We start from the raw sequence: 130,932 nt of genomic DNA on the forward strand, positions 1-130,932 counted from the left end.
AGTACCTTGTGCTGAGGCACAGCCACTCTGGGCCATGAGGAGAGTGGCTGCAAATGGCACATGGATAGGAGAGCACACGACATTTGGGTGGGGGAATTGAACACATACTACTGGGCAAGGACCAGCATAGGGAAGGGTAGTACCTAATGATGAGGAAGAGCCACTGCAGACCATAGGAAGGGAGAGTCGCAGCCTCTCCCACATGGAGAGCCCAAGGCATGGATGGGGGGGGGGGGGGGGGGAGATAAACATGTATTACTGGGCAGGGAGCAGCATAGGGAAGGGTAGTACCAGGTGCTGAGGAAAAGCCACTGCGGCCCTTGGGAAGGGGAACACATACTACTATGTAAGCATCAGCACAAGGCATGGGGTGATGAACATGTAGTGTATATAGTGGAGAGGAAACACCATGACAGTGCATGGGGAAGGGTGATACATGATATTGAGGAAGAGGTGGAATATTAGTTTTGTTCCACCCAGCTCCCTTCCCCTCCTTCTCTGCTACTTAGATCAACTTGCTTTATCTCTCACTCGGTTCTGATGAAGGGTCTTTGACCTGAAACATTAACTTGTTTCTCTTTCCACAGATGCTGCTTGACTGGCTTAGTTTTATTTTTCCAGAATTGTAGTTTTGTTCTGGATTCCAGCATCTGCAGTTTTATTTGTTTTCCAATACTGGGGAAGGGGCAGCGCAAGCTGTAGGGAGGAGATCGTGTACTGGGCAAGGACTAACACTGGGCATAGGGAAGTACACGACACCAGGATAGGGCCAGCACAGGGCATGAGGGAGAGGTAGCACATAATATTGGGAATGGGAGAGTATGCAATACAGAACAAGACAGGGTTCAGTGGGCAGAATGGTGCTGGACAATAACCCAGGCAAAGAGGTAGCATATTGTACCTGGGAGCAGTACAGGCACTGGGAGAGAGAGTGCGCATGGTACTGGGTAATACAAAGTACTGGACAGTGGGGGAGAGACAGAACAAGAAAATGGCAAGTGACAAAATTCACTGAGGCAACACAAAATATTGAGAAGTATTGCATACTGGGAGAGATGCAATTCATGGTAATTGGACAGGGGAGGAACAGGGAGAGAGGCAGCATAGGGTATTGGGGAACAGCAAAATGCACCAGGGAGGGACCTGGGGACGCAGAGCAGCAACACATGAAGCAGCTCATTGGCACTGGGGTATTGCATGTAGTAAGAAGCAAGGTATAGAGAGCAGCACATAACACTGGGAGATAGGCAGTGCCATGTACTGGGCAGTATCTCAGGAGATAATGAAATGGGAGAGGCAGCACAGGGTGCTGGGGAGCATCAGAAGATCAATGGGGCAGCACAGGGTACTGGGGAGCAGCAGAGGATCAATGGGGCAGCACATGGTACTGGGAAGCAGCAGAGGGTTAATGGTGCAGCACAGAGTACTGGGGAGCAGCAACTGGGGTAGCAGGATATTAGGGAGCAGCAGTAGGTCAGTGGGGCAGCACAGAGTACGGGGGGCAGCAGTAGGTCAGTGCGGCAGCAGCAGAAGGTCAGTGAGGCAGCACATGGTATGGCGGGGCAGCAGTAGGTCAGTGGGGAGCAGCAGGAGGTCAGTGGGCAGCACAGGGTACGGGGGCAGCAATAGATCAGTGGGGAGCAGCAGAAGGTCAGTGGGGCAGCACAGGGTACAGGTAGCAGCAGTAGGTCAGTGGGCAGCAGCAGTAGGTCAGTGGGCAACAGCAGAAGGTCAGTGGGGCAGCACAGGGTACGGGGAGCAGCAGTAGGTCAGTGGGGCAACACAGGGTCAGTGGGGCAGCACAGGGTCAGTGGGGCAGCACAGGGTACGGGGAGCAGCAGTAGGTCAGTGGGGCAGCAGAAGGTCAGTGGGGCAGCACAGGGTACGGGGAGCAGCAGTAGGTCAGTGGGGCAGCACAGGGTCAGTGGGGCAGCACAGGGTACGGGGAGCAGCAGTAGGTCAGTGGGGCAGCACAGGGTCAGTGGGGCAGCACAGGGTACGGGGAGCAGCAGTAGGTCAGTGGGGCAGCACAGGGTCAGTGGGGCAGCACAGGGTACGGGGAGCAGCAGTAGGTCAGTGGGGCAGCACAGGGTACGGGGAGCAGCAGAAGGTCAGTGGGGCAGCACAGGGTACGGGGAGCAGCTGTAGATCAGTGGGGCAGCACAGGGTACGGGGAGCAGCAGTAGGTCAGTGGGGAGCAGCGGAGGTGTTTTGGTGCGTGTGCTCCCGGCATTCTCCGGGCGAGGAACATGGCGCGGAGCTGTGGGCGGTGCTGAGACCCGGGGATTCCTTGTCAGCGCCGGGCTGGAGCCCGTGGGATAATAATGCGAGTGTGAAATGTGTCCTGCTCCCTCTATGTGTGCGAGGAGTGAGGAGCTCCGCGGTCGAAGCTTCCACATACACAAACATTTCTTTGGGACTCCCAGTTCCTGAGTGTCTGTGGCTCAGCCGCCCGGCCCGGCCTGAGGGAGATGGCGGACTCGCTGCCCCGCTCGCAGCCACTTTCACGACTCCGAGAAGAGCACAGCAAGGTAAAGGCCTTCGGTAGAGGCTAAGGCAGCAGGTTTGGAGAGCGAGGAGACGGAGCGGCGGCCTCGGTCGGAAGGGGGGGCGGGGGCCCCGGAGCCGGGCTGGTGTTTAAAGGGGCAACACACAGAGCGCTGCAGGAACTCAGCAGGTCAGGCAGCGTGTGTGGGGGGAAGTGGACAGTCGACGTTTCGGGTCCAGACCCTTCATCTGGATTGTCTACTTCCCTCCATAGATGCTGCCTGACCTGCTGAGTCCCGCCAGCGCTTTGTGTGTTGCTCCAGTCCCACTACAAACAGTTTATTGGCGGCGAGCACGGAGCAGCTCCGCCATCCTGTTGCCCATCTCCGTCTGCGTTCGGCGATAAATTTATGTTCGAGTGCATTATTTGCAGTAGCCTTGTCGCATTTCCTGCCCGTGAGGTAGAAATCTTCGAGCAATGTCTTGGGTACCTCTTGCAAGAGGAGAAACTACAGGACATTGAAAAAGATAGCATGCATCCACTCCCATAAAAAAGACATAAAGGCTCAAAACGTGTCATTGAAAATCAGTTGATATTTTTCTTTAAATTGTTGCTCCCAGTCAAGAGAGGCAATTTGAAGCTCCTGTTCAAAGGGCTCTCATGGAAGTTGCAAAGACTATTTTTGTCTTACACAAAATTATGTACATCCATTTGTTTATCTGCATGATTCTACCGATGGTTCTGGAGAAGGGAAACATGATTGTAGAATCAAAATAGGGAGCAGGTGAGGTTGCTGGTGATATAGATGCCAAGGAGCTTGAAGATGTTGATCACCTCAACAGCAGTTCCATTGACAAGAACAGGGATGCGTTCTTCCCCGCGCCCCACCACCGCTTCCTTAGGTCAACAACCAACCCTTTCATCTTACTGACATTGAGGGCTAGGTTGTGGTTGTGACATCACGTCACAAGGTTTGCAATCTCTTTCCCGTGCTCTATCTCATCATTGTTGTTGATCTGACCTGTAACGGTGTTGTCATCGGTGAACTTAGTTGGCACTGTATCTGGCCACACAGTCATGGCTATACAGGGAATAAAGCAGGGGGCTGAGCACGCAACCCTGGGGAGCACCAGTGTTAAGGGTCAGGGTGGATGAAATGTTATGACCAATTCTAACCGACTGAAGTCTGCCAGTCAAAAAGTCTGGAAGCCAGTTGTAGATGGAGGCCCCCAAGGCCGAGGTCCAAGAGTTTAGAGATTAGTTTATATTGTATTATGGTGTTGAAGGCTCATCTGTAAGCAATGAATAGCACTTAAATTCCACTTAACTACCACATTTAGTCACTTGGTGACTATCCTATCAGTGGTATTCCTTTTATTCAATCATCCCTCCTTCTCTGCTGTTGAAAACAAATTTGTTTTCTCTCTTTCCCAATTCTGATGAAGGTTCGTGAACCTGAAACATTAACTGTTTCTCTTTCCACAGATTGCTACCTGACCTGAGTGTTTCCAGTATTTTCTGTTTTAATTTGAGATTTACGTCCTCTAGTTTTTTTTATTTTCAATTTTGTAGAATAGCTTCTGATTGCATTGAAGCAGCAATTTGATGTTATTTAATTGCAACTTTGATTTCCAGTACTTTGTCCCTTCTGTTTAGTTTGCACGAAACAAATGTGCCTTGCATTATTGTGCTGCTGTTTTGAATCAGAATGTCATTCCTTAAAGAGAGTTGCCACATTTGCATGCTTGTAAATGTTTTGCAGGAACAGGAAGGAGAAAGCATACTGGGGAACAACACAGGGCACTGGGAGCACGTTCTGATATGATGCGTAAAATTATTAGTACTACTTCATTTTTACTTAACTGTGTTTCAGGTTTGTAGGAGCAGGAGCGGGCAATTTAGTTCATGAGAATTCTGTCTTCCTGCCTTTGACCCATAGCCCTAAGACCTTTGGTTAACAAAAATCTACTAACGTCAGTTCAAAGATGCGAAAATATGATCCAAACGTCCTTTACAAGTAAAAATTAGTTTGATTGCAGAAATACCTGGCTTTCAATTTTAAACTCACTGGTGTTAGAAATAATATGAAAACTTTGATCACCTCACAACTTTCCAAATTCCATGGACTACAGCCCTAGTTAATGTAAATAAACTCCCCGCAAAGTTTAGAGTCCATGTTTAATTCCAGTAAATTTATGCTGCACTCCCTCTAAATCCAATATGTACTTTCTTAAATCTGATCCCACAATTCAACAGTGTACTTCAGGTATGTTCTAACTTGTTTTTGTATAGCTATAGCACAACTAAAGCCTCATCATGCACTAAGTACAAGGCTAGCATTCTTTTAGCTTTTTGAATATTTTCTGTATCTGGCATTGACATGTTAATTAAAATTCTTTGAAAATCCACAATTTCTAGCTTTCATCAGTCAGAAGATATTCCATTCTGTCCTTTTTGTGTCCAAGGTAGACTATTTCACATTTGTCCAAATTCAAATACATTTATCATAGATTTTTCCCATTTCTTTAATTTATTAATGAGACTCTAAATTAACGCTTTCATTTACACTGCCCAATGCAAAACAACTATCTTTGTCTTATTTGAAGTTTGAAGATGAAGTTTTCTATTCTAATATCTGTTTAGAAATATGGTTGAATAGTTGCTGCCCTAATATTTATCCCTAATGCAGAACAGGAGTAGTCATGCCCCGCTGATTTGATGAGCTACCCATTATTCCTTTTTTTCTCCTGCCTCAAAGCCGGTTTCCTAACCAGAATAATAAATTGCTTTAAATTCCACAAGCTACAGTTACACAGAACTTTAATAAATCATCTATGGAAGTCCGTATAAATAACACCCATTGCGTTGATATTCCTCTGTCTATTGTTTACCTCCTCATTAGTATTCAGTCAAGTTCCTCAGGCAAGGCCAGCTCTTCACTAATCCATGCTGACTTTTTCTGGGTGAAATTGTCTGTGGCAATATTTCTTTATTTGTTCCTGGATATGATGAAAAAAAAGTCCTGCAAACATTGTTATGATCGAATTACAACACATACCGGGATTTTAATATTAAACTACTTGTGCACAGAAATCTATACATTATCAATTTCAAATGGTAAAAGTGACAATTATTTGGCTATCATGCCCACCACAAATTCACAAAATGTGTCCCAGTGTGATTGCTACATATAATTTCAAAGTGACTGCTCTAGTTGAAAGAAGATGGATGCAAATGATTTTCTCCACATTTCGCATAACAAAAACCTAGATATATTTAATAACCTATTCCTCTAAATTTGAAATTACTTAATTTAAATTGATAATTTTTAAATTTTGTTATATTCATTTTTAAATTCAAATTAATAATTTAAAAATGAATTAATAATAAGCATCATTATTTTGTACTTGGTCATCCAAAAAAATATTTGTTAACTGCCTATTAAGTTAGTGTGTTTGTTCAGTGCCTTTATATATGAATAAAAATCATCAGGTGGCTAGCTGAGACCAGATAATATCAAACATTCAGACTAATCTTGAAATTGCTTCTGCAGTTTCTCTTATTTTTTTTCCATGAAAATGGCCCTTTCATTCAGGGGGCAGAGACAATAAAAGGAAGAAAGACTTGCATGACCCAAAATGCTGTACAAACAATTAAGTACTTTCAACTGCAGCATAGATGCTGGAACTTAGAAATACAAACAAGATTGGAATATACTGTCCAGGTTAGACAGAATCTTTGAAGGGAATTTTTGATCTGTATCATTAACTGTGTTTCTCTCTCTCCACAGCTGTGAAATTATTGTAATAACATAGAACATTTGCATAGAATAAAGTCCTAAAAATAGCAATGAAATAAATAACAAGTCATCTGTCTTAAGTAAAAACAGAAAATGCTGGAAACACCCAGCAGAAAGCTTCTGTGGAAAGAGTTAAGGTTTCAAGCCAAAGACCTCTACTTAGTTACATTTGGATATTTCAGCCTGCACTCTAGCACCAATACCAGTTAAAAGCTTTCATTTTGACCAGAACATTGCCTGATACCTGTAAGCATCTAGCTATCTGCTTGAAGTGTTGGTTGTGAGATAATCGATATCCAGTACATTATTTAACTATACTGGCATAGTGCCATGGGATTTTAAAAGCTTAAAAAGCATTATTACATGTTCAGTCTTTCTTTCATTCTCTTTTTCTCACTGCGCACAAAATGGGGATCGATCTGTTTATCAACTTCACCCCATTTTAAACAGTGGATAAAATTCATAGCAACAGTAGACAAGCGAAGCAATATTGATACTTGGACAAATGATCAAAAGTGAATATTTGTCAATTTACATTTACTTTATTTGCAGAAGTTTAATACAGCAGGAATCAATGTGAAATTGCTAGTATTGATTGGAAGGGCTTGGACATCAAAAGCACAGCTCTGACTATTATCAGGCATTTTATGTTTGCTTCAGCCACTAGTTTATTTACAGAGATGGGAAGTAAATGTATGTGTGCTTTGTGTCTCCAGAGCCACAACACTTTCTCATGTATCATGGAACTGGTTCAAGCATAAAGTATTTAGAATGAAGAAAATATAAATTTGTTTTGATATCCCTGAATTTTGATCTAAACCCTACCTTTACGCTCACTTCTTCCCCAACCTTCTAGATCTCTTGATTGCTGCAAGTAGACTGCTTACAGGTAAGGTTCAACATGGACAAGTTAACACAACTAGCACCTGTTACTGTATATGTTAACAGAATAAAAATTCACAATTCTAAACTAAACTCAAGCCTACTTCAGGATTTCTGGGGGGATGGGGTAGGAGGGAAGCCAGCTTTCAGAATTGGAATGATTTCTGTTATTACGATACAAATAGAGAAGTTGGCATTGCTGTTACATTTGCCAAGGAAATGTTCCCTTCTAGGATTTGAAGCACAAGGTATATGGATAATTTCAGTTATTCAAAATAAGTGCAATACATTCTGTGCCCATAACCTGTCTAGACACATATGTAACAGTAGTGCCAGTAAGCTATCGTCTTAATATCTCAACAAGGAGGAGTTTACACTTTGCATTTTCTAAAGTGCCATTTTTGGAGATAAGTCACTTGCTGCAGAAACCTAGCCTCTGATTTGCTGTTGTAGGGATAGAATTTTTTTGGCTGGGCTAGTTGAGTTTCTGATCAATGGTGAACCCCAGAATGTTAACGGCTGGGTGAATGGGCGATGGTAATGTCAAGAATAGTAGATGTTTAGACTTTCTCTTGTTGAAGATGATCAAATTTGGCACTTTGATGGCAGAAGTGTTACTTGCTATTTATCAGCCTATGCCTGAATGTCATTTAGGTTTATCTTCATGCAGCCGTGATTGGCTTCATTTGTTGAGATTGTGAACGAAATTGAATATGCTGCAATCATCAGTGACCATCACCATTTCTCTTCTCATGAGCAACTCCTGTAGTGCTGTCCTAAGGCTGGAATGATTGAACCTCCAACAAACACAATCATTTTCCTTTATGTGAGATATTATTCCAACGATTGGTATGCTTTCCCCATGGTGCCCATTGATTTCAATTCATTTATGTTACACTTAAAGTACTGCCTGATGTCAAGGGTACTTACTCTCACCTTATCTCTTTGGTCCACGTTGGGAAGTAGGTGAACAGTGTTTGGTGGACAGCCTCACTCTTGATGTGCAGTTGGAGACTGAGAGGAAGCTGAAGTATGGGAGGATCCATGAGTTTATTTAGTCAGAATGTATCAGTGTGTGCAATTTGTGTATATGCATCTACATTTAACAGTGTGCAGAGCCTGGTCTCCAGTTGTCTTGGAACTTTTTGCCATTGGACCAAGACTTTGTTATGCCAAGTCCATGTGGTAGGAACTTTGCAAAAGCCAAACTCTATTTAAAACTGATATTTTCTGCTCCAGTTCTAATTTTCTATGTTGATGTTTGGACCAAGGTGCCAGAGCCTAGTGATCCTGATGAAATCCAAACTGGGTGTGGATAAGCAGGTTATTGGAGAGGAAGTGCTGCATGATAACACCTCCACTGATCCCTTCCATTGCTTTGATTGTGGGGCAAGACTTGGATCACAAAGGAATTTGAAATTAAGGATAAAAATTCTAAAATTAACTAGGTGCCATTGTGGGTTAGTCCAAGGCGAATTGGATCCTGCAACATAGTATATAGGGAGTAGAGTTTTCGATTAACTCTAATTTTTGGACCGTAGGAGGCCCAACAAAGAGTCCAAAGAAGAAAATAAAATATTTAAAACTTTAAGGCGTGTGTGAGATTTTAGCAGATGAGCTGACAGAACAGAGATTAGCAATATTACTATGGAAAAGATAGTGATAGTGCAGATATGGTCAGAGGCTTATTGTTATATCCAAGTAGTCCCATCAAAGCATTGTTGCTGGGGATAAAGAGGTGGTTAATGATCAAGGAATAAAGTTTGTGGTGGGGATCACATGATGGCTTTGGCCTTCCAAACATTTATTTGCAAGTTTGTCTTCCATTACTGTCTGACAGAATTGACAGTTGGAGGTTGAGAGAGCATGCAGCTAAGTAACATGGAATCAGACAGGTTTTAGAATTAGGCCCAGTATTTAAATCTTGTGCAGGAAGAGAGGGTGGGAAGAAACAAAAGTCAAGATATACTACTTCAGGTGTGGAAAGAAGAGCTATTGCAGAGGAACATTTGAGTTTGACTGGATAAATAGGAATATGTAGTTCCACTGTGGTGGATGAGGGGAGTTATTGGAGAATGCCGTGGTCAATGTTAAAAGCTGAAGACAATTCAAGGAGGGGTAGTGACAATGAAAATCTGATAATCTACCAAATGCATAGTAATTTTGACCAGGGCCATTCGAAAACCTAGACCGGTAATAGCTGTGGTTGTTTTACAAGGATGGAAATAGTGAAATTAAGATCTTGGTGAAGATAAACCATTGATTGAAATCACTGAGGAAGATTACTTGGTCTTTGAGAAAGCAGAATGCCAAGGCATAGAAAACAATTGTGATTTGAAATTGGAAAGATGGTTGAGTATTAAGGATCAATACATTCAAGGAATTGAGAGGAAAGGGAGATATGAGCAATCAGGCAAAGACAAAGTTAAAAGTTTTTTTGATTGTTAGTGGTGATTTAGAAAGGGTTTGGTAGGTGAAAGAATTGCAGAAAAGGAAACCATTTAAAATGTCACCCAACATAGATATTCAAGCAGATAAATTAGGAACAGGAGGGGGACACTCAGTTCTATGCCTACTCTGCCATTTAGCAAAATCTTGCCATCTTAGTTCTGCACTAACATTCAGCCCCTGGCTTTCAAGTATCGATATATCTCTGCCTTAAAAATATCCAATGGCTCTATCTCCAATACCCTTTGGAGCTTACTTCTTTAAAAACTCCACCAAAAAATTGCCTCATCTTTTTTCAAAATATAGGAGAGCATTGATTCTAGATTCTCTCCAATATCCAGTACGTAGTACACTTGTAGTTTCCTTTTTTACCTCAACTCCTTTATGCAAAAATAGGAAGCATATGCTGTTTTCCAATATAATAGAACTTTTCTCAAATTTAGAATTTTAAAAACTAATGCATCAAATATCTCACTAGTCACTTAAGACCCTAGAGTTGAAGTCCATCAACACTGAAGGACTCATCAGCCCTTAGTTTCAACGCTTTGCCATGCTGATTGTAATTTGAGAGTCCTTTTTGCCTTACATTCTTTTCATCTTCTAGTGAAGACCAATGCAAAATGCTCAATTTATTCTGCCATATTTTTTGTTCTTAATTCTCCTGACTCCGAAACAAAAATCTATAGAAACACTTAAAACCAGAGTACAAGATAAACCCAGTCAAATAAACTTAGTTACTCTTTGCTGGTCATGTTCTGTTTGTTCTTCTGACTTGATTTCTTCTCCCTCTCTCTCCTCCTCCCAGCATTGCTGGTAGGTGGTCCTCTTGAAATATTTGTTTTAAGGAAATTCCTCTTGCATTTCTGGAGCTGCATCTTGTTTGGCCAATCCCTTAACCTATTTTGCCAGTTCACTTTTAGCCCTACTTTCATACTCTCACAATTGCCCTCAAGTTTAAAATACTAATCTTAGACCCATTCTTCTCTTCCTCAAACAATCTTCATCAAATAATCGGTTACCTCTGTAATGGTACTCCTAGGTAATTAATCTTGTTACAGAACAGGACTTCTAGAATCTGCTTTGATTGCCTCTTGCATATACTGTTCTAATAAACTATCCAAAAAATCCCCAAACTCCTCATCCAGCTATCTGCTCATTTCTAGTCTTCATCAATTGAAAATACCCACAGATTAACACTAAGCTTTTCCAACAAGCTTTCATAATTTCTTTTATATTGTCCCAGCACAGTTACTCTTAGAAGCCTGTACATGACCACTTTCTATTTGGGTGGAAGAAATAGAAATTTCAGCATCCTGGTTTCCAGAACTTGACATCCTTGTGTTGCAAAGATCATTAAGAACCACTGCTCCCCTTGTTCTAATTTTTGTCTGTTCTAATTTTTGTCTGTTCTTTTGTATCATTACAGATGGGACAGGGCAAAGAATGTATATGTACCTTTATTTAAAATAAACATAGCAGCTTAAAGTTCATAAACAATTTTATAAATCAATACTATGACCTTGTTGTTCATTTTTCAGAGAGCCACCCTCCTTAGCAGCATTCAGGATTACTCAATGTACTCCTTATTTGGTTGGAGTTTTTGGCTGTATTAACAGGTATAAAAAGGTCAATATTAAAAACAAGTCATACAAGTAGTAGCTTTAACATTCAGAATTAAGTGACACTGCCACAAGTAAAATTCCTGGCTGTCTTCAGCATTGAATATTACACAAATCAAGTCCCAACTTTTCTGTTCATTGCATCAAGGCATATTCTCATTTGGATTTCAAAGTGAAAAATTCACCCACTAAGCCATGGTTGCCAGTGTATTTCACAAGGACCCACACCAGGAGTTCTGTTTCTTGCTGCTTTGTGGTGGAGTTAAAATTCCAGAAGGTATAGGTGAACTTTGTTCCAACAGCAGTGCCTGCTTAGAGTGAGCTTTATCCTTAAATAAAAACAAAAAGCACAAAAAAAAATCAATTCAAGGCAGGTAATGAAACTAAAAAACAAAATATTGCCCAATTACATTGACTGGAGGAAAACTTCCTTTAAGATCTAAATTTGTTGTATTTCAGTTTAAAAAAAATGATTTTCCTCATTCTGTGGCCTGCAGAAAAGCTACATCTCAGGCATTACCTTAAGTTCATGCTTTTTATAACTTCATAATATTTCACTCGAAAAAAGTGTGGTCACTGTGGTAATGCAAGGGAAAACAACCAATTAGCAAATAGCAAAATCCAAAAGTTTTCCAGTGATGTCCACGTCCAGCACACAACCTGGAGTGTAGGTTTAACATCTCAGCCAAACTCAGTGTGACACTCTCTCCAGGCTGCCATTTCTGACTGGCACTTATTCTTAGCTCAGTTCAGAACAAATCCAAGACAGGAATTACCCATTTAACCCAACCACTTATGAACCAACCTGTAAATATTCAAGAAGTGAATTAAAGATCTAACTGTGTCTAGTTGAAAATTAGGGACAAACATATGAATGTACTATTTCTCTTCCCACCCTTCCCCCTCCCCAATGCTGTACCAATTGTATAGGTTAATAGTCACAAAATGCCTGGTCCTGTGTGCATACAAAATAAAACTTACCAATAGTGACAAACTGTTGGAGTGTGTCTGTATATTGTGCATATCCTCTGAACAGACACCTTTCAAACTCTTCAGTTTTATGCTTCCTACTTCCCTCAGGGCCATAGCAAATGGAATCATCCATCTTACACATCCTTCTATTTCACTCCATTCAAAACCTAAGCATTAAGTAAATTGTTAATTAAATTTACATTTGGTCCATAGTGTACATAAACAAAAACATCACCCTACCTGATACTTTGTGAACTAGGTCACAAGAAGAAAAGTAATACAAAGCTGAAGCTGCCACAACTCCATACGTGAATTCCAAACACTTGAGATCCAAAATACAGAGATCCAGTAGCTATTGAGAACAAAAAATTTGGCTGTTATTACAAAAACAACTCAAAGCAGGAGAGACAGGATATTCCTTTCTTCTACCTCTAACCCCACCCACCTAGTCCATTGGAGTTTAATCTAATTGTGTGCTGTGCTAAACGTTGTGGTGCATGTGTGCATGCATTCGCTTCTATGGACATGGAATCTAGTATTTCCTGCAGTCAGAAACAGCTTTGAATGATGCTCATTTTCCCAGCTTCTTCAAAATTGCAGCAAGTCATATCTGAATGCATTTTAGAAGAAATGCACATTGAGAATTCACTGACCACTGAGGATGAAACTGTCATGTTTCCAGCAGTAGTGCAATATCTGCATTCCTTGACCAACATGCAGCTTTGACATTGTTTTAAACTATATTTAAGAACAAAGCTGCTCTGTGCTCAAAGTATTTTTGACTGTCAAACAGTAACTTCCTTCAACATGCCACATCACAAACCCATAAAGTGTTAAATTTGTACTACAATGTGTTGTTAAGCAGCAGAAACCAAACTGAGGAACATTTAAAAGCATTATTACTAGCCTATGATTTGTCAATAGCAGCTAAAATAAATGATTGAAAATAAGTTTACCTCCATTACTTGAATAAATATTTCTTGGGGGTATTGTGGTACTAGTACTTCATACATTTCTTTCAAAAAAGCAACTTGCATGTAGATGTTAAGCCAAGACACAATGGTTACAGGACACAAACTCCACTTCAGAGCCTAGAATAATTTGAAAACATTGAATAATCTGTTACATAGAACTCAGCTCAATTAATAGCATTTGCAAATATTTTGGAACAATGGAGATAGTTTCAAATGTTATTCCGTTTGAAGGTAGAATAAAAACCAGTTTATTCTAATTTCTTCAGCCATCCTGCATGTTAGATATTGGAAACACTTAAAATTAAAGTACCTTCAAAATAACAAGTTCCATGCTGAGAATTTCTTCTTCTGTGCAAGCCCCATCAGTAACAAAGGCAAATTGGTACAACTTTGGTGGGTATATTTCCTGCAAAATGTTAGAATTAAATGTTTCTGTTGCTACATGGAAAATATACTCAATTCTTAGATTGCTTGTAAATGTTGCCATACCTCCAGCTTTGCAGCAATAAATAAAGCCGAAATTCCAATAAGCTGCAATCGTGTCTTTACAACATTGTTCTGTGTTGCCATAAACCTATCAAAGTAGTCCTGGGCTAAATAAAATGTTTCCCTGTGTAGCTTGTAGACTTCGCAAACCTTTACAGTAGTTAAAAAAAAAGTTAACAGGTAGCAACATTTCCAATGACAATTTCCAATTATTAATTTTTAAATATTTGTCAAAGCATTCCTGCAAAGAACAAAGGCAGTGTACAATTCCTGCCTCAGTATGAACAATTATCACTTTTTCCAGTTCTGTCAGTAGGTTATCAACCCAAAACATTAACTTTCCACAGATACTGCCCATGTTTCTCAGCATTCAGCCTTTTCCAAATGTCTTGCCTCTGGCAGTATCTTGCAAGGTAGATTTAAGAAATATCTACTTTCTCTAAATTAACATTGCAACTGCCATTCTTGAATTCTTCATACAATCATTGACTTCTTACATATGGATCAAAATCCTAATGCTCCAAGGAGTGGAGCAACTCATTAATGACTTTGGCAATATCCACAAATAATAAAACAATGGGTTTAGAATTTGAATTAAATCAATGCTCCAAATGGTGCCCTTACCTCCATTAGCCAGTCCAAAAGAATAGTCCTCATCTTCGGTTGCAAGAGAGGATGTTTTTGTAAAACATCTTTGTCTCTCAAATACATCTGTTCTTTTTTCAGAAGAATATTCCATACCTCATCTCTATTTGCCCAGCTGTTGATATTTTGAAAATAAGGTTGTATAAATTTCTATTATCTGGTAACTTGGATAATGAACAGTCTCATTGGAATGTGCATTCAAGGTACATAACTGTATAGTGTAAGTGAATAACTTACCAGAAGACTGGTAATGGTGAAGCTCTAGTTGGGGTTACCAAGACATTTTTGAACTTGTATTGAATATTACTTGTGGAATATGATGTAATCATGCCATCTGAATTTTTATGTGACGATGAAATGAATCTGCAAGGACTCACACAGTTGGTTTTAATATTCCAGCAATCCTGCAATTAAAGTTGATTTTACAAATGCATAAAGTGCTCTTTGAGATTAGGCATTTATTCAGTTTATGATGGCAAAGTCAAGAGCTAGCGTAGCCATGTTAGTTGGGCTGTCTTCCCCAATTTTAATATCACCCTTCCCATACATCCTGCTGGGATACTGGACCTGCTCCTGTCATCAGACTGAAATTTATTTTACTGGCTTATAATCTCTTTGGGAAAGTCTCATACTAGCAGTTTGAGTCTTGACAGTGGCTTCAAACTGCACAGACAAAATGCTCCTGATTACTTGAAAGATAGTGATTAGTTACTCAGAAGCCTGAGCACATCACATGATAAGAGTTCAAATTCCACCATGACAGCTGGGGAATTTATTCCAGATCTCATTAAAGTTCTGATACCAATAGGTGACTATGAAACTTATTAATTGCCATTAAGACAACTGCTTTGTAACGTTATTTTGAGGAGCTTTGCTGCTAATACACAAACTGTGCTCTTCCATGACTCGAATTGTGCAGTGTGATGGAACTTTTGAACTAGTGCAAAAAAACATTACAAGGTCAAATCTGAAAGATGTCAAATGGATATGGAGCGAAGGCTGATGTGGAATCAAGATCAGTCACAATTTTGCAAAGTGGCAGAACATATTCAAATTTATTATTCCCATGCCTGAAGTCAAATTGCCATACAAGCCAGCAAGGCTGAACACCCAACAAGAATCCAGGCACTAAACTTCAATAGCTTAGTCAACTGTCCAAAATCATTCACAAACACTTGAGGCATATCCAAAGTCACCTTTGACATTCACTCACTCCACCACCAGCATATTGTAGGTGTATGAATTACTCAAGTAATAGATGACTTATACGAGTAACCATTGTCAAGCACCCAGCCCCCCCACCTGGGAAACACCAATAACTAGAAACAATTAAACCCATCACTAAATTTTGTGGTTATAAGAGCAGGCCAGCAAACATTTTCAGTGATTTGCCCAACTAAAGACTTTCTAGCATCTACATGGCAATGGCTGCTTGCAGTACCACCACAACCTCAAAAGCAGCCTGCTGGATTGCACTCCATCCACAACAGAAACATTCATGCAGTCCTTCAATCTTCAAAATGTAATCATTCACCAGAAGTTTTTTTGACAGCACCTTCCATCTCTTATCACAAGAAGGGACTAAGGAAGCAAATGCCTGGCAATCCCCAGCACTTGCAAATTGCTCTCCAAATCCTGCACCACCTTGACCTGGAAACAACCTTTTCAAATATTGGAAATGTCTGTCTATGGACAGCAGCAATTTAAGTTCACCATCTTAGAGCAATTGGGGATGGGCATTATTTGTTGGTCTTACTAATGAAGCCCAAGTCACAACTGTTTTCATCATCCAAAAATGTGATCAGACCAGGTAATGTTCCTGCAATCAAGTGGCCCAGCACTCAGTATCTGGAGCAGGATAAAGATTAGCATTAAACTAATCTTCTCAGATTACAATAATCAAATGTGGAGAAGATAAACATCCAAGTGTTCCATTGAGAAGCTAATAGTTTTCTACATATTCATACAAATGATGACCACTTGAGTCATGAACTGATGGCTGGCTGACATTCTTTATGCTGTGGCCTTGGATAAGTCAGTACCTGAGAAAATTAGGGGAAAAGCAAGCAAGTTATTCAGTGAGTTCTCCAAAATTACACCTTTTAACTAGGCAAGCTACTACATGACATCGAGATTTAGATTTGCATTTGATCCAAGATTTCCAAATGGAAAAGGTATTCTGGTCACTCAGTCATTTAAAAATGCTGGTTCAATGGAAAAGTTTGTGTTACAGATAAGAACATAACTGGTCTGAACTATAAAGTTTTGTTTAATCCAAAATGCACAAACTTAATACCCAAATATTCATCGACATCATACATCTGGAAGAAAATAAAGTAGATCTTATGAATTACATAAGAGCATCTAAAGTTGCACACACCTGAACCACAATTCTAGTGAATATTCCTCTAAGAGTTGTGGAAAAATCAAAACAAGTGGTCAAAAGACTTGAGTACAACCCAGGAGGTTGGGCTGAAAGACTGCAGAGAAACAGAATAGTGCAGAGCAGAAAGGGTGAAATAGAGATGAATGTCAGCTGCATACATATGAAACCTGATGCATTTTCAAATGTTCTAAATCAACTATCATGTAGTTGATAACAAAGGGCCAAGATTAGATCTCCAGAGGAAATGAAACCACTGCAGGTGATTCTGGTCACAATTCATTAAACATGAATGGAACCAAAAGCAGTACCTCCTAACTTCACATGCTGAAATGGTCAATTGTGTTGAAGACTGCAGACAAATTGGAAAAAAGTTTTATCACAGACAAAAAAGGGAGAAAGGAATGTCATTTGTGATTTGAGAAAGGCCATTTTAATGCTATGATGGAGTTAGATTGAAGGGAGTGAACCATACATGAAACATGGGCACACATTTGGCAAGTCCCATATTTAATTTTAGGTAGAAAAGAGACTCAAAGTGGGACAGGAATTTACTGGATTAGTGTCCCAGGATGATAATGGTAAATTCAAAAGTCAGAAATAAAACCAAAGATCCAGTTAACAATATCAGTTGACTCTGGCTACTGAAGAGATGAACTGAACCAGAGGTGGGTCTCAGAAGTGGGCCACAGCCAAAACAGAAATTGCTCAAAAATAGGCTGATTATTGATCAAATATCAAGTAATAAAAAATCCAGGGAGTTGTGAAGAACGTGGGTAAGATTAAGGCTTGCAATTCATGTCCAGTTGAAGGTATTCAGTGCAACAAAAGGAGGAAAATACGATTTAGAAATTCAGCACAGTATTCAGGCAGACCAATTGAAAAAAAGCAAGGTGCAGAAGGGTCGGTATTTGACCAATTAATGCAACCTAGAGGTCCGGTAGGATGAACTCCTGGCAGAGAATAAAGGATAGCGCAATTATGCTTATACTCACTAGATGGCAGCAACGGTGAACAATGATTGTCTTCAAGGGCCTTGAAGACTGTCAAATTGCAGAATAAGTCAAAAGGAAGCTGAATTTGGGATGGTCAGAGGAATATGAAAGTACAATGAAGGATTGGGGGAGTATGTGCAACATTAAAGGATGGAAAAGGAATGAATTGCATATGGTATTTAACTTTTTGAGGGATGCACAAAACAAAAATTTTACATTAATTAGGAATAATAGTTGATCATTTGTCACATTGGGCCCACAAGCAACCATAAAATGCAACTAAATTAACCCTAAAACGACCCATAGGATCTGGACTTCGAGGTACACAGGAAAAAAAATGAAGCTAAATACGACAAAATCCAGTTAATGCAACATTGTGAAACGATAAGACTTTCTACCTTTATTGAAGTAGTTTATAAAAACTTAAGTATTTGCACCGAGAAATTAGTAATTCAAAAAAATGGAGAAACATGAACCCAATATGCCATTACCTTATCTTCAAACGGGTTCGTTGCCTGTTCTTCAGTAACTTCGTCAAAATCTTGCAGACACTACGATCAAAAAAGACATTACCAAATTTAGTTTTAAGAAACATGCTAATACATAGTGACACATTTGTGTGCGGTTAGACTCACAATAGCAACATCTGCTTTTCGCTTTCTGGATCGCAGTACCTCGTTTGTTTTTTCGGTCTTTGTTGAATGTTCTTCTATTCTCTCACTAAAAGAGTTGGGGAAAGAGGGATTTTAAACGTGGCGACTAACATTACACGTTAGGCCTGATGATAGGCATGGTAGTCATTCGCGACACGCACGCAGGTCAAGAGGTACCTTTTCCTGGGCATCTTCGGAGCGGGACGTGCGGGCGAAAGCTGTCCTGTAATTGAGAAGGGACAGGGCCAGAGTGAGTTAATGTCGCTCGTTAACTTGGCTGCACCTTCGGTTCGCAGCTCAGGGGCTCCGGGCGGAGGTCGGAGAGCGCGGGATGGGGTGGGGTGGGGTGGGGTGGGGTGGGGAAGGGAGCGGTGGGGAGCCTGCTCCACCCGGCCCAGCCACACTGCTGCTGCCGGCGGCAGGAGGGGCCGCTGTGGCCGCACACCCGAGGATGGCCGCAGCCCGATGCCCGGGACTGGGGGGGGGGGGGGGGGTGGCTGCCGCCTTCACCAGCGTACCGGGTGCACACGGGGTCAGCCGCGACCGACAGGCAGCTCGGTGAGTGACTCGGATGGCCGCTGTCCGTGCTGTGTGCCGGTGAGCCCACTGCCCCGCCAGGCCTTCCCTCCCGCCCTCACCCGGTGCACCGCCACCGCGGAAAAAAAGCCGGGTAGATGCGCCTCAGCGCGCATGCGCGATTCCTTTTAAATCGCTGGCGGGAGAGGAGCGCGCGCTGTCCACCGGAGGAAATGGTCATCAAGCCCCGCCCCTCCCCGCCCTATAGGCCCCTCCTCTCCCCGCGCTATAGGCCCCGCCCCTCCCGCTCCGGACCCCGCCTCTCTCCGCGTTCCGGACCCCGCCCCTCCTGCTCCGGGCCCCGCCTCCGAGGAGGAGCTCGGCTGATCCCTTGGGTCGGTGTATCGGGGGTGCCGTCTGGTCGGCTGGAGTCCGGGCCACCATGCGGTTACGGCAGCTGTGGGGCTCGGTGCGCTGTGTGGTGCTGGGAATGGTGCATCTACAGGCGCTGCCAGGTGAGCCCGAGCCCGAGGCGCCGGCGGCCGCCGCTCCGCTGACGGTCACCGTCTCATTCTCTGCCTTCTGCCACCAGGAGCTCCGCTGCACCGGTTCTCCTTGGCTCAGGTAATGCGGAAGGCGTGCGAGGAAGCGGCGATCTACGTCGATGCCGGGATCGTGAGTATCTGACCGATCACCCAGCTCCTGGACACACCTATCATATCCGCACAGCTGGGAGCAAACGGGCAAAGTTGGTTAAATAGTGAATTATTTACCTTCCACCTGTGTTAGCTTCCATTTTATTTGCCAATTTCCACGGTTAGAATTTAGAGAGAGAGAGAAAGTTGTTGACAAATCTCTTCATAGTGTCCTGGCAGAATGCATTAACTCAGAGATGAGTGATGTGTAGCAAAGGTCCAGCTGTAATGTGACACTTGTCAAAAATACTTAGAATACCATGGATTCCCAGAAAGGTAGTGAGTTTCTTGATTGCATATTTTCTAGAGTAATATGTTATAGAATTTCTGATGGAGGGTCTCCAACCTGAAATGTTAACTCTTATTTCTCTTTCCTCAAATGCTGGCTGACCAGAGTATTATCAGCATTTTCTGTTGCCATTATTGCGGGAGGGCAAGCAAACAGATTTAATAATGAATAATCAGATTTAGTTAATGATCAAACATTAAGGGGATGTTTATCTAGCCCATAGGCGTGGTTGGGCTAGTGGTTAAATTAGTGAACTGGGAGTGACCCAAATTCAAATCCCACAATGACATGTTTGGAATTTAAATTCAGTTAATGATCTGGATTAAAATCAAAAACAATGAGACCACAAAACCAGATTGGTATTAAAAACCCATCTGATTCACTAATATACTTAAAGGGGGAAAAAATCACTCATCCTACCCTGTCTGGCCTGTATATGATTCTAGACTCATAGCAAGAAATAGCCTGACAAGCCAACCTGCTAAGGGCCAGTGAGGGATGGGTAATAAATGTGGGTGTTACCAGCTAGCTATGGCCACATCCTGAAAAATGAACTTAAAAAACTGATGGTAAGATCAACTTCACTGAACCCTCAAAATGGCAGATTTTGTTCATCCATGAACATGAATTCCTTTGAATAATGGAAGTTGATTGTGATCTGCAAGCACACATCACAGGAAACTGGATTACGGGTTGATAATACAGTTTTTACATTGACTCTTTGATGACTCCCACTTGGCTAAAATCATGAGCCGTTTACTGTCATATAAATCCAGTATTCGGCTTGAAAAGTGGAAATATCACAGTTAAAAAAATTCCCCATTTTGGTATGGGTTTCTAATAGGGTCTGAAAGAGACTGATGTCAGCAAATTGAATGGTGGAGTTCAAGTTCCATGAAAACATGCTGCCACCCATCTTTATCTAATGCCATCAACATGTCCTGCTACTCTTTTAGGTATTCCTCTACCTTGAGTGAATCTATGTTAGTCAATTCAACTTGCAACCTGTTAGCAAATTTTACACTCTAACCATCTTATGGATAAGGATGCTTTTTTTTCTGAATTCCCTGTTGGACATTTTGTTTAACGATAGATTTGTATTTGGTCCCTGGCCTGGTCTTCTCCAAGTGAAAATATCTTCTTTACATCGAAACTAATAAACACTTTTGTAATCTTAGAGCGACCTCTGTTACCTCAGTCTTCTGGCTTCCAGATTGGTTTCAGATTGGATATAGACTATGGAAATCCATTATTTAAGCATTGTAGAAATAGCAGTTAGGAAATTATAAACTGATTAGTCTGACATCTGGTTATTGATGACAAAATGCAGGTGCATTGAAATTTGAGCTGATTAGATAGAACCGGTTGGATTTTTTAGGAGTAGCTTATGTCTAACAAAAGTTTTATTTTGCCAAGCAAGTAGCTATAGTAGTAGAGCTGGTGATGTCGATGTGTGTTGTTTACATGGACTTTCAGAATACATCTGATAAGGTTCCACAAAGCCAACTGTCTGCTAAAATTAAAACTTAGTGAATTAAGGGGAAATTATTGACATGATTTGGAGCATAAGAAATAGGAGTAGACTGTTTGGACCTTTGAGTCTGCTCCACAATTCATCATGATCATGGTTCATCTTCTACCTCAGTGCTATTTTCCTGTGCTATCTCCATATCCCTCAATTTCCTTAATATTCAGAAATCTATTCATCTATGTTTTGAATGAACTCAACAAGTGATCATCCATACCCCCCAAGGTTGCAAATTCCAAAGAGTCATCACCTTTTGCGTGAAGAATTTCTCTTCGTCTCAGTCCTAAACAGCCTACCCTTTATTCTGAGATTGTGGCATCTAGTTGTAGGCTCCTCAGCCAGAGGAAATAATCTCACTGCATCCAGCTCATCAAGCACTTGAAAAAGTTCCAATGAAATTTCCTCTCATTATGAGGTCTGTTTGCTTATCCACCCTGAAATCTAATAGACAATCCCATAAAAGCAAAGATTTAGATTAAAAATGTTCATGCATTATTACTTGTGGATCAGTTTTCCAGATCAGACAGTGAGGCATAACTTTTTGTCCAATGAGTAACTAAAATGGTGAAAGGAATTAATGGATGAAATTTTAAAAACTATTTGTTCATAATTTCAGTGATATTTTTCAAGTCAATAGCATTGAGCAAAATATAATCTGTCAAAAAGATAGTTAATTTAAATATACTTTTAATCATCATAACATTAATAATTTTTTTAATGCTTTTGACATTGAAAGTACTTTCATTAAGTTACAGAGGTTGGAATTGGCTGATATGAAATGAATCTCATTACATTAAGTTGAATTGTATTTTTTATATATCCATCCAACTAATTTTTTCTGGATTTATCTGATTCTCCAAAGGATGGACTAATTGTGGAAAATATGCACGATATTCCTTACAGTACAAATGTTGGTCCAGAAGTGACTGCTGTCATGGCGACTATTTGTGCTGCTGTGAGACAGTCCCATCCCACACTTCCTCTGGGTGTTCAGATTCTTTCTGCAGCCAATCAACAAGCATTGGCAGTTGCATTTGCAGCAGGTCTGTATAATCAATAAAAATTTCCCTTGCAGTCCCAGATCGCACATAAAAATAGAGTTCTTGCATTTAGAAGTTGATGCATAATTTTAATATGCAATTGTAATAATCTTCCATTTTACTTATCCCACCTTTGTAAGGATGAAATACATTACTTTGGTATTAACTTGTGATTCTTGAAATTCTAATTGTGACACTCAACATTTCAAGATATTAGAAACTAGCTTTTTGGATAGTCTTCACTGAAAGCTAAGACCTATGCAATGTGTAAAGTTCAAACCTATTCTGCACATTGATATCTCTCTTGTTAAAGCTTATCCCTTGATTAAGTGTGTTCTGATTATTACATTTCAGAAGTCTGCTGAATCAGTTGAGATTGGAAACTTTTGAACATGTCGCAAGATGTTGCTCTTGATAAACAACTCCAAAATGGCAAAAGCAGAATTTCTCATTGAGTGAGAAAGTTTGCTAATATGAAAAATCATAACCTGGATATTTTTTAATAGCAAAAGGAGCAGTCTGTTCACCTTCTGGTATCTCATTTCAGCTATATAAGTTAGAGCTAATTGGACCAGGTAAAAGAGAGAATAGCAAAAAAAAATGTTTTTGGTGTGTTGAAGGAAACTTTCGGTTGTTCTACATATAAATAAAAATGTTCAAACGTGTAACCTGAAGTTATTACTAGACTTGAGTATCCCAGTATCTTGTAAGCCCAGTTCTTTTCTGAAATCCAAACATGAAGTCACTTCTCTGTTCTTTAACAGCCACAGATTTCCCTTGTGTATCAGCAATCCAGCATTAAAAGTGCATGTGGCAATGAGCCTATCTAACTCCATGTGTCTTCCAAAGGACAGCTTGAATTTAGTAGAGAAGGGAAGTAATATGTGCCTCCAGCTACTTTTTTTCCTACTATTTAATTTCTGGTCTAGAGTTTGTCCACTCTCAGAATAAACATAATCAAAGTCCTATATATTGCTTTCCTAGGTGCTGATTTTATTCGAGCCGAAGGATTTGTATTCTCACAAGTCTCAGATGAAGGGTTTCTGGATGCATGTGCTGGTGATCTTCTCAGATATCGCAGGCAAATAGGAGCTGAAAACATTCAAATCTTTACTGATATTAAGAAAAAACACAGGTATTGCTAAAATTGCTGATTATTTCTGCCAGCATCCATCAAGCTACAGAAGTATTTTTCAGATGCTTTTGATGAGGGATGGATTAATGCTCCCAATAATAGGATTTTTTAATTTGATATTTGAGGCACTACTTTCTTAAGTTCAAATTATTTTGTATTTGTTTCATTAGTATTTGAACCAATAGCAGTTTTAGATATCTACTTTCAAGTGTTGTGTTGAAGGCTTCAAACTTGTGCAGTGAAATCAATTATTCTCTTCCCTGTCTGGTCCACTTGACTGGCTATGGTCAACCACCATAGGTGGCATTTGGGTTGCACGTCCTGACTCCTCTGTTACAGCTGTTGCACCTATACCCAACTGGGGACCCAGTGGTGTGCTAATTGCAGAATGCCGCCCTATAACTGGGACAACAGCCGATGCAAATAATCAGCACATACCTGTTCCCTATCATCTTCCTGAGAAATATTACTCACTCTGTCTATAATTCTGTTTATTGTTTCCTCACGTAGGCTGAGGATTTCAACTTCCTTAAGGAATGCTTGTGCTTCTTCTACCCGTCTTACTGAATCTTTCTGCATCCTTACATCCCATTGCTGGCACTCTACTGTCTGCTCACTAAGTCCAGCTACATCTTTCATGTTAATTGTGGATATCTGTACTGCATATCCCGCTCTCACTATCTCTACTGGCCCTCTTCTGGTCCTACGAGTCTTTACCTCTTTTCCCGTTAACTGTGCTGTTAACAGGTGTTGGAATAATTCCTTTGTGGGTGTAAAGCACCCATTCCAGGATATCCAGCCCAGTGACACTAAATATCACCTGGATGTGACAGAAGTGGGGAACCAGGGTTATTTTTTCCTTGCTTGGGGTCATCACCAATCCATGACCATCCACTACCTTTACATCCTCATTACATAGGGTAGGGGCCTCAGTAGTCATTTGGGTCTAGTTACCAAAACAGTGGGGGATTAAGCCATGGTTATTGTTGGGAATTAATCCATGCGGAAGGTACATTCTATATGTATGGTACAGGCCGTACAGTTATAGCAACTCTGTCTAGGCAGCTTCTCGGCCAGTCTTAAATGGAGGGAAGCTGAGTCAGGATCTGTGCCCCAATGTACATAATAATGCATGCAATTGTGGATCTCTGTTACACTTGTACTGCTGGAGCATTGTACAGATTCTCCTGATGTATTATAACCTGGCTCTTGTTCCAGTATCTATGAGACTTAGTCATTTCTGTCTTGTATGAGTAGATGTACTTCTCTTGATGCCCATGGCTGTGTTGTGCCCATGGTTTTGTTCCCTATTCCAGTTTGTTTTGTTTGATGGATGTGTGTGGCCCTGTGGGAGCATACATGATTCTGACTTGATGTATCCACATCAAAAATATGTAGAGAAAACATATCTGGCAAGCCACCATTACTGTTAGTGTCCTCCTTAAAGTATGGCTTATACAGCTTAACTGCATCCACTGCTTCCACTGTGCAATTCTGTTCATATCCACTAGGGTGCATGTTTCTCCCACTATTATAATATTGTGCGATCCTACCCACAGGAACTGGAGTCCAGCCCTTCTGGGAGAATGTTAACCATTACCTGATCTCCAACCTTTGGTATTTTGGTTTAGATACTTACTTTCTCTTTTTAACAGTCCTTAATCCTTTGCTAATCGATTACTTCATTCTTAAATTCATGCAATTGCTTTGCCAGCTCCCAGATGTGCCCGAAAACCCTTTCCCTTTCGTTACAAACCTCTGCTCCTCCAGTTAGCACCTCTTCTGGTAGCTCATCCTGTCATTAGTTCAAAGGGTTTAAATCCTGTACCTCTAGCTGGGCTTGCTCTTAGCTTCATCAGAATGGCTGGGACTATCTTAACCCATTCCTGTCCAGTCTCAGTCAAGGCTTTAGTCTGTTCTTAAGGGTTTAGTTCATTTGTCCCACTAATCCAAAACTTTGTGGGTGCTAGGGGATGTGGAATCGCTGTTTTATTCCTAACAAGGCACAAGCCTCCTTCATTGCCTTACCTGTGAAATGTGTTCTGCAATTCCACTACTCTCTCCTATGTCTCTTTCATCTATACACTCATGCTTTTTTCCTTCTTTCACCATCATCATGGTTGGATTCATTCCACTACCTGTACGTGCTTGTCAGTGGACAATGACACACTCTCCTATTTTGCTTGACAGCTATCTGATACTGTTCTTAACTTCCCTGCTTCTAGGAGTTAAAGTATACTGCGGGGAGAATGCAAATTTATGTTCCTTATTAGCATGATGGATCCTGAGACTTCCATTGCCCATATGGCACAGTCAAGTGCTTGGGAACATCAGTACAACCAGGCTATCACTGGGCTCTGCTTGGTTGAATAGTATGCAACTGGCTTCATTTCTGTCTCCATGCTTTTGTGTTACTACCATGATGTAACTTCTTTTGTTATCACAATATAAATGGAAAGGTTTAATCAAGTCTGAGAATCCCAGAGCTGGGGAGGACATTAGCAACCACAAACCTCCCCCCCACCCCCAACACACACACACACACAAAGTAAATTCCTCCAGAGGTACAGTCAATTCTCAATAATTTTCCACAAAATTCCTACAATACTTAAATAATCCAAGTACCTGTCTTACACCCTTCACTGTTATAGGTTGGGGAAGATTCCGAATAGCCAGTTTCCTTTCTCCAGGAATACGTTTCTCTCCTTGTGATATCTGGTATGCAAGATACACAACGTGGGGCTGTCCTAATTGTACGTTATGGGGAATTACTTTTAGTCCTGCATTTTGTATAGTTCCCAGGGTTTGGGATAATGCTATAATATGATCCTTTTCTCCTTCTGAGGCTATGAGTATGCCATCAACATACTGCAAAACAGTATTCCTTGTCCCACCTTGGTGACACTAACCACTTGTGCCGTATGTTTACAGGCTTCTTCAGAAGGTCAGAGGGCATGGGATCCAGGGAAGCTTGGCCGTGTGGATTCAGAATTGGCTTGCCTGTTGAAAGCAGAGGGTTGTGGTGGAGGGAGTGCATTCAGATTGGAGGGCTGTGACTAGTGGTGTCCCACAAGGATCGGTTCTGGGACCTCTGCTTTTCGTGATTTTTATTAATGACCTGGATGAGAGGGTAGAGGGTGGGTTGGCAAGTTTGCAGACAACGCAAAGGTTGGAGGTGTGGATAGTGTGGAGGATTGTCGAAGATTGCAGAGGGACATTGATAGGATGCAGAGCTGGGCTGAGAAGTGGCAGATGGAGTTCAATCCAGAGAAGTGTGAGGTGGTACACTTTGGAAGGACAAACTCCAAGGCCGAATACAAAGTTAATGGAGGATTCTGGGTAGTGTGGAGGAGCAGAGGGATCTGGGGGTTTCTATCCATAGATCCCTGAAAGTTGCCTCACAGGTAGATAGGGTAGTTAAGAAAGCTTATGGGATGTTAGCTTTCATAAGTTGTGAGATGAAGTTTAAGAGCCACGAGGTAATGATGCAGCTCTACAAAACTCTGGTTAGACCACACTTAAAGTACTGTGTCCAGGTCTGGTTGCCTCATTATAGGAAGGATGTGGAAGCGTTGGAAGGGGTTGTCAGATCCGGTTATTTTTGAATCCACAGGTTCTTTCAGGAGTCCAGGAATGAGTTGAAAACAACTTGATGCTTCACAAAGTTTTATTGGAAAAGTTTAAAACAAAGAAACAGTCACAGAGCACATGGCACTAGCTTAACTACTGGGAGATGAGCCGAGACAAAAGGAACAAAAGATGACCTCGGGCTGGGGGGAGGATAGCAAGAGAGTAATTAACAAAAAGTGACACCTTTTATACCTGAGATGAGGTACTCCTTAGCTAGCAATAGTCCAATCAGGAAACCTATTAGATACTTGTGGCCAAACCAACCAATGAAAAAAAACACATATTCACCTGATGGACGAACCAATAAGCTAGTAAGCAGCCATTCCTTGTGCAGCCACTTGAGGTGTATTAAACACTATACATGTTAAAAACTAATTAAAAGTCGAATCCAACAGGGTGCAGAGGAGATTTACCAGGATGCTGCCTGGTTTAGAGAGTATGCATTATGAGGAGAGACTAAGGGAGCTAGGGCTTTACTCTTTGGAGAGAAGGAGGATGAGAGGAGACATGATAGAGGTGTACAAAATATTAAGAGGAATAGATAGAGTAGAGAGCCAGTGCCTCTTTCCCAGGGCACCAATGCTCAATACAAGAAGGCATGGCTTTAAAGTAATGGGTGGGAAGTTCAAGGGAGATATCAGAGGAAGGTTTTTTTACCCAGAGAGTGGTTGGGGCATGGAATGCGCTGCCTGGGGTGGTGGAGGAGGCAGGTACATTGGTCAAATTCAAGAGGTTGCTAGATAAGCATATGGAGGAATTTAAAATAGAGGGATATGTGAGAGGAAGGGGTTAGATAGTCTTAGGCAAGGTTTAAAGGTGGGCACAACATTGTGGGTCGAAGGGCCTGTATTGTGCTGTACTTTTCTATGAATGTGGTCAGGCTGTTATGAAACCCTTGGGGCAGCATATTCCATGTATACTGTTGGTCCCCTACTGTGAAAACAAATTTATATTGGTAGTCAGGGTGTGCTGGTATTGACCAGAAACCATTTGCTATGTCTAATACCAAAAATATATCCTGTTCCGGTCTTCATTTGTTGGATCATTGCGGGATTGGCGACCATGGGGTACACTTTCACAGCCTCACGGTTCAGAATGGTGTAATCTATCGTTGGAGGGTACAATCTGTCCATTCTTTTACACTAGCCAAATGGGTGAATTAGTGCTTGACATGGTTGGCCATACTATGCCTTGCTCTTGAACAGACTTCACTACCTGCCTAACAACTTATACATCTTATGATTTAGTAGGCTACTGCCGTGAGCTGGGTGTACTTTCCCTGATACAGTTGCCGATTCCACCTTCACATGACTGCAATCCTACTTGTGTGTTGTCCGCACCTCGGGGAAGGTTTTTGCTACCATTTCCCATATTCCCCTGGATCCCCAGCCTATTTCCATGCTCGCTATCCGTTGCACATGATGTTTTATTTTCCTTCCCCATCTATCCACGTGATGGGGTTTACTCCATTTAATACTGTGATGTTTTGTAGCAATTACTGCTCCCAGATGTTCAGGAGATCAATCCCTAAAATTGTCCCTACTGAAGTCTTGCAAAACCAACTCTGAATTTTTACACTGAACTCTTGTGTTTCCAGTTGAATGGATTTGCTAAGTTTTGCTACTTTTTCTTCTTCCCCTACTGCGCATATCTTTACAATCTTATCCGTGAGAGGCAATTCACTATCAGTTATGGATATGGATGCACCAGTATATATTAACATGTTGCAACGTTGGCCCCATAACACCACATTAATAAATACTTGTGGATGCTGCCCCTCTTTCTTGAGGGCCAATACCTGTCACGCTTGCATCTCTCTTAGCAGATGACTTGAGCAAGTTGCTGAGTCTGAATGGTTGCCAGCTGGGGCACCCCTGACTTTGATTGCCTACTCCGTTCTGCTTGGGTCCCTGTCCTTCTTGGCCTCCACTCTCCACCCAGCAATCCTTTTTAAAATATCCCAACTGCTGCACCGTGGCAGTTCAAGGATTCTATCCTTTTCCAACACTCCTTGGCAAAATGCCCTCTCTTTCCACACTTACAGCATTCTCGGTTGCCCTCACCTTCTATCAGGCTGATTTTAGCCTTTGTACCATAATTAGCCTCAACTTTCATGGCCCAAGTCAGTATCTCATTGAAATTGATCCCTACTGGGAGCCCCAAGTCCAATATTCTCTGAAAGCAAGGACCCATTAACTCTTGAAGTAAATTCAGGAACATTTGATCATTTATGGGGGTTCATCTTTCCTGAATGTTCACCATAAGCCATGGACTTCATTCCAGGTAGTATTCTACTTTCTCCCTTGGTTCTTGCTCTACCACGGTTATCCTGGTCCAATTTGATGTGCCCCTCCTAAGTTCATGTTTTACAATTTTCTTAAAGTTATTAAACTTGTGGTCATTAGAAGGTCCCAATTGCATGACCCATGTTCTATCTTGGTAATTAAGCAGCAGAGACGTCCATACTGCAGGTGACACTTTAACTTCACTATCAAGTGGATATCATTGTTGGTACCATCTGTGAGCCTCCTTTAACTCTGCTGACATCCCAAAACATCTAATTGCTATCATTCCTTTTTAAGGCAGGCAGTTCATTTGTTTCTCCGAAGTTGTCAAAGGTTCCTGATACCTGTCCCCTATCACTTTTGTTAGTGTTCTAATCAAAGCTGCTGGGACTGTGGCTAGTTTCTTTATGTCTTTGTCATAGGGTGGGGGTAGTCCAGGGTCCTCATTATCTCCATACACACTTCTTCATCTCAACTTCCCCAGTCAATGTTGTTTCTGTCCACCAGTGGGGAGGTAGGCTTCACAGTTGCCACCATTCTCCCACACAGTTTCTCATGTTCCTCGTCCTCTGCTTACTTTACTGCTGCTATTTCTATCTCTTCATGTTGGTTCTTTGCCATAGCCGTGAGTATATTTGCTCCTTTTTCAAACTTAACATTTTCTTGTCCTTACCGCCAAGCCTTTTACTCAGCAAAGGGTGCCTCTGGATTGTATCCTTTCTCTATCATCTTTTAAATTTTTTATTATGATCCACTATTGTTTGCTGTATGGATCCCTTGGGTGCCCACATGATGTCTGCGCTTTTCTTATCAGTAAACATCATCAGCACGTTGCGTGCCGTACCAATGCCTTTATTATTCTTTATACCACCTTAAGATTTCTCCTTGATGCAAGCTACCCTTGCATCCTACTTCTCTGTGCCAGTTATCCTGATATCTAACCTCTCACGTTGATGTAATCGAGCAAAGTCACCATGCGTTCTTTTTCCTCTGAATTGTCCATTTTAGCTAGTGCAGCTCACAGCCACCTGACAACAGTATGGGAACTACTCTTCTAATTATGAGTGGTAAAATTAAACATACTCGCCCAATTAGGACACACATTGTGGATGGTCAACCTGTGTAATATTTTGCTTGCAGTGCCAATTGTTGGAGGGATTTTGTGTGTTTACCTGCGTTCAATGTCTGGCTTTCATGCGGGGCCCCGTTACCCTCTTAATTACAGCTCAGACCAAGACGGCACACCACAGAAAACTCATAGCTGTGGTGAGGTTCTTGAACAAGTCAGTTTATTCTGGCGTAGCTTACAGTGTACACCAGAGAGCATTTTAGAGTGAGGGTTCAAAGATACTCTGCTGACCAGGAAACTTCCAGTACTTTATAGTATTCGCGTTACAATAGTTATATACAGATTTTACAGTTTCAAAATAAATTATCAAGAGCCTGTTTTACTTTGTGGATTGTGCTCATTAACTATTGATTTATGCTCGACTTGCCTGACAGTGGTTACCCCATTCTTCTTGTAGATAACGATTTGGTCCCTGACCATCTGTATGTACAGAATTATTTGTCGACTTGTTTGTCTGTCCTTATCACATTCTGTGACCTTGCTTTTCTGTTTATAATCCGACATTCTAATTCCCGTACATCGCGGTTTTGCTCTAATTAATTCTGCCTTGTAGTCTAAGCACTTCTCTTGTCTAATTACTGTACTAAATGACCTTCAACCTACCTACACTAGCTTGGCTTAATTTCCCACAATCCTTTTCCAGTAAGTAAGGCACTTAAGTTGACATTATTACAAACTTTCCCCATTTCCTGGAGATTCCTTCTTCAGGCAGGTTCCATTGTGCCCTTCAAAGGGAATTAGATAAATATATGGTGGAGAAAAATTTGTAAGACTACATTGAAAGGACACATGGGTGGAATTTGAGAAGCCATTGGTTGCCCTGGCAAGATTCCAGTATGGACTTTATGGGCTGAATGGTCTCCTGCGCTGTAACCATTTTAGAATTCTGTAATAATCCTGAGGAAATGGTACTGCATTGATTAAATTATTGGGGTAGAATCCAGAATTCTAAACCAATAATTTGGAGACACGAGTCCAAATCCCTGGCAGCTGAGGAAATTTAAATTCAGCTAATTAAATAATATGGAGATATAAAAAAAATCTGGTCTCAGTAATAGTGAATATGAAGTTAATGGATTATCGTTAAAACCTATCTAGTTCACTAATGTTATTCAAGGAAGGAAATCTGCTGCTTTTACCTGGTCTAGTCTATCCCTAGCTCTTAAACCCACAGCAGTCCAGTTAACTATCCTCTGAAATGGCCTGGCAAGCAATTCGATTGTATCAAAAGTCAGTATTTTAAATCACAGTAAAATGTATCACACTGGTTCAAGAAGGTGGTTCATCGTCACCTTTTCAAGGGCAATTGGGAATGGTCGATAACTCTTAGACCTGCCAGCAACACTCATGTCAAATAAATAAAAAAGTAGGTCAACAAGGACAAGGTAATGGGTATCAAGGATAGTGATTTTTCTCAGGCGTAGTATGCAGGCATATTTTTAGATTTGCTGAAGCTTATAAAAGATAAGCTGAGGAAAGGGACATTGATTAGCTATAATGTAAGGAGTCTTTTGTCGTAGAAGAGATAGGAACTTGGAAGCTCACAGTTCAGGATGTATAGGAATGGTAGCGTAGCGGTTAACACGACGCTATAACAGTGCCAGCGATCGGGGTTCGATTCCCGTCGCTGTCTGTAAGGAGTTTGTACATTCTCCCGTGTCTGCGTGTGTTTCCTCTGGGAGCTTCGGTTTCCTCCCACATTCTAAAGACGTATGGGTAGGTTAATTTGGGGTTTAAAATGGGCAGCGCGGACTTGTTGGGCCGAAAGGCCCTATTACCACGCTGTAAATAAAATTTAAAAAAAATAAAAAAGGATCTGTGAAATGAGGTGATGGTATGTGCAATAGCATTTAAAACAAGCAAAATGAAGAACTTGTTTTCATTTTGCATCTTTCCCATTTTCAACCAAGGAAACCTCAATGTTATGTACTCAAATGCAGTAGCTAATCTTAAAGCTGTAAATAATGAGGAAGACCTCTTAACCCTTTGGTGGTATTGGTTAAGCAGTGAAAGTGGGATGGATGTTTTGGGGAGGGGAGGATCAACACCAGGATAGCTCCTGTTTTTCTGTAAACAGTTACCACGTAACCTTATTCTCTTGTACAATAAAAGCTGTCAGATGGTGTGGCATCTGAGAGTTGAAATCACTGACAAAGCAGCATTTGCTCAGTGTAGAAGTGCCAACTTCAGTTATGTGCTCAGTTTTGGAGAGTGGCTTAATGTTGTTACTGCCTAACTTAAGTGTGAGAGCTGTCACCCACCCACTGTTATATCAACACTAGACAATGATACCGTGGGAAGGAAATGAATAACAAGAGTATAAATTCAATCCTGTAGGATGTCAACCATGGTAGTATTAGCATCCTTGCCTTGAATCAAATGACCATGGATTCAATCTTTACTCCAGGGAGATGAACAAATAATCTAGGATAACAGTTCTGTGTTGTCAGAAGTGTCATCTTTCACATGTAATTTTAAAACTGGATCCCACTTGCCTGCTCAACTGTCAGAAGAAAAATAAGTTTCCTTCAGTGTTCTGAACCCTCAGTCAGCAACAGTAAAACTGATTATCTGATCATCAGTCCCATTATTATTTGTAAGACCTCGGTGAGTGCAAATTTGTTGCCATATTATAATTGAGATTACATTTCAAAAGTGACTTTGTTGACTATGTTGCACTTAAAGACAGCCTGATAGTTGAAGGGCACACTATAAATACAAATCTCTCTTTAGGGTATGTGAAATAACATGGATATTTTCTTCAAGAGATGTATTGGGGGTTAGCTCACTGAAACCATCACCAGTTTGAAAGAAAATTAACCAGATCTTGGCATTTAACTCCAAAAGATAGAATATAATTTCCGAGAGGAAATGGTGTGTCTACAAATGGTATCAGTACCCATTCTAATATACAAGTTGCAATTCTGATTGTTTGATTACAAAAGCATATCAAGGCATTGGATATAGAAAAAAGAAGCCAAACTCCTATTTAACAAGAATTGATCCATGAGAAGTGGCTGCAATCCAGGATTTCATAGGTTTATGCAGATATTATTAAATATTCACAATTATAAATATTATAAAGTATAGAAGCTGGAGTGGGCTATATGGCCCCTGAAGCCAGCTCAATATCATGGTTCATCAGATCTTGGCTTCAACTCAATATTTCTACCTCTTCCCCATAACTTTTGACTCCCCTATAGTGCAAAAATCTGTCTCAGCCTTGAGTATATTCAATGACTTGGTTTCTATAGCTCTCTGGGGTAGAGAATGCCAAAGATTCAACGAACATCTTCCTAATCACCATCTTAAACAGGCAACCCGTTATCCTATAACCATATTCTAGGTTCCCCTGTGAAGGGAAACATCCTCTCAGAATCTACTCTGTCAAACTTCCTCTCTTTTAACTTCCATTGAGAATAGGCCCAATGTGCTGAATCTCTCCTCAAAGGATGATCCCTTCATCACAGCTATCAGCCTTGTGAACACTTTGTGAACTTTGTTCAATGTAAATATATCTTGCCTTGAATAAGGAGACTAAAACAGTACCCAGTATATCAGGTATGGTGTCAGCAATGGCCTGTAGAATCAAGACAAGACTTTACTATTGAATCTCCTTGTAATAAAGATGAAGGAAAAAATAAAGTTAAGCCAATTAAAATACAAATTCCACACAGAGACATGGAAAACCTTAGAAAGAGGAATTTATATGGAGAATTAATATTTTACTACATAGGGGACAGTGACTGTCTTGGAGTGGGTTGGTGAAGGAGACCACGGAGGTGTGTGTTTGAAAAAGATTAAGCAATAATTAGGGAACTCCTGGGTGACTGAGATATATCATTCTTTGATGCTACCCAAATATATTGTGTAGTTTAACATAGTACTTTGTCAACTTTGTAGGCTTCATTCTTCATTACTTTTCCCTCCCACTGATTCCCTTGCATGTCAGTTTTAAAACTACTCTGCTGTTTGAAATAATGCATTGCAATAGTTTACCTGTTGTTCACTGGTTTCTTTACAGCTCACATGCTGTGACGTCAGATATCAGTGTATCAGATACCGGTAGGGCTGCTGAATTCTTCCTGTCTGATGGTGTCATACTGACTGGAATAGCCACTGGGATGGAGGCAAATCCTGCAGAACTGAAAGGTATGTGGAATCTTCTTTGGGTTGCTATGGTCTCTTAGCTTCCAATAGTTTTGTTGTAAATGAAGTAAATTATTAACACCGTTACCTGGTCAAACATACAAACAATGATGGGCAGATAATGACTCTCTGGCCGAATTAAACTTTTCACATCATTATGATACATTCACCATGTACGCAGTGTCACAGGACCAGGAGCAGGAGAAGGCCACCAGGCATCTCGAGCTTGCCCCGCCATTTAGTATGATCATGTCTGATCTATGCCAGTCTCAACTCCTCTTCTGCGCTAGTTCCCCGTAACCCTCAGTTCCTTAATCTTTCAAATATTTATTTATCTCCACCTTAAGTATACCTAATATTCAGGCCTCTACTGCCCTCAGGGGCAGACAATTTCAGAGATTCACTAACCTCAACTTTAAATGACTGGCCCCTTATTTTGCAACTCTGCCCCCTTGTTTGTGACTCTCTCCTAATGCAAACATATCAGCATCTACTCCGACAACTGCCTGATGTTTGAATAAGATCAACCCTTACTCTTCTAAACTCTAAGGAATACAGACCCAAACTATCTGGCCTTTCTTGATAGGACAACCCTCTCATCCCAAGAATTAACCTGGTGAATTTCCTTTGGACTGCTTCCAATCTTACTTTATCCCTTTTTAGGTAAGGGAACCAAAACTGTCCACAACATTCCAAGTGTGGCCTCACCAATACCCTGTACAACTGTAACAAAACCTCCCTATTCTTAAACTCCAACCTCTTAAGACCAACATGCTGTTTGCCTTCTTAACAACTTGTTTGACTTGCCTTCTAGCTTTCTGTGATTAATGCACTGGAACACCCAGATCCATTTGAACGTCACTCACTTACAGTCTTTCTCCATTTAGACAATAATCCACCTCTTCATTCCTCTTACTGAAGTGAGCAACCTCACACTTCCCAACATTAAACTGCATTTGTCAGGTTCTGCCCAGTCATTCTATCTACATCCCATTGCAGAATCACAATGTCCTCAATACGGCATGCCATTTCCACCTATTTTCATGTCATAGGCAAACTTGGAAACCTTACATTTTGTTGCCTCGTCCAAATAATTTATGTAAGTAGTAGAGGATTGGTATTGGTTTATTATTGTCACTTGTTCCGAGGTACAGTGAAAAACTTGTCTTGCATACCGTTCGTACAGATCAATTCATTACACAGTGCATTGAGGTAGTACAGAGAGTATTGAGGTAGTACAGGGTAAGAACAATAACAGAATACAGATTAAAGTGTCACAGCTACAGGGAAGTGCATTGCAGGTAGATAATAAGGTGCAAGGTCAAACAAGTCCATCTCATCGTAAAAGGGTCATCACCATGGGATAGAAGCTGTCCTTGAGCCTGGTGGTATGTGCCCTCAGACTCCTGTATCTTCTGCCTGATGGGAGAGGGGAGAAGAGAGAATGATCCGGGTGGGTGGGGTCTTTGATTATGCTGGCTGCTTCACCAAGGCAGCGAGAGGTATAGGCAAAGTCCATAGAGGGGAGGCTAGTTTCCGTGATGTGCTGGGCTGTGTCCACAACTCTCTGCAGTTTCTTGTGGTCCTGGGCAAAGCAGTTGCCATACCAAGCTGTGATGCATCCAGATAGGATGCTTTCTAAGGTGCATTGATAATAATTGTTGAGTGTCAAAGGGGACATGCCAAATTTCTTTAGCCTCCTGAAGAAGTAGAGGTGCCAGTGAGCTTTCTTGGCCATGGCGTCTACGTGGTAGGACCAGGACAGGCTGTTGGTGATGTTCACTCCTAGGAACTTGAGGCACTCAACCCTCCCGACCTCAGCACCATTGATGTAGACAGGTGCATGTACACTGCCCCCTTTCCTGCAGTCAATAACCAGCTCTTTTATTTTGCTGACATTGAGGGAAAGGTTGTTTTCATGACACCATGTCACTAAGTTCTCTATCCCCTTCCTGTACTCCGACTCATCATTATTTGAGATACAGCCCACGACGGTGGTATCATCTGCAAACTTGTAGATGGAGTTAGAACAGAATCTGACCATGCAGTCATGAGTGTATGAGGAGTAGAGTAGGGGGTTGAGGACGCAGCCTTGTGGGGCACCAGTGTTGAGAATAATCGTGCTGGAAGTGTTGCTGCCTATCCTCACCGATTGCGGTCTGTTGGTCAGAAAGTCAAGGATCCAATGACAGAGGGATGTATTGAGCCCCGGGTCTCAGAGTTTGGTGATAAGTTTGCTTGGAATTATAGAATTGAAGGTGGAGCTGTAGTCAATAAACAATAGTCTGATGATTGACAATTGAGGATCAAGAACCTTTCCCTGCAGTACTCCTCAGGTACTCCAGCTTGAAAAGGACCCAAGTATTCGAACTCTTTGCTTTCTATCTGACATCGTGTTTTCAGTCCATGAAAACACACTTCCTCACAATCCTTAGGCTCTTAATTTATGCACCAACCTGCTCTGTGTCACCTTATCAAATACCTTCTATCAATTTTCCATATCACATTGTCAAAGAATTTGAGCAAATTTGTCAAACATGATTTACCTTTCATAGAATTAAGTTTGATTATATTCAGCTTTTCTAAGTGATTAGTTACTTCCTTTTTTGATTATTGACTCTAGCATCTGGTCAACTTTAGACGTTAACTAACTAGCCTATAGTTCCCTGCCTTACTTCTTCCTCCCTTTTTGAACAAGGGGGTCACACTGGCTGTTTTCCAGTCTTCTGGTACCTTCCTAGTGGGTTTTGAAAAGTTTCAGCCAACAGGTCCACAGAGTCATAGAGTCATACAGCATGGAAACAGGCCCTTCGGTCCAACACGTGCATGCCAACCAGGATGTCTGTTCAAGCTAGTCCCATTTGCCTCTGTTTGTCCCATATCCTTCTAAACCATTTCTATCCATGTAGCTGTCCAAATGTCTTTTAAACAATGTAATTGTACCTGCCTCTACATCTTCCTCTGGCAGGTCGTTTTGTGGAAGCGAAGGGTTAAGAATTGCAACCATACCTATAACTGGTAAACAAAATATATATATATATATATATATATATATATATATATATATATGCATTTGTATTTCTTTAGCAAGGACTAGCAAGCTGCTGACCCACTAGTTAGGTTGGAATGTTAAGTATGTTAACTGCCTTTGTTTCGGGTAACGGACCATTCCGATTTGTCAGACGGTGGCGATACTGGGTGTAATTAACATCAAGGTGGAGGCTTGGTCTGAACAATGAAGGGTGATACCTGCCTTTGAAAGCCTTGATTATAACTCAATTATACTAAGACAAGAGGTGTGATAGCTGTCTCGGGATCTCTATAGCTTGACCGAAACTCGCGGCGCCATTTGCATGGGATGTGCGTGACAATTCCTGTATAAATGTCTGTCTACCCTTTGTACAGAGAGAACTCGGGAAGCGACTCTTAGTGAGTGCTGAAGAGAATTCTCCTAGCGGTGCACTGCTAATAAAGGTATTTGTTCAAATCGACCTCGTGGCACTGTGTTACTTACACCGGACAGAAGGGGAAAATTGATTTCGGGACGACAATTTGGCGAGCCAGCCAGGAGTCCAAGACGAGGTTTCGGAAGCGGCGTGAGCGACCGATGGGGATAACGGCCACCTGAGACGGAAGGGCCCACAAGGTACGATTCACCTTGATCCCTCTCAGGGAGTCGGACACCTGATTGATCCCTTCGCTTACCGACAATCCTCTGATGGACTCTTCGCGAACCCGTCCGAGTGCCACAGGTAAGGAGGGGTTCAAGTCCCCAGTTAAGTTAAGCTAAGTTAAGTTCTGTTTGGGGTTCGAGTCCCCAGTTTCGGGTTTGGGATTTTAAGTTGTGAATTTCAAGGTTTTGAGCTCTAGGTTCTGAGATTGGTTCTCCGGTACTACCACCCTGCCTTAGACCGGTTCTTAAGAGGGGAAATCCCCCACGGGAAGGTCAGGAACCTGAAGTGGGTGAAGGAAAGAGACCGATCTTATAGGTAATCGCAGCAATTCATACCGTCCGATCGGGTAGAATACAAAATGGGACAAACTCTCGATAAGTCTGGGTCCAATACCCCACTATCCAAGTTATGTAGAGGCGATCCGAAGAACGAGAGTAACTTCTGTAAATTATCAGCATGCCTCAATAAGAAATTGGGAAACGAAATATGGCCATTGGGGGGAACTTGGGACGTAGATAAATGCCTAAAGGCAGAAAAGGCAACTTGGGAGCGGAATACTGGGGAAAAATGGAAATTATTAATGTCCACTTGGAGAAAAACGGCCAAAGACCTAACAAATAAATCTAAGCAGGCTAGCTGGGAACATAATGCGTGCAGAAGGGGAATTAGTGTGTGTGATGAACAGGGAAATCCTAAGAGTTGGGAAGTCCTGAAGTCTCAGTGCGGAGACCACGATGCTGAGAAGAGCAGAAGGGAGAGAGAAGAGGTAAATGAGGTGTATAAGGAGAAGAGCAGAAATAAAAATAAAAGTAGTAAGGATAAAGTGGAGGTACCTCCCGACATGTCTGGCGTGCCCCTGTTGTTCTAAAGTAATGATACAGACGAAGAGGAGGAGGATTGGATGGTCTGACCCACAGCCCCTACCTACCCCCCCCCCCCCCCCCCCCGTTTCATTGCCGCCCCCATATAATGCGGCTAGCCTGCCAGCAGTCCCGCCCTCAGGACACGTCCATGACCCTATTGCGTCCCGAACCGGGATGCGGCTTAGTTGAAGGGAAAGCCCACAGACGGGTGGCTCTAAGGCCACAGACAAACGACGAAGCTTTTTGGTAAGGGACAGTCCTTCAATAGATTCTCAGATGGACATCGACTCTGATTCTACCACTGATTATGGCGACCCTACAGATCCCAGCCTATCAACCATGTTGAACGGGGTTAAGGGAGCCAAGGTTAAGAAACAATTCCCCAACAGGAGTGTTCCCAATCCTGATCCAGACCAAGCCAGCGCTAATCCTACAATCCAAATGTACACCCCTTGGAAGCCTCAGGAGATGTGCTTAATCATGAGTCAGGTGCCCAACCGTAAAACCAACCCGGAGGATTTCATAGATTATGTGATCGGAACAATTCAGATGTATCAGGCCGCCCCCCCAAGACCTTTTCAGTCTTTGTTGCATGGCCCTTACGACTAATGAAGTGGCGCAGTGGAAAGAACACCTGGGGAACTATGCTGACTGGACAGCCTTTCAGGCGGCCGTCTGGCCTCAGGACCAGGTGGCCACTATTAGAACTGCCCTTCGTAAAACCCTCCAACAACCTATTGACATAACTAAAGTTTTAGAATGCCAACTGAAACGAGGTGAGGATGGCCCAGACTTTTAGGACCGTTTCTATTCACTTTACGGTACCTAAGCAGGGGACGATGCCTACAACAGAGGCAATGCCTCCCCCCAGTTTAACACCCTCCTATTACCATGTATAGTTTACCAGTTATAGGTATGGTTGCAATTCTTAATCCTTCGCTTCCTCAGTTTCATACACCCATCATCCTTTGTGTGAAAAAGCTTCCCCTCAGATCCCTTTAAAACTTTTCCCCTCTGACCTTAAATCTATGCCCTCTAGTTTTAGACTCACCTACACTGGGAAAGAGACTGTGACCATCCACCTTATCTATGCTGCTTATGATTTTATATACCTCTATAAGGTCACCACTCAGCCTCCTACACTCCAGGGAAAAAAAAATCCTTGCCTATTGATCCTCTCCTCATAACTCAAGCCCTCCAGTCCTGGTACCATCTTTTCTGCACCCTTTCCAGCTTAATGACGTCCTTCCTATAGCTGGGTGTGCACAGTACTCTAGGTGTGGTCTCACCAATGACTTGTACAATTGCGACATGATGTCCCAACTCCTGTACTCAATGCCCTGACTGATGAAGGCAAACATATCAAACACCTTCTTCACCAACCTGTCTTGTGTTACCACTGTTTGTGCGGTCACTTCCTTTAAAACCCTTCGGTGCAGGCCATCAGGTCCTGGCAATTTGTCCGTCTTGTGGTTCTGCTTTTCAATTTTGTGCCTAGTTCCTCATAATTGCTCAGCACAACCTCCTTCCTAGTCCTGCCTCTATCACTAGTACCTCCATGAAACATGGCAACTGGATCCTCTCCCAAGTTCTTAAGCCCAGAAGAGATGTCCTTAACACTAGCACCAGGCAAGCTATACAGCCTTCAAGAATCTCTAGTTTTGCAGCAAAGAGCAGTATCTGTTCCCCTAACTATGCTATGCCCTATGACTACCACGTTTCTCTTTTCTCCCCCCACTTGAATGGCTCCTTGCACCTCCCCACCCATATCCACACAGGGAGCAAGAACCTCAAACCTGTTGGACAAGGGGAAGGGCTGAGGCTCTTCTGCAGTCACATCAACCTGCCCCTGACCATTTGTCAGTTGAGAGATAGTTAACCTAAGGGGTGTGATTGCCTCCTGGAATACTGTATCCAGGTAATTTGTATAGCTTAAAATTGTGAGCCCATAGTTCTCTGTCTGATTGGAACATACTGTTAATCCACACACAGTTAGTCCTTTTGATATCTTTTGAACCTCGGTCAGGTATCCTGTGCTTTTCTGATGAAGGCTCTTCAACTTGAAACATTAATAGTTGTTTCTTTCCGCAGCTGCTGACCCACTGAGTGTTTCCAGCGTTTTCTGTTTTTATCCTTTTTCCTACTATTGGTGTCAACTAAAAAATTTATGGTTGCCTGAATCTATCTTGGTTCTTCTTCAAGGATAGGGACAACGCTACACTCCTCCTAGTTTATGGAAATTGTCCCAGAGTGTAGTAAGCCGACAAAAAGTATGGTCAAAGAGCTTGCATAATAAGTATTCCTTCCCACCAAAATACTTTGTATGGATATTATTTAGCTGCATTGTGTATTAAGTTCTTAATCCTGTCTAAAGCAATATGTTTAGTAGTGTAAGAATTATTAGGTTTATTAATATCATGACCATCCTCTGTGAATCAAGCAGCACTAAGGACCCCCACCATCTGGGACATGCCCCCGTCTCGTTACTACCATCGGGGAGGAGGTACAGGAGCCTGAAGACCCACACTCGACAATTTATGAACAGCATCTTCCCCTCTACCGCCAGATTTCTGAACAGTCCATGAACCCATGAACTCTACCTCATTCTTCCTTTTGCACTATTTATTTATCTTGTAATTTATAATAATTTTTATATCTTTGCACTGTGCTGCTGCTGCAAAACAACAACTTTCAAGTCGTATAAGTTAATGATAATAACCTGATTCTGATTCTGAGTAAAGACCAAAGCATTTTTACACATCTGATTCATATTTGAGTCTTTCCTAACTTTGTGTCCTTGGTAACATAGTAGTTTTTGACAATTTGAATCAAGATTTTAATTGAAAAGATCCATTACTTAATTCACTTACTGCTGAGAATTCCTTTTTACCATTATCCTTTGAGTTGGCCTTTTATTAAGTTGTTACTTGAAGGTTTTGATTTTCTCCCCTCTACCAATCCACAGGTAAACTAGTTTTGTTTCGTTAAATAAAAGTTCAGAATTCATATGCTCTGCCTTTTTTGACATAGATTCCATTCTGTGTTTTGCAGCATATAGCAATTCAACACTGCAGTATAATATCTGGATTATTATTCCCCAAGGAATACAAGGTATTTGTTTTAATTACATCTCTGTCATTCTTTGCAGAGGTTAAACAGGCTTTAAAAATTCCTGTCCTCATCGGCTCTGGTGTGACCTATGAAAACATGGAGCAGTACATGGATGCAGATGCCTTCATTGTTGGTTCACATTTTAAAAAAGCAGGATACTGGGCCAATGAACTTGAACCTGAACGGATTAAGAAATTTATGACAAAAATGCATCAGCTGAGGAAATGAAACACAAAACCGTGAGGTAAATCTACAACTGTTTATTGAAGCAAATTTGAGTTTTTCCTGTATCTCAAGCAACCTCAACTCATTTTGATGCTGCCACATTCACTATTCATTGATGAATTTTTTCATCCTTTTCTGTTCTTATGCACTGTATTCTCGTGGTCTGTATTAATCTTAATGAATTTGACTCCAGTCTTTTTATTTGCGCATGATGAAGTTTCAGTCACCATTATACTTCTTTTGATTGTAAAATGTTATTTACTTGAACTCTGAAATAAAAATAATTGAAATACAATATGTCACTGAAACTTCAGGAAAAAAGCAGATATTATGGTATGATTTATGAGATCCATGCCTTAATAACACACCCATGCATTCTATAACATCCATGCACATCGGTCAAAGACTGTTTTAGCATATGATGGGCATTTGCAACCTATGCGACTTAATTAATTGCACAGGTCAGTCCCTTAATTATACATGCAACTTTGATTTGTTTATGGACAATTTTAATATATACAATATTCCTTATGATAGGAGATGTATAACAAGGACTACCAGATTGATTTCTGTGATGAGGTGTTGTCTTAAAAGAATAGATTTAGTAGATTGGGCCTAGTTTCTTCAAAGGTTAGAAGAATTAGAAGTGATTCATTGAAACATAAAATTCTTAAGAGGGCTTAACAGAGTGTGCAGCGATGATGTCTCCCCTGTCTGGAGCACCTGGAACCAGGGTCACAGCCTCAAAATAAGGGGCTGGCCATTCAAAATAGCAGTGAGAAAATTTTTCACGCAGCTAGTCATGAATGTTTGCATATTAAGGGAACTGAAGGAGATGAGGTTAGTAACTCAGCAATGAGGTGAAGGATCAGCCATGATCTTATTGAATAGCAAAGCAGGAGCAAAGGGTGGAATGCTTCATGTTCTTAAAGGATAAAGGACTCTTGTTTTTATTTCAAGACAAATAATTTGCAGTAAAATCTTGATTTTCAGGAAATGTATATCATTTGTTTATAGTAGTTGTTTCATTTCATCAGTTTAGTTTTTACAAACTAGACCGTAAGACATAGGAGCAGAATTAGGCCATTTGGCCCATCGAGTCTGCTCCACCATTCCATCATGGCTGATTTACTTTTCCCTCTCAACCCCATTCTCTTGCCTTCTTCCAGTAACCTTTGACGCCCTTACTAATCAAGAACCTATCATCCTCTGCTTTAATAAATGGATAAAATGTCAGCACAATATCGTGGGCCGAAGGGCCTGTACTGTGCTCTATGTTCTGTGTTCTAAATATACCCGATGACTAGGCCTCCACAGCCATCTATGGCAATGAATTCCACAGATTCACCACCCCCTGGCTAAAGAAATTCCTCTTCATCTCTTTTCTAAAGGAACGCCCTTCTATTCTTAGGCTGTGCCCTTTGGTCCTAGACTCTCCCAGTAATGGAGACATCTTCTCCATGTCATCTCTATCCAGGCTTTTCAATATTCGGTAGGTTTCAATGAGATCCAGCCCCACCCCCATCCTTCCAAACTCCAATGTGTACAGGTCCAGAGCCATCAAACGCTCCTCATATGTTAACCCTTTCATTCCCGGGATCATTCTTGTAAAACTCCTCTGGACCCTCTCCAATGCCAGCACATCCTTCCTTAGGTATGGGGCCCAAAACTGCTCACAATACTCCAAATGTGGTCTGACCACCGCCTCAGCATTACATCTTTGCTTTTATATTCTAGTCCTCTCGAAATGAATGCTAACATTGCATTTGCCTCCCCAACTACCTACTCAACCTGCAAGTTAACCTTTAGCGAATCCTGCACTAGGACTCCCAAGTCCCTTTGCACCTCTGATTTCTGAATTCGCTCTCCATTTAGAAAATAGCCTATGCCTTTATTCCTTCTACCAAAGTGCATGACCATACACTTCCCACCCTTTGCCTTCTGCAAGTCAGCCAATCTTCTATCCATGCTAGTACCTTTCCATGGCCTTCTATCTTGGGCTCTGTAGTAATCTTTATAGAAATTCTTTGGTTTTCTCCTTTCCTAAAGAAGAGAAAAATGCTGATGTGGGATTGCGTAATTTGCATTAAAATAGAAGCCCAGACAGTAAGGTGAGGTACTTGGCTGTTCCATCTATTATTTGGAAAATGTTGTATACATGCACTTTGAGCAGGAATGGCAACTTGGAGTCAGATTGCCATCCCCACTGGAATTGGAACTCATGAATATGTTTCACTTTATCAAGCACAGAAGCCAGAGAAACCAGCTGTTCCCTCTCCAACAGTCAACAGCTGACTTAAAATTTGAAGATCTGAACTTGGGAACTTGCTGCTCTCAGTACAGCAGTTGTGGAATACCTGAAACAATATCTGCTTAACCACATTCCTCTAACGTTCTGTAAATAAGCTGACCTCACTTTAAATGCAATGCAATCACAACAATGTCATTTATTGCAGTTGCAATATGTAGCTTATGATGCTGAGAGTGCTTAGACCAAGAGACAAGTCCTAGTGTTGCATACATGGCGAGGGCTGCCCACTCAATCATCTTGAGGAAGTTCTGAGCAAATATCTAAAATCAGCTTTTTAAGATTTAACAGTCAACTATTGGTAAGTCACTTTAAGTAGAGATGCTCATATAAATAATCAAAATATTTGTTATACTCATCCACTGCAGGTCAGTGTGGCGATTCTGCAGTTAGAGCTGTTGCCTCAACTCCAGGAGCCTGGGTTTGAACCTGACCTCAGATGCTGTGTGTGTGAGTTTGTATGTTCTTGTCTATATAATATCTTGCAGTTTCCTCCTATATCCTAAAAAATGTTGGTAGGTGTGTAGAATTGAAGGGGAGTTGGACATATGAGAGAGAAGAAAAAAAATAAGGTAGGAGATCGATCTAAGGTGGATGGGATTGTGCTATTGTGAGCCAGGACAACATGATGGGCTGTTTTGCCTTCATTGTACTTTAAGAATAAGTAACTAAGATGTTATTTGATATGGTTCTGAATGCCCAAAGTGAAATTAAGCTTCCTCGGGCAAATTGTGAGGCTTGAGAACCATGTATAACTAAAGCTAATCAATGTTGAGTCTTTAATAAGCTTCAGCACAAATTATGTACAGATTCTAATAGTGAGAGGTACTTTGGGGAGGAGTATAGTGGAGGGGAAAATGGTGGAGTCTGCTGGTATTGGACATTAATGGATGGGCACATAACACAATGGGCAGCACCCATATGTGTCCATACCTGTCGATCTGTGGAGCAGTGCCATAATCCAAATTTAGTTGAAAATATGCACTGACAAATTTCAAAACATTTTGTAATGCACACAATATATCAGATTGAAAACCTAATGTTGAGCAATTGGAAGTTATCTCATATTTCACAATCAATCTGATTAGCTTAAATGAAATTAGTTTGAAAGAACTGAAAGCTAAGTAATCTTGCATGATTAAGTACTTGCCGTTGCACAATGGGCAGACTCATCCCTTGAGCATTCCAATATTTCACAATATCCCAGTTGCACTTGAATACTATTAACAGCCTTCTCTGCTGCTTCACCTGGTCACTTATTCCACATACTTAATTCTTCCACATGAAGTGGTTTCTAACGGATAAAGTTGGTTTTCAATAAGTGTATATCCTGAATTCTATTTAAAACACTTGCATGATTCTGATTGTCTTCAGGAAGCCAAATTTGGACAACTGATGAAAATCAATTCTAAATGGTTATGAGCAGCTAAGAATGGTGAGGAGTTCATTGCCGAAATTGCTACACCAGCATTTTCACAATTATTCACAGTCCTAGATTCAAGTTCAGGCTGGCGTGGAGACCAAAGTTGCATACAAATCAAATTTTTACAGATGGGGTTGAATAAAAGGGAAGGTCAGGCTGCATCATGGATTTGGATGACAAAAACTGTGATGGTCTTAGAACGAGATTTGTTATGAATTCTTAATCAGCCACAGCTGGCCCCATGGGGAGGTACCTTCGAAGATGCAATTGGCTTCTCTGTCACTATGTGCTTGCTTGTTGTACCCTGGAGAATGGTACTGCCCAACTGACTTAAGACTCTGAAGATCCCCAGTCACTGCAGCAATACTGAAAATACAACACGGCATCTTGGTGTGCATGTGACCAGTCACCTCTACTCATGATTGCTCACTTTGTCATGCTTTTGTACAACACCAGGTAAAGCAAAAATAATCCTGAATAATCAGCCAGGCTAAAAATGTTGACAGAGGCCCAAACTGAATATAATCTGTGCAAGCATGTGCAAAGATGGAATTTCTTCTTTTTGGGGGTGGGGGTGCGGGGGGAGGAAGAAAAATTCCTAAGATGTATGTGTTTTTGGCAACCCCAGCACTTAATGCCAATTCCTAATTGCTCTCATTGATCTTTTTGAACCACTGCAAAGGTGAAATGAAGGTACTTCCACAGTACTGTTGGATGTTTAATCCAAAATTTTGGCCAAGTGACATTCCAGGAATGACAATGCATTTCCAAGTCAGGATGATGTGGGACTTAAAGAGGAAATTGCGGGTAGTGACGTTCCCATGTGTGTGCTGCCATTGTCTAGGATGCAGGATTTAGTGGTCCTGTAAAAGAGCCTTTATTGGTTGCAATCCAGCTCAGTCCAATCTCTTGCAAGTGAGGTCTGGTTGTAGTTTTGCAAGTGCCAGCAAGAAGACGTTCAGTCTGAACTGCTGATGCAATGATTATATTCCCCCCTTTCAAGCACTTAATCCAGGGGTTTCCTCTGGGTGCTCCAGTTTCCTCCCAAATCCCAAAAGCATGTAGGTTAGTAGGTTAATTGGCCATTATAAATTGTCCCGTAATGTGTAGGTGAGTAGTAGAATCTGGGGGGAGTTGATGAGAATGTGGGGGGAAATAAAATATAGGTTTACAATTAGTGTAAAATGGGTGGTTGACAGTTAGCATGGATTTGGTGGGCCGAAGGGCCTGTTTCTGTGCATTATCTTTTTATGACTCGAATGACAGTTTGCTCCTGTGAGTAGTGATCTGTTGAGTAACTAATAAAGTTCTTCTGCGTACTGTGAGGTACAAGTAGTATGCACAGAAATTTGTGGAAACTTCTCAAACTTTATCATACCAATTATTCCTGAACCAAACAGGGGATTCATGCAATTGTAGAAAGCTTTAGCTTGTACTACAGAGTTGTTTGTTTTGAAAATAAATAATCAATGGATATAATGATTCTTTATTTAGTCACCTCATATTTCTTGCATATGAACTATAATTTACTGCATTTTTACAGTTTGCAATAGTGATACAGTACAAATTAACAGGTTTGTCAATAATCAGTTGCTGTAGTTATCTCACGTCGGACACTTATCTGTAAGCAATTGAGACAAATCACATTAAATGTACTACAAACCTGTATGTTTAATGTCAGACTTTCAAGTAATTTTGAAACACTTTGAAAACAGTCAAACTTTAACATTTTGCGTGAAATTCAAAAATATTTATCAACAATACTTGTCCATTTATAGATGCAGCAAAATAGCAGTTAATTATTAAAACAATTGCTCTTTCAACACTTTCAAAAGGAGTCAAGTGAAGTTTAAGGCTAAATATTAGTATAAACAATTACTCATTAATAAAAGAGAATAAAGAACAATAATTTTTTTACAAGGAGGAGGCAGCAGCCTTTGGTTATTTGCTGTAAAGAATATTATAATCATCAAATTGATTTTGGTCATTTTAATGACTGAAATCTCAAGGTTATTCCAGAATAAATACTTTTAGAATTCAGCAAGAAATTGCAAGCATAGAACCATTGTCATAACAGGAAAATTTATAAAACAGAAGAAATCTTACCCAGCATTTGTAAGAAAACACTGGCTTTTAATCAATAAAAATAGAAATTGCTGAAAACACACAGTAAGAAATATAGTTATCAAGTTAAGGAACTCATCAGCACCCAATCACTGTTCCAATTCATCAATATTTTTATATTAGACTTATCACCAAAAACAACCAAAAGAATTGAATGAATTTGGAAACTGACACAAAAAAAGTTCCATTATTCCCTTGTACAAGAGCTGGTTTGCAAGATAGACCAAGAGCCCTCTGTGTACATGTGAACAATGCAAATACAGTAAGGCTGTTAATCTGGCACGGTCGGAACTTTGGACTGGCAGATTTTCCAAGATATTGGATGTTATTCCAATTGGTGCTCCAATACATTTTAATTCACTTTTTTTTTAAAGATGTTACACAGCAATGTCAATTTTCTAGTGAACATGGTTAGATTAAAGATAATGTGGGAAACAGGGATCCAGTGTGTTTCATCACATTGCTGGAAACAGAATGAGGTGAGTTTCAAGGGAGTAGGGGACACAGGGCTCCAGTTCATTTAAAGGAACTGTGGGAACCAGGATCCCGGTGAGCTAAAGCAAGCATGTGAACTGGGGCCCAGGTCTGTGAAAAGCAGTGTGGGAGTCAGCACTTCAGGAGCCAGATGCCAAACCATTGGGATTTCTGAATGATCGATTAGCAGGTTATCAGAGTTTTATTGTAGTTTCCATTAAAAATTAACAGTTTAGGCTTTCAATAGTTTTAAGCATTTGACAAGTGACACTACAATACTAAGAATACATTACACATTTTAAATGTTATGCTCTAAACAGGAAGTTGAAATAAGATCATAGGGAAACTGTCACCACTTATTGTTTAAAGCCGAAATGTTTAGCCAGGAAATTTTCTGATGTGATATTCATGCAGAATATTTAGCTGGATGGCAAAAAATGTCCTCAACCAAGTTGGGAACAGTTATACACAACTGGTGTCCTTAAAGAAAATATAACTTCATGCATAATAAATTATTCTTTCTCAGTGGGGTTGATACCAGAAATTAAGCTCTCACTTTGTTTTGGAACACTTTTGGTATTAGTCTGTGCTATTTGCAATTTTCTGTGGGGAATTCCTGATTTTGAAATTTACTACAAAAGGAAAATATTTGAGGTGATTTTCCAGTACAAGTAGCTGATGAGGAAGCCCACCCACTAACAGAACATCTGGAAAGCATGCGGTCACAATTAGTGAGGTTCCCCACCATCTGCAAATACTCAGCAAACTATCCAAAACATTGGCTTAAAGTTTCAGTTCAACAGTTCTTTGCCAGAGGTATTTTCATCATGTCAATGGCTCCAAGAAATTAAACCAGTAACAAAGTAATGCAGGTGAATATTTTGTTAAATGGGTGCCTGACATTTACAGAAACTTGTTGCTAAAGTTAAGTGATCATAAATCCAGCTATTTTTTTTTTACCTGCAGAATTTCTGAATGCTCAATATAAAACTGTCACCAGTCCATATTCTGAGGCTTTAAGCACAGCTGAGGAATTTAAATCTGATTAATCAAATCATCTAGAATTAAAAAGCTGGAATAAGTAACACCTGATTTATTTAAAAAAAACTGATGTGGGACTTGGCAGCATCTGAATGTCTACAGAGTACAGTTAGAGGCCCACTAGATTAACTACTGTATGCAACCCACTAGTTCTGAATGCTGGTGAACTTCTCCCTGCTTTTTCACAGACAGAAGCCATTTGGGCCTCTATCACACCAGCTCCCAGGGGAGTAATCCCATTAGTCCCTTATCCCTTCTTATTTTCCGTGTACCCTTGCAACTTATTTTCTCTCACACATGGCCATCAACTCCTCTTTGATTCTTTTTTTCTATTAACCCACTCTAAGGGATAACTTACAGCAGCAAATTAATTTAACAGGACACCTTTGGGAAGGGAAACTGAAACACCCAGGAGAACCCCACAGGGTCACAGGGAGAGCATGCATTCTCCACATGATGAGTTCAGAATCTCCGGCACGTTTTTGGGATGTGGGAGGAAATCAAGCAGAAACCAACAGAGTCATGGAGGAAATGTGAAAACTCTGCACAAACAGCACCCACAATCAGGACTGAACTCAGATCCCTGGAGTTCATTTTACAATTGATTCAAATTTATCTGAAAACAAATTTTAAAAAATCCCAACCACCTGTGACAGATTCCATTAATGAACCTGGTTATCTGGCTAATTTTTATCAGTACACAGGAGTACAGGGAACTTACCTAGTCCTTGTATTGAATTATTAATTAATCATTAAACAACTGACAAGCACAGATTAAAATGTTTTCCATTAGTAAGTTAATGCACCAGAGACTCCCACAGATGGATATGGGGAGCAGAATAACCTACAATTAAATGTGACTACATTGCTGTTATCTTCCTAACCACAGCATGGAAAAATACTACATACCAATAAACAGTTTCACCAGTGAAATATGTGGAATTTCAAAAGTTATCCCTCTCTCAACCTCCACTGGATAATATGGTCATTTGTTCGTGTGTGTAAGCTCCAAGTAACGCCTTCCCAGATTAGTTATCTCAGCCTATCCATATAAGAGGAGTAGGCCACCAGACTCCTTAATCCAGCCTCAGCGTTCACTATCATCATGGCTGATTTGCCCCAGGTCTCAACTTCTTTTCTATGCCAGTTCCCCGTTGCCCACAATTCCTTAATTAAAAAAAATCATCCACTTCCTCTTTAAATACCCCAATGTTCCAGCTTCCACAACTCTCCAGGGTTAAGAATTCCAGAGATTCACTGTCCTCTGCAAGAAAAACAGCTCGGTGTCCTTGGCCTTCAGACAATACCATGAAGGGTAAGTTGCACAACCCCAGCAACTTGAAGCTCTAGAAGCTCACTTGAAGGGTTTACACAAGGTGACATGTTCACCGCAAGATTAACCCTATTCTAAAAAGGTAAGTGACAGAATAATAGGGTTTGGCATTGTATTACTAGACTAGTAACCAAGAGGCCTGAATTATTGATGTAAATTCAGGGCAACTAGAGCATTTGAAATTGGTTACTTAAATTATCTGGAATTAAAAAGCTAGTACAGGCCATCCCCAGGTAATGAATGGGTTGTTTTTACAGATGTCCTTAAGTTAATTTTGTCCACAAGCCAGAAAATGCACAAAATTCACTTGGTATGTTAACCATACCTCTACAGTACGTAATGAATGACATCAAAGACACACAAAACTAATAAGAAAGAACAATTACAAGAGGTAGAGAGGAAACTGGTTCTGCTGTTTGTAGGAACTAATGTATGTATGTACATTAGACTTTTGAATTTAATAATATTATGGGAGCTTGTTCCTATGTACAGGTGGCCATTATTCAGGCATTTGTAACCCAGGGACGGCCTGTATCAGTAACCATGGCCAGGCAATTGCTGGATTGTTGTAAAAATCAATTTGCTTTATTACTGCCCTTTTATAAATCTGGTCTAAATGTGAACTCTGACCTACAGGTAGACTACAAACTTCCCACTGGCGTACTCCAGAAAATAACTCAATCAAGGAAAACATCCCATTGATGGACCAAATAAACAGATGCACATTCCTGTTTTTCCCATAAATCCACTTCACAGCTTGGTTCTAGATCTTGCACTTGGCCCAGAGGAAAGTGGAGGAACTTCCATTGACCCAAATGTTTTGCAGCATGAAGTGAATTTGTTCTGCAATCTTTGACCACTGCTTTGAATCGCCTAGATCCATAAAATGAAAGAGGGGAGCACGGTCAGAAACATAACCTGCATTGGAAATATTGCTGCCACTGAAGATAGATTACAATAGCTTTTGGTCCTGATTGAGTGTAGGTTGAAGTCAGCATCAAAGCATGAGAATGTGTTGGCTACACAGTTAAATTTCTAGAAAAAAAGATATAATATTCTAATGACCATGTGGAGAGGGATTGTTTTGCAAATGAACATAGGTCTTGGCCTCAAAGTATTTAATGGGAATGTGGAACAGGACCTTTCACATTGCATCACACTTTGGTTTCGCGACAGAAGGATGGTAAACTGAGGTTCAGGTGAGATGGTAAACTGAGGTTCAGCTGCCCTCCTGAGTGACCATAAGATCCTATGATATTATTTGAACAAATGCAAGTGAGTTCCTTGAGTGGTGCATTCATCATTGTTTGTGGGACTTTGATGTGTGCGAAGTAGCTTCCAATTTTTTTACACTATTATGGTGACCGTAACTACACAACCTTGGCAGACTTGTTATTTTTTTGATTAATAACAACAGGAAAAAAAAGTCATTTATTTTTAGGCAACAACTTCCATTTTTACCAAATTCACTATTGAGGATTGCACAAAATTAAGGGCTGAGGGGATCAAGTCAATGCAGGTAAACCATTAAAACCTGTGAAAGTTCAAAATGCTGGTCAATAAACCTGCTTCATCGCTGCTATTTTAAACTTGTTTTCTGCCGAAAATGGCTGCTCAGCAACTGTTGCTGTTTACTTGCAGCCATGGTGCCTCATGATGTTGGGGTGTCTGTGTGTACTGCACAGCAGTGTGACAAGCCAATGTGTGAGGAAAGTGTAGGATGCGTTGGCGGCATTCAAGCTGCTGCTGGTTTGTCAGGACACAGGTCCTACGCAGCTCCAGGAGGAGAAGGCAAGGAGGATAAAGATGAAGAAGTGGAGGAGGAGATGGCCTTCGTCCTGGTTATCCCAGCTGCAGCCCATTTCACAATTTGGAACAACCAGAGGCAGCCGGTTCACAACCTGCCATTCATTTTTGAGAATGACCTAGGGCTTGGCCAGAAACAAATCGAGCTTCTCCTCCTTCCTCACGCATTGCCGTGTTGACCTAAGATCCAACGGAGTGCCTGCTCCTCAGGCTGTCTGCCCCATTTTGAAGGTTTCTGCCATTTACTTCTCCCATTTATTTCCATGCCAATTATTGTCGATTAAAATAATTTTCAGACTGCCTTAAAGATTTGGGTGAAAGCTACATTTGTGTATGTTTACTCATGAGAATTATAACCCATTAAGAATAAAGGTACACCTTTGGCTGTGAAATATTTTGTTATGTCCCAAGGTCACGAAAGATGCATTAACAATCAAGTTCTGTTTCCTTTCTACAAATCAGTTGAATCCCTTGAACTGACCGATGTCCCCAGTCATGTTTTCCTTTGGAAAGTGTCAACTTCCAAAGCTTTCTAATAATGCCAAGTCGTATCAGTAATAATGCCAGTCACAAGTATACATGTGGACTACAGGAAATATCATGCAGTGCACCCTAAATATGATGTTCTGATCACAGGTCTGCCATCCATTAAGGTCTGGCAACAGGAAAAGACCCAGGAACATTGGCTACAGCTGTAGATCTACAGCCACGAGTTGGTCTTTGCCTTCTGGGAGCTTCTTGGTGATCAGGAGCCAGAGGCCACACAAAAAAAAACAGGATCCCAAGGATTAGAACAATGCAAATTCCAGAAGCCCTGGAGATCTATGGAACAACCTAAAGCACCAGTCTTCTGAGGCACTCGCTACCACTGAAAACAGAACATTGAAAGCCCTCTCCCAACTCAGAGTCCTGCTCTGTGTCCCAAGGAAAACTCCAGGATCCTCTGCAGTTTTAAAAGGATAAAACAAGCAATTGTGGTCACCCTTTCATGATATTTCTGCTTGTGAGCTAAGTATTCCCAAGAGAGGGGTAAGGCACAGAATTTGGACATGCAAGAATTAAACAGAATAAAATTTCTGTAGGGATTCTCCACAGTTATGGCATTAAATCCCTACAAAAATTACAGCTTGTGAAATTTACCAAACAACCAAGCATACAGAGTGTTTCTTTATTGCCTTGAATATCTGGAAATGCGTGGACGTGGTTGTTTAAACCATCGGGAGGTTTTTTCTTTACCAGAATGCCGTTTCCATGCTCGATTTTGTCTCAGAAGATGATTACGACTTAGTGTCTTGCTCTCTGCATGTAATCTGACACGCTGCATGAAGTGCACATGATTTCTATGGAGCACACTATCATTTCCAATCAAAGATAATATGCTTCTGGGGGCATGACAAACAACTGGAACAATCCTAAAAAGGAAAAGAGACCTGAATTTAATAGGTTGCCTTGTATAAATGCTGACTACATTGGAATATTTGCTGGAACACTGTGGTAACTCCTTTCTAGAAAAGTAACATGTACTGTCTATATGTTACAATATACCCATAACTCACTGTGAAAGTTTAACTCTTGAAGCTGTAGTAAACTTAACTACAAGTTTCTGAATGACAGAACTATAATAATGGAATGGAATAACAATGTGATAGAAAATTCAGCATTTCCTTTTTAAAAAGAAAACTTTTGATAAATAATTCACCAGATTATTTCAGCTAACAGACACTTCACATATTACAGAACACTCAACTAAATAAGAGATGCATTCAAAATCTTTTCTAGGGAATCCTCCTCTTCTACTCACACGTAGTTAGTGTAAGTTATATGTGCTCAGTGGGTCCCAAACTTCTAACAAAGTCCACTGCAGAGCATACACACTGATAGACAAGAGATATGAGAAGCTCAAAGTGTTATAGTTTATTCATGAGCTTTTCCTTCTGGAACATTCTACAATTCTGTGTTGAGGCCCAGAGAACAGATAGTCACATGCCAATTTTTAAAGGGCAACAGGTAACAGATGACAGACCAAGCCTACCTTGAAGAAGTTCTCCTTTTCTACAATGGAGAAACCAAACGCATATTGGATGATAGATTTGCAGAGCACCTGCACTCAGTCCACGGGGGTGGTCCTGAGCCTCCTGTTGTATGCTACTTTAATTCTCAATCCCACTCCTATTACAATCTGTCTGTCTGGGGCCTCTTCCACTACCACAATGAGGCCCAATGTAAACAAGAGGAATCTTCTATGTGAGCACTTTGCAACCTTCGAATAAACATTGATTTTTCCAGCTTCAGATAAACTGCTCTCTCACCACTTTCCATTATCATGCTGATGTCCCTTTCTAACCCCATTTCTATAAAATGCCTTGCTAGCAGTCAGTACTCGCGCTCCTCGTCAACTGATCTGTCTTAACCCTATTTCCATATAGTCTTTTGTCTTGCATCTCATTCCTACCCACACCTCTGCTTCAAAAACTGACACCCGTCTATCCTTCCCCCAGTACTGACCTGAGACATTGACTGGTTTCTCTTTCCACAGGGGCTGTTTGACTGGCTGAGCTCTTCCGGCATTTCTGTTTTTGTTTCATATTCCAGCATCTACAGTTTCATTCTGGTGCTCCTTCCAGGAACACGGCCCCATTGGGATGAAAACAATTACCTGCAGGCACTCATTGTTCACTGTGTTAGAGTTTGTAAAGCAAAATAAAAAAAATTTGCTAGATCGGTGATCCCAAAAGTGGTTGTATTTGAACTTTTGGGTGGATGGGTTTGGGGGAGCAGGTTTAAAATCGACAGCATGTCAGAAAGCTGATGCGTCCAGCCTTGAGAGAGATGGGCTCTGAATCTCCGTCCACTGAGAACAACCTTAATGGAATCTGGGAGAGTGCATGGGTTTCCTGAGATTCCTCAAACCCATCAGCAATTCAAAGCCTTTGGATAGCGGCTGAAGTTCTAAATATGAACACAGAAACCTCTCTCCTACTTCTCTGAGTAAATAAGTGAAAGGTTTCCTCTGAAGAAGTTCTGCACAGCAGTAAGTAGAAGATAATTTCCTTTATTTAGAGAGATATTCATAAACTTTGTCATCTAGCTGCCAAATGTTGCAGTTTCTACCTACTAAATGCACTCTGCAGCACAGGGGCAGTGTTGTCTGTTATTTTGTGATATCTAGAAGAGGACGTCACCAGGCAGAGCCTCAATAACCCAACATGACTGCTCAGCAGGGGAAACAACACAGGTACAACCTGTAGGAGGGTGCACAGAGGGGCAGCTTCCTCAACACAGTCATACACCGGTGGCTGAGGGTAACCTCCAGGAGCAAAGCCTGCTCCCTGCTGGCCACACCTCACTAGTGACCAAGAACTCACCTCCCTCGTACTCAGGATCTGCCAGGCACATTTGCCAGATTTCATAGCAGCCCACAAAGATAGAGGGTACATTGGTGTTATTGTTAAGGCAACCAATTATATGAGACTGGCCATCAACAATGCCAATCAAAATAAGCAGACACTCCAGCTCTCTGTAGAGGCACGTGTCACAAGAGTAGTGTAGCGGTTAGCGTAATGCTTTACAGTGCCAGTGACCTGGGTTCAATTCTGGCCACTGTCTGTAAGGAGTTTGTACGTTCTCCCCGTGTCTGTGTGGGTTTCCTCCGGGTGCTCTGGTTTCCTCCCACATTCCAAAGATGTATGGATTAGGAACTTGTGGGCATGCTATGTTGGCGCCGGAAGCGTGGCGACACTTGCGGGCTGCCCCCAGAACACTCTACGCAAAAGATGCATTTCACTGTGTGTTTCGATGTATATGTGACTAATAAAGAAATCTATACTGTATCTTTCATTTGCCCATTGAGTTATAAACTGGCTGCTCAGAGGCAGGGGGCTCCCTCAACCGTGGCTGGTGTTACCCTTGAGGAAGGCAAGCAATGAAGCTGAGGAGTGGCGAGAACAAACCCAGCACACTATCATTTGTCAGGCTTCAAATGCACCTGTTGCCTGGACAGATCTTGCCCAGGTCTCCAGAAAGGCAGTGGTGGGCCCAAGTTCTATCACGGGAAGAGATTATCAGGTGGAAGGAGGAAAAGAATCACAAATGTTCCCAAAGACCCCTTGAAACAATGCAACATCCACCATGTCTCCTGGGAATCCCTGGCTTGTGACTGATCAAAGTGGAGAAGGAATATTCAGGATGGCACTGAGAAGCTCGAGTCCATGGAGCACACAAGAGTCCAGTGTAAGTGGGTGGACTGTGTACTTCACATCCAGAACTACCCACCCCTCTATCCTGTCATCAACTTCCTTCCCCAACCATGGAAGTGCCTGTGGTCCCCACAATTGCTTCATCAGTCATCTCAGAAGCCACACAACCAGAACAGATGCAAGCCATCCTCGATCCCAAGGGACGGTCTAAGAAGAGGAAGAAGAAGGTGTTACATCTTGTGACAGCAAAAAGGGCTGCCCCTCCAGGAGGTACAAACTGCCGAGCACACGACCTCTGTCGGAGCACTTGAGAATGTGTTGCAGAGAAAGCAAGAGGAACAGTGCATAGAACTGGCTGGTCTGCACCCAAAATGGGGTTTTCTTAGAATTCCTCAGTCCAACCACTTGAAGTGAAAATGCAAAGGCTTTTCACGACCCACTGCTGCCTCAGCCCAATAAGCATTCTGACATATAGCAACGGATGCATCGAAGAGGCACACCATACCCTACAGCAAGACTTCTCACTATTCCATGGAATTTAAAAGGTTATTTGCCAGATGCTATTCAAAACACTTCCTGACCAAAAGATGGTATTAACAATTACTATTTGTCAAAATAACAAAGTTAACACCATTCCTCTTCTTGGGACTCCTGCATGATGCAGCCCTTTAGACTTAAGTGGGGATGGAAGTCAAGTGCTCAGGACTCCACTGAGATACACTTAACTGAGATATCTTCTGTATTTTGGTTCCTAGGAGGGTCCGTCATCCATTCTGATTAGTGTGAGGGCAGATACGGCCATCTGTGCAAGGCATCAGATTCCCGTGTGGGAGACCACAGAGTGTTGTTGACTTCTATAACTATCTCCGGCTTCTTCTCAGGGTTCACCTGCAGGCTTCTTCATCCTGCTCACAGGGGAACTAATTGTACTGTGACCCTTACAGTCTCCAGCATAATATCAAACAACGTGCCATTAAAGCAAGCAGAGTCTTGGTGCATCTGGTGTTATTCTCCTCATCTGTTCTTTAGATAACCCCAGAATCCACCAAAGTTATTGGCTGCAATGTACACTTACATACTTAGTGAAATTGAGCCCCACGCATCAACAAGCCTCGAAGGCAGGGAAATCGCAAGGTATTATGTTGAGGTATTGGCTTGGTTAAAGATACTCTGATCAACAAGCTGAACTCAATTTTTGGTCTTTTAATGGCATCACTTTTCATCTACCATTTCTATCCCCATCCCTACCTCTACACCACCAAGCAGTTAACCCACCGCTCTAAATCACCCACATCCATTTTATCCTTTAATCATCCTTCCTACTCTCTCTACTAATTCCTTGTTAGGATCCAACCATTACTGATGTTCTCAGCCACTCAAGTGTGAAAAATCAAACTTGGAGCTCTCCTGATACCTATTACATACTGCTTGCACCAGGCTCCCACAGCTCAATTTAATTGTTTTGTCCAGGAAGGCTCAATTTAATTGGTTAAATTGGTAATTAGAGAAATCTGAGCAGCCCAGTTCTCTCTTTCTCCTCCCCTCCCTTACTAACCATGGTGTGGAGTCACAAAGGCTCCTCAAGTTCCAACACAAAATCAAAACCTGCCAACTCATGAATTCCATATTAGAGAAATATAGGTATTCACACTGATGCTTTATGATAGCATTCATTCAAGGAGAAAGAACTGATTGTACAGAAATAATTGGAAACAAGATAGTTTCAAACATTCATCAGGCCTGGAACTAAAAGTCAAATGTATTGTAATGCTGGATAACAAATGTTAATTTTGTCACCCTGAGGCAAAATATTTCAGGCTTTTGGTAGCAATGTCGAGTTCTTTTTCTCATTAACTTGAGGTTGCAATAAATTGCCTGCAGCAAGATCATGCTACTATCCACCGTTCTTCGTGTCTTAGAAATGGCATCTGAATATAAATACGAATGGCAATAAGGCACAAAAGCCAAAATCTGATCACAATTCCCCTAATAAAGCTTCACAATCCCTCAGCATGAAACACATATTTACTAAAAAATTATTGCGATCTTGGAAGGCAAGATTCTGTACATGTTTTTATTGTACAAAGACATCTTGCAGAATAAGGTTCTACTGTGCAAATATTTAAATCATATTGACTGAATAACAAAAGACAAATTAATGGAAATACAAGATATAAGCCCAAATTGCACTGTGCATTCAAAGGAACGGTAGGTTTGTGCTGACTCTAGATTGAGTTAAGGGTAAAAATGTGCAAGCTGCATATTATTTCCAGAAAGATCAGACCCATGTACCTAATACTCAAATCAATTGCTGGTAGGCAAGTCTAATGAACCATAAAAGGTAAATGTTAGACCAGTTTGTTTTGAACAGAGAGTGATTAATACATAAAATGAAAATAAAGAAATGGATAATAGGTTGGAGGCATAATCTCAGAAACCAAAAGCTGATGGTGCAAAATGGGTGAAGTGTCAGTGGGCGAGTGCTATGGGGAGAGTGATCCTAACCCAGTAAGTTTCAAAGAAGTAGTGGAAATGGATAAGTATAGGCAAGAAAATGTGTCTGAATTGGGGGAAGGCAGATTTCAGTGTCATCAGACAGGATCTGGCAAATGTAGACTGGGAGCAGATACTTGCAGATAAGTCTACAGTCGGGAAGTGGGAGTATTTTAAATGTGAAATAGTGAGTCTTCAGGACCAATGTGTTCCCATAATGGTGAAAGGTAAGCACAGGAAGTCCTGGGAACCCTGGACGTCAAAGGGTATTCAGGGCTTAATTAAAAAAGAAGCACATGGTAGATGAAGAGCAGTAAAAATGGGGTGGTGGGGGGGATGGGTTCAGTAAGTGCGGGAGGGGGGGTGCTTGAAAAATAAATTAGTAGGGCAAAGAGGGGCCATGAAATATCACTGGGAGACAAGATTAAGGAAATTTCCAATGCATTTCATAAATATATTAAGAACAAGAAGGTAACCAGGGAAAGATTTGGGCCTGTTGAGAACCAAAGGGCAATCTGTGGAGCCAGAGGATGTGGGCAAAGTCTTACTTTTGTATTCACTATGGAGAAAGATATTGTAGATGGAGATTTTAGTTGGGATGGTGAAATTCTAGAGCATGTTACAATTAAAAAAAGAGGAGGTATTTGATGTCTTAGTGGGCATAAGGCAGATAAATCCCCAGGGCCTGAGAGATGTATCCTTGGCAGCCATGAGATGCAAGGGAGGAGACTGCTGTAGCCCTGACACAGATTTTTAAATCTTCAGTGGCCACAGGTGAGGTGCAAGAAGACTGGAAGACAGCAATTGTGGTGCCTTCATTCAAGAAGGGAAGTGGGGATAAGCCAGGTAATTAAAGGCCAGTTAGTCTAACTTTAGGAAAATAATTGGAAAATAATTCTGAGGGACTGGATTACTTGGAAAGGCAGGGACTGATCAGGGATAATCAGGATGGATTTGTCGGTGGGAGATCCTGTCTGATTAATTGGGCTTTTTGATGAGGTGACTAAATATACTGATGATGGCAATGTGGATTATATGGACTTCAGTAAAGCCTGAAGGTCCCACATGGAAGGGTGGTCCAAAACGTTGAAGCCCATGGGATTCAAGGCAAGTTTGAAAACTGGATCCAAAATTGGCTGGGTAGTAAGAGACAGAGGCGAGGATGAAGGTCTATTCTTGTGACTGGAAGCCTGTGACCAGTGGTGCACATAAGGATGGGTGCTGGGACATCCACTATTTGTTTTATATACATTAACAACTTATACACAACTGTAAGAGCTATGATTAGTAAGTTTGCAGATAACACAAAAATTGGAAGTGTAGTTGATAGTGTGGAGGGTAGTCTTAGGCTACAGAATGATATTGATAAACTGGGAAGATGGGCAGGGAAGTGGCAGATGGAATTTAATCCTGATGAGTGTGAGGTGATGCATTTTAGGGTGTCATACAGGGTAGGGCATATACCATGTATGTTGGGACCCGAAGGAGCATTGAAGAGCAGAGGGAGGGACCTTGCTGTACAAGTCCAAAGATCCCTGAAGGTGGCAGCACAAGCAGAAAGGGTGGTGAAGAAGGCACGAGGAACGTTTGCCTTCTTTAGCTGGGCCGTGGTGTATAAGAACAGGAAGGTCTTGGTACAATTTTCAGTCCTGGTGCAAAGTCTCGACCCAAAGCACCGACTATCCCTTTGTCTCCACAGATGCTGCCTGACCCACTAAACTCCTCCAACTGTTCGTTTTTAACAACTATTGGTTGGGCCACAGCTGGGATATTGTGTGCAATTCTGCTTGTCACACCATACGAAGCAAGCACCAAGAGGGTGGTTGGAATCTGGAGGGTAGTGGAGGCAGAAACTAGTACAAAACTTAATAAGCATCTGGATGAACATCTGAATCACCAAGGCATAATAGGCCACAGACCAAGTGCCAGTAAATGGGACTCGTGTAGATAGGTACTTGACGGTCAACATACACATGGTGGGCTGAAGGGCCTATTTCTGTGCCAAATGGCTCTATAATTCTGTTGGATGCATTAATATTTTCCAGATAATTATAGTGAATTGGGAAAACCGCCTCTTTACCCCAGTTTTATACTGGGAACTCTTGCTTCACATTGGAGCTTGGGAAGGAATAAAAATGATCGAGTTGGAACGGGGGGTGAAAAGAGAAGAGACTTTTCATTGTGCTTTTAATACTTCAACAAGCCATGTGTCCATTTGTAAGGAGAGAGCAATAAATAAGCCATTTTTCACTTCAATAAATAGTTGGAATGCTGTTTTGTAAATTAAGTCATATATATCTTAGGAAGGATATTTTTAGAAATTGATACAAGACTCTTGAAATGGGCACGTTAAACTTAATCCTTTTCAGTTTCCTATTACAAACCTGAGACTCTCCAGATCCTCTTCCAACTCAGCTTCTTCTCCGCTGTCACTGTTCTTATTCCTCAGGGTATACACAGACATGCTCGGGTGCTCAATCAGTAGGTTTTCCAGTGGATCCATTTCCAGTTTCAGTGCTGGATATTGAGCTGTGATGAAGGGACACCGAGATTTACAATTTGGCAATCAAAGAAGGAAAATGTATCCTTCCATTATTGTGTTCTTTATTTTCTTATCTTTATCTACCCACTTTTAATACATTAGCTCCTACACATCTCCCTTGTGGACAACAAATGGTCAACTAAATGTCACACGAATCGGGTCTGTGAATAAAACACGATAAAACACTGGCCATGCCTTCCTAAATGCTCAACTATGATGATTCACTTAGTTAAATTAACAAGAGTCCAACAGATTCCAGAGTGGTTCTCAATCTTTGGCTGAGATCAGCTAACTCAGCCAAGTGCCTGCTGGAATGCAACAATGCTTGCATTTCCAATGCACTCATGTGAAGTAGGAAATCTCATTCATGAACAAAAAACAGTGAATGCTCTTGGAAGGATACCATGTGAGCCAAATTATAGTCTTATGACCTGCCACTCCTTTTTAAGTCATCTTCAACCCTGAGAGACTGCCTAATATAAATCCTTGAATGTCTATACATCTGAATGCCACTGTAAACATAATATGTTCCAATCAGCTAAAAATAACCAAAGGTAATCAATTTCCATTGAAAATTCTGAACCTGCTTTGGAAGTCTCACAAGCGTCCCGTCTTGGTGAAGCCTCAAGTTTACCTGTGAAAAGTTATAGTCTAGCCAATTCCACTCAGTACTCATGGGAAGTATTTAGGGTAGATATATCAGATTTTACCAATTTGTCTAAATTCACTTAGCACTTGGTAACATGAATGCATCAACAAAGCAGCGACTTTAGTCTGCTAGATAAAAATATGAATTAACAACATTATAACCTTAATTCAGCAGTTCTGATTATATTTCATCACTGAATTTAACAGCAGTTTGAATATAACAGCTGTATGTACTTTCACATCCCTCTCTACTTCAAACCATAACACTAATGTGGCTTCAGTTATATCACTAAATTTTGTGGATTTACTTTGTAGCAATGGTACCCTTCAAAAGAAAAGTTGCCCTTTGTCAATGATGGAAACATAAACCACATCAGGGACTCACAATCCTTTATTCAATATTTATCAAATTATTTGTTCACTTTAGCTGCTAATTATTATCACCATGTATCAATGGTTACATATCTTCTAATTGTTGCTGCCATTTTATAAACCTGTACCCAAGATTCAATAAATTTTTCTCATCAGTCTTGAGGTTGTGAATGAACATAAAGATCATTGTCCTACCTTGGATATCCACAATAATCCAGTCATCTTCCACGTTCTCATAGAGAATGTTACTCGTGTCACTCTGCTCATCACGGTCATCACCATCTCTCTCTCCCAGGAAAAAACAAGCAAGTTTTCCAAGCATATTGGACTGATCTCTGGAAATGTTGGTCTAAGCTCTATACTTCCAACAAGTCTTAAATATTAGATTTTTCCTATGAAAAACAAACACCTGTGTTTTAGAAAAATATTGCAATAATGTAATTCTTAATTACATTGGAAAATGCAGATAATTCACAAAGGTTACATGTAACGTAATCACAAATGGAGTTTGCCCACCACTCCCATTTACTGCACTGCCATGTTATCAATCATGTCACCATTGTGATGTTCTAAGATAAATTCTGAATCATTTAGGCTGAAATTTCCAATCCATAGGCAGTGATTTTTAAAACATCTGTCAGTATCCATCATCAAAGATTCTTAAACCTTCCCTGGGTCAATATCTGAATCTGCGACAACTTGTGTTTATAATCAAGCCTTTAACCTTGTGCAGCCTCCCAGGTGCTTCCCTGGAGCATCAGCAAAATTCAACACTGAGCCACACAGGGAGATATTAGGGCAGATGAATAAAAAGTTGAAATGGATTTTTTAAAAAAAAATTTGAAAAGGATAGAGAGGTGGATAATCAAGAAGAGAATCTGGGGGACTTAGGATCCTACGGAAGAAGGTACAGCTTCAAAATGGTGGAGATTTAAAAATGGGGGTGCTCAGGCATCAGGTCGGATACTCTATCTGATAATACAGTAGGAGCACTGTCACCACAAGGACAGAGGTTGTACCACATATGCCCCTGTGGGTTCCCAGTCTCCAGTGGAGTGACAATAGAGTGAGCAGAGTAATATGTGGGAAACTTGCAGAGCTCTAGAGGTTGTGTCTGGTTTATTCAAAGTTCTTCACACACATGATCAAAAACATCCTGAGTGATGTCTACTTCTTTACATTGACCACAGGACTGATTCAAGGAGAAGACCAACAATATCAGTGAAAAATGGCAAACTACTGTGGCCCTGGGAGCTGACAGCATCCCTACTGAACAGTGAATGGGGTCGGTCACAAATCCACAATCTCGCTGTCCACAACTGAGGACAGGAACTGAGTATACCAGGGGCCTCAGAGATGTCATAATTGTGACCATCTCAAGGTAAGAGATAAATCCAACTGCGGTAACTGCAGTGGAGGCTCCTGCTGCCCAGCACAGGGAAAGTCATTGCCAGGGTCCTCCTCGACTGCCTCCTCCAATGGTGGGAGTCACTGTACAGACTCCACCAGTCAAGAGGCAGAATGGACTTGATCTTCACTGTGTCACAACTTCAGGAGAACTGCGGGGAGCAGCACCCACCAAAGCCTTTGACTCCATGAACTGGGGGGACTGTGGAGCATACTCTTCAATTCAGCGGGCCAACAAAATCTGTCTCCTTATGTTTATATGATGATGGTATGCAAGTCATGATCTTAACCTAAAACAAAGCCAATCTCAGTGAATACCTATATCAAATAGGGGTGCATCATTGCCCAAAACATTTTCATTCTTTCTCACTGCAGTGCTGTACCTCACCCCCACCATTTTTTTTCATGGGAGTGGGACTAAACTGTTCAATCTACAGTGATAACATGACAGAACCAGTCACCCAAACCTTGGTAACTGAACCGCAGCATAAGGATGATGGATGCCTTTGTATGTTTTGGGACATGTCAACTCATTCTATGAAGCATATGAGAACATGGACTTAATACTCAACATCTGCAAGATAAGTGGCCTCTACCAACCTGCAACCTAACAATAAAGATTCATGGCGAGACATGTCTCAGAAGCCACCACAGCGAAATAAGACAGTAATAATGAAATCCACCATCCCCTTTAATGTGCCTGCCCAGTCTTTGGTCATTTGAGGAAAGGAGCTTTGAAGATCAAGAACTCAGAACTGGCATAAAAGTCATGGTTTACCAGCCAGTAGTATTCCTTGCCTTTCTAAATGCTTCTGAGACCTGAACTACCTGCAGCAGGCATTTCGAGGCACTGAAAAAATAATCAATGCTGGCTCTGCGATATCATCCAGATTCAGTGGAACCAGTGTCCTGTCCCGGGTATTAAGGCCCAAGCCGCACTCTGTTGGCTTCATTGGGAAGGCCACATTATTCAGTGGATCCGGCAAATTGGATGCGGACCCGAAAGGGTGCAGAACAAGCGGACGCGAAAGGGACTCATGCGGACCTGAAAGGGTGACGTTCTTGCGGACCGTGTAGAGTGAACCAGGAGCAGGGATGGACAGAATGACGGCGCAAATAACCAACGAGTCGGCCGCGGGATGCAGCAGGGACGGGAACATGATTTGAAGTGGACCCGGAATGTGAAAATATGCAGGGTGACGAGCCAGTGCACCAGGTCGGGTGAAGCATGAACAGGATGGGAAGGCAGAGCGAATTGGGAGCGACCCGCGTAGGGCAGAGGTAGCGGGCGGCAGGGAGAAGCCCGTGGGCAGCAGGATGATCCGGAGCGGGTGTGGCAAACTGGGTGCGGACCCGGCAAGATGCTGCCCATGCGGATCAGAAAGGAAAAACAAGTTATTGCTGGAGCGGACGTGAAAGGGAGAGAGAAACAAGGAGCTCAAGCGGACCTGAAAGGAACACGGCAGTATGAAGCTGAAGCGGACCTGAAAGGGTGACGACTTTGCGGACCGTGTAGGGTGAACCAGGAGCAGGGGCCGACAGAGCGAAGGGGCATCAAACGAAGGAATCTGCGCCAGTAATTAGAAATGTGAAGGTGATTAGGCTGAGAAGGCAGAGCGAAGCGAGCGCGACTCGAGTGGGGCAGGTAGCGGGCGGCAGGGAAAAGTGCAGGGGCAGTAGGATGATCCGGAGTGCGTCTGGCAAACTGGGTGCGGGACCCGGCAGGATGTTGCCCAGGAGACCAGAAAGGGTGATGTGCTTGCGGACCGTGTGAGGTGAACTACGAACAGGGATGAAGAGATCGAAGGGCAAACAATCAAGGAATGTTTAACAGTAATGGACAACGGTATGAAGCAGGGTGACTAGAAATGGACCGCGAAATGTGAAGGTGACGAGCCCACCAGGTCGGGTGAAGCATGAACGGGATGGGAAGACAGAGCCAAGTGAGAGCGACCCGCGTAGGGCAGAGGTAGCGGGCGGCGGGGAGAAGCGCACGGGAAGCAGGATGATCCGGAGCGGGTGCGGCAAACTGGGTGCGCACAGGGTGCAATTGAAGCGGACGTGAAAGGGAGAGGGAACTATGGAGTTCAGGCGGACCTGAAAGAAACACGGTAGCATGAAGCTGAAGCGGACCTGAAAGGGTGATGTCCTTGCGGACCGTGTAGGGTGAACCAGCAGGGACCGACGGAGCGAAGTGGCTCAAACGAAGGAATCTGCACCAGTAATTCGAAATGTGAAGGTGATTAGACTGAGAAGGCAGAGCGAAGCGAGCGCGACTCGAGTGGGGCAGGTAGCGGGCGACGGGGAGAAGCGCAGGGGCAGTAGGACGATCCGGAGTGGGTCTGGCAAACTGGGAGCGGGACCCGGCAGTGTGCAGCCGAAAGCGGACGTGAAAGGGAGATCCCAGTGTGGGATTCAAGCGGACATGAAAGGGTGATGTCATTGCGGACCGTGTAGGGTGAGCCAGGAACAGGCACGGACAGAGCGAAGGGGCAACTAACAGTAATCGGCCGCCGGGTGAAGCAGGGTGATTTGAATTGGATCGTGATTTATGAAGAGTGTGTGACACAGAAGGATGAAGCAGAAGCGATGGGGGTAAATAGAGTTAGTGTAGCTAAGTACAAGGGCGGCATGGACATGGAAAGGTCTGTCTCTCGACTTACCTGATCAGGTCCAGCTGTTAAACACTCAAAGCTGGCATCAATTGCAATTTGCTAGGTGTGCATCTCACACAGTTGTAAACACGTCGACATTCTCCACTACCAGCACAGTGCAGCTACAGTACGCTTCATCGACTAAAGTAAATCTCATTTGTGTAATCATCAGCTTCTATCATCAGCAATGTTCACTGCATGCTGGCTGATTCTTTGTCACAAACACAACTCAACATTCATCTGGCCGGCAAGTACAGCAGACATGGCTTTTACTCACTGTTCGTCATTTTTAATTTGGTGGACAGACAGGATATTCTGTGGCCGCAAAAGAGATGCCAGGATGATGAAAATCTGAAGCAACATACAAAATGCTGAAGGAAATCAGTGGGTCAGGCAGCATTTGTGGAGGGAAATGGTCAGTCGATGTTTCGGGTAGAGACCCTTCAGCAGTCCCGCTGAGTTCCTCCAGCACTTTGTCTGTTGTGCCAGGATGGTGTGTTGCCTCCCGGTGCCAGGGTCGAGGGTGTCTCAGAATGGCTGCAGAACGTTCTCAAGGGGGTGGGTGAGCAGCCAGAGGTCGTGGTGCATACTGGCACCAACGACATAGGTAGAAAGGGGGAAGAAGTCTTGCACAATGAGTATAGGGAGTTAGGAAAGAGGCTGAAAAGCAGGACCTCTGGATTACTCCTGGTGCTAACTGCTAGTCAGGGCAGGTATAGAAAGATAGACAGATGAATGTGTGGCTGAGGAACTGGTGCAGGAGGCAGGGTTTCAGGTTCTTAGATCACTGAAACCTCCCCTGGAGCAGGGCTGACTTATATAAGAGGGATGGGTTGCACTTTAACTGGAGGGGAACCAATACCCTGGCCAGGAGGTTCACTAGTGCTACTCGGAGGGTTTAAACTAGTTTGGCAGGAGGATGGGAACCAGAGAACCAGGTCAGAGAGTGGAGGGATTGAGAGGAAGGTAGATGTCGGGGCCAGTAAGAACAGGCTGGAGCAAGGTAATAGACACAAAGGGATGGATGGGTTGAAGTGTGTGTATATTAATGTTAGGAGTACAATGGGTAAGGGTGATGAACTTAGAGCATGGATCAGTATGTTACAGAGACTTGGTTGAGAGAGGGACAGGACTAGATGCTTAATGTTCCAGGATTTCGATGTTTTGGAAAAGATAGAGAGAGAGGTGAGGGGGTGGGGGCAGGAGTTGCGCTATTAATCAGGGACAATATCACAGCTGCACTCAGAGGGGACATAATGGAGGCCTCCTCCACTGAGTCCATATGGTAGAACTCGAAAATAAGAAAGGCGCAATCATTCTGATGGGATTATATTACAGACCTCCCAATTGCCACTGGGACATTGAGGAACAGATATGCAGGCAGATTAGGGAAAGGTGTGAAAACAACAGGGTTTTTGTTGTGAGTGACTTCAACTCCCCTAAAATAGACTGGGATCTCCTTAGTGCAAGAGGTTTAGACGGGGCAGAATTTATTAGCCGCATCCAGGAGGATTTCTGAAATCAGTATGTAGATAGCCCAATGAGAGGAGGGGCCATACTGGACCTGGTGTTGGGAATGAACCAGGCCAGGTGACTGACCTTAGTGGGAGAACAGTTAGGGAACAGTGACCACAACTCCTTCAGTTTTAAGATAGCTACAGATAAGGATAAGTATGGATCTTGTGGGGGAGTATTAAATTGGAGCAGGGCAAATTACGGGAGCATTAGGCAGGAACTAGGGAGAGTTAATTGGGAACAGCTGTGTTTGGCCAGGTCCACATCTGACACGTGGAGGGTGTTTAAAGACCAACTGCACAGAGTACAGGACAGGTATGTTCCAGTAAGAAGGAAGGACAAGGATGACAAGGTAAGAGAACCTTGGATGTTGAGAGAGGTGGTGAATTTAGTCAAGAAGTAAAAGGAAGTGTATGTAAGGTTTAGGAAGCTAAGATCAAATGGAGCCCTTGTGGATTATAAAGAAGCTAGAAAGATGGGCCATGAAAAATCCTTGGCAAGTAGTATTAAAGAGAATCCCAAGGCATTCTATACATACAGTATATCAAGAGCAAGAGGATAACTAGGGAGAGGGTAGGACCACTCAAGGATAAAGGAGGGATCATGTGCTTGGAGGCAGAGGATGTGTGCAAGGTCCTAAAAGAGTAGTTTGCATCAGTATTTACCAAGGAGAAAGGCATGGAGGATAGGGAGATCAGAGTGGAGCATACTAATACACTAGGGCATTTTGAGATCGTCACGAACCAGCAACAAAAGAAACACACTGAGCATGATTCAGTGTTAAAAACTATTTTATTAATCACTACTTATGACCATACGTAAAATAAAAGTAAAAATGTTAGTATGTTAGAATTCAAAAAATGTTAAACCTTGAACATTAACCCCAAAAACTAAACTCTTCGTGTGTGTGTGTGTGACAAAGTCCAAAACTCCCAGTTCCGGAATGGTTCTTAAAGTTCAGTTCCGCAAACCATAAGGTGAAACATGAGCAAGGGCTTCTTCAACAACCACCGTTGTCTGAAGATAAGATGTAGATGTAGAAAAACATAGAGAGAGTACATACGAAATCCAAATGTTCCACGATGGAACCCAAACGACACTTCAGTGTTTACTCGGTAGTGACTTCCTCACCCCGAAAAGCATCCGAACCGTGGTCGTCCACACACAAATACCTGTTTCCTTCTACAGGTCAGCAACAAAGTGAACTCCACCGGATTACTTCCAACTTCCATACATGGATTTCAGTGGCAAACACAGTTATTGTTTCTCATCCATCGATAGAGAAAACAAGCAGGCTGGTGTCTCTCTCCCTTCTCTCTCTCTCTCCTTCTTCTTCTTCTGCCTTCTTCAACCACGTCATTACGTCCTTTATCTTCTATTGACATAAGCACGCCCCACACACACATACACACACACTCTCTATCTTAAAGGGACTTTCACTGAGTCCATAACACCTCCCACCTAAAAAAAAAATTTTCCCAAGAAAATTTTAACCGCGCATACAGTTAGTAATGTTAATAATTATCATGCTACACAATTACAGACTATCAGATTAGTACAGATACATGTTTCCCATTTAACATCGGGAAAGACAATCAGCAATCACATTATCTTTGCCTTTAATGTGAGTTATCATGAGATCAAACTCTTGCAAAATTAAACTCCAGTTTAACAGCCTTCTGTTCTTGTTTTTGACTCGGCTCAGAAACACCAATGGGTTATGATCTGTATACACAGTCAATGGTTTCTGAGCGGTGCAAACATATACACTGAAATGTTGCAAGGCTAAAACAAGCGACAGTAATTTTTTCTCTATGGTGGAATAATTCTTTTGATGCTCATTAAATTTCTTTGAAAAGTAAGCTACAGGATGGTCAATATCATCAAGGTCACCCTTCTGCAACAACACAGCTCCTGCAGCTTCATCACTGGCATCTACTGCTAATGAAAATGGCTTTTCAAAGTCAGGTGTTTTGAGCACAGGATGGTAGCATAAAATGGCTTTCAGTTTCTCAAATGCTTCTTGACAAGAATCTGTCCAAACAAACTTTACTCCCTTCTTCAGAAGATTAGTTAGGGGAAGAGCAATATCAGCAAAATTTTTACAAAATTTTCGATAATATCCAACCATTCCCAAAAATCTTCTAACAGTCCTCGTACCTGTGGGAATAGGGAACTCAGATATTGCTTGAACTTTTGCCTGAACAGGAGCTTGCTTGCCTTGACCTACAACATAACCAAGATACGTCACAGTGGCATGGCCAAATTCACTTTTAGCCAAGTTAACTGTAAGGTTAGCCTTGGAAAGTCTTTCAAACAACCTTTCTAACGCAGAGATGTGATCCTCCCATGTATCATTCCCAATCACTAAGTCGTCAATGTAGGCATGTATGTTTTAACCCATGAATCACTGAATTAATCATTCTTTGAAATGCTGCCGGAGCATTTTTCATTCCAAATGGCAAAACATTGTATTCATACAATCCAGAAGGGGTTACAAAGGCTGAAATTTCCCTTCCTCTATCTGTTAATGGAACACACCAGTACCCTTTTAATAGGTCAATCTTTGTAAGAAATTTTGCCTTTCCCACTCTGTCTATGCAATCATCCACCCTAGGAATAGGGTAATCATCTGACTTTGTTACAGCATTCACTTTCCTGTAATCTGTGCAAAATCTAACAGTTCCATCAGGTTTAGGTACAATAACACAGGGCGAACTCCAATTTGAACTAGAATGTCTAATAATATCATTTTCCAACATGTATTTGATTTCCTGATCAACAAGTTTACTTTTTTCCACATTCATTCGATATGGGTGTTGTTTGATTGGTTTTGCATCCCCAACATCAACATCATGGGTAATTATCGATGTTCTGTTTGGAACATCTGGGAACAGATTTTTAAATTTTAAAATTAATTCTCTCATCTGTTGTTTTTGTGAAACTTGTAAATGGTCCAACTTCGTTTCAAGGTTCTCCAGGATATTTTGGTTTTTTAGTTTTGATGGAACAATATTTGGTCTAAATTGGCCTTCCTCAACATCAACATCAGGCATTCTAGAAACAACCTTTACACCATCCACCAAGGCCACAACTGAATCCCTCTCATAATAAGGTTTTAGCATGTTTACATGACAGAGTTGTGTTTTCTTGCGTCTATCTGGTGTTTTGATTATATATGTTAGATCAGTCACTTGAGATTCAATAACATAGGGTCCAGAAAAACGAGATTGCAAGGGATTATTTTGGCTAGGGAAAAATACCAACACCTTTTGCCCCACTGCAAATGTCCTAGGCTGAGCACGTCTATCAAAATATGTCTTCATTCTTATCTGGCTTGTTTTCAAATTCTCTCTCGCTAGCTGGCAGACTCTCTCCAACCGAGTTTTAAATTTTTGGACATGGGGAGGTCTCCATTTCCTCATTAACACTCCATTTTTGACATAATATCCAATTGGCACTTTTTCAATCTCCTCACATGAGAGTGCTTTTTCTTTCAATTCTGTCAACTCAGGATCCTTTGTCTGTTCCACCATAAAATCCTTCCTTGACAAAGACAAATCTTTAAATTCAGGCTCACTATAAGGATGTTGATCCTCCAGTGAAAACAGAAAAGTCTCAGATAAGGCATCATAATTTTCTTCCTGTTTAGGACTGTCACAAGGAACCACATCAGACTGCACCAGACTGTCTGTCTTGGCTAATTCTTTAGCTCTAGCTCGAGTCACCGCACATGATGGGTAAACATCTGAATCATTCTCAGACTCATCAATCCTTGGTTTGGTTGTTAACCGTACCACAGGAACAATTTCTCCATCTGCAAGGTCATTTCCCAATAACAAAGAAACTCCTTCCACTGGCAAACTAGGTCTTATCCCTATCTCGACTGGTCCTTCTACGAACTTTGACTTTAAAATCACCCTGTGAAAAGGGACAGACATGGTCTCACCTGTAACGCCTCGTACTAGATTTACTTCACCAGTGTCACTTTCTTCACCAAAATTTAAAACACTGTCCAGCAAGAGAGATTGACTAGCCCCAGTATCTCTAAGAATTTTCACTGGCACCTGGGGTGACTCATCATTCAGTGAAACAAAACCCTCTGATACATAAGAACGGAATTCTTTTCTCACCTCCTCCAACTTTTCCGCTTTTACCTCTTGCAAGGACTGATCTTTAACAGCATCTCCTAAACCTTTTTGATTTTTAATTGCCTGAAAGCAAGCATTGGGCCCAGCTTCCTTCTTTTTCTTCAAAAGGGCACAATTAGATATCACGTGGCCAGGTTTCCTACAGTAATAACAAGTACGCTCAACAGGTTTCTCCAGTCCTGGCTTTTTTTCATCTTTTCCTTTTTGATTACCTCCCAATTTAATCTCCGGTTTACCTGGATTGTCTTTGTAACTCTTTTGAAAGGTTTTAGGTTGTCCCCATTTGGATTTATGGGTTAAAGCATAATCATCTGCCAACCTAGCAGTTTCTTGTAAAGTTTCCACTGCCACTTCATTTAAATATGTTGTTAATTCAGCTGGAACACATCTTTTAAAGTCTTCCACTAGTATCAATTCTTTCAATTTATCAAAATCCCCATCTACATTTTTAGCCAGGCACCATCGTTCAAAACATATTCTCTTTCCATTGGCAAATTCCATATAAGTCTGATCTGCAGATTTCCTCAAGTCTCTGAATTTTTGTCTATAAGCCTCAGGGACCAATTCATAGGCCTTCAAAATAGCTTGTTTTACCTTGGTATAATCAGCTGCATCCTCAGCAGACAAAGCAGAATAAGCTTTTTGAGCTTTACCTTTAATCACACTCTGTACCATAAGAGCCCATCCTTTCCTTGGCCAGTTTGAACTCACAGCAACCTTTTCAAAATGTTGGAAATACTGATCAACCTGATCTTCTTCAAACGGAGGGACTAATCGAACCTCCCTACTGGCTGAAAAACCATCTTCAGAATCAGATTCCAAACTCCTACGCTTCATTTGTAACTCATGCTGCCTCTGTTTCTCCTTTTCCTCACTATCCAGCTCCATCCTCTTCAATTCCATCTGCTTCATTGCTAGATCAGCCTCTATCTTCATCTGAGTTAGCTTTTGTTCAGTCTCTAATTTCTTTTGTTTGGCCTCTAATCTCTTTTCCTCTTGTTCGGCCTCTAATTTCTTTTGTTCTCGTTCAGCCTCTATCTTTAACTGGGTTTGCTCTCGTTCAGCCTCTAATCTTTGCCAGCTGCACCTGTGCCTCAGAAATTGCTATTTCACTGCCAGGAAACTGTTTTAACACTTCCTTCTCAAACACCTTCTTTTCCACATAATGGCCAGCTATCAGTCTCTGAATATCTGCCTTTCTCATAGACTGCTTTAATTCTGTAAGGTTTAGCCTTGTAGCAATCTTTATCAAATCATCCTTTTTCGCCACCTCCAATCCCTTTTGGGTTGGTGACTCCAAAAATGCCTTAATATCCATTGCTGCTGGTTTCCACACGCACAAGCCAATTAAAAAGAATTTGGATTGAATCCCGAACAAATCTCGTCAATCTGGGGTACAATCCCAGACGACACTCGTTAACCTTGGGAACTATCCCGGACCAATCTCGTTAACCTTGGGAACTATCCCGGACGAGCCCCCAATTTTGTCACGAACCAGCAACAAAAGAAACACACTGAGCATGATTCAGTGTTAAAAACTATTTTATTAATCACTACTTATGACCATACGTAAAATAAAAGTAAAAGTGTTAGTATGTTAGAATTCAAAAAATGTTAAACCTTGAACATTAACCCCAAAAACTAAACTCTTCGTGTGTGTGTGTGACAAAGTCCAAAACTCCCAGTTCCGGAATGGTTCTTAAAGTTCAGTTCCGCAAACCATAAGGTGAAACATGAGCAAGGGCTTCTTCAACAACCACCGTTGTCTGAAGATAAGATGTAGATGTAGAAAAACATAGAGAGAGTACATACGAAATCCAAATGTTCCACGATGGAACCCAAACGACACTTCAGTGTTTACTCGGTAGTGACTTCCTCACCCCGAAAAGCATCCGAACCGTGGTCGTCCACACACAAATACCTGTTTCCTTCTACAGGTCAGCAACAAAGTGAACTCCACCGGATTACTTCCAACTTCCATACATGGATTTCAGTGGCAAACACAGTTATTGTTTCTCATCCATCGATAGAGAAAACAAGCAGGCTGGTGTCTCTCTCCCTTCTCTCTCTCTCTCCTTCTTCTTCTTCTGCCTTCTTCAACCACGTCATTACGTCCTTTATCTTCTATTGACATAAGCACGCCCCACACACACATACACACACACTCTCTATCTTAAAGGGACTTTCACTGAGTCCATAACAAGATAAAGGAGGAGGAAGTGTTGGATCTCTTAAAGAACATTTAGGTGGATAAATCCCCAGGGCCTGATGGGATACACACCAGGTTATTGAGAGATGCAAGAGGTGAGATTGCTGGGGCCTTAGCCAAGATCTTCATGTCCTCTTTAGCCACAGGCGAGGTCCCAGAGGACTGGCAAGTAGCTAATGTTGTTCCATTATTCAAGATGGGACATAGGGATAATCCTGGAAACTAAAGGCCAGTGAGTCTCACATCAGTTGTAGGGAAGCTATCGGGATAGGATTTATGAGCAGTTGGAAAACCATGGCTTAATTAGGGACAGTCAGCATGGTTTTGTGCAGGGCAAGTCATGTCTTACTAACTTGATTGAGTTTTTCGAGGAGGTGACAAAAGATATTGATGCAGGTAGAGTTGTGGATGTTGTTTGCATGGATTTTAGTAAATCCCCAGGGTGATAGGGTGGTAAAGAATGGCATGCTTGCCTTCATTAGTCGAGGCATTGAGTTCAAGAGTTGGGAAGTTATGCTGCAGCTTTGTAAAACTTTAGTTAGGCTACATCTGGAGTATTGCATTCTTTACCGCCCTATCAACCTGTGTACCCACTTTCAGGGAGCTATGGACTTGGGCCCCAATACCCTCTGTACATCAACCCAGGGTCGGAATATCAAATATTAGAGAGCATGCACTTAGATAGGAAGGATGTCGAGGCTTTGGAGAGGGTGCAGAAGAGGTTTACCAGGATTCTGCCTGGATTAGAGGGTATGTGCTATGAGAGGTTGGACAAACTTGGGTTGTTTTCTCTGGAGCGTCAGAGGCTGAGGGGAGACCAGATAGAGGTTTATAGGATTATGAGAGGCACAGATAGAGTAGACAGATGGTATCTTTCTCCCAGGGTCAGAATGTCAAATACCAGAGGGCATGCATTCAAGGCGAGAGGGGGCAAGTTCAAAGGAGATGTGCAGGATAAGTTTTTTTTTACACAGAGAGCGGTGGGTGCCTGGAATGCGCTGCCTGGGGTGGTGGTGGAGGCAAATATGATGGGGGCATTCAAGAAGCTCTTAGACAGGCACATGAATGTCAGAGAATGGGGAGATATGGACATTGTGTAGGCCGAAGAGATTAGTTTAATTACCAGTTTAATTAATTCGGCAAAACATTGTGGGCTGAAGAGCCTGTTCCTGTGCTGTACTGTTCTATTTTCTAAACTACTGGTTTGGTCTTCTTCAGGCATGTCCTTCTGCTTACTTAAACTTGATTAAAACACAGATTATAGGTTCAATAAATTACATGCTAACCTAGAAACATCAGCAAAAGATTCTCAATTTAAAATAAACAACAAAAATATAAAAACCTTGTATACAGAGCATATTGTGAAGTATTTAGCTTTTATAAGCACAAGACATATGCGTAGGTAATGCAGATACCATTCAGGTACAAAATGTTCTCGCCTCAGCACTATTTTTAACAACAACTTGAAAGCCTGCATGTGAGAGGGTATTATTGTATAATGTATGTCAGTCTTCCCTGTGATTGGTTGACCATTCCCCTTACTAGAACTCAAAGTCCAGACTGGCCCCCACAGTTTCAGCCAGAGAGTTGTTTGTAATTACAGACAATATGTAAATAACCTTACTTTCTGTGAATCAAGCCAGCTATTTTTGTAGTTGTCGGAACTCATTTTTCAAGCCTAATTTAGAATGCTAGGCTTGGAATTGAAACAGGCAGCAAAAAAGATTTGTTACTGAATGGAGGTTTTTTTTAAATTACTTTGCTTTATCAGCTGCAACTCACTATGTTTGGCAGGGCAGTAGAACATAGAGCACTGTTCCACATGGTGATTTACAGTGATTTTCCATTAAGCAAGATGTTTCAGCCACCAGCTTGACAAGGTGGCTTCCTCATTATCATATACAAAAAACAATATTGTAAAGGTCTGTATGGAATGTAAATTACACTTAAACTCTAATAAACCAGAACCCTCAGGATTTTGGTGGTGCTGGTCAAGCGGATTTTACTGACTATTAGATATTAACTGCATTAATACCAATCACATTTTAAATTCAGTTTTTTTTTAAGATGTTACATGGTGGGTTAATAAATTTTGCTGTGAATTGGGTGAGTTTACAGGGAGCACGGGAAACAAAACCCAGCGAGTTTAATGGGAGTGTGAGGAACAAAACCCAGTGAGCCAGATGCAGAACCATCGGGATTTATGAATAATTTTATACTGGATTATTGGAGTTTTACTGTAGAGCAAGAGATTTCTGCTTGAATTTTACTCTGATTTGGATATCCACATGCTTCAAAAAAATCACATACATTGTTAGATTATCTATAATATCGGTTTTACTTTTTCCCAAATACAACATGTGGCAGTAACTTCTGCCTTTAGCACACACCTAGTGGGATATGTCCAATAAGCTAATGGTTAAAATAGGAATTAAGATGCGTTGCATGCTTTCCAGATTAGGTCTTTTCTACATGTTTCCAATTTGCTGATAAACAGACTTCAAATTATAACTGTGATAAATGAATTTTAGAATTTAAAGATTCAGAATTTCAGGCCTTCTAAGTTCAATGATTACAAAGATTAATCAAATTATATTTCTACATCCTGTAATGTGCAAAAAACAGCAAAGGCCATCAAGGAAACAATGTAGCATCAAGATGGTGATTTGAAAACAATGAGAAGGACAGGTCGAATCGATGTGTTCCAAGTGTGAATTGCATGTTGGCAAAGGTTGACCAAGATCAACCTCAGTTATCCAACAATGGTCCATCTAATTTCACCAAAATAAATGCACCCAATTCAATCAACAGCATGATTCCTCTTAAGATGTCAGTATGCTCACAATCAATGTTCACGTAAGCTTCAATGCATCCTGACTTGGCAATATATCGCCATTTCTTTGTTGCTGGGTCAAGGTGCTTGAACTCCACACAGAATAACATTGTGGGACCACTTTGCAGAAGTCACAAAGCACCTTTTGGTGTATTGTGCCCAGGTGTCCAGTTCTGAGCACCACACCTTTGATAAGATGCAAAGGCTTTGGAGAGAATAGAAGAGATTTACAAAAAAAAGATTCCAGGGTGGAAGAGCTTTAGTTCTGTGGACAGACTGGAGTAGGTGGGTTGTTCTGCTCACAATAGAGGAGGTTGTGAAGAGATTTGATCAATGTAGTTAAAATCAGGAAAGGTATGGATAAAGTTGATAGACAGAAACTATTCCCATTGCTGGAATGGTTAAGAACAGAGAGATGGAGCAATGGAACCAAAAGTTGCATGAGGAAAAACATATTGATTTAGGAGGTGCTTTGGGTATAAAATGCATTGGCTGGGGTAGTGGTGGAAGTAGATTCATTTGTAGTGTTTAAAAAGGAGCTGATAAGCATCTGAAAGGAAAGAATTTGACAGGGCTAGGGGGCAAGAGCAGGGGAGTGGGACTGGTTGCACAGAGCCAATTTCAACTCGAAGGGCAAGAAGACCTCCTGCTGTATCCAGTCCGTGACTATATGATTCTGCAGACGATAGAGGATTTTCAAAATAAGAATCTCTGAATGTCATAAGTTTGAATGAAATGTTACTTTAAGAAACCTTGGCAATTAGTGCAGGAATGCATGACCTTTCGCACTTTAATCGAACAGCAGAAAGAGTCACAGACTCCACAGAGTATGGCATGTGCTGGGTTGAACTGGCTGGTGGCCAGTGGCTGTGAAGGGAACCACCGACAATCAGCCATTTGTGTCTCAGCCCATCTCGCACTTCCGTGTAAGTGCAATGACAGATGGAAGTCTGGGAGGGGAAGGGTCAGACGCCAGTGCGACAGTCTGCTCCACCGTAGAACCCTCCGTTGAGTCCGGTGGCAGAGTAGCAATGTGCTGAGGAGGGTCCTGATGCACGTTGCATCCTGCCCCCGCTTTATACCATGGCTGGCTGGTGTAGGAACTGGACGGGGGTCACTGACCCAGTGATACAACATAAGTGCGGCTTTGTTATTTATTTTACTTATTAGAATTAATTATTAAAAGTTTAAATTATTGTTGACAGGTAAATAAAGTTTTTAAATATTTCTATCCATTAGAGAAATTCAAAAACAAATCAATGGTCTTTACCAACAGACAGCCATCAATGAATGTCAGTTTTCTGCAGCCGGGGCCTGAGGATAGGACGCCTGAAGCGTACTTGTACTCTGAGCCTGTTAGGTGCAAGGATCAGCTCATGCAGCCCTCTGCAGGCGAGTGTGGAAGCCCAGGCCACAGGCTAGGTGACCTGCTCCACTACTGGACATCAGCGGGAAGCTTAATGCTCTTTTTAAATGGTGCATTTATTATTGGAGCTAAAAACAGTGGAATAGAAGAAATCTCACCTATCAAGAAAATCCTTCTCAGTTATCTGGTGTTATTAACTCAGGATTTGTGGCACTGAAGTGTTTGGATGGGGCTGAGAATTAAAAACATTGGAAGAAGACAGAGATGAGGTGAAAAGGCAGGGCGACTGTCGCTGAAATAAGGAATTTGGTGCTGAATGTGTGCATTACGCAGATCTACACTTGCTCCTATCAGAAGAATACATATGTAGACACTCACATGTGGTGAGTTCCTAGTCACAGGTCAGCTCTCGGTTATTGTAGTATTTTATACTGGAAATAGCCTTTCATGTGTATACATTCTGTTTACATTGGAGGGGTCAAGTATGAGAACTGATGCACTGACGCTCAGAAGCTGCAGAGAAACATTTTGAATAAGTTTAAATTTCATAATTATCATCTTTATAACTCATTTTTGCTTTGAATTTTACAAATACTTATCATTGTGAACTGTCATTTCCTTCAGATGCAACTGGTTTTATTTTCTGTTTAGTTACAAAAAGAACTAATTAGTAAATTAATACACAGGTTATTTTGAGTCTGAAATAAATGCAGCAAATTCTGGAAACACCCAGCAAGTCAGGCAGCGTCTGGGGAGAGAGAAACAAAGTTACAGGCCAGTAATCTTTCACCATGTTTTAAGCTGCAGGAAGGTGAAGAGATGGAAAGAACAATGGAAAGGTCTGTGCTGGAGCCTGAGAGACAGGTGGACACTACAGCTGGTGCTACCAGATGATAGAGGGGGGTATAGGTTTGTAGTAACACCTGACCTGTCTGTAGGCAATGTAAAGAGAAGGAGCTGAATGAGAAGGGAAAAGAGCAAACAAAGCTGGAACTGTGAGATACAGAACTGTGGAGATGCTGGACATATGAAATTAAAATGGGTGCCGGAAATACCCAATAGGTCAAGCAGTATCTGTGGAGAAAGAAAAACTGTGTTGCTGTTCGAGATTAATGACTTTTTATTAGAAATGGCCAGTCCCAAACAAAGGAAAGTTTGGTTATCTGAAACAGTTCAATTCAGTATTGATATCTGAATGCTAAGATGCCTAAACAAATACTGTTCCTTGATCTTAGGTCAGATCAGCAAAATAGGCCAAAGACAGAGAGATCAGAGTGGCATTGGGACAGAGAGGTACAGTGACAGGCAACGGCAAGCTCAGGGCCACCCTTGCAGACTGAATGGAGGTGCTCTGCAATCTCATCACCCAATCCGTGTTTGGTTTCTCCAATGTAGAGGCAACCACAGCATGAGGAATGAATGCCGTAGACTAAACTGGAAGTGCAAATGAATTGCAGCTTCACCTGGAAGGAATGGTGGGTTCCTGGATGAAAGGAGGGGAAGAGGTAAAATAGCAGGAGCTGTGTCTCCTGTGGTTGAACGGGAAACGGCCCCAAGAAGGAAAGTGAGTATTGGTGGGGGTGAACGTGTGAATCTTCCTTCAGTATGCTGAAAGGGAAGAGGAGGGGAGGTGTGTGTCAGTGATGGCATCGTCAAAGGTGGCAGAAATTATGCAGGATGTGGAGGATGGAGAAGTCATGGTAAACCCTACCTTGCTCCGGGTGGGAGGAGAGGGGGACTTGCTGGATGATTTTAGCATTCTCTTTTATTTCACATTTCCAGCTATTCGTATTTTGTCACACATGGTTCCAGCACTTTTTCCCTCTGCCTTCATTTATCACCTTATCTTTACGTGTCTTCCAGGAAGATCAGCTGTGATTAACAAGCTTTCACCACCCTCTCAGCGGTATGACTACCATTTGAGCCTTTCAGTTTCTCCTGGTCTCCAAACTTTGTCCTCTTCCCCCTCCCCATGTCTGCAGCGTAAAACATGTTTGATTTGTAACTTTTCCCAGTTCTAGTGCAAGGTCATCTCTCTCCACAGTTACTGCTTGACCTGCTGAGCGTTTCCATTGTTATTTCAGATTTCCAGCATCTGCAGGTTTTTTTTACCCTCTGCTTTTTGATTTCAGATCTTAACGGTGAATGGAAACACAGTTCCTGGATTCAGATTAAACTTAGCTCTGAAGTGTTACACAAAAAGTGCTTGAAGAACTCAGCAGGTCAGACTCAGTCCTAATGAAGGGTCTCAGCCCGAAACGTTGACTGTTTATTTCCCTCCAAGGATGCTGCCTGACCTGCTGAGTTCCTCCAGCACTTTTTGTGTATTGCTCCAGGTACATCCAGCACCTGCAGAATTTCCTCTGTGTCTAGGTCTGAAGTGTGGTTGGTTGGAAGGATCTCAAGTTCTGTAATCTCTCTAGTTGAATGGATTCCTTATCAAAACAGCCTTTTTTTAAAGGTTCAATAAGATGCTCAAACATTTTTAAACTGTCAACTTTATCAGATTAGAATTCCTAGAATCTAATCATTGTTAAACTGTGAACCATTCAAGAGTATTTCAGCAATTTTGAATGGCCAGAACTGACACTGAACAGGTTAAAGGTCATCAACAGTCACTCCAACAGTCCAACAGCAAGTAGCATAGAATTATAGTGTCATACAGCATGAAACAGGCCCTTCGGTCCAACTTGTCCATGCCAACCATGTAGCCTACTTGAGCTCATTCCACTTGCCTATATGTTTTCCCCATATCCCTCTAAACCTTTCCCACCCATGTACCCGTCCAAATGTCTTTTGAACATTGTAATTGTACCCACCTCTACCACTTCCTCTGGCAGTTCGTTCCACATATCCATTGCCCTCTGCATGGAAAACCTGCCCCTCAGGTCCTCTTTAACTCATTCCCCTCTCACCTTAAACCTGTGACCTCTAGTTTCAGAATCCCCTACCATGGAAAACAAAACTGTGACCATCCACCTTATCTATGCTGCTCATGATTTTATACACCTCCATAATGTCACCCCTTTAACCTCCCACACTCCAGGGAAGAAAGTCCCAGCCTATCCAGCCTCTCCTTATAACTCAAGCCCTCCAGTCCTGGTAACATCCCCGTGAATCTTTTCAGCACCCTCTCCAGTTTAGTGACATCCTTCCCGTAGCTGGGTGACCAGAACTGCACGAAATCCTCCAACTGCATTCTCACCAACGTCTCGTTCAGCTGTAATAGGACATCCCAACCCTTGTACTCAGTGCTCTGACCAATGAAGGCATGCATGCATCTTCACCGTGGAACTGATTTTATATACAAACAGTAACACACACCATCAGATGTTCAGACGTCTCTATATTCTGCCAGCTTTTCCTTTGCAAAACATGACATCTTGAAAATCCCAACCTGGTCTGGGAAATGGCTCCGCTCTGGGTGACCCCTGAAGCGCAGGTCGGACTTTAGGATCTGCCTGAACATGCTCCAACTCCAAACAATATGCGGTCCCACACGCAACGTCATCCTGAAACTATATTCCCGGAGAAAACAACATGCTACGAATAAACTGTAAGGAGCAAACCATCTTAACGTAACTATTTCGGGGTGTTGCATCACAAGTGATGATTAGGTGTGGAAAGCTGTAACCCAAGCCCAGATAACAGTTGTTACTGCAGTTTAAATAGAACTTTCCAAAATAAAGAAAAAAGTGTACCAAAGTTATTAAACAGAAGTGTACCTTGTACCCCGGCGTCTGTTGACGAATGCAGAGATTTGTGCCTTACGGTGACATTAATCCAAAGGCGAACTTGTCGATAAACCGCCGCCGTCTCCTGTGTACAGTATTCTGATCATCTGTGTGTGCGCACTGCGATTTCCACGGCAGCCCAGCCTCCTCCTACTCCACCACCACTCTCCCGGCTCTGGCCCCAGCTGCTTGAACCAATGAATTGCCATCTGTTTCTCCCATTCCCTTCCCCGGTGCAAGCCACGTCCTTTCTCAGTGCGGCCGCTGCTCCACGTGATGGGCTCTGGACATATTTGGACGCAGCGGTGAGCGTTACACAACGGGGCACATGCAAACATACCTCCGTCGTTTAAAAAACCGAGTGCTGGCTTTCCAAACAAAAAGACTGTCCCTTTCCTGGATTTCCTCTGCCTGTTTTTATGATTAAGTATTTTCAATGGCCGCTTTACTCATCAGTGACTATAACAACGTACAATTATAACCTTTAAAAGACACTTGGACAGGCACATTGGATAGGAAGAGTTCAGAGGGATATGGGCTAAACGCAGGCAAATAGGACTAGCTCAGGTAGGCACCTTGGTCAGCATGGATGATTTGGGCCAAAGGACGTGTTTCAGTGATGTCTGGCTCTGGGACTCGATGACTGTAGGACCCACTCACCGAGGCTCAGTTCATGCCTTGTCAGGATCAGCTGGCTCCAGGCCTCCTCTTGGCTGGGGTACCAGCAGCCACACAAAAGCAGAACTCAAGTGTGGAGGTGAGAGTGGCTGACCTTTCACCAGGTGTGGCTTCAAGGAACCGAAGTGAACATGAAGTCAGTGGAGATCCAGGGAAAGCCCTCACGGTGGGCTCAGACCAGGAAGGTAGTGGGTGGTGTTGAAGGCCAATCATCTCAGCCACACGATATCACAGCCAGAGTTCATCAGGATAGTGTCTAAGCCCAGCCTTACTTGCATCATAAGATCAGATGTGTTATTTGCCAATGATTGCACCGCGTTCATGTCTGTGCCCACATGCAGCAAGACCTGAAGAACATTCAGGCATGTACTGACAAGTGCCAAGTAACACAAGAGTCAGGAAATGGCCTTTTCCAACAAAAGCGAGTCCACCCACCATCCCTTGATATCCAAAAACATTACCATTGCCAAATAGCTGAACATTAACATTCTGCAGGGAGTGTGGGTGTGTGTGGTGCTGAGTGGGGCAGGAGGGTGGCAGGTGATCACTGTTAATCAGAACCTTCACTGGACCAGCCATATAAATTCCATGACTACAAGAGCAGATCATAGACTGGGTATCCTACTGAAAATGACTTGCCCTCTGGCACCCCAAAGACATTCCTCCATCTACAAGGCACGGGTCAGGGATGTGACTTCATCACACTTTTCTGTGAACTAGATGAGTGTAGCTCTAGCAACATTTAGAAACTCAACACCATCCAGGACAAGGCAGCTACAACGTGCACTGCAGGTACTTGCCTTGGTCTCAGCATCTCAGAGTGATAGATAGATACAGCACAGGATGACCACCAACCACCCATTTTTTATTCTCCCCACATTCTCATCGACTCCCCCCCACCACCACCCCCCCACCCCCCAGGTTCTGACACTCACCATCACACTGGGCATGGCAGTGGCAAATCAACGGCATTGTCAAATCCCAGTGGCCAATTAACCTGCATGTCTTTGGGATATGGGAGGAACCCCACACGATCACAAGGAGAACGTGCAAACTCCACACAGACAACGGCCAACGTCAAGATTGAACTCAGGTCTCTGGCACTGCAAAGCAGTGGCTCTACTAACTGTATCACTGTGTCACACAAACCTCCAGCTGTATCACATCAAAATACAAGGACAGCAGGTTCATACACACCAGTTCACACACTATCCTGCTATGGAAATATATCTTCATTCTTTGTTTGTCAAAACCCTGGACCTCCCTTCCTAACAGCACCTTCAGCATATGGAAAGCAATGGTTCAAGAAGGTGGCACACCACCACCACCTTTCCATGGACAATTAAGGATGGGAAATAAATGCTGAACTTGCCGGCGACACTCACAAACAATTAGAGAAAACTAAATTTGATCAGCAAGGCTGGTACTGGGTTCTGTTATGTGAGCTGCTGAGGGCTTGAAATCCCATCTCTCAATGTAACACTTGAAAGTCTTAAAGAGTGAAGGCAGAGATAAGAGCTCAAAATGGAGCCTGGACACAACACTTACAGCAACATTCAGGTAGGGAAGAGATTGCCATTACTGACGTTCACAGAATTAGAGTTCACTAAAGAGAAAAATATTGTAACTGAAGATTTCTGTTGGGACAGTGAAATTCTAGAGCATGTTAAGATATTAAATGTCTTAGTGTGCATAAAGGTGGATAAATCCCCAGAGTCTGATGAGATGGACCCTAAACTGCTGTGGGAGGCAAGGGCAAGGGGGGTGGGGGGGGGGGTGAGATTGTGGGGGCCTTGATGGAAATATTTAAATCTTCACTGGTCACAGCTGAGGTGTCAGAAGACTGCAAGACAGCAAATGTGGTACCTCCATTCAAAAAGGGCAGTGGGGATAAGCTGGGAGAAGCCAGGTAATTATAGGCCAGTTAGTCTAACACCGGTGGTTGGGAAATTATTGTAAAATATTCTGATGGACAGAATTAATCTACACTTGTAAGGGCAGGGATTGACCAGGGATAGATTTGTTAGTGGGAGATCCTGTCTGACTAATTAATTAAGTTTTTTGAAGAGGTGACCAAATGTATTGATGAGGACATTGTGATCGATGTGTTTTACATGGACTTCAGTAAGGCCTTTGACAAGGTTCCACATGGAAGGTTAGTTCAAAAGGTTCGAGCCCATGGGATTCAGGGCAAGTTGGCAAACTGGATCCAGATTTACTCAGTAATAGGAGGCAGAGGGTTGCTGCTGTGATTGGAAGCCTGTGACAAATAGTCTACCACAGGCCCAGTCCTGATGAAGGGCTTCGACCCGAAACGTCGACTGCCCATTTCCCTCCACAGATGCAGCCTGACCCACTGCGGTTCTCCAGCAGCTTGCTTTTTGTTCCAAATTCCAGCATCTGTAGTCTCTTGTGTCTCCAGTGTACCACACCTATCCCTGTGGTATAATATTTGTTTATATACATTAGTGACTTAGATGTGATTCCAGGAGGCGTGACTAATGTTTGCAGATGACACGAAAATTAATGGTGTTGTGACCATGAGGAAGGTAGTCAGGCTGTAGAATGGTATTGATAGCTGGTAAGCTGGGCAGGGAAATGGCCAATGGAATTTAATCATGATAAGTATGAAGTAATTCATTTTGGGGAGCCAAGTAAGTGTCGGATGTATACCATGGATGCTAGGGTTAGAGCATAGAGGATAAATGGGTACAAGTCCAAAAATCCTCAGAAGTGGTGGTACAGGTAGATAGCCCAGTAAAGAAGGCATATGTGATACTTGCCTTCATTAGCCAGGGTATAGTATATAATGGCAAGGAGGTCTTGGTACAACTTTCTAGGACATTGGTTAGGCCATAGCTGGAGTATTGTGTGCAGTTATGGTCGCCACACTATAGGAAGGACAGGATTGCACTGGAGAGGATGCAGAGGTGATTCACCAGGATGTTGCCTGGGATGGAATGTTTCAGTTAGGAAGAGAAAGTGGATAGGTCTTGTCTTCCTTGGAGTTCAGGAGGCTGAGGGGAGACCGGACAGAGGTTTACAAAATTATGAGAGGCATAGATAGGGTAGATAATAATAAACTGCTCCTGATCGCAGATGAGTCAGATTTGTGAGGAGAAAGAGAGAATCTGAGGAAGAATTTATTTACCCAGAGGGTGGTTGCACTGCCTGAGAAATGGTCAAGGCAGGTACTCTCACAACATTGAAGAAACATCTGGACGAGTATTTGAATCGCCAAGGCATTGTAGGCTATGGACCAAATGCTGATAAATTGGATTGGTTTAGATAGGTACTTGATGTTCAGCATAGATACGGTGTGCCAAATGCTCTGTTTCTGTGCTGTATGTCTCTATGACTCTGGTCAAATTACAATAGAACAAACTACCTAATGTAAACAAATCAAACAAGAGGTGGGTGCGGAAGGAAGTAAAACAATAGGAAAAGCTGATATGAAAGGAGATTGAATAATCTCAAAACTTGTTTAGGAAGAAAGGCTGATGGGTGGAACTGCAGACCATCTGGCAGTGGTGCACTTGTTGGTTTTTGCCCCAGCTGCATTCTCCATGCTGTCAAACCTGTTACTGCACCTCCTGCTCTACAATAGCATGGACCCTTAATCCTCCTCCAGTGTGAAATGCTTTTGTCTTGACTTTACACATAATGAATAAACTCTGTTCCATCTAATGGAGGTATAAGTTTCCATAGCTGATATTACGGCCATGTCTTATTTTGCATGGAGACACAAAAAACTGCAGATGCTGGAATCTGGAGTAACAAACAATCTGCTGGAGGAACTCAGTGGGTCGAGCAGCATCTGCAGGAGAAAAGGAATTGTTGATGTTTTGGGTCGAAACCCTGCATCAGGGCTGAGAGTGGAGAGGCGAGATCTCAAGCCACCGTAGCCCTACAAATCTTTCTAGTTTGAGTATTTGTCCAAGTCCCTTGCAAAAGTTGTAGAATTTGCTTCCACCAGTTTTTCAGACCCTGCATTCTTGCTCATCACAACACTCCATTCTTTTTTATCTCTTATTACCTCTGGTTCTTTTGGCAGAAACACAGAAACATAGAAAAATAACAGCAGAGGTAGGCCACTTGGCCCTTTGAGCCTGCTCTGCCATTCATTATGCTCTCGTCAGATCCTCTATCTCAGTCCCATTCTCCCATACTTCTTGAAGCCTTTTGTGTCTAGAAATCTGTCTGCCTTATTGTTAAATATATTCAATGTCTTGGCCTCCACCATCATCTGTGATAGAGGATACCACAGGTTCACAATCTTGAGTGTAGAAATTTCACCGCATCTCACCCCTAAACATCTTAGCCCCACATCCTGAGACAGTGCACCTTGTTCTAGATCCCCCAGCCGGGAGAAGTTTCCTCCCTGAATCCAGTCTCTCAAGCCTTGTCAGAATTTTATACTTTACAGTGAAATCCCCTCTCCTTCTAAACTCTAGAGAATTTGGACCTAATTCACCCAACCTTTCCACAATCCTGTCATCCTAGGAATCAGTAATGCCACTCCCTCTGTGGTAAATATATCCTTTCTTAGATAAAGAGACCAAAAGCGTAAATAATGCTAAAGGTATGATCTCACCAAGACCCTGTATAATTGTAACTCAAAACATTCTAGCAATGATGGCCAGCATACCATTTGCCTTCTTTACTGTTGGCCACATCTACATGTTAGTGACTTTAGTGACTGGTGTACAACATTTCTCAATACATCATCATTTAAATAATGCTCTGCTTTTCATTTTTTTTCCTACTGAAGTATATAACTTCACAGTATCTATATTATACTGTATTTGCCATGTATTTGCCCACTCATTCAATTGTCTACATTGCCTCAAAGCCTCTTTGCACCTTTCTCAGTACTCACATTCCACCCCCCCCCCCCGCCCCCACAGATTAGTGTCATCAACATATTTAGAAATATTACATTTGGTTCCCGCATCTAAATAAAAGACGTACATCGTGAATAACCTGGGCCCAAGTAGTGATCCCTGTGGTACTCCACTAGTCACTGCAGTTACCCTACATCAAAAGGGTTAATAATCTTTCTGGATTACTCACTCGATCAAAACTGCAATATGACTTTGAAATCTGCCTTTATCTGGTTTGTTCTGAGGAGAACAAGCCCAGTTTCTCCAGTCACTCCAGGGATCAGCCATGGTCTTGAGGCTTTTCCTAAAGTGTGGTGCTCAGACCAGAGTAAAATAGTCCAACTGGAGCCTCACCAGTTTTTTATAAATGCTTGGCACTACTTCCTTGCTTTTATATTGTTTGTCTTTATTTATAAATCATGGATCCTGCACGTCTTTTAACAACCTTCCAGCTGGTGCTATTTCCACCCAGACATATGTACATGCTCCCCTTGTCTTCTTATCCCTGCACTTCATTGAAGACTCTCCTCAGCCTTCTTACCAAAATGTCCCATACTTCTCAGTTACATTTTGTCTACCAATTGTCTAACTGCCTACAGCCTCTTATTATCTTCCTCACAAATTATTAATTTTCCAAGTTTAGTGTTATCATCAGACTTTGAGAATGTGCCAAATATATCCATTCCCAGGGAACTATCTCAGAAAGAGTAGAAGTCCCAACAATGCTCCCAGAAGGACATTGCTACATTCCTCCTCCAGTGTGAACAGCATTCATTCACCATTTCTCCCCCTGTGGCTAATTTCATCAAGTATAGCTATTACCCTTCAAAGCCATATCTTCAATTTTTCCAATGGGTCTATTGTGGAACTTCATCAAAAGCCCTTTGAAAATCCATATATACATCAGCAGCATTACTCTCATTAACACCCCTTCTATCTTCATCAAAGAATTCAAACAAAGTAGTCAAACATGATTCGCCTTCAGCAAATTTTCACTGGCTGTCACTTATTAACCATTCTTCATGTGCCGCTTAATTTTGCCCTGGGTCAATGTTTCTGAATGTTTCTTATCATTGACTGACTAGTCTTTAGCTGCTGTGTTTGTCTATTTTCCCTCTATTATTAAAAAAAGCTGGATTATTATATTTGTAAACTTCCAGTCCTCTTGCACCTTTGGAAAAACATGCCCACAGTTTCTGTACTTTGCCTCCTTATTTCCTTCAATCATCTTAAGATGCCTCTCAGTTCTACTTTAGGCAGTCAACTTTTTAATCACCTTCTTTGTATTTATACTGATTTTCTCCTATTTCTCTTCCTTAAGGATGTTATCAGCACCTTTTGCTTCTTTATTGAAAGTGGATGCAAAGGATTGTGGTCTGTAATCAAGTTATCCTGGTTCCTAATCTGGAATTTTCTCCTTCAAACTTCCTTCCTTGCTCTCTCCCTTTAAGGCACTTATTAAAATCTACTTCTTTAACCAAGATTTTGGCCACCTGAGCTGACAGATCTCTCTGTGGATCAATGCAAATTTTATGTCTGTTACTTTTTCTGCATGTCTTTTGGACATAAAGCTGTTATTTAAATACAAGATTTTGCTCTTAGTAGTCCTGCAGTTGGTTAATTTTAAATTACATAGCTTTAAATTTATTTATTGTTGCTATTTGCTTTGGATTATTTAACACCTTGTTCCCTTGGCACACAGAATGCCCACTCTTGAGAAATTCCCATCATCCCATTGCTGAACACACAACTCCATTTAGTGGATGCACCAGAGAGGGTGCAGAGAAGATACACAAGAATGTTGCCAGGACTGGGGAATCTCAGTTATAAGCAAAGATTGGCTAAAATAGGGTTGTGTTCTTTAGGATGGAGATAGGTGAGGGGAGATTAGGAGAGGTCTAAATAGGTGGAAGGATCGAAAGTCAATAGGGGACAAGTATTTAAGGTAACTGATTAAGGTTTTAAAGATGAGGTAAAACACAACATGTTCTCCTAAATCGTGGCCAGGGTCTTGAATTCACTGCCTGAAAAGGTGTAGGTGGAAAACATTTAAAAAGTACTTGGGTGAGCACCCATGGTGCTGTGGCCTACAAGAATTGTGAAGCTGGAATAGAGTAAGTATTTTTGCTGGGCATCATAAGTGGAATGGACTCTTTTTATGCTATTAATTTCCATGATTGTCTCATCACTCCATCCTTAAGAAATCAACTGTAGTTGATATGGATACATTCTTAAATTCATAAAGATGTACTAAATACCATGAAATGTGAAATATGATGGAGTAATATTTAAGTTCATTCAAATAATAATGTCACATAACAATTCAGTATTTCAGTTATGTTGCTAAAACCCAGCTGAAATATATTCTTTTACACTGCCTGCTGGACATGCATGTTTACTTTCCTGCTTTACCATCTGTATGAATTACAGAGAGAGATTTGCACAGAAGGCAGCATACGTTGTTATTGAGATCATATTCTAATGCATCATCGCATTTTCAAATGACATTTACAGAAGCAACTGTGTTGAACTGTATTGCGTTATGTGTCGAATGCATCATCAAATTTGAATTTGGTGTTCAGAGGAAGTACAATTCTGAGAAAGAATGTTGTAACAACATTTGAAACAGGTATTTTAATTTTTTTATTGGTGGATTTTAGATTTTACAAGCATGATTTTACATAAGCCGAAGAAAAATAGCCACAAATAGAATAGTTAAAAGTAAATATTTATTCATTATCTCTCCTCTCATTGTGTATATAGATATTAAAAACAAATCCAGAAATAAATCCAGAAGAGAGGAATGTAAATGTTGGGAAGTTGATTACCATAGGTTTTACTGAGAATAATGTCTTAAGTCATTCGCCAAAACATTTCTGCTTGTGATCCTACAATACCTCAACATTATATTCTTCTATTTGCTTTCGTACTTTCATCACTATTTAATTCATGTCCTTCCATAAAAAGGCTCATTATCTCACCTCTCATCTTTTTTGTCTTTTCACCATTGGGATCCATTCATTAGCTTACAAATCATTCTTCATACACAAATATAGGTCTTTGCCACTGTAATATTTCCATCATAATGCGTTCAGGCAGTTCATCCTATTTTAAATATCCCGTTTTAGCTGCTGACTTTCAAGGATGTTCCAGATGTCTCAGCCAAGTGCTTGTTTAGCTTTGTCAGAGTATACTTGCAATGTCAAAGGAAAGTTTTGAAATCAATGACATGGCCCATTAAGTATTTTCCATAGTCCATCAAAAACACTTCTAACACCAGTTAGAAAAAGATGTATCCTTCTGTTAGTTTTATTTAATAAGTACATCAATTATTGCCATTGGTCTATCTGAAAATGAAGATCTGTGTAACTGTTTATTGGTCTTTTAAGAATAAGGAGGAATGCACAAGTTATGCTTTGGAGAAAGGAAAACAAAACATGGATATGGTAATCATTGACAGATGACGATGAGATAGGGGATCTACTATATAATCAGTAACCACTAAGAAGACTGAGCTGAAAACTTACTCTTTAGTCCAATATACAGGAATAAATCACAATGAAAACTAAACTGAAACGCTGTTAGAACAGCAATTGGCATCGTGAGTAGTGCAAGCTTCTGAAATACACCACGGGGCTGACTTAAAGTCAGTGTGGACATGACTTGGCCTTGTGTGCAGCACTGTCTTCATTCTCCCTCCTAAATTCTACATTGTGATGGTTGTTGATTTCCAATACTGCAGTTTATATACACTTCAGGCCAGAAAAAGAACCACAGAAATCAAATTCACTGCAGCAAAATTATTGTCTCAAAGAAACATGCTGTTATATTATAGCTGACCACAAGGGGGTGTAAAATAGCAGTCTTGTAAAACCCAGAATCAACATTTCATTAAAAGCTGATTGCCACTCAAGCAATGAAGAAACAAGCTACATTAAAAATGAGTAAAATAACAAAATGCATGTGGAAAAAAACAAAAAACAGATAAAAAATGAAAAAAATATCCTTTCAGTTTAACTCAAGTAATTTCAGAATCAGTGCACAAATTCTGAAACGTAAAGAAAATAGCAAACATGAAATCAATGATAATAATTGGAGGACTAGGTTAAAAGTGAGATGAAAAAATACTGTTTATGACCTGGATAAAAGACCAAAATCAATGTCATCCATGGATTAGCCTGATGATGATACAGCAGAAGATAACTGCCTTTAAAAGCCTTTACAATGAGGTGAAGGGAGTGAAAGTGAACATTTGTGACAAGCAATGGATGGTTTAACAGATTTGAACAGCGTGCCTCCTAATTTATATAAAAGTCACCAGTGAAGCTGCTAGTGCAGATTTTAATGCAACAAATGAATTTCCTTGGGCAGTCATCATTAGGGACAGGAGGTAAAGTGCTAATCAGGTGAAATGAAATGGTCCAAAGGAAATGAGGAAATGAATCACCATATTTGTTGCTGCATCTTTAATCTTTCATTCCTGGTGACTGCTGGACAGGTATGAATGGTTGACAATCTAAATGTTAAACAAGCAGCCGAGACAACAGTAACATCAATTAAACCACACTGGCATTTGGGTAACATGTCTCATGAGTTCGTGAATATGGCGACCAGCTACCTCGGCTGTTAAATCTTTATACCTGGCTCCCTAAATTATTACTTACTCTTCCGCAGTTGTCCCAAACTGTGCAAAAATAAACATTTAGCAGGTCTGGAAGGTTGTTTTTCTCAGAGAGACAGCTGATTTTTTTGTGCAGTGAATTACATAAACTGTTCTGGAACCCTCTCCTCTGTGGGAATGCCTGGAGCTTCTGGACACACTTCCTCCCGGCTGGACAACCCTCCCAGATCTCTGTGCTCCTGTCTTCCTGGCCGGCCATTTCCATAGCCCTGGTTGTAATCACCCCACTGCTATCTGTAGCCATCCTTCAGCTGCTCTCAGCTCACAATTCTCTCCCTTGGAAGGTAGGTCATTGGAGGTATTCAAAGAGGAGGTGGATCGGGCAACTGCGGGTCATAGGGAACTGGCACAGGGGAGAATTGGGACAGGTCAGCCATGATCATACTGACCGGCGGGCTAGGCATGAGGGGCCGGATGGCCTTCTATCTTCCTGTGCTTTGTGCCCGAAAGCCTGGAATTCTCTCCCCAAACCTCTAGGCTTCAAACAAAGGCAGAAAATGCTGTAAGAACTCAGCCAGTCAAGCAGCATCTGCGGAAAGAAAAACCAGTGAACATTTCAGGTCAGGGGCCATTCCTCAATTTGTCGGCTCTCAGACACATCCTCATCCCTCCCTCTGGATCGTGATCCCACCAACCAACATCAGGCTGTGGTCTCCCACACTGGTACAGGTCTCAGTTCATCAGGAGATCTACCATCCACAGCCTCCAACCTGGTGATGCCCCAGTCCTGAACCATCCACTTCTATCTCCAACCCAAGATCCACATGTAGGCCTGTCCTGGTAGAGCCATTGTCCTTGCCCGTGCTAGCCCTACTGCTTAAAAAACTAATGTCATTATGTTTATTTTCTTATTATAGTTTATGTTAATTTGTTTTTGTTACTTTATGTTTGTAAATGTAATGAACTGCATTGCTACTGCAAAAAGCTAATTTCATGGCATTTACACCCTGTGTAAGTATGCCTATGACAGTAACTTTGGACTTGAACCCCAGTTCTGAGGAAGGTTTCCTGACCTGAAACATTGACTAGTTTCTCTTTCCACAGATGCTGCTTCACTGGCTCGGTTCTCCCAGCTTTTCTGTCTTTGTTTCAGACACTAGCATCTGCAGTTTTGTTTTCTTCCCCAGGCCTCACTACCTCTGTCCTTTAAGATACTCTTTAAAGCCAAGTTATTTGCTCAAATCCCTAATATGGCTCCCCGTCATAATGTTACGGAATGATTTTCCAGAGCCGCTCTAAGTACAATAAACGTATTATCTCTGCGAGTCTGCAGATTAGGGTTTTAGTATGATTCACATGATCTTTGCCACTCCCTCGGGACTGGAAAAGGCTCGACAGAACCCACGCGATAATCACTCCGTGGCCGATTGAAACATTGGGAGGCTAAAGACTTGGTTAACGTCGGAACTAGCAGTGAACGGCCTTGAAACAAGTATTGAGTGCGGCAACGTTACTGGCGGCGGAACTCTTCGGTGGGTGCATGCAGCGTGGACTGCTTCCGGGAATAGCAAGGTTAATTTCTAGCTATCTTTTGGGAGACCTGGATTCAGGCCGTAGAAACGTAAACGTTAAATAGGCACCAATAACAAAACTGTGTACAGTGCTTCCAATCAAAAATAGGAGCTGAAATTCTCCACTGATTTGGAGGATGCTTTTGTTGAGGGTACAGATGAGGGAACCTGAGTGTAGCGAGGTTTGGATCGATGTCAGTTTCATCTGAGCATGAAATCCCTCTGCATGCTGCTCGCTAAAGTGCTGTTATTTTATTTTAAAAATTTGGAAATGATGGTGGGTGAAGATTTTACCTTTTGTTTTGAGAAAAGCCTGACGGAAATTTTTGAATATTAAAAGGGGCAAGATTTGCACATTGTCACTGTATCTCCTACCGGTGTCCTCTGACTGCATCCCATCTAAACAAAGAAACATTTCTAGTTTAACCATTTTGTTTTCCATTTCTTTTGTTCTGTCATGATGTTTTGATGCAGAGTTTGATGCTTTAACCGCGGGTTCTAGGCCTGAATGAAACGAATCTATGTTGTACAGCTTTTGTTTGCAAAAATAAGCGAGTTACACTTGATGAAGTAATTTCCACTATAATTCATTGGATCAAGGGAAGGATTATCCCAACCCCAAAAATTAAACCCAAACTGAATTATTATTTTTGAACATTGTTAAAACTAGGAACAGCCACTGTGGAGAACTGCAGTATCATTGATACCCTGATCCAGATATTTCATTTGGAAGCAGCCATTGTACACCCGCAGTACCATTTCTAGAATATTCGTTAAGTATTTGCCATCTTTCAATCGACCTATTGAAATGCAGTTGGGGTCAAAAGCTTGTTATGAGTCCAATATCCCATTCTGGCTCAAAAAAGCAAATGGTAAATGCATCTAATCTGCTTTGTCTTTTGTGCATCTTGGACCATGTGCAGGAATTAATATCTGATTTCTTTCAGAGGGACTCTTTAAACCAATTCATAGTTGACATGAACTTGGGTATGCACGAGGCCTTACTGTGCTTGGTGATGGTTGGGGGCAGGGAGGACTTCACATTACACGTGTCTCTAACCTTGGAGTGACTGGAGCTGAGAGACTTGCAAGGGGTTATGTAGTTTTCCCTTCATGGGATTCCCATTCAAGGATGTTACCACCATCGCAGAGTCTTGTTGGAGATCCCCTCATCTTCAAGGAAGAGCTTTCTGCCTCTAGTTTGATATTCCTAGTCCATATTTGTGCATTGTACATTGGCAGGAAGACAATAACCTCATACTGGTAGTAGGTCTTCGGGCCTTTCAATTTACTCATGCTTTGGAAGAATTCTGGATTCTCCTTGTCTGTAGTTTTTCAATCAGGAACAGTTCCATCCATTTTCTTTACATGAAGACGATATAATGCTCCTTTAGACTAAAGATGTACCAAACCATTATTAAGTTGCCCTGCTAATGTTTCAGGTTGATAGCTTTTCAACAGAACTAGGAAACATTACAAAGCAAGCATTGTTTTGTTGCAAAGAAGGGGGAGAGAACAAAGAAAATGTCTGTGATAAGGTGGAGACCAAGAGAAACTGGATCACATCTGGTATTGGCGTCGGGTGAGAGAAAGTGGTGAAACTTTGTTACAGAGCTAATCTGTTTGGAGGAGGTGTAAGTAAAGGGAGATGCAGGAGAATAAAGGAGAGAGAAATAAGAACACTGGTGGAATTGAGAGGTGTAGAACACCACAGCTGCTGAAAATCTGAAATAAAAGAGAATGCTGGAAAAGCCCAGCAGCTCAGACAACATCTGTGCAGAGAGAACTGAGTTGAAGTTGCAAGTTGATAACCTTGCATCAGAATTGGCTGCTTTAGACATAGAACTGGTAAGGTGGGTCATCTGAAATGGTAGAATTCAATGCTGAGTCCACAGAGTTCCAGCATGCATAGGCAAAAGATGAGGTACTGTTCCTGTGTTGGGGGTCATTGGAGCAATGTGAGAAGCTGAAGATAAAGGGGGTCAGAATGGGAGTGGGGTGGAGAATTAGTCATAGAGATAAACAATATGGAAACAGGCCCTTCGGCCCACCATGTGCCAAATTCAACCACAAATTGTCCACTAATCCTATTTTTTATTCTTACCACATTCTAATCAACTCCCCTCATATTCTGCCACTCACCTACACAATAACAGCAATTCACAGAGGCCAATTAATCTACCTACCCACATATTTTTGGGATGTGGGAGGAAACTGGAGCACCCAGAGGAAACCCATGCAGTCACAGGGAGAATGTACAGACTCTACACAGGGAGGTCCTATGGTCAGGATTGAACCCAGATCGCTGGTGCTGTGAGGCAGCAGCTCAAATGACCAAGTGACAGGGAAACTAGAAGTTCAGGGTCATCTTTGGGAACTGAACAGAGGTGTTGTGCAAAGTAGTCACTCGATCTGTGGTTTCTTTAATGTAGGGGAAACCACTGGCTGCTTCACCCAAGAGGAGTGCTTTGGTTCATAATGTGGGAAGGTAGAATGGCAGGTGTTGCATTGGGAGAGGCCATGAGAAAGGGAGTGGATGTTGATGGAGATAAAAGGGTGAATCAAAGCATCTTGGAGGGAATTGTCTCTTCAGAATGCTGAAATGTGAGGGAAGGGGAAGATGGTGATGGTTTCATGTAGAAGAGAATAAAAAGTTGGTCACCAGGCCTCTCAGATCTCCCCTATCATTCAATATGATCATGACTAATCTATACTGGCCTTAACTCCTCTTCTGTGCCAGTTCCCCATAACCTTCAATTCCTCAATCTTTCAAATATTTATCTATCTCCACATTAAATATTTCTAATGTCTTGCCTCCACCACTCTCAGGGGCAGAGAATTCCAGAGGTTCACTATCCTCTGAGAGATGACATTTCTACACGTCCCAGTTTTGAATGACTGACCCCTTATTTTGCAGCTGTGTCCCCTTGTTCATGTCTCTCCCACCAGTGAAAATATCTCAACGACTACCCTGTCAAGCTCCCTTAGGATCTTATATGTTTGAATAAGGTGATTCCTCATTCTTTTCAACTCCAAGAAGATAGACCCAAACTGTCTGGCCTCTCTTGATGGGACAACTCTCTCATCCCAGGAATTAGCCTGCTGAATCTCCTTTGGACTGCCTCCAATGTTACTATATCCTTTATTAAGTATGGGGACCAAAACTGGGTGCAGTATTTCAGGTGTGGCCTCACCAACACCCTGTACAACTATAAGAAAACCTCCTGTTTCTTAAACTCCAACTTCTATGTGTGTTGAAGGTGGATGAGGTTATATAAGAAGATCCATCAAAAGGGGCTGGGAAGGTGAGAATGAGGGGAACCCTGTCTTTAAGATGGGAGGAAATGAAACACCCCTTTGTTCTCACTTCCTCAGCCCAAAAATCCTGAGCTGCTTCATTGGTCATCTTTCTTGCATCATAAATTGGGTTGTTTGACACAAATTTCATTCTGATTCCTCAGATAACAAATCTGTGTTTGAAAACAACAAAACTTGGTCAACCATCATTGGCTCCTGACAACATCAGAGATGTTGATTCACTAAAGAAAGGCCCCACCTTAAGGCATTGTGCTTCAGCCCAGATCCACTGCCTGAATTGTTTTGCCTTTGCTAGTTTAAGAGTGACTGTTTCAACTTTAAGTCATTAAGCTCTCCACAGCTATGACTGGATGTGACCTTACACAGTGTGTAGTCCAACACTGGGCTGCCAGAGAATGCCTTTTGAGAAAGTTGGACATTATTGGTTTCAGTATGATTCCCTGACTTGAATCTGTAGGTGGTTTTGAATTGGTGTAACCACATTTTGGGAAATAGATAACAGAAACAAAACTTAAGAAATTCAGTTAGTATGAGTAACTTGGAGGGAGCATTGTGCAAAGTACATATGTTTATTACATAAGATTTCCATTTTAAAATGTACAGTTCAAATACAAAGGTTCTATTTATGACATAATAAAATATGTGAGGACAAACATCAATATCTACAAGCTATGAAAGTGATTGGTCTTACATGGATTTATGGTAGTAAGTCTTCAGTCTTGCTCCAGGAACTTCCAATATTCTATACTTTATCCTGGCTTGTACACACCAAATCACTTGATGTATTACGGGAAGTTGAACCCGATGTTTGTGCTATAGATTTAAATGATTCCCTAAGCCAGGCAGCCTCTTGGGAATTCATGCACATTACAAATTGGTAGGAACAGGTAACCCTGCAGTTCCTATTCCTATGATCCCATAATAAAAAAAACTAGCTGATGAATGGTTTCTGATACAGGTACGTAAGGATCATTACATAAACTGGGGACCTTAACAATTTGAATTTGAAAGATCTTTTTCTATTGAAAATATGTTTTTTCTCACATATTGTTTATCAAGAGCATCAGCAATCAGATTGGAGATCAGAACAATGACTTGCCTTTCCAATGCAAGTCAGCATGTACAATAGTGGTAAACTGTTATAGCTGATGAACATCAATGTCTGATCTCTGAATCCTTTAGTTCGACAAGATGCCTGTGAACATCAGTGAAGTGATGCACTTGGTGCGCCACATTTCGGAGGTGGAGAAGATGCAAGTTGCAATAAAGGGTTCTGCGAAAGGGGCACTTTTGGCTGGTGCAGTGGCATTTGCAGGAGGCCTGGTTGGTGGTCCTCTAGGACTTGCAGCTGGTAAGTTTATGTTCTTGACCAGATAGAAAATCATAGTTTTAAAATGACAATGACTGGTGAAATTAGATGGGCACTGAACAATACGTTTAAATGATTCGAAGAGAAACATCGTTCATGGTTAGTGCCTCCCTATAAACTACGTGGAGTGGAATTTGCAATGAACACCATGAGCATTGTAGGGTAATACACAAGTGGGTAACTTACTGACCATTATATTCACTAAAAAATATCTTTGTACACAAATGCATATTAAAGTTTGTAACGTATATGCTTCAGGGATCAATGGTGAGTCGGTTGTACTTGTAACATTGTCAATGATCAAACCAGGTATCATTAATGTATTGTCCAGAAAGTCCAAAATTTTGTAGGTTCAAATTCCAATGGGGAAAACTGGAAATTTAATTTGACAAATCTGATAATTTAGTTAAGGTAAAGGTGAAAGCTGTTGGAGTTTCAAAAATTCAAACTGGACACATGTAATCCTCAGGGAAGAGAAGCTGCAATCTCTGCTCAGTTTGGCTACAGTTCCATACTACATGATTGGCTGTGCCTTCAATTTAAAAAAATGTCATAACCTTCTCTTCCATTTTCCTATAACCAAACCTTTTGAATCACTCTTGATGCTTGTCTCAGCATCCTTTTTAAAGCACACACATCCATTTTAAAATCTGATAGCTGGAACTTCCATGTGTTCAATGGATTATTCCATCTCATCATAACTGTCAACATATTCTCCCTTTCTTTTGTTGTACCCTAATATTCTATTTTGCAGCATTGAAAATGCTGAGTCTTAAATCACTTCCAGATCCCTTTTAAAGTCTGTCTGTGCTGATTCAATTCTCTTCATTGTATATGTGCTCTTGTGGCTTGCTTTTTTTCCAATAGGCTATACTTCACTTTTGGCAGCATTTTCCATTCTTTTGCCCAATTACATGACAGATCCAGGACCTTCAGCAAAATTTTAACTTTTATTTATGACTGAAACCTTACTTCAGTATCAATTGTAAATTAACAAACAATAAGATTTGGATTCTGTATCCTGGAGCACCAGAGCTTGGTGTAATCACAGTTCTTGCATGTTGTGCAGAAATGGAATGAATATATTTTGAGGAAAATACTTGGAAATATTTCATCAATCTTGTGTCATCAATGGATCTAAATCCTGAAACTCCCACTGTGGGAATACCTTCACTAGAAGGACCACAGTTCAAAAGGTGGCTTTCTACCATCTACCCAATGGTATTTAGGGATGGACAATAAATGTGACCGTGAATGACGACCAGATCCCTAAAAGTTAATAAGTAACTAAAAGGCTGAAGGGAGCAATGGCAAACAAGTATTTAGTTATTTTTGCCATTATTTGTTTATAAATTTGCTGCAGAATTTCAATGCATTTGGTTTTTGGTCACTGAAACAAACTGTTGAAAGCTTCCCTAGCTGTTCATTAAGTAAATCCACAATTAGAGAGTCTGCTCTTGATTATGGCTCAATTTGCTGATATTCGTTGTGTCATGTAGGACACCAACTGCGCTCTGCATTCAGGAAAGAAAAATAATGCTATCGCAAGCCTGTGGAAAACATGAGACTGATTGGGTAGCTTGTTTAAAGAGTCAGTGCGGGACTGAATCACCTACTTCTTTTACTGACTGTGTGAATTGTGTTGGTAAGTGCCTGTGTGAAAGCCAGGTGATTATGTGATCAGGCCTGGCTGTGATGTCCTTCCTAGTTAAGTTGCTTGCTGGCAGTCAGTAACCTGGTTGTCTTGAAATTAATTGCTCATTGGTCAAGGAATCTTTGGACTGCTGAATGTAGAGGAGCATAGTCAAATGTGAAGCAGTATTTTCAGGAAAAGAAGCAATAATGCATTTCAAAAGCAGAAAGTAAATAACATTCAATATCTTCTTTTTGCTTTCCCCAGGCGGTGCATTTGGTGGGTTGCTGGGTGCCTGGATGACGAGTGGACAATTTAAGCCAGTACCACAGATTCTTATGGAACTTCCACCAAATCAACAGCAGATGCTGTATGATGATATAAAGAATATTGTCCGGCATTTGGACTGGACAGATGCAGTCCAGCTGACTTCGTTAGTTATGGGAAATGTTGCCTTGAAGAATGAAGTATTGGCTGCAATAAGTAGTTTTTTTATGAAACAACTCAATGCTGAGGTGCGATACCATGACTGAAATCTACACAAGCTGCTTTTTCTTGAAATATGGATTGTATTGAGTAGATGGGCACATAGTATTGCCTACAAATTCAAGGATCTATGAAGAATGCTATCTTGATTATGCTGCTGCGATACCAGTGAATTTTGCAGCTTAAATATTGGTAACAATGGGTGGACATTTGGCTTTTATGTTGGTGCAAGATGGGCAAAATCACATTTCATATTAAGCTCTATGACCAATATTTGACTCTGTTGACTTAAATAGAACTGGAAAATGAGTCCAATATTTAACTGACGGTGAATGCAATATTGCCCATTTTAGCCACACCGTCCAGGATAAATTTCTACCCCATTATATCAGCATCTGGATTCTTTGTATTTGTTTTAATTTTTCTGTTGGCTGCCCTTCGCTTGCCATTTGTCAACAGTCAGTGATTAGGAAATGGACTGGGTTCATAAGTAAGGAATACTACTACTTAGACATTTAGGAAACTTAAGGATAACTGGACTTTTTTTCAAAGGCTCGTTAATGGTCTTTTAATTTGGTGTCCTTGGAAAAAAATGGTAGTTAAAGTGATAATTTAAAACTGTCTGGATACATGCTAGAAAGCTGCAAGAAATGACCTCACAGTTACTGTTAGGAAAGCAATATCTCACTAACCAGTCTTCTCACTAGAGCTGACGTATCTGTAGATTCTGATCAGATAATCTAGTGACCAAAATACAATTTGAGAAGAACGTACTTGAGAAGATGAATGTAATGCTTCTTGTATTACTGATATATTTTAAAGAACAAGTTACAGAAATGGTTAATGCTCAGCTCAATACAAATGAACCTCATCAAGTAAGCCAATTGTTTGAAATTACCAGTGAAAAGTGCTTAAAGTGTTGGGAGGAACATTGGGTGCACAATCGTAATGGGACACAACAGGAATATCAGGTCACAGTATGAACTGGACAAGATGATCAAGTTTAATTTGTCGAAGTAACCAGTGACAATTGCTATATAACTGTAGCTTGGAGAGCCTTTGTGGGTTGGATATAAGGTTAGTCTGCAGCCTTGAGATACCTGACTACATGTACAACATCCACAATGCAGCTGGAGGCCCCGTATATACAACTCCCAATCAACCAGTCATGCCAACAGCACTGCCCTACAGATTGTTCCTGATACTAACTTATTAACCAACTACAAACATGGATGAATGTTGTTCCACCAGCAATGCCATGGATGATCCTGAATTTATTTAGTCTCTTGTCTTTAAAGAAACAATACAGCGTAGGATGTGCCTATAGTGAGAATAAAAGAAACTGACAATTGGGTAAACTGTATCAAATTGTAGATCAGACAGTAACTAAACACAAGCTAAAGAATACTGGAGGAGTGGAATACTTGAAGGAACAGCATTTTTAATAGTTGCTGTACTGAAGTGGATTACTGGAGCACAATGGGATTTTCTCCCATGTTATTATTGGGCTTAGTCTGTAGGCAGGAAATTCCACAGCAGGCCAGCCCCATATGTAGATCTGACCTCAATCCAGAAAAATTCCTCAGGGCATAGCCACAACAGACTTGACTCTTTCTGGCAGTAGTACTACACTAGGGGGAAATACAGACCTTGCATTTATTTTCTCTGGGAAGTACATTTAGGACTGAGGGAAAGTCACAAAAATGCCTGCAAAGTCAAGGGTATTGGAGGTAGTGAAGAGTTTGAGGAGAATCAGGGAGAAAATGATCCAAAGTATTAGTGAGACAGAACAAAGTATCTTTGAACACAGTTTAGGACCTAGGGATATTTGAAATTACATGGGGTATCAAACTAAGGAATAACAAGATAGATAGTGGTTTATTTCTGAGTCAGCAATATTTTACTGGCTCTCACTGAGGGAAGATTGCAGGGCTATGTCTGAGGATAGCGAAGGTTATTTTTGAGGCAGGCAATGGTTTTAAAGGAACGTGGAACAATACTGGAAGACAGAAACCACTGGGTGATAATGGTGGAGGTAGGATGTGATAGGAAATGAGGACGATCAGGATTTGGGCTTGAGGGAACAGGATTGACGGAAATTGTTTTAGAATCTAAGGTGAAGACAAAAAATAAGTTGAGTAAGGTGCAATGATTTGAAATGTAGTATTAGTTCTCATAGTGGAAGCCACACAGCCCGTGTGGGTGTTTATCCCCACTGTAAGTTTTAGCCCTCATCCCATCAGCCACTCTGTTCCAGTATCCATTTTTACCTCCCAGTCCAGTTATTCATTTATAATCTTAGAATAATTGGACTGGGAGGTAAAAATGTTGTTGATCTTGCCCTTGAGAAGATGGTGGAGTACTTCTTGAACTACTGCAGAACCTCTGGTGACTTCTCCCACAGTACTGTTGGGTGGATGTTCCAAGAGATAGGTCCGGAGATGAAACATTTCCAAGCCAGAGTGGGTGCAACTTGGAAGCATTGGTGATCCTATATATCTATTGCCCTTGATTTTGGTGGTCGATGTTGTAGGCTTGAAGGGATTGTTGAAGTAGTTTAGGTAAGTAACTGCAGTGCATTTTGTAGGTGGTACACAGGGTAGCCATATTGGGGTTGTATTGGAGTGAACATTTAAAGTAGTGGATGAGGTGCTGATAAAATGAACTGTGTTGAGTGTTTTTAGAGTTGCAGTCATCCACTGTTGGAAATAATTTGAGAACAATCCTGACTTCTGCTTTATAGATGGTGAGAAGGCTTTCCGGAGTCAGAAGATGAGTCATTTGAAGGATACTCAATTCTGGATCTGCTCTTGCGGCTACAGTTTTTATGTGACTGGCCCAGTTAAATAATTAGTGACTATTTCTGATGACAGTGATAATGCCATTAATGTTTAGACTAGGTGTTGAATTTGGACTCACTGGGAGATGGTTATTGCCTGGCATTTATGTGAACATTACTTTCTGTGTATCAGTTGAAGCCTGAATATTTTTCAAGTGTTAGTGCATACTAAAGAATTGCATGATTAAGGTAGTTGGAGTAGGAAGGGAAGGACAGTTACCAAGGTTGCACAAGTATTTGTTGAGAGTATTCCAAGTATCTTGGCCTTGGAGGCAGGGCAGTGTAGTTTCACCAGATTGCTCATTAATTTGAAGAGATATTGAGTAAGATTTGTCATATTCACTCAAATTTGCAATGATAGGTAACATTGAAAGGTACAAAATTTTAAGAGGAATTGACAAGTTAGACACAGTGTAACTCGTAATGGCTGGTGAATCCAGAGTCAGGACACTGTCTCATTATAAGGGCTCAGCCTTTAAAAATTGACATGAAGAGTGATTTCTTAGAGGGTTGTGTATCTAATTTTCTACCCTAGTGTTCTACGTACATGTTCAAGATTACTTTCCATATATCTTTGAGGACTGAGGGAATGGAGGAGTTCCAAGGAATAGTAAGAAAAGTAGACATTGCACTCGATTAGTCATGATCTTATTGAATAGTAGAACAGGTTCAACGAGCTATATGGCTACTGTTTTTGCTAATGTTTTCATGTCTCTGCTCTGTCAGTAACTTGGTTGTTCATTCTGGAGACTGTAAGTCTTTTACATTTAATCTTAAATTCATTCGCCTATTGCCGAGATTCTAAATCACTGTAAATAGTATGTCTATTGAGCTACCTACATCTCAAATTGTATCAGCTTAGTGAGAACACCCCCTAATCTATATTCTGTTGTCTCTAGTTTAGTGATTAGAACAAAAAAATGAATTGTCACAATATTCTGGAGTGGGCCATGTGATTTACTGGTTAAGTTGATACCAGCAAGTAAGCAACCACTCATCTGACGCAGGCACTAAAAATGGGTTCTCATACCTCTTTTACCACTGTCTGTGCAAAGCCACAAGACCTTTGCAAATGAGGCCCATTGTATCTTCGTGTAAAAGTCGTTGTTCATTAAATGATCAAAACACTAATTTGTATAAAAGTGTAACTATTGTATGGTTTGGTATGACTGAATTGTGGCAGGTACATTGTGCAGTAATTCAAGGTGTATAGATTGATTCTGACCAATGGGGAAAATGTATACTAATGAACAGCTGTTTTCTTTCTACTGTTCATTGACAATTGCCTATTCACTGTTTACCTAGAAATGGTTAGCAATATTCAAGGGCAAGCTTTACCCAAGCCAAATTTATGTACTATTGAATGATGCAAACATCATCTTCCAAACATTTCAGACAAACAGTAGCTTTCTTTTACAGAATGCCAATAAGCTTTGCTTCATATGATTCTGGCAACAACTGGGACTTTAGAAATATTTCTCATCTCAGTTTTGGTTTAAGAATTTAAATTGTTCCATTGTAAATCAGCCTTTAAACATTCTAGATATGTGCAATAATTATGGATTGAAGGATATTTTTCTAAATGTCTCCTGATGTAAAGCCAATTGAGATTCTTATGTTCATGGAGAACTGAATGGTGCCTATAAAAAGGAAGAACTAATCTAAGTGTGTGGAAATGGAAATCCCAGCAGTAAATGCCAAGTGCTGTGTGAGAACTCTCAGCACCTAACAAAAAGTCTGTGAATTTAGCAAGTTGGTACATTCTGTCATATCAGTCTACAGTATTTATCCAAAAACATTTTTATCTGAACATTTTAAATGAAAATTTTAATTAATCTTTGAGCAGAAGCTAAAGCTGAATTAAAACTTAAAGAATCCTAAAGTTCCTAATGACATCCCTTATTAATGTGTTTTTAAAAATTCTTATGCTGTTACATTAGCCTGTGTAATGTTTGTGTCTTTTCAGTAATATGCAGTAAATTATCAACCTTAACTCTTGTAGTGCACAGCTATGTAATCCAGAAACATGAATTAGAACATCTGTTAAACATTGCCTATTAATTTTCAGCTATTATGGACAACACATGCCCAGTTTTCCATCACATTGCTGGGAGCATTGAAACATAAATGACTGGTTAGCACCACAGGTTAATTTATTGAGATATTAACTCTCAGTTTGAATCCAGCTCATGCTGATGGGATAAAAATTGCATCCCCGACAGAACTAAGAACCTGATGAAAGATTAGTATGGGCATTAGCAATTTAAATCTTAGTGGGTATAAATTGTCAGTAGTGCAAAACTGGAAGATAAATTGATCCTAAATTGACAAGCTCACCTTAAAAAAAGGGTAAAATTATGATCTAGAAGGCTCATTTCTTTTAAGAATAAGGATATACATACTTAAGACAAAACAATTTCTGTGAAAAAAATATTTGCAAAAATTAGTCTGAATGACTAATGTTTTACGAGTTGTGGTAGAGCTGTGGAGTTTATTACTGGAAGTTATTGAAAATATGGAGTTGATCCTTCATGGTAATGGAACAACGATTTGTTGAGCAAGTGGAAGGTATGTGTTTAGAAAGCTTTGCAAACACAGTTTAGCAGAACGTATAAATTAGACATGAATTGATTTCACACATTCCTTAAAGTGGGATGTGCGTGAAAGTAAAATTGGTTTCATGGTGTTTCAGATAGTTTTCTTCTGTCAGAAGCTCACTTTATTTTCAGTATTTTCTATTACAGTAAGATACTCCATATCTTTGTTAACGATCATGGTGAACTGAATGAAGTATATAAAGTACAATTTTGGCTTGAAACTGGAAAGTTTAGTTAATTTTTAAGAAACAATGAAGGCGCAACTATGATCCACTGAATGACCTCATTATTTCAGCTGCATGAGCCTTAGACATCCACTGCACGTGCCTGATTGCATCAGCAATAAATAGCTCATGAAAATGGTAAAATGTGCCTGTTATATTTTCAGGTCAGCTTCATAACATAAAGGTTGTTTATTGGTCAGACCACCATATAATATTTTTCGTTCCAAGGTTATCTTTCCTTTATAGTTATATATGAATTGGTTTTTTTAAAAGACCCTAAGAGTAAAAAAGGGCAATAATTTGGGAATATCAAAAAAGAAAAATTGTGCCTATTATCTTATCAGTCCTGATTGTAAAATACAAATCAAGTTCACTGCATCTGTGCTTCATTACTCTGATATTTTGGAAGGTATTTCTTCCAATGTTGATGAAAGAATGCTGATAAAATAGCTAAAACATGAGTTGTAGTGGTTGTGTATCAACGCGTTGTGCCAGTTATCATGACCTTGGGTTCTGTGTATGTAGAGTTTGTGCATTCTTGTGACAGAGTGGGTTCCCCTGGGTTTTCTGGTTTCCTCCCACAACCTTAAGAGATGCTGGTTGTTATGTTAATTGGCTCCTGTAAATTACTTTAGGTGTAGGTGGGTGGTAGGGGAAATCAGGGTGGAGGTGATGGACATGTGAGAATTGATGGGCCAAACAATCTCCATGAGAGAACATGATGATGTAAACTGCTACTTCCATTTCCTGAAAGAAGAGCCAACATTGGAAAGTGACGATTTGACTGCGTTTTAAAACAAGACAATGATTGCTGCATTAAGTGTACAAGAACACAGTTAGACTTAAGAATTAGTCAGAAAATTAAATGGTCACCCATCTTGATGGTCATCTTGCATCCTCCTAATTTTATCCCCCCCGACATATTTTGTACCACTTTACAAGAAAATTATTTTGATAAAGGGAAGATGCAGTGAAGATTAAAATTACTGTGAATTATTTTTAGATTTACTTGAATTTTATTTTATCATCTTGGGGCCAAATTTGAAATTGTGATTTTCTATATATGGGTGATCCAGTGTAAAACAGTGATAATTTAAAAAGTAAAATATTAAATTGCATTATGTAATTATAAAATTATCAATAATTATTGTTGAACAATATATATTGGTGTTGAGTGTGCTCAGTTTGGAAACCTAATGCATTTTGATAGTAGGGAATAATATTTAAAATTTTATGATAATTGACTAAAGTTTATAAATTAGTGAATTCTTTCTTCTGCTGTGTGTATTATGTGTGAAGTTATATGATTGAACCAAGATTGGATTCAGTCAGGTACATTTTGTAAAATGTAACTTAATAATAAAAACATATTTGAAATCTTACAGATGTCCATTTTTGAGTTGGCCAGATTTTATTTTGTGCATTATTATAGAAAATAAATAATTTTGATAAAGCAAATTTACTTGTTAAGTTTGAGAGTTGATCACATATTTTAATAGCATCAGTGAGATTTTTGTCACTTAGCAGTTGCTGCTATTAGCATCAGAAATAAATGTCCAAAATTAAATGTTTACAGCAAAAGAAAGCTACTTCAATGTCATAGAATCATACAGCACAGAAAAAGGCCATTTGGCCCACCACGTCCACGCTGGCCAGTAAACACCCTCTATATTAATCCCATCACCCAGCACTTGGCCCGTAGCCTTCTATGCCTCAGTGGTTTAGCTGCTCACCTAGACACTTCTTAAATGTGGTTAGCAACTGCTTCCACCACTCTCTCAGGCAGTGCATTCCAGGTACTCACCACTCTCTGGGTGAAAAAGGTCCCCTCTATTCCCCTCTAAATCTCTTACCCCTTACTCTAGATCTCTCTGTCTAGTCTTACTCACCTATGATAAATGAAAAAAATTCCTGCAGTCAACTCTATCTATACCCCTCATAATTTTACGTACCCCAGTCATGTCCCCTCTCAACCTCCACTGCTCCAGGCAAAACAAACTCAGCCTATCCAGTCACTCCTCATAACTGAAACGCTCCATCCCAGGCAACATTCTGGTGAATCTCCTCTGCACCCTCTTCAGCACTATCACATCTTTCTTATAGTGTGGTGACCAGAACTGTATGTGGTAATCCAGCTGAGGTCTGACTGAAGTTTTATAAAGTTGGAGCATAACCTCCCTGTTGACGAATGAGAGCCAGCATCCTACATGCCTTTTTAACCACATTGTCTACCTCACTGCCACCTTTGAGACTATTGCACACAAAGGTCCCTCTGTTCCTCCACACTCCCAAGGACCCAATCATACATGGTGTATATCCTAACCACATTCATGTTCCCAAAATTCATCACTTCACACTTATCCGGACTAAACTTCATCTGACATTTCTCAGTCCATTTCACCAACACTTCAATATCATCCTATAGCCTAAGACTACCATCTACACAATTTCAACGACTTCAGTGATCTTGGTGTCATCTAAACTTACTGAACGTGTCTCCCGCATCCACATCCAAGTCATTCATGTATATTACAAACAATAAGTGTCCCAGCACTGATCCCTGCAGGATACCACTAGTCACAGACATCCAACCGTGAAAACAACCCTCTACCATCAGTTTCCGTCTCCTATTGCCAAGCCAATTATGGATCCACTTTCCCAACTTGCCCTGAATCCCATGGGCCCAAACCTTTTGGACCAGACTTCCACGTGGGACCTTGTCAAAGGCTTTACTGAAGTTCCCGTAAGCCACATCTACCACACTGCACTCATCAATACACTCTGTTACCTCTTCTAAAAAAAATCAATTGGGTTGTTCATACAGGATCTGCCTTTGACAAAGCCATGCTGGCTATCTCTGATTAGTCCCTACCTTTCAAGTTCAAGTTTCAAGCTTTTTGTTGTCATAGGCATACATACGCCGGGTATAAATGCCACAAAAATCAGCTTTTTGCAGCAGCAGTCCAGTACCTACAAGATGAGGACAAACATAAGTTAACATAGACTTAAATTAACATCATTAACATGCACAAGGAGCGAGAACTTCAAGAGAGGAGAAAGGGCATTTAGTACTTAAATTGTCTCCCTGTATTGGGCAACAAGGAGGTTTTCAGTGTAAAAAGCAGCTGACTTGTGAGAACATTCAGCTAATTAGTGCTCAGCAACAATACATTATTTACAGAGAGAGAGCTCAACCATTTACACAAGATATTTCTCCAGACACACACTAACCCTATTTCTCTCGCACATATGCTGAGATACAATGCAAATGAGCAATCATCAAGTAGAGGCTGAGGGGCTTTCTACAGCAATGTTTTTATCTATCTTGTAACTGGGTAGAATAACCTCTGTTATGTCTCTACTACATTGCCTGTTGTTTTGGAAATGCTTATATAGTCACCATGTGGCACTCTGTGCAGCTATGATCTTAGCTAGGAATCATTAATCCTGTCCCTGAGAATTTTTTCCAATAACTTCCCTACTACTGATGTTAGGCTCACAGGTCTATAATTGCCAGACTTTTCCATACCGCCCTTGTTGAAAAGGGGGATGTAAATCACGATCAAAAAGATTCACTCTTAAGTGCAAATGATCCCTTTCCACTATTTTGAAGAAGAGCCAGAGCCCTGGACAACATTTATTCCTGAGTAAAGTCATTGAAAATGGGTTGGTCATTAAAGTAAAACCCCAACAATCAGAAATTCTGATGGTTGTGCATCTGGCTCACTGAGACCCCGGATCCCATGTTCCCTTTCCCACATCAAATCCCTGGCTGAAGCACTCCCTTTAAACTTACAGGTGTCTCTGTTCCCCTGCTCTCTTTAAACTTTCCTGATTCAGTGGGACATGTATTATTTGACTGTGTAACATCTTTAAATAAAAATAGTGAACTGAAGTGTGTTGGAGTATTAATAGGAATAACATCCAATAGCCAGCAAAATCTGCTAGTTCAGCATCACCAAAGCCATAAGCATGCCTGATTAATGGAGTTTAAATATATCACATCACTACTTGTGGAAAATTGCAGAAGAAACACTCTGGAATGTCCTGAGGCACTATATAGATACAAATCTTTTTTATGTCTCAGGACTTAATCTTAAATCAATTCTGAACCTATTTAGCAAAAAGACAATGCTTTCTGCAGAAACTTGCTAACATTTTAAATTGGTTAAGTTAGTGTTAATAAGCAGTTAATGACTTTTAAATTTGGTTAGTAAATAAATGATCTTGTTAATGCTGACATTCTGGCAATTCAGCTCCAGTGAGGTGAATGATTGTATGGACAAAAGAATCATATTTTGTCAAGCAGTAAGTCCTTTTAATATGATAATATTAATATGATTGTGAATGTTGTTTTTGGAATATAGTTGGGTGCAGCTTCAATCAGGTTCAGTGTGAGGAAAGAGAGCCTGGTATTTTTGTGGGGCTACCTGATACACATCAGTGCTTCTCCAGGTTTTACCAGAAATTGTGAGCACCCTCCCAGAATTCACCTTGTCAAAGTTGAGTTTATTGTCATATGCACAGTACATGTATGCACGGGTGCAATGGAAAACTTACTTGCAGCAGCATTAAAGACACTTGGCATCAGATAAGCAGCATTCACAAGAAAAACATAAATCATACACAATTTTTACAGGAAAGTACACAAGTAGAACGAAAAAAAAAAGTCCATTTTTGTTCAAAGTGGTCAGTGTGTTTCTATACTGAGGTGATCAGTGCTGTGCCGGTTGGTTCAACAACTAAATGGTTGAAGGGAACTAGCTGTCCTTGAACCTGGTGATGTTGAACTTCAGGCTTCCACCCAAAACTATACAAAACCAGCTGACTAATGGAGTTTAAAGATATCACATCGTTTGGGCTCTGCCCGAAAACAGCTGCAAGAAGATAGCATGACCTGAATGGTGGGAATCTTTGATGCCAGATATTGCCTTCTTGAGGCAGCACCTCGTGTACATTCAACTGATGGTGGGGAGGAATGTGCCTGTGATATATTGGGCTGAGTCCAATATTCTTTGCAGCTTCTTATGCTCCTGTGCATTCAAATTGCTGTACTGTTGAAAGTATCCTGACTATGTTGCAACCAGTCAGGATACTTTCAACAGTACATCTGTAAAAGTTTGTTAGGGTGCTCGGTGACATGCTAAACCTCATTAACCTTCTGAGAATGTAAAGACACTTGTGCACCTTCCTTTTGATTGCATCTATGTGCTGGGCCCAGGACAGGTCATCCAATATGTTAACACCCAGGAATTTAAAGCTGCTGACTCTCTCCACTGCCGATGCCACAACATAGACTGGAGCATGTTTGCCCTCCTTCCCCTTCCTGAAGTCAACAATCAGCTCTTTAGTTTTATTGATGTTGAGTGAGAGGTTGTTGCTGTGGCACCACTTAACCAGGTCTCCTATCTTGCTCCTGTACCCTGACTCATCACCACTTGTGATTCATCCGACAACAGCAGTGTCATCGGCAAATTTGTATATGACATTGGAGCTGTGCTTAGCTACACAGTCGTGTGTATAGAGAGTAGAGCAGGGGGCTAAGCACGCAGCTTTGTGCTGGATTTGTGCTGATGTTCAGCGGGGAGGAGATGTTGTTACCAATCATCACGGATTGATGTCTGCTGATTAGGAAGTCGAGTATCCAGTTGCAGAGGGAGGTACGGAGGTCCAGGTCTTGAAGTTTGATGTAGGAACCCCAAATTAAACTATCCTAAATCATGAACTGGATCATGCTGCCCACTTGAGCTAACTAGTTTGCCATTCTTATCTAACAAGAGCCCAAGCCCGAAAACTCCAGTTACTTGGCTTGTGCCATGGTTAGTGTCAGGATGGGTATAGCATCCTCTGCTAGTCAGATCTCAGACTTGAAAAGTATCTGCGTCCTATCCATAACACCCATTGTACGACAAAGGGTTCTGATAAAGGGTGTTTAACCTAAAATTTTAACTTTGCTTCTCTTCCACTGATGTTGCCTGATCTGCTGAGTGTTTCCAGCATTTTCTGTTTTTATTTAAAATTCTTAGCTTTTTCAAATTCCCTCTTCACCTGTCCCCTTATTTTCATGATTTCCTCCAGCTCTATAACACGTTTTGACATATCAGCACCAGATTTGCCTTTGGTTTTCAGATCTTCAGTTTTTCCTGTTATCCTTTCTCCTCAAGAAATGTCTGCGGAGTGCTGTGACTGTGTGTCTAATCAGCCATAAGATTTTTCCAGCAATTGATACCGATGTTACGTTGTTTGAGTTGTTCTAGTGCTTGGAAGTTTTCCATCCAGTTAAGGTATTCACATTGCTCGCAATAAAACACGTGATTAAGGATTGTATTACTCATTTCTGAGGTCACTTTATGATTTAAAAATTGTTGAAATAATTTTAAAACTAATTTTCACTATAAGTTTCCAACAACCTGTGGTAGGTCAGACTGCCTCTCAGGTTTATGAGATAAAATGCAGGTTGCTTCTTTAAATATGGCTATGAGCATTAAGTTAAAAACTGTACATGTAGGTTTCAGACTCACTGATGGTGTCAGCTGAGGTTGTGTACATTGGTGCCATGCAATCACTAAGTGATCAATAAAGACACAAATTCACCATGTGGGTTATACAGTGAATGGCTTGGTTATAAACACAACCAGAGCTTTATCTCATTTTCCATATATGTAGCAAGTGGTCAGACCTTCCCAGGCCATTTGTAAACAGTTCAAGGTGAACCAGATTTTCCTAGGAAAGTGAAAACCCAAGACTTCAACACAAGGGTTCTACACCAGAGTATGGTTTGTGATATCAGCAGTAAACCAAACATTTTACCGTTGGATATATCAGGAGGATGCAGTTTGGGGATCATCAACTGACTAAGGTTTGCATGATTTAAGCTACATTCATGCAGATTGCCTTGGGTCCTCTGTAATCAGGAACCCATCATTTACTGAATTAAGGTTTGTTCTCTACAGACTTCAGAAGGTTAAATTTGTGACAATCTAAGAAGCCACAATGGCTGAGTTGACCTCAGCTTTCCTGAAACTGTTATCTTGGTCATCCTTAACTATAAGTGAAGCCAATTGTTCTGCCAATGTGTGTCAGCTTAGTAGGTTTTAAAATATGGTCAAAATAAACAGTAGCTTGCAATGCTGTGTTACCCTCTTGATGTAGATTACCCACCCATTGTCTGCAGACAAATTTGACGGGAATTGCCAGTGAAATGAAAAGGAGAATGGAACCTTCTGACTTTTCTTTATGGAAGTGGTTTTGAGTAATTTCCATGGAAGGCAAACCATTTATTACATAAATCATTGCAAAAATATATTACACCATTATCTAAGGGTATATTGAACATGCCTGGGATGAAAATAGTGCCCAGTCAATAAACAATTAATTCTAATAAATAATTTGGGAAGCAAGGCTTTGATTTTCCTGTAAATGTTTTTTCTTCTATAACACAGCAACAATAAGGACTTGTATTTATGTAGTGCCTGTAATATACTGAAATATATCAATGTGTTTAACAAAAGATTATCAAACCAAAATCTGACATTACAGCACAGAAAGAGATCAGAACAGTTGAGCAAGGGCTTGGTTAATGTTGTCAAAGAGTTTGAGGTGACAGCTATGTTTTCCCTTTTAATTGTAGAAAATTCCTGCTCCTCCAATCCCAGATGTCAAACAATATGATTAACCTGTGAGAGTGGAATGGTCCAGAAACATGAGAGTCATGCAGATTATCAGTTCCACAAATGTAATGACCAGTTCAATGTCATAGGAAATACAATGATGCTGGGGTACTTTTTAAAGATTTGCTCTTCATAGCAATGATAAACTCTTAATAGCAATGAGTCAAAGAATGCACCGTTATCAAAATGCAGGTTCAAGATAAAAAAAATATTTAAAATTAAAGGAACTGTTAAAACATTAAAATGACAGGCAGGCTGGGAGTTTATCCTCACTTCTCTCTGTATTCATTGGAGACCTTCCATCAGTTGCTCAAACTTCATACCCAAACAAATATGATAATGTTAGATCAGTGAACACACATTCTTGGTCCTAGTAAAATCATTGAGTTGCCATTTAAGGGAATGGACAGGTCTATGTGGTATTACATGCCTTCTCAGGTTGGCAGGTTGTGAATAGCGGGCTACCACAGGGATTGGTGCTTGGGTCCTCTTGTGAATCAATGGGTTCTTGAGGGCACGAAATGTAATGTTTTCAAGTTTGCTGATGATACTAAACCTGGTGGGATTGTGAGTACAGAGCAGAATATAAAGAAACTTCAAGGAAATATGGACAAAGAGAGAGTATGGTATATAATATGGAAAAGATTGAGGTTTTCTTTATTAGTGCATAAAACAGAAAGGCAGAGTATTTGTTAAGTATTGAGAGATTGGGTAGTGTTAATATTCAAAGGGACCTTGGTGTGCTTGTACACAAGTCACTGAAACCCAACACGCAAATGCAATACTTAGGAAGGCAAAAGGTATGTCAGCTTTTATTATGAGAGGGTTTGAATATAAGATAAGGAAGACTTGCTGCAATCGTATAGGGCTTTGGCAAGACTGCACCTGAAGTACTGTGGACAGTTTTGACCTCCTTATCTAAGAAAGGATATACTTGCCATAGAGGGAGTGCAGTAAATATTCACCAGGACTGGTTCCAGGAATGGCAGGTTTGACTGTTCTGAGAGATTAAGTAAACTAGGTCTGTATTCTCCAGAGTTTCAGAGAATGAAAGGACACTTCCTAAAATCTCCTTCAGAGCTCAAAAGGTTGATACAATGGGGATATTCCCCCTGGCTGAGGTGTCTCGAATCAGGGGTCAGAGTCTCAGAATAAAGGGTAGACCATTTAGAACTGAAATGAGGAGAAATCTTTGGAATTCTCCATCCCAGAGGCCATGGAGGCTCAGTTGCAGATATCAATAGATTTTTCGATATTTAGTGGATTGAGCAATATGGGAAAGAAAATGCTGCTGAGATAGAAGATCGGCCACGTTCATGGTGAGTGATGAAGCAGGTTTAATGGGCCAAATGGCCTCACCTTACTCATTTTTTTAATGTTATGTTTGCAGCTGATTTCTGCACATCTGAATGGGAGTGACCAGAAAGAATAATGTCCAAGTGTAAAACCTACTTCTAAGGAATACACTTTATGCAAGAATTAATTTTGTATCTGACTGTAATTAGATTTGATTTTAGTTCAGGTCACATATTATTAACATTTGTTTCAGATTAGGTCTACATCAATTTGACTCTGATAATATTGGATGAAAGGACAATGTTTCCAGTTGCTGTAGGTTATAGAAGTGTCTGTGAAGTTAAAAAGCCAGTTTTCTGTGTGGGACTGGGGCCCTTGGAAATGCTGGCATCATCACCATGCATGAAGGTTAGTCACGCGTCTGCTCATCTTGACGAGGAGACCAGCACAGTGTGGGACTCAGTGGTGGGATAAATTGTTGACGGGTGGCATATGTCTAAGTTACATGGCAAATGCCAGGTCATATCCTTTTCCAGGTGAAGTCATCATCTCCAGCCAAGCTGGTGAGTTGCATTTTATGAAAGAATTCCGGTTTCATATTTAGCTCTATCACAGATAAGGCTGTTCCATGATCGTAGGGTGGCCTTGTGCACATTCTTATGATGCTGACCAACCTTATCACCCATTACCTGGCGACATAAACCAATGGAAATATGCATAACATCAGGATCAGACTAACTACTTTAGGCCTAACTCCATATACCCATCCAGGTATATGGAAATCTGTTGAGATGTGTAAAAGGTGACTGAACTGGTATTGTCTGTTTTATATTATTGGGCCAAGTTAAAATGACCTCCACTATGCCTCCTTCTTAAGAGCAAAGCTTGCTGTGGAGTCTTGCCCAACTCAAAATGTGGGCCAAAAAGTTTTCCATGAGATTAGCATATTAGAGATGTGACCCTATGTCTCTTAATTTAGAAGTTCCAAATCAATGATCTACATTTGGTGTTGGGAATCAAGTTTGTAACTTTCTGTGTGGGAAGCTCAAATGAAGGAAAAGGTTACTATTAAAGTCAGGGTTTTTGTCTTTCTGATGACATTTCAACACTTAAATAGCACAGGTTTTGCCTGGTGGTTTGTGGAATTTTGAATCTTTTAGTAGATTTGAACCTTTTAGTAGAATTTAAGGCTATTAAATCTATTTTGTAAAAGCAGTTGACATCTGCACTTTTGCCCATTACAAGTTTACAAGATGCAGGATCAATTCATCCAAAAGAAGAAGAAGCATTCTAAAGGGAGGATAAAGCAACCATGGCTGACAAGGGAAGTCAAAAGCAGCATAAAAGCAAAAGAGAGGCATACAATATTGCAAAAAAAGATTAAATATGAAGGTAGGCTAGCCAATAATATGAAAGAAGATACCAAAAGCTTTTTCAGATATATAAAGAGAGGCAAGAGTGGACATCAGACTGCTGAAAATGATGCCAGAGAGGTAGTAATGAGGAACGAAGAAATGGCGGACAAGCTGAATAAGTATTTTGCATCAGTCTTCACTGTGGAAGACACCAACAACATGCCAGAAATTCAGGAGAATCAGGGGCAGAAGTGAGTGTAGTCGCTGTTACTAAGGAGAAAGCGCTTGGGAAACTGAAAGGTCTGAAGGTAGATAAGTCACCTGGACTGGATGGACTCCAGGGTTCTGAAAGAGGTAGCTGAAGAGATTGTGGAGGCATTAGTAGTAATTTTTCAAGAATCACTAGATTCACCAAGGGTTCGGGAGAACTGGAAAATCACAAATGTCACTCCACTCCCTAAGAAGGAAGAGAGGCAAAAGACAGGAAATTAGAGACCAGTTAGCCTGACTTCAGTCGTTGATAAGATGTTAGAGTCCATTATTAAGGATGAAGTTTTGGGGTACTTGGAAGCACACGATAAAATAAGCCGAAGTCAGCATGGTTTCCTTAAGGGGAGATCTTGCCTGACAAATCTATTGGAATTCTTTGAGGAAGTAACAGGCAAGGTAGACAAAGGAGAGTCAGTGGATGTCGTTTACTTGGATTTTCAGAAGGCCTTTGACAAGGTGCTGCACGTGAGGCTACTAAACAAGATAGGAGCCCATGGTATTACAGGAAAGGTACTAGCATGGATAGAAGATTGGCTGACTGGCAGAAGGCAAAGAGTGGGAATAAAGGGGGCCTTTTCTGGTTGGCTGCAGGTGACTAGTTCCACAGGGGTCAGTGTTGGGTCTGCTACTTTTTGCATTATATGTTAATGATCTGGATGACTGAATTGATGGCTTTGTGGCCAAGTTTGCAGATGATACAAAGATAGGTGGAGAGGCAGGTAGTATTGAGGAAGCAGGGAGTCTGCAGAAGGACTTGGACAGGTTGGGAGATGGGCAAAGAAGTGGCAGATGGAATACAGTGTAGGGAAGTGTATGGTCATGCACTTTGGTAGAAGGAATAAAGGTGTAGATTATTTTCTAAACGGGGAGCTAATTCAGAAATTGGAGGTGCAAAGGGACTTGGGAGTCCCAGTGCAAGATTCCCTAAAAGGTAACTTGCAGGTTGAGTAGATAGTAAGGAAGGCAAATACAACGTTAGCATTCATTTCGAGAGGACTAGAATATAAGAGCAAGGATGTAATGTGTTGGTCAGACCACATTTGGAGTATTGTGAGCAGTTTTGGGCCCCTTATCTAAGGAAGGATCTGCTGGTATTGGAGACGGTCCAGAGGAGTTTTGCAAGAATAATCCCAGGAATAAAAGGGTTAACATATGAGGAGCATTTGATGGCTCTGGGCCTGTACTCACTGGAATTTAGAAGGATGAGGGGAGATCTCATTGAAATCTACAGAATATTGAAAGGCCTGGATAGAGTGGACATGGAGAAGATGTTTCCTGTAGAGGGAGAGTCTAGGACCAGAGTGCACAGCCTCAGAATAGAAGGACGTCCCTTTAGAACAGAGATGAGGAGGAAATTCTTTAGCCAGAGGGTGGTGAATCTGTGGAATTCATTGGCACAGACGGCTGTGGAAGCAAGTCATTGGGTATATTTAAAGCAGAGGTTGATAGGTCCTTGATTAGTAAAGGTGTCAAAGGTTACAAGGAGAAGGCAGGAGAATGGGGTTGAGAAGGAAAAATAAATCAGCTGTGATCGAATGGTGGAGCAAATTCGATGGGCCCCATGGCCTAATCCTGCTCCTATATCTTAGGGTCTTACATACTTTCTAACATTGACCAGTTCTACAAGGAGGCTGTCACTACAGTTTATCATTTCAGACAAAGGATCTCCACACTATTTTCCATTATTGAAAGACTTGTTCTGTATTTCTATATAGTTTTATTTTATATGTTCACGAGGGCAGTTTTTTTTCAATTCATAGCTTTCTGATCAATCTTTTTTAAACATTAGCAATTCTAGCATTTTGGTTTCTTTGAGAATCCCTGTGCTAAAGGATTTTTACAGGGGGTTATTTTGTGAAACCTGACTACTGTTACTTGTAATTCTGTTACCCAGAGTGAAATATAATACAGAAAAATACAGATATAAATATAGGCACTAAATTGAAATGTAGTAGGTGTCTATATATAGTGCTTTACAATTACTGTATGCTAAGAAATTCAAAAACAAGTTCAGCCTTGGTGACATTGAGATTGAAATTCCATTGGATTGTACTGCTCTCCCATAACTTGGTGGAAAACAGGCAGAGACACCAGAAAAATAGCAGGGAGAGCTAAAAATGGTCTTTGTTGAACTTATGGGTTCTGCACGGAATTTCAGTCTTAATGGCATCTAATGAAATTTAAAACAAGTGCACATTTCTCATAACATACTTCATCATGAAATATCATTCATTTTAACTAGTTCTGTGTTTTTTTTAACCAAATGGAGGTTTGCTATACTTAGCTGTAAGATACACTGTATATGCTTGGAGTACAGTCTTTTCTTTCTACCTTCGGGTAGATCTATGATGCAATGTGCCACGGCTGGTTGTCAATGTTGGTGTGTTGAAGCATGAAGATAGCCAAACTGATACCTGATTCTATTGCATATTCAGCATCCATCTTTCAGAAAGCCTTTTCGATAAAGGAATGGGAGAGTCTTTGCATTTCCAGAGTTTGGAAAAGCAGTAATTTGCACCCTGAAGTTATAGGACTGACCTGTGTGAGCATATTCAAAGCCTTCTGTTTTATGTATGAATTTAATGATTACTATTGTGGATAGGGCCTTGCTCCTGCTTGGTCCTCCAACCTTCATGCAGCCACCTGCCAACCAGGCCAATGCAAGGATGAAAATTTCTTTACAGAATGGCCTGAGAAATTCTCATAGAACCCAGTGCCTTTCCCACAACTCCACTCTGGCACTGAAGATGTGATTAAAATCCCAGAATTCAGCATGGAACCAGGTCAAGACCCTTACAATCTCAACACCAAGGTACAATGTAGATCTTGTGTTTCAACTGTTAAAAATGAACATGATCCCATTGAAAAACCATCAGGTTTTGACCCATGTCAGTAAGACTTGTGCAGAGTCCAATGATTTGAGGTGACTAAACCCTCTTCAATGGAGAACAAAGCAAACAAATCTGACACACCCTAAGTCAAAGCACCTTCTTTGTTTGGCCAAGAGTCCAAAGGACACCCACCAGCTCACTTTGATGTTAAGTGCTGGCTATCCAACTGAATACTCATTTGTTTAAAAAGAAATGAAATCTATACAAAAGAAGTGTAATAAATCTGATTATATTTTGCACTGATTGCTGACTATTATCCTTCATCTATAATATTTTGTAGAATCTGACAAGAGTAGAATGGGATTTGTTAAAAGTATTGGTTTATTATTGTCACTTATACTGGGGTACAGTGAAAAACTTGTCTTGCATACCATTCGTACAGATCAATTCATTACACAGTGCATGGAAGTAGTACAGAGGAGAAACAATAGAATACAGAGTAAAGTGTCACAGCTACAGGGAGGTGCATTGCAGGTAGACAATAAGGTGCAAGGTCAAACAAGGTAGATTGTGAGGTCAAGAGCCCATCTCATTGTATAAGGGAACTGTTGAATGGTCTTATCACAGTGGGATAGAAGCTGTCCTTAAGCCTCGTGGTATGTGTCTTCAGGCTCCTGTATCTTCTGCCTGATGGGAGAGGAGAGAAGAGAGAATAAAGACATAAATGACAGTATAGATGTAGGTATAGATCCTTGGTGTTTTGGGTGGGGGGGGGGTTCTTTAGGTAACAGCAGGTACATATTTAGGTACATATTTGAAACTGGCATTTGACTGCTAAGTTACCTTTTACAATCGTGATGAAACAATGTCTAAAGTGTTTGGAGATTTCCAAAGGCCATGACAGGTGCCATGTAAATGTAAATTCTTCTTTTCTCTCTTGCAACCACAAATTCTCAGCTATTCTCCTAACATCTTTATTGCAAAGGACCAAATATCTACAAGCTTGTGCAATATTTTCCAAAATGGAAGCAGCAGAAGGTACAGCTCATACATGCTGTTATTATGTAATATTTAATATTCAATTAAAATTTTAAAGGAAGGGATCAAGCAGTATTAAAAGAATGCTCTAACAGTACTGAAGGGTATAGCTTAAAATAAGAGCAGAGGAATTCCGACCTGTTCTCTTGCAGCTCAGGTTTTTAACTATTCTAACGCTCTCTCTCAGTTGGGAATCTAATGCCCAGAAAGAGCAGTGTAATACTACATGGAGTTGTCACCAAATGCAATTCAAATGAAGTAGTCCTGAAGGTGGAGGAATTTTTAGATTAAGTAAACCGTGACAATAACCACTTTGCACTAGATCATCCCTACATTGGTTTAAAAAAATCCCACCAAGAAGACTGGCAGTATCACCAGCTTTGGAGCTTGTCACTTTGTGTCCAGATGCCAGGTGCATCAGTGTCTGTGGTCACTTTAATTCAGTGACAGTCACCCAACATGTGGAGATCAACAGCCAATCCAAGCCCAACAAGGACAGAAAATCAAAAGATTGCTGATGTTGGCAATCGGAAATAAAAGCAGAAAAATGCTAGAAACATTCAGCAGGTCAGACAGCATCAATTGAAAGAGAAACAGTCAATGTTTCAGGTCATAACAATCGATCTTCTTGAGGAACTCAGCAGACAGAGCAGCATCCGCGGGAGGAAAGGTGATATTGACATTTCAGGCTGAAATCCTGCATCAGGATTGACAGAAGGGTTTTTGACCTGAGCAAGGATTGTTTCTCCTATCGCTGCCACAATTTAGCTTTAACTGGCAAGTTCTCTTTCTCCCCACCCATTTGCACTGTGCCACCGAAGCCTTTGTAGAGTAATCACGCCCAATCTCTGAGCCAGAGAACAGGAAATTCTGAGAGGCTGTGCTGTCTGTGGCCTTCAAAATTATTTTGCCAAATTCAGAAAACAGCTGCAGATCCTTACTAAGCAGGCTGAAGTTATTTTAATAAACTATTCCCTTCCTTGGAGTTAGCCAATGCCGCCACCTCTCCTGTGTCTTGTTTGTGTATTATATTGATCCTTTTGTCAACTGCATCAGGAAAAGTCCAGGCACGAAATGGGTGATGATCCCAGGCACTGGAATCCATCAGGTTAAAGGTTGAACTGGCCTTGAGAGTTAAAATGAATCTCAGCTATGTTCTCTAGTGACTATAGAATTATAGCAAGTGTATTTTGAGTGATTACTTTATGAATTACTATAGACAACAGAAGTTTCTGACTTTTGGAGAAATTGGCTTATGGACAGTTCTCAGGAGCAAAGTTCTTGCGTAAGCCAGGGACTGCCTGTATTGACTATCCTCCCTCTATGCTCTCGGTCCTCTTGCAGGGTCTCAACCTAAAATGTCAACTATTCTGTTGCCTTCACAGATGCTGTTTGACCCGGCTCAGTTCTTCCATTGGTTTATTTTTTTTGCATGAGTGGATACTGTTAGTTTGTTCTTGGTACAGTACTCAGTCATGGCAGGACAATACCTTTGTCTCACAGTATAGATCTTAGTGGAAGTGTGACTTCCAAAGCACAGAGCCAATCAATAATATATGTCAATAATGACTGATTAAGAGGTTGATTTTATCTGATTGGCTCTGTGATGATTGTCCGTACCATAGCTCTGATTATCTATGTGAATGCCTTACTTGCACAATCAGGGAGAAACTGTGAACCACCTTCTCCCACGTGCACGTGTAAGATTGATCAACATAAACACGTTTTCTGTTGGACATGAAGTGAGTGATTCTTGTCCCTAAACAGGACATACAGCAAGAACTGAATGGAACCTCTCAGCTGGGGGAAAGAACCTGGTCAACAGGTGCAAAGTGCTCTCTATGTTGCTGTATGTGGCGCAGGTGTGGCCGATACCCCTCACCCGCGTTGCAACTGTATTCTGACCCTCTTCTATTTCAGATGGAAATTGAAAATGGATTGTATCCACAGATACTGTGTATAAATCTCCAGAGAAAGGAGGAAATAGTACCCAACGTTGCCCTCATTCTGATGACTAGTTCTGAGTTTTGCTACACCAAACTGCGGAATGCAAACATTCAGGGTCACTATGCGCCGAGATACTTGCTGTCCCTGGCCCTCTTCTCATGCACGGCAGGAGTCTCAATCCCACTGCATGCTGCCCTCAGGGCAACTATGCTGGAGATGAGATTGTCAATCATTTCCTTCTGGAATATGTGTTGCCAGGAAGATCTGGAAGGGAATGCAGTGGTCCGGTGTTGCTGCTCCTTGGTCCGGTGTTGCTGCTCCTTGGTCCAGTGTTGCTGCTCAAAGATCATTAACTCAGTGAAAGATGTACTTTGTTCTGCCTGAAATGTTTTGTTTTTCCTGCGCAAGTATTGGCCATGTATGCTTATTGAAGACTGGTGCATTCCAAGGTGTGGGACTACATGCTGATGGGCACACTGAGGGTTGGTTCAGCTGTCGGAAAGGCTCTATGGAAAAGCCAGTGTTAAGGACTCCCCCACCACTACACACATAGGTTTGAGAGGTTTCACACGTTTTCCAAACCCTATCTCCCATGGAATCATCGTATGAGACAAGTTAATGCCATTTGATTTATGGGAGATTTACATTTGTGCTTATGCAAGTGAGTGTGTGGAAACTTTGATGGGAAGATTTGCTGCCTTTGGGGAATGTTTTGCTGTTATGGTCCAGGGGGAAATCACAGCTGAGTGTCTGCTCCAATGGACTGAGATCAGAGCCGTGATGTTGCAATCCTCTAGTGACCAGGGCTCTCTGCAGTTCACACGGCAGCTTGCATAGCTGATTATCAGATCTAACAGCAAAAAACATGGCAACTTGCAGATAGTAAAAGAAAAGCAATAAGGGACTGTAAAGAACCAAAATATCAAAATTAGGCCAACATTGGTGAGTTGCCACGATATTTGGCAAGCACCAATTTTCAAGGAATGCATACAAAATGAATTTGCAGGCCTGGTAACTGAGTTGGATGCTCAAACGTTGTGTTCTGGATTTTGTATTTGCTAGGGTTGGGGTTCAGAAGAACAACAAAGCTTAGCTGGATTTTTCTGCCTCCATTAAATTCTGATTGAATGGAAAGTGTGATTTTTCTTTTTCACCTTTTCTTTCTTTCTTTTACTGGGCTTTTCATAGTGTGCAGTTTTTGCCATGGAACACCACAGTAAAAGTGCACCACCCTGTTAGCTGTTGGAAATCGTCCTTTCATAATTGATCCCTATGTGGATTTCCCATCAAGTAACTGCACTGCTAATTTAATTCCGTGTACTATCTTCCATGCATTAGAAAATGTCCCTTGAGAAAGGCGAACTAACCTGTCAAAATGTTACAATAATTTTCTTGCAATAAGCAGCCACAGCTTCAATATGGCTCATAAAATTTCAGGGCATATGCTTTTTAAAATAAAATCATCTCTCAAACAGAACAAGTGTGTTAAACTTAGGGAAAATAATACGTTAATCTTTGAGTACATTTATATTTAAGGTTTTGCAATCTCACAGCACAGGGCCAGGGATAAATATTGATATTGGACATCGTTTCAGTGGTTCCATTTTTGGATGTTTATCACTTTTCCATTTTGTATTAGCTTTCCTGATATTCCATTACAGTGTCATTGTATTTGGGTCTGCACTTCTGTAAAACAAGGAATTATAAATGACTTCATCATTCAGCCTCTTCTCAATACTCGACAGTTACTTGAAAGGAAGTAAACCTAAGTTTTCAAAGGCATTTTTAAATGAGGTTATTTCCCTTTGCATGTTATATGAGATTTAAATAGCAATGAGTTATTTATTTGTGTGGTCTACATGTACAGCTGCTATGTCATGAATTAATTTGATTGTCATTAATCACTGTAGAATAAATTCTGCAGCATTGAGCCAGTTTTGATGCTTCATAGTGGTTTGTTCAAACACCTCCATTGAATATTGCATGGTAGCGTAGGGGTTAGCATAACACTATTACAGTGCCAGCGATCCAGGTTCAATTCCGGCCGCTGTACGTTCTCTCTGTGTCTGCATCAGTTTCCTCTGCGTGTTCCGGTTTCCTCCCACGTTCCAAAGACATGCGGGTTAGGAAGTTGTGGGCATACTATGTTGGCACTGGAAGTGACACTTGTGGGTTCCCCCCAGAACACTGTACACAAAAGATGCATTTCACTGTGTGTTTCAATGTACATGTGACTAATAAAGATATCTTGTCTTATTGAGTTGGACAATCAACCAAAACTCCTAGTTAGCGAATATCTCCTTGAAAATGTAATATCTGAAAAAGTTTCCCAGTATTTTGGATGAAAGGTGTCAGCTGTGTCAGATGTGGATTCATGGAATATAGATTCAAGTCCCATGCCAAAAACATGAACACAAAATCCAGTTTGTACACTAGTGCAGTACTGTGGAAGTGTTGTATTTTTAGGAGGAGACATCAAACCCCTCAGACACATGTAGAAGATTCCCTGACACTGTTTCAAAGAGAAATGAAGTGCGGCCAAATCAATACAGGCAGTACTCTGGTTACATATGGGTTCTGTTCTTGGAAACTGCCCATAAGCCGATTTCTCTGTAAGTCAGAAGATGCCATTTTCTACAGTAACCCATGTCGTTTCGCTTTATGTACACTTGCTATAATTCTTTCATTTCATTTAATAATCACACTAACACTACCCATGTCCAGCTATTATCATGAAACATTATTATTATTATTATTATTATTATTATTATTATTACTACTACTATTAGCTTGAAAAATGCTTTAAAAATGTATAGGAGAATTTGTGTAAAGTTGAATTTCTGTCAGGTCATTCTGTTAGGGAGCCCCTGTACTTATTTCTCAACTGAGATCATTAAGTTATTTCTTCACAGAGAACTAAATATAGAGCCACTTAGTGGCTAAATTGGGTACCACAATAAGGACATTGGAAGTTTTTTTAATCGGACGGGATCTTAGAAATTTATTCATAGAGTCATAGAGTCATACAGCACGGAAACAGGCCCTTCGGCCCAACTGGTCCATGCTGACCAAGATTCCCATCTAAGCTTTTCTTTTGCTGGCCTTTTTTTGTCCCCTTTTCTGAAAGCAGTTTATTCAGTGATTACGGAATCACATTAATACAATATTACAGTACTTCATGATTCACATTATTTGCAGTTTCAAATTATAACACGGTCAACATTATCCAGAAGGCATTCAAGCCCGAGGTGCCCACTAGTCCCGGAACTTCCCCACTGTACCCGTGGATACTACGTGCTCCTTCCCCAGGGACACATGAGCACGGACGTAACCCCGGAAGAGGGGCAGGCAATTGGCTCGGGCAGAACCCGCGACTGCCCGCCACCTAGACCCATGAATGGCCAACATGGCCCCCATCTAAGCAAGTCCCATCTGTCCACGTTTGGTCCTTATCCCTTTAAACCTTTCCCACCCGTGTACCTGTCCAAATACCTTTTAAATGTTGTTAACGTACCTGCCTCAACCACCTCGTCTGGCGACTCATTTCACATGCTGACCCAGATGGTGGGATGGTTTTAGCTGGGGGGGTCAGTGTCCTGTTGGTGGGGGAATAGGTTTAGTGGGGTATAGGTGAGAGATCCATTGATTAACAAGTTCATAGATCAGAGGATGAGATCAATCGAGCAGTGGTTTGAGCTAGAGTTTGACTGAGAACAATTTAGGTTTAAGATGAGAGGGGAGAGGTTTAATAGGAACCTGAGGGTCAATGTTTTCACCCAGAGGGTGGTTCACGTAACAATTTTTATCCGATCTATATGATTTAATTTTATTTTTTTTAAAAAAATGTTAAATTAATAGTGTATTTTTGGGAATTTGTTTGGCGTTTTCCAGTATGACATTTCCAGAATATCCAGTTTCTTTTAAGATAAGATATCTTTATTAGTCACACGTACATCGAAACACACAGTGAAATACATCTTTTGCATAGAATGTTTTAGGGGTAGCCTGCAAGTGTCGCCACGCTTCTGGCACCAACATAGCGTGCCCACCACTTCCTGACCTGTATGTCTTTGGAATGTGGGAAGAAATAGGAGCACCTGGAGGAAACCTACGCAGACACAGGGACAACGTACAAATTCCTTACAGACAGTGGCCAGAATTGAAACCAGGTTGCTGGCGCTGTAATAGTGTTACACTAACCGCTACACTACCGTGCCTACTGTTCCTTTGGATTTATATGTACGTGTATGGAGGGGTCCTGGCGTCCACAGTGACGCTAAATGGTGTGAACCCAACCTCATGAATAGTGAGGGCTCTGCACATTGAAGCTCCTCTAACTGGAGGATTGAGACCTGCTTTGATGTTGGTTAAATGGGGGATTGACCCTATCTGTCTCAGTTCTCGGGGTGTATGAAACATTTGTGATCCTCCAGATAAGCTCCTTTATTCCAAGGTTTACTCTCTTCTCCTATCAGAGTCCTTCTTCAGTCCTTTGCCTCTTCCACCTATCATGTCCCAGCCTCTCGCATCATTCCCTTTCATACCCCTCCCCCACACACCTACCTTCCCCCTCTCACCTGGACTCGCCTATCACCTGCCAGCTTGAGCTCCTCCACCTCCCCCTCCCTTTTTTATTCTGGCTTCTGCCCTCTTCCTTTCCAGTCCTGATGAAAGGTCTTGACCCAAAATGTGGACTGTTTACTTCCCTCCATAGATGCTGCCTGACCTGCTGAGTTGCTCCAGCATTTTATGTGTGAATCTCCTCTTTAAGCAGTTTCCTTTCTCCATGCTCCCTCCCACTCCCACTGCCCACCCAGCTCCCATCCAAGGCTTCCAAATAGCTTTTGCTTGACCTCCAACATAAGCTCTCAATCCTGGCACAATCCTCTGACCACTTCCCACCAGCACACTCCTTGCTAGCAATGGCTCTGCTAGTAGACGAAAGGCCTTTGAGCGTCACATATGCAAGACCTGTTCTATTGTGTACAACATCTTGGGCCTTCTGCTTGATGGAATTTCTCATTGAAATGGGGGCCATGCACAGAAACCACAAGGCAGTGTTGTTTTATCACTTCTGTTTAGGTGCCATGTAATTTCTAGACTAGAGTTTGATATTTTGTTTTAATTTCTGTACTCGGGTTGAGATATTGTGGAGGAAGAAATGTTTTCCAGCTGGAGTCCTGTTTAGGTAGTTTCTAACATTCTCTCCTTGGAGTCAGCGTGGATAGACACATGCAAACACAAGTGCAGCTACGTGCTGAGGTTGTGTTGTGAAAGATGAGCCTGGCCCTGAAGCTGCAGACAATTCCATTCAGCTGGGCCATACCATATCACTTTTCCTTTGTAGAAAAGTGCATAAAACCAACCTTAACCACGTCAATTAGGCAGTGGTCTGCCTGGAATGTCGTTGAGGCTCTGTGGGAAAAGGAGATGGTGGTTGCTATTGGATGGTTCCTTGAGCAGGCTGCCCGGATCTCAATCCCAACACATGCTGTTCTCGAGGTGATAGTGATGCTGATAGAACCATCCTTCATCTCCTTATGGACTGCGTGTGTTGGCCATGACAGTCTGGAAAGAAGTGCAGTGTTGTTTGTTGAGCTTCATCCCACGCAGCTGTGTAACACAGGACTCTGTCCTCTATGGGCTGTTCCCAGAGATAAGCAAAGAGAAAAACATCAATACTGTTGGGAGATTATCAACTCGGCGAAAGATGAACCTTGTCTGCCTGAAATGTTGGTCTTCCAGTTGCTTTTCAGTTGCTCTTTCATCAGAAATATGCATGGGCCAGTGAAGAACCCACTGAAAGCGCACCTTAGGTGTTTATGCAGACGGTGACATTTATTCTTGCTTTACTGGATCCAATTAATTCTCTGCCATGGCAGATCTTTGCCTTGAAATTCATCACTGATTAGAAAGAACCAAGTATGTTGTAAGTTCACATGGTGGTAATGCTTAAGTGATGTCCTTTCGGATTTATATCCCAAAGCAAGCCTGATGTAATTCCTGGCATCTCTCTCATAAGAAATAGGAGCTGAAATGGGCAAAAAGCCCCTCAAATTTGCTCTGCCAGTTAATACAATTTTGGCCAATGCTCTTCCTTGCACACTGTACCACCTGATCCCAAATCATTTGATATCCTTGGAGTCCAAAAGCCTATTGATCTCTAGCCTGAGTGATGGAGCAACCACAGCTATCAGGGGCTTAGAAATCCAGTAAGGAAGTTTCTCTGGACCTTGGTCCAAGTTCCCCAAGTGTCTTATCTTGGGATGTATCTTCTTCAATAATTCAGCAGTGAAACTGCTTTTCCTTCATCACTGCTAGTCCATTGCTGTCAAGGTGCTGATGTGCAATTCTGGAATGATTTAGTTTTTGAGTGGCAGTTCATCAAACTCATGATGCAGTTTTGAGATAATCCCACCTCACTGAAAATCCCAAATATTTATATACTATTGCATCAAGGATGCTACGTAAGGGTGCTGCTTGGAAGGAGCTTGTGTGGTAGAGAAAGAGTAGATGTACAGTAGAACTCAAATAATCTGACATTTCTTGGGACATTTGAAGCAGCCAGACCTGTAGATCTTCCAGATTATTGGATGCTACTCCATTAATAACCCAATACACTTTATTTCATTTTTTTTAAATGTTACTCAATAGTTTCAAACACTTTTCAGTGAATCCTAGAAGTCTGAAGGAGCAAGAAACAGAATCAGGTCAAAATAGGGTGAACCTTACAAGCCCTCCAGACTCTGGCTCCAGCTGCAAACATGCCCATGTTCCTGACTCCCAGTATCATTAGAGACCCCGACTCGGACTACAACCCACAGTCCAGACCCCAGGCTGGGCTGCACGTCCTGCTCATGCTCCAGACGCCCACATGTACCTTGGAACAATGAGTGAGGCAGATGCTGAACCAGATTACCCCTGATGGAGGTTTTAAAAAGATCTTTAAATAGAAGTTGCTGTTTCAGAATATTAACTCAAAGAGCTATTCCTTAGAAAACTGTCTTAAAAGATTTACAATGTAACATAAAGTTTAAAGATAATCTTTGCAAATTTCCTTGAAC

General features: G+C 41.3%; 4 protein-coding genes across 16 annotated transcripts; 2 read left to right on the forward strand and 2 right to left on the reverse strand.

The window, feature by feature from the left end:
* The first annotated feature begins 2,451 nt into the window (after positions 1-2,451).
* Positions 2,452-53,902, forward strand: zgc:162297 (uncharacterized protein LOC555865 homolog). 4 transcript variants are annotated; one of them, XM_052028788.1, is made up of 9 exons: positions 2,452-2,531; positions 7,144-7,176; positions 14,395-14,450; positions 18,419-18,594; positions 19,453-19,535; positions 22,235-22,415; positions 23,397-23,547; positions 34,616-34,743; positions 42,426-42,628. In XM_052028788.1, the coding sequence occupies exons 5-9, from the start codon at positions 19,488-19,490 to the stop codon at positions 42,614-42,616; spliced, it is 699 nt and encodes a 232-aa protein (XP_051884748.1). In that variant the 5' UTR covers positions 2,452-2,531; positions 7,144-7,176; positions 14,395-14,450; positions 18,419-18,594; positions 19,453-19,487; the 3' UTR covers positions 42,617-42,628. The 4 variants fall into 4 exon arrangements, 2 of the variants coding, with proteins under 2 accessions (XP_051884748.1, XP_051884747.1); XR_007957391.1 differs by lacking the exons at positions 2,452-2,531; positions 7,144-7,176; positions 14,395-14,450; positions 18,419-18,594 and adding exons at positions 19,234-19,375; positions 45,290-45,371; positions 53,759-53,875 and having other exon boundaries at positions 42,426-42,632; XR_007957390.1 differs by lacking the exons at positions 2,452-2,531; positions 7,144-7,176; positions 14,395-14,450; positions 18,419-18,594 and adding exons at positions 19,234-19,375; positions 45,290-45,371; positions 51,953-53,746 and having other exon boundaries at positions 42,426-42,632.
* On the reverse strand, positions 11,056-19,017 carry ccne1 (cyclin E1). 3 transcript variants are annotated; one of them, XM_052028783.1, is made up of 12 exons: positions 18,863-18,953; positions 18,522-18,567; positions 18,327-18,411; positions 18,183-18,242; positions 14,551-14,717; positions 14,293-14,428; positions 13,672-13,818; positions 13,493-13,588; positions 13,165-13,299; positions 12,449-12,560; positions 12,218-12,375; positions 11,056-11,565 (listed from the first exon to the last, which is right to left on the reverse strand). In XM_052028783.1, exons 2-12 carry the CDS (start codon positions 18,533-18,535, stop codon positions 11,449-11,451), a joined length of 1,227 nt encoding a protein of 408 aa, XP_051884743.1. In that variant the 5' UTR covers positions 18,536-18,567; positions 18,863-18,953; the 3' UTR covers positions 11,056-11,448. The 3 variants fall into 3 exon arrangements, with proteins under 3 accessions (XP_051884743.1, XP_051884744.1, XP_051884745.1); XM_052028784.1 differs by lacking the exon at positions 18,863-18,953 and adding an exon at positions 18,983-19,017 and having other exon boundaries at positions 11,059-11,565; XM_052028785.1 differs by having other exon boundaries at positions 11,082-11,565; positions 18,366-18,411.
* On the reverse strand, positions 42,754-83,451 carry si:ch211-260e23.9 (uncharacterized protein LOC555795 homolog). Of its 4 annotated transcripts, XM_052028790.1 has the most exons (5): positions 83,234-83,451; positions 63,569-63,765; positions 62,196-62,340; positions 44,590-44,656; positions 42,754-42,882 (listed from the first exon to the last, which is right to left on the reverse strand). In XM_052028790.1, the coding sequence occupies exons 2-5, from the start codon at positions 63,693-63,695 to the stop codon at positions 42,868-42,870; spliced, it is 354 nt and encodes a 117-aa protein (XP_051884750.1). In that variant the 5' UTR covers positions 63,696-63,765; positions 83,234-83,451; the 3' UTR covers positions 42,754-42,867. The 4 variants fall into 4 exon arrangements, with proteins under 4 accessions (XP_051884750.1, XP_051884751.1, XP_051884752.1 ...); XM_052028791.1 differs by lacking the exon at positions 44,590-44,656 and having other exon boundaries at positions 42,790-42,882; XM_052028792.1 differs by lacking the exons at positions 42,754-42,882; positions 44,590-44,656 and adding an exon at positions 47,849-47,965.
* LOC127577539 (protein C19orf12 homolog) lies at positions 65,913-108,843 on the forward strand. 5 transcript variants are annotated; one of them, XM_052028795.1, is made up of 3 exons: positions 65,913-65,996; positions 99,496-99,664; positions 101,583-108,843. In XM_052028795.1, exons 1-3 carry the CDS (start codon positions 65,970-65,972, stop codon positions 101,846-101,848), a joined length of 462 nt encoding a protein of 153 aa, XP_051884755.1. In that variant the 5' UTR covers positions 65,913-65,969; the 3' UTR covers positions 101,849-108,843. The 5 variants fall into 5 exon arrangements, with proteins under 5 accessions (XP_051884755.1, XP_051884756.1, XP_051884757.1 ...); XM_052028796.1 differs by lacking the exon at positions 65,913-65,996 and adding an exon at positions 94,810-94,956; XM_052028797.1 differs by lacking the exon at positions 65,913-65,996 and adding an exon at positions 94,891-94,996.
* The last annotated feature ends 22,089 nt before the right edge of the window (positions 108,844-130,932 follow it).

This window comes from Pristis pectinata, chromosome 13 (genome assembly GCF_009764475.1).
Source record: "Pristis pectinata isolate sPriPec2 chromosome 13, sPriPec2.1.pri, whole genome shotgun sequence".
Taxonomy (NCBI): Eukaryota; Metazoa; Chordata; class Chondrichthyes; order Rhinopristiformes; family Pristidae; genus Pristis; species Pristis pectinata.

Excerpts from the sequence above, each read along its gene's own strand:
- ccne1 (XM_052028783.1), bottom strand. Across the intron at positions 13,589-13,671 it reads TTATTGCTGCAAAGCTGGAG|GAAATATACCCACCAAAGTT; the intron begins GTATGGCAACAT and ends AACATTTTGCAG. Across the intron at positions 11,566-12,217 it reads CCAACAGTTTGTCACTATTG|GATAAAGCTCACTCTAAGCA; the intron begins GTAAGTTTTATT and ends TTTTTATTTAAG.
- si:ch211-260e23.9 (XM_052028789.1), bottom strand. The coding sequence starts at position 63,695 with ATGCTTGGAAAACTTGCTTGTTTTTTCCTGGGAGAGAGAGATGGTGAT. Across the intron at positions 62,341-63,568 it reads GATTATTGTGGATATCCAAG|CTCAATATCCAGCACTGAAA; the intron begins GTAGGACAATGA and ends CCTTCATCACAG. Across the intron at positions 54,535-62,195 it reads GAGGATCTGGAGAGTCTCAG|GATTGTTCCAGTTGTTTGTC; the intron begins GTTTGTAATAGG and ends TTTCCTTTTTAG.
- LOC127577539 (XM_052028793.1), top strand. The coding sequence starts at position 95,207 with ATGAAATCCCTCTGCATGCTGCTCGCTAAAGTGCTGTTATTTTATTTT. Across the intron at positions 95,273-99,495 it reads TTAAAAATTTGGAAATGATG|TTCGACAAGATGCCTGTGAA; the intron begins GTGGGTGAAGAT and ends TGAATCCTTTAG. Across the intron at positions 99,665-101,582 it reads TCCTCTAGGACTTGCAGCTG|GCGGTGCATTTGGTGGGTTG; the intron begins GTAAGTTTATGT and ends TGCTTTCCCCAG.
- zgc:162297 (XM_052028787.1), top strand. The coding sequence starts at position 19,303 with ATGCGGTTACGGCAGCTGTGGGGCTCGGTGCGCTGTGTGGTGCTGGGA. Across the intron at positions 19,536-22,234 it reads TCTACGTCGATGCCGGGATC|GATGGACTAATTGTGGAAAA; the intron begins GTGAGTATCTGA and ends GATTCTCCAAAG. Across the intron at positions 22,416-23,396 it reads GGCAGTTGCATTTGCAGCAG|GTGCTGATTTTATTCGAGCC; the intron begins GTCTGTATAATC and ends TTGCTTTCCTAG.